The sequence below is a fragment of the Condylostylus longicornis genome, unplaced genomic scaffold, assembly GCF_029603195.1.
Source record: "Condylostylus longicornis isolate FDR11 unplaced genomic scaffold, ASM2960319v2 ptg000077l, whole genome shotgun sequence".
Taxonomy (NCBI): domain Eukaryota; kingdom Metazoa; phylum Arthropoda; class Insecta; order Diptera; family Dolichopodidae; genus Condylostylus; species Condylostylus longicornis.
Window position 1 is genome coordinate 4,143,082 of NW_026578045.1, and position 121,896 is coordinate 4,264,977.

Below are 121,896 nucleotides of genomic sequence, written 5' to 3' on the forward strand. Positions count from 1 at the left end.
AATGATGATATGTTTGGTCATGATACATCATCTTGTGATGATGGTATTGATTGTGATCATGCTAAAGAAAATCAACATAATAAATCATCGAAAAAACATAAAAATCATCATCATCATCATAATCATCATAAAACTAATCAACAACATCCAGATACAGCAACATTATTAAATCATAAAATCTTCCATGATAATGAAGAAAATCTAAGTATAAGCTCACCAGATGATAATAATAGTAGTAATCAACATTCATATCACAATTCTCATCATTCTATCAGTAATGGTGGTAAAAAATCCAAGAAAAATAAGAAAAATAAACGACATCATAAAAATAATCATCAAAGCAGGGGTGTTGCAACACAACCTTTAGCTAATACCAAAGAACAATATCATATGTCAGATCATCCGCATAAAGGACATTCCTATCAGGTAATTGAATATCCACAAGAAAGTAGAATTAATGAAAGATTTACAAAACCATTGAATGAAACTGTTTCAAAGAATACAAACACCAAATCAACTGTAACAAAAGAATCTTCATCTCCAACGCCAACAACAAAATTAAATAATCAAAAATTTAATAAAAAATTTGATGAAAAATATTTGAATAAAGATTCTAAAAATAAAAATTCCAAATCGCAACCAGAATCAGAGAAAAATAAAGATAAAACCGATTTGAAATCGAATGGAAAAAATTTCACTAAATCAAACAGTGGCGTTCCTCTACCATCTCCCGAATATAAATTTCTTATTAATTATAAGGATGCCAGTGATCGTAATGATAAAAATATTAATGATAAAGAAAAAATTGGATTAGACGAACCAGAAAACAAAGAAATTCGATATTATCAGTAAGTTTTTTAAAAATCAAAAAATAATATTTAAATAAAAAATATTATTTTTAAAATTTAATTTATTTAAAAATATATATATACATATATATATATAATATATATTCATATAGAGATATTTATATAGCAAAAAAGGAACCGAAATTCATGGAAATGGGGCATAAAATTGAAAAGCCTGGATATTTAGAGGAGCGTTTCGAAGAGAATGATCGTAAAAATAATCAATTTAGAGGAAGTGTTAAATGGATTAATCATAAAGGTGAACAAGGTCTACAATTATGGGATTTAGGTCATTTTGGCTAAATTCATCTTATATAATATTTAATTCAGCCATTGAAATGATTTTATTCCAATTAATTACGATCATTTTATTATTAATTTCGTTTGATTATCTTTTTTTACTTATTGAATATTTTTAATTTTGTTACGATATGTTTTTTTTTTATTTTTGTAATTAATTTTGTTAATTTGTTTTAATAAAAATAAAAAACAATTTTTTTATTAAGAAAAATAAATTATTTCACCCCTGAGAAAAAATTTATTAACATCCCTGCCTAACGTCAATGTTACAATTGTAATGTACATATTACTACATAATTCAGCAATTTGATTTATACTGTATACAATTAACCCAGCCAGTAAGAACAACTTTGACATCGGAATTGTAATAATACTGTAACACAAAACAATTCAGCAATTAACGGTCATAAGCTGATTTGATTAGTAAGTCAGAAATGTCGACATCAGAATAATTGATGACATTACTTTGCCACTATTTGATTTCAATTTGTTTCACATTCTTATAAGATGGAATTTGTGCGTAGTAATGCAAAAATTATTGAATCATACTAAAATGCAGATTTGACGTTAATTTAATTTATTCAGCAACGTAATTTTAATTGCTGAATAAGCTGAACTATTATCAGATTCGCTTTTTGGTAAGCACTTTTAATTTACATAGATTTTTAATTCATTATTTACAAAATAATGCCAAAATATCCCATTTTTTCCTAAAATATCATCACCTTACATAATTTCTTAAGATTGACGGATGAATTGACTTGAAAATATTAAAAAAATACCAAAATGCGAAAAGTAAACTTGACCTTGATATCTATTTTTTCTGATAACAAAAAAATTAGATTATAAAAGCTGCGTTATTCTTTTAAAGTACCACCTCTCTAGTTATTTGAATTTTAAATTGCTAACATATGATTGGCATAAAACTATCAATCAGATGATTAATCGATATAATATTATAAAAAATATTTACTACTGAAGGGTCAATATTAATCACCTTCATTATATACCACTATTAAGAAAATGATGTATGAAGGTAAGTTGAAAAATATTTGGAATATTTTAAACATTGTACATACTAAAAACTAATTCTCTCATATAAAATTGAAAATTTAAAGGGTAAAATGAAATTATCAAATTACTGTTTGCTCAGCTTATGTATCGCTACACGTGCTACAAAACTACACCGTGCAAGTACGAATCTATTATACATGTAGATACCAATTACAGTATAAAAACATTAAGTCAAGATTTTATTTCTCTAGTTAATGTGAATTGTTTATGATGTGTTAAAGTGATGACTTCTAATGGATTTAAGATGTAATAAAAATAACTATGCACGTATGTACGTATAATGCTGGCTGACTTCCAAATTGTAAAAACTGCGTTATACGAGTATTAGGTGAACTGTCATTGTCTCATTGTTGAAGTTTGAAAATTTTGATGAAGCAACAGATGTGGAATTTTAATGAAGCATTCAATTCAATATTGCTTAAAAATCGTTTTGAATACGTAGAAAGACAAGTTGTCAAGCGTCAATATTATATGCGAATGTAAAAACATATGATTGTGACGACTTTAAATTTTAAATTCCCTTCATAATGTAAGCATAATACTCTATAACTATAATAAAGTTCATATAGGGAGGTTTGTTACATGTTTTGGGAGCAAGGCTATATGTTTAAAGATAATATATCATACGTGCTCAGGAATATTTTCAAATGTTTGTCAATGGTGTTGTCTCTTTTATATTTAATATTATTAAATAATATTATGGATAATATTGTAGCAGTAGCAAATTTGTTATACTCAGCAGTTATTTACCATAGATGCAGTATGTAATTTATTTCTTAGTTTATGTTGTTGCTATTAACAATAAATTAATAATTATTAATAATTATCAGCATCATGATAGTTTATCGGTTTTTTTTATTACATACACACATACTTTAATATTAACATTATTATTATGGATTTTTGCTTCTTAAATACCCGATTAAGGTGTGACTGTCTAAGTCTATATAAGCTGCATATAATAAAATGTTATTTTTAGAAAAAAAAAATTAAGTTTAATAAATAATAAAATTTTTTTTTTTTTGATTTTCGTTGCTAACCTTAAAATTTTTAAAGTTATTAATAATTATTATAAAATTTATGCCTAAAGGGATCATAACAGTAAAAATCTGTACATTTATGACAGAGGATTGAAAAATTAACATTAAATTTTATAAAAAAATTAATGGCCTTGACAAATATTAATAAATTTATTTTTTTTTAATTATAAAAAGAATTAAAATTAGTTGAATGAATTTTTTTTTATCAATTAATTGTTTTTAGAATATTTTGTATTAAGTTTAGAAAATTAAATTTTAACTTTTATTTTCAAATGAAATATTGCAAAAATTATTTATAAGAGTTGCCACCCATAATGTTATTTACGTTACTAACACAACGATGTACCCAAATTGTAGTGGGCTCTCACATAGAGTGCTCTCTTCTAAAGGGTTGAAATTAAATTATTATTATTTATTTCGGCAACTTACTTAAATAACAAATAAATCAAGTGAATTCTGATTTAGTCCATTAAGAAATTTGATGTTATTTCCATTCGAATGTAGATTATATTGTCGATTGTTTTGTATTTGTGTACATGTAATGTGTACATTGATAATATTTTCAATCATCGACTTAATATATCTTAGGATGTCGATCATTTTTCATTGCTCACAGCAGAATTCGACTTAATATATCTTAGGATGTCGATAATTTTTCATTGCTTGCACCAAAATTCTTTTAAACTAATTTATAAAAATTCTACTATCTTTCGAATTAATTGATAATTTTTTTTTAATATAACAGTGATTACGACAAGAATGAAACTATATTAGAAAAAAATTTTAATCTACATATGAAAACAAATACGATTAGATGTTTAATTTTACCATAAAGTATACTAGTAAAAATAATGCGTGCTCTGAATAACTGAGAAGAACGGACATTCGGCCGATCATTGGAACAATTACCATATAGTTTTTCACTACAAAAAATTTGTGAAATTTTTACAGATCAACCAGATTGATAAGGCTGTTGGTGAATGTGCAAATTCTTCTTGATTGTTTATATGAAAATGATAGACTAAACAGAAAACGAGGTCTGTCATCCCTTCATGGATGAGAAAGATAGTGTGGTGTAATTGTGAATGCGAATTCGTGATCGAATGTCTCTCACTTGCGATTGAAAATATGAGATATTTCAGAAGAATTTTGTGACTACGATGGAAATCTTGCGGCTCGTATTGTGTTAGCAATACTACAATTTTTCAGTATCACAAAATATCCTACTGGCCGATAGAAAAAACAAAATATACACTTAAGCCCTTATTTTTGGATAGTCTATTCATAGTTTAATAACATGAATAGTTCAATATATTTTTCCTCGAACTTTAATTGTGTAATAAAAATTACCTTAATTATTGCCATTTTATTGCTCTCCTTTACAAGTTACCATGCCCAACAAATCCATATTTTACAATTGATTTTATTTCTTAACGCAAATGGTGTTTCCATAATATTATTTAAAAACCATTAAAATTAAAAATTTTCCAACATTTTTTTTTCTTTATCAATTTTGTAATTTTCACTTTTTGTTTTTTCTTGTAAAATTTGTGCGTGCGCACATTTCTTAATATTTTCTTTTTTTTTTCAACTTTGTTATTGTAATGTTAATGAAAATTTTTATTTTTTACTAAGTATTTTGTAAATAAAAATTTTTTTAACAGCTAGGGTGAATGAAACTTATTGCTTTTTGAACTTGATTTAAATATTCGAAGACTAAAAATTTTACAATTCAATTTTGAAAAAAAAAATATTGATTAATTATAATAAATTAACTATATAAAAAAAGAAATGCATTTTAAATTTTCATTACACATTTTTTGTACATTATTATAGCTAATTACATATTTTACTTGAACAAAATTTTTAATTCGAAATCTTATTGAAATTGCGTGTAAAATTTTATTTATCGTGGCTTATAAATTCAATTACATATATTTATTTATTAATATAAAAAAATTTTATATGCGTTTGTATGTGTGTAATTTAGTATAATAACCTTTTTGATTCCATAATTTAAGTATGGGTAGAAGAAAAGCAAATAATGGAAATACTTAAATAATTGAAATTATAAAATAGAAATTGTATTGAACGTTTTAAAATCTCGTGTCGCATATAAAATTTCATGTAAAGGTATTATAGGATTAAAATGCAAACGTAAAATTCAATTACAAGCTCGCAAATATACAAAAATCTAGTTTTATCATAACTTAACATCCCAATATTCTTAATATGTAAAGCAAGGCCCACGGCTTGAAACTTTGCAAACGACATTGCAAAAAACAACCCCATTTAAATCATCTTATAGTGAAAAAAAATTCTGCATTGTCAAACCATCTGCCCGCCAGTTTTTCTTTCTACTATTTTAATTGGACTCATTTTGAAAAATTGGGTTCGTTCAGTTACCATATAACTCCAAAAAATTTATTTTAAATATTTAAAAAAAAATTAATAAAGCCGGAACTTCATGAATCACAGCTTACATATATCCTATAAAATGAAATAAGTACACGGACGAGAGTGGCTGTTATACAACTCTAAAAACTAATTTTAAATATTTTAAGACTAATTGAGACTACTAAATATTTAGTAAAAGAGTGACGAATTGTTGATAACTTGTTATACGTCCCAAAGTTAATGTTCAACTGGTTCATTATTACAATTCAGTTGATTAAGCTCAACCAGCAAAATTTTATTCTTTTCCTAACATCTTTGGAATCTCTTACGAAATTTAGAAATATATCCGAAATTTTTAGGTCAAGTTCGACATGGCAACTTCGCAATTTGCATAAATCTAGTAACACTTAAAAAATTTTTCTTTCGAGCTCATATATTATTACTTCCAATCCAAGTTAATACAGAAATTAAAAAATTTTTCCTACAATCGTCACATATATTATAAAAATCATAACAATTTTTCCGTAAAATAATTTCAATAACCCCTTGAGAACTCTTGAATTTCGCAAAACTTCGCGTCACTTAAGTGTAATTTTTAGATATAAGATTCACACGAAGAATATCCAAAAAAAAAAAATTCTCACATTTTCCATGCAATCGTCTTAATTAACTTCATTTCACTACGTACACACACATAATATCACATAATATAGACACAATACATATCTCCTGTAATCCCAAACTTTATTAAAAATAACATTAACTTCCTGATTCTTAAAATCCTTTTCCTTAAACACATGATCATCTTTTTCATTATAAAGAAAAAAATTCTCATATCATATCAAAAACTATCCCTTAAAATATCCATTATAAGCAAACAGAAGCAAAAAAAAAAAAACTGGTCATTTATTCCGGTCAAACCAGTTTATTTGAACCTTTATTTAAAAAAAAAAAACAACAAAATCAAAAGGACACCAAAAATTTTTAAAGAAACAAAAGTCCGAAATACTGAAATCTCTGAGAAAAAGTTAAAAATTTTCTTGTTTTTATTTAAAATGTTGTAACAAATTAACCAACACAATTACAAGAGAAATACAACTAAAAAGTCTTATACTGTAATCATTTCATGTATCCTTATTCAATACAATTTAAAGGATATTGCAAGTATAATATGAAAGGGTTACTTTACTACAATTTAAATGTTTTATCGAACCTTAAAATCACTTTTTCTCTTCGTACTCTTGTGAATTGACCTTTTCTATATCAAAAAATATGCTCATCGCAATCGAATCTGAAACCTCTTCTTTTATACAAATGAATAAATTATCACCGTTTATTCTTATTTACCATAATGTAAATATCCTTTAATTTAAAAAGAAAAAAAAAACCGGTTCTGGACATTTGAATTTCATTACCGAGAAGAATAGAAGACAAAATGAGAGACACAACTTTGTTATAAAAGAAATTTATTATAAGGAAGTAAATTTTGAAAATTTTATTTTTCTCACATTAAATTTATTTTTAAAATTAACATAAATTACAATAATTAAAATAAGAATTCTTAAAAAATTCAAAAAAAATTCATTTCCTTGTCCATAAATTATGTCCTTATGTCCATATGTCCATCAACTTAAATCAAAAAGAAAAAAGTCCACTACCTTATTTAAATATTTGAAGAAATTAAAAATTAAAATAAAATTTTTCCTCTTATTCAATAAAATTCATTTTCTTAATATCCTTAATATGTAAATTTTTTATCAAGGATATTCATGATAATTTTATAATATTAAAGATTTTAAAATAAATACAAAATTTAATTTCCTCATCGCATGATAATAATATTATGCAGAAATGCCACTGAACAATATTCTATATAAAAATTAAAGAATATTTATGTATACACGGAATACTATAGGATATTCATAATAATATTTATAAAGAAATTGAAATAGTTGTATTTAATAACAATAATTATATAAGTATTTGACAACATATTACAATGATGTGAAATACTCGTACTAGGCGGTAATACTCCTGTTATAATAACAATAATTATTTTCATACTAGCGATTTTTTTACATGGCAATAATGATTATTAATATTCATACGGCAATACACGGCAATACACGGTTATACGGCAATAATGATTAGTAATATTCATTAACTCTCAATAATATGAGAACAAATCAAAAGAGCATGTAAACAAGTTAAAAGAGCATATTAAAAATATCAGAAATTTTTCATTTATTCCAGCAGATGGCTCTAATATTTCTATGGTGATTGTTTTCAATTTTAGACTAAATATAACACTCTAAAATACTTACTATTACATTATATAAATACATATATTTATTTATCATTTAAAAATATAGTGGCATTCAGAGGGAAAACTTTTTAGCAACTATTTTTCTCTCAACCACATTTTCGTTTTGGTTAATATATTGTCGGAAGTGTTATACGCTACACCCTTAAGTGAAACGTAAAACAACATAAATTAATGCTCCTGTTCCATTTGCATGAGAAGAAAAAAAAACAACATATAAACCATATGTTGAGTTGAACATTAAATTTGAATCGAAATTCTGTTATACTACCATATATAAATTCAAGTGTAGATTTTTAAGACCGGACTTAATGTCTCTAAATGTTCTAATTTTATATAGATTATTGAATTCAAGAATAAATAGACACAGTTCACGTATTTAATATTTACTCTTCATATTTAGTATAACAGTACTCAGTATAACAGAAAATAATTTATTTTTCTTACATTAAATTCTGCCACTCGATTGTAGTAACGCGATGAAAATTTTCCAAATTCAAATACGTAACTTCTGGTATTTATATATAGTAATTGTAATTATTACTTTTTTCAAAATCCTCTGGACAATTTTGTTATAAACGTTACAATTATAATAGAACAGATCTTTTATTTCTTGCACAACAATTATACATTCCTATATATAAATCAAATGCAAGAATGTCACTGAAAATTATTTAAAAATTAAAAATAAAATATTAAAAAAAAATATTTATTTTCATTATCCTGTCTCTAACCCTTTCCTATAACTTTATGCATATTCATTTACTCATATATACAATATGCATATAGTCCTTTTTTATTATATAAAAATTTTTGTTTTCAATTCTCAATATTCATTTACTTGACAAACAACTTTTCTATAAATGCTATGCCAACAATATATTTTATTTATTTGCATTTTTTTTCATATCTGATGTACAGTTAAAAACCCTTTTTTTTTCATGATCGGACAAGGACATCTTGGGTCATCATAAAACTGGTTTATTAGAGATTTATCAAATACAAAAAAAAAGCGAAGAGAAAACCAGGAAAAGAACAAATTTATTTTTATTACTGTTATACCTTTTAATGATATTCAAAGTATCCTTTTTTTTTTACTCAAATCTTCCTATTATCTATATGAGTGTTCATGAATATAACAGTAAAATAAGAAATATTGTGTGAAATTCTCATTTATATACGAATGAAATAATAATATTGAGAATATTTTTTGTTATTCAATGACCCGAGTTTTGATCCTTTTTCTTTGTTCTCTTTTTTTCATTCTTCGTTTCCGTATAATGCTATTGCTTTTGTTGCTCTATATACCATTGGTCTCCTCAAATATTGAAATTATAGTTATACAAAACCTTCATCAATTAAATATTTTAAAAAAGAAAGATTTTATTAAATTTTGATTACTTTAGGAAACTAAATGAAAAACCGGACTGGCCAGTTTTTACGTGGGAATTATTTTAAAAGTGGAAGAAGCATAAAAAAAACAGGCAACTCTTTTGTATCTAATCCTTTCTTATTCTTGTATGTATAATAAACTTAAGAATGTGAATTAAAAGAGGAAGACAAATGATAATTTCGAAATAAACAAAAAAAAAATGAATTTTGGGGCACCAGCTTTAACAAAAGGACAATAGAAACGAAAATATTTAAGAACTATGATTTTTACAGTTTAATCCTAGTGAGAAAAATATTTGCATGCGTATATTTATATAATACTATGCACTATTGAATGCTTCCTATATTTTTGTAAGACTTAAATGTATTAAATAGTCACGTTCGAAATATACATATTACGTTATCTTATGGCCATTATAGTAAGATTCTTGAACACAAAGGTGTTGATTTGAAAATCTCGAGAAATTTGTTTGATAATTTTGGAGAATTCTTCTTATGCACATGAGAGTTTAGAAATTTACTGTAATAATGATTTGGATGGTTTTACTTCTGTGAAATACAAACTTAATTAGCGGCTTAGTTCTTCCTGTATAAAATTTTACAAAAACTTTTAAAATAATTTTATAAAAACTTCCGAAACAATTGTATTTGTTAGTTTTCTTAATAATAAATTGGGCTGGGAAGCTGCAAACTGCTTTGAAATTGAGCTTGTAAATATTGTCACCACTCTCTTTGCTCTCATTGCATTCTTTAATTTTTAATTATAACACTTTTCTCTTTAGATTCCATAAAGACACTTTGTAATTAACTAAATTCTGAAAATGTTTTTCTTTCTCTGTAGATCTCCCCTTTTTCAATGAATAAAAAGGGGAGGTGGCCAGAATCATCATTAAATTTTGGCATCCATGGTAAATGCATTTTTTACCAATATTTTAAAATAATTAAAATTTCTCAATTTTTTTGTCCAGTAGTCTTGAAACAAAATTAAAAAATTTAATTTTATTTTTCAATTTCTGGCAACTTTGCAATCATAAATATCAACAAAAAAAATTCTTTTTACAAACTTGCATTTTTGGCAAACTACAAAAAAAAAATATAAAAATTAATTTTTTTTGTTATTTTAATGAACTTGGAATCAAAAAATATGATAGAAAAATGAGAGAAAAAATCACACTTTCTTCAACATTGTTGTGCATGTCTCGCGATAATCGCATATTTTATAATAACATACGATCCACGTACGACATAACACTTACTAATATACACAATTTATTACTATATATACAGTTTTAATTATTTAAATGAAAGTTTTTGGCTATAAAACCTAAATTATCGCAATAGGTTAGGGTAGGATAGGTTAACGCGGCCCCCCGAAGGGTACACATAGGCAACCTAGACTCGTTTTTGTACGGTGGGATCTCTCGTTTCCGGTCCCTCATTCGAGTTCTAGCCGGAACCTCCCACAAATCGGCTAAGATCCCTAGTACTAACATCCGCTAAGTCCGCAGCGTAACCGGAAAAGCAAAAACCCAAGAAATCTGTACCTGGAGTACGCCACCCCTGGACATGTGTCACCCTCTTCACAGAATCTTCCAATGAGAATGTTTGCGGAGTGGCCCATCCTCCTTGTTTGTTCGCCAATCAGATGATGGCCCGTCAGAACCCCTATCACAGCACCGATATCCTTCTATCGAAGAGATATCAGGTTCCTTGTACAACGCAATGCTAGCTCTGGTCAGCTTTCTCGTCGCGTTACACCTTGTTCTATTTGCTCATCTCAGGTTGGTGCCCTTCACTGCCGCCTTACGTAACACCAGCTTGTTGGTGCTTAGAGGCATGCCTGGGTTTCTAATAGTTTTCGCAATAGTTTTTTTTATTAATACGAAATTAATTATAATACTTTATGCCTATGAGCCACAATTACTGCAATATCTTAAAAAAAACCCATCCATAATATTCAGATATTATTAAAAAAAAAATAATTAATTCTACAAATGTTTCATCTATGTCACTAGATAGCAATCACTATTATGAGTGTTACAATTTAAAATATACCCTAATAAATATTGGTATTTGAAATTTCTATATTATAGCTATTTTCATAAAATAAGTCAAGTTTAAAATTTCAACTAAGGAAAAATTATTTTCAAGTCTCTAAAAAAAAACACTTAAAAGAAGCTATTAACTAATTAACTAATTTTATCATGCATACAAATTTGCTCTTTATCTCATACGAGAGTAAAAAGTAAGACAATGCTAATACCGTATAACAACAATTGCAGATTATTTAAAATTCCATTTTCATAAAGAATATTTTAACACAATTGCAACTCTACATTAAAAATGTTCGAAAGTGAATTAGAGATTCATTGAAATTTTTTTGTTTTTAAAATCATATTGTATAGCTAGTAATAGAAATACGGAAATTGACTACAAATTAATTAGCATAAAATTGGCACAACATACAGTATTATTTTGTACCTTACAAGTTATATGCATGTTATCAGCATATATAAGTGAGCTGCGATAACTTTGTACAGAAATCAAACTAAAAACAAAAAAAAAAAATCATCATAACATTTTCGTTTCTTCGCATCAATGATTTTATGGGCGGATTTGATTATATTTTTTTTTTACTTTTCATTTCCAGTAATATAGCTAATTTATTAAATGAATGATTAACAAAAATTTTACACTTTTTCTTATTTAAATTTTGCCATTTTTTTTAACATTTTCCTCTGCTTTTTATTTTTGGAATTTTTCAAATCTAATATTAAATTTGCATTAACAGTATTTTGTATTTATTTTACAATTTTTGCAAAATATGCATGCATGAATGTACGAAAATTAAAAAAAAAACAAGTAAAAACGTTCCAGTCGGTATAAACCGATTGAATTATACCCTGTACCTTTAGTTATTGAATAGCAATTACTCGAACCTGTGAAACCATTCTATAGAACCATTCACGGATATGTCTGACCTATAATTGGACACATGACTGCCAAGTTGCATGAATCTGACTTTATTTTTTTTTTCGAATATAAAAAATTTGCTTTTATATGGCAACCACCCGAACTGTTGCAGCTATTCCATTAAAATTTTTAGAGCATGTGTAGAATATAATTGGACACATGTATACAAAACTTTATATTTATATCTTTATTAGTTTTTGAAATGTTTAAAATTAGCTTTTGGAGTTGTATGGCAGCTACCCGAACCCGTTGTCCGAATTGTTCCAATAACAATAGGGTTCGTCCTTGGCACAAAAGAAAAAACTTGTGAAAGTTTGGTGTCAATTATATTAATCGTTTTTGAGTTAACGTGCGATCGGACGGACATGTCTAAATCGACGCAGAATTTTACGCTGAGCAAGAATTTGTATATATGTATATGTCCATACCGCAGATGACTCCTTTAAGTAGATACAAACTCCATACCAAAGTTAATATACCCTTCACGAAGTGCAGGGTATAATAATATTGTACATAAAAATCTAAGGAAAAATAAAGAGAAGAATACAATTATTGGAGCCAGGCGGATTGGTACTTTTTATTAAAAACGGAAAAAAAAGGAAATTTTATTAATTTTTCCTTGTTGTGTTGCATACTGCTTTTTGTTTTTAATTTTATTCAGCATTGATTTCTGCTAATAGTGTACCCAACATTATTACAAAAAATAAATTAAAAATATTAATTGTTACAATGTTAATGTTATAAAATTTTTTTACGATAATAAAGCATTAAAATAATTTGTGTCATGAAATAAAGATCAAATATTTTACGCGATTGAGGGCATCTGACAAAAATGCAGATTTAACGTCAATCTGATTTATTCAGCAATACAATTTTATCTGTTGAATAAGTTAAAATTAACATAAGATCTATAGATATTGGTAGAACACGTTGAGACAACAAGTTTTAACCAACTTACGTTGTAATGCAAATCATCTAATTGAATATATAACAATAATGGGAGACCCCCAGACTTTTATGCAATAGTTAATTAATTACAATTAAAGTTTAGCACCCTAATAAATATGAAATGAAAAATTACTGAAATAAATCTTGAAAAAGGGAAATTTCGAATACATTAGTTCGAAATGGAGAATCTTGAAATGATTTTTAGAATGGGATACCTGAAAATTTCTAAACTGAATAAGAGCAGAAACAAATTAGATTAGAAATAAATGAGGGAGTTAAAAAATCAAAAAAAAAATTAAAGAGCTACTAATCATTCATGCCCAATAGAGAATAAGTATTGCCATATACAAACAAATTTTTAACACAATTTTTTCTATTGTTAATTTTCTTATCATACACATTTTATTGTCTTTAATAAATTTTTAATTATCAATTTCCCATATTTTTAAAATTAATCTAGAAGCATTGAATCGGAAAACTTAATATTAAAAATTTTATTATTAAAATTATGAAAAAAACTTATTACAACCCAATATACAAATATGTATACATGTATGTTCATATATAACAGTAATAATTATACATATTTATGCGGTTAAATACACATATATATATATAGCATTTAAATTCTCTGACGTATTACACATATGCATATATGCTAAATTGCAATAATAAATATTAAAATTAAAATAAATGGAGAAAAAAAAAACATTAAATTATAAAGTACTTAGCAACAAAAAACAAAAAGAAAGTAAAATTAAAAGAAAAAGTCAATAAAGTTTTTTTTTTTATATTTTAACTTTAAATGTTCACTGTAACTTTGAAAATGGATTATTAACCAGTTTCCTGAATTAAAAATTGTAATTACTTTATCATATCTATACATACACGACAACACTATAATATACTATGATTATTTAAAACTGGTATACTTGATAATATATCAGTTAAATTGTATATTATGAATCGAAATATGGGTATGTACTACTCAAATATAAAAGTATTCGGATTTCAAAATTAGAGTAATATCGTATATCGTAAGCCATAATTTACTCAACAGTTAATATAAAACATAAAATGTGTGACGCATATACTATTACTGTATATAATTAAAATTTTGAATTTATTTTTGATAATCAAAGGTATTATAATAAAATATTTTTTTTTTGTTGACAGTAATTTTTGTAATACATAAATTGTTACCATTGATAGGATGGTGACAATAAAATAAAACACCATTGAATATTACAAAAATTTATTTGCGGCCGGACAGTAAGAAAGTTTAACTTAAAACTATAAAAATTTTCACTTACCCGTATTTTGCAACGGGATTAGTGAATTTATTTAATGATTTTAATTGTCATTTTAATAATGAGCTTTCTGTCAAAGAAAACTTGTTTTGTATTGTAATAAATATCATGTTCGCGTGCAATGAAATGTCATTCGTTGTTGTGTTTATATAGGTTCTCGCTTCGCTTCTGTAACACTCATTTCTGCATAATTTAGCTACATTTATATTGAAAATATCACTGGCTTAACACTCTTACAATAATATCGTATTATTATACACAGTCAGTTATTCACAATTATTCACAATTCAATTATAAACATTGTGGCTGTCTAATTATGCTGTTAAGTAGCTGTTACTGAATTTTATGTTAAATTGTGAATTAAATTCGTATTTTTCTATTGTTATCGTATTTAATACAATACTATTTTCAAGTCATGGAATTTTTATGAAAAATATTTTAATTCTGGTATACCAACTCTTTTACAAGGATGTAGTAATGTATAGTATTATAATTGTAAATATAATCGACATATATAAGATGGAAAATGTAAAATAAAATGTAAAATTTATTTTATATATTTTTCTTTACAATTGAACAATTGTTAATAAAATCCATCTTAATTTATTTCTGTAAAAGAGAAAAGGAGACCATAAGAAGGCGAGCAAAAAAATAAAAAAAAACATAAAGCCGAAACCCAGTTTCATGTAACAATGAAACCATATACACATAATTATGACGTAAGAGTTACAGTTCATGTTTGAGTGTATGTTCTCATATTTTTTTTTTTTATATTTGCAATTTTTAACATTTTGGTTTTATGCTCAGTTTCTTTTTACTTTTTTGCATATATATGTAATAAAAATCGAATCGGCCCAAAAATTTGACCGAGACATCAAAAAATAAGTCAATTACAAAAAAAAAAAAATAATAAGAAAATGAAAGAAAATTGTAATCAATAATAATGGAAAACTTATGAAAACAAAAAACGAGCTTAAAAAAAAAATAATTATTTGATAATAGGGAAAATAAAATGAGAAAAAAAATCTTTGCATCCGTTGCATCTTATGTATACATTCATAATTATTAAGAAAAACAGTGGTATTATAGTACCAACATAATGATTTGATTTAGGTACAAAAATATGTTGTATACGATATCTTATATCGTATATAAAAAAGTATGTTATATAAAACATGTAAAGACAAACAGTTGAATTAAAATTTTAAAATATATTAGAATCAAACTGAGGACGAAAGTATAAAACAAAAATGTGCTTTAGATAAATTTATCGGAAAAAAATTATACTGACTTCAAAATTACAGTAATATCGTATTAAAATACATGCGCATCGTTACCATATCGTAAATAATAGAAGTGATAGAAGTAACGTATTGAACTCGAATCACAATTTATTATCGCAGAATTAAAATCGTAGAATCATACTAGAACTCCAAAGTCATGTAGTTTGATTCCTTTCAATTATTTTCATATTTCCAACAACGTAGAGACCAAAATACTTTTCACATTACTCGAAATATAAAATTAATAGAATTCTTAAAATTAGATCTCCGATAAGCAGTACAACATGGTCACATGCCTAAAATTACATTTAGTAATTAAAATCTACCTCTTCATACTGTATAACATATAATTTTTATATAAACTGCAATTAAAATAATTTAGATTCTACTGTATGTAACCATGATAAACATATACATTAAATATATATAGGGTTGATATTTGATATGTAAAAATAATTCCATAATATGTAAACATAATAATAAAAATATAAAGGTATATATGAGTATAGTGTATGTATAACATTTTCAAAATAAAAGTGTTACGATATAATCATTTGATATGGAATTACAGATCTGTTATAAAGTTTGTTTGTTGGTTTTTTTTTTCTTGATATTTTTTTGCTTGTTTTTGAATATGCCCCACTTATGAGCTTGAAATAATTCAAAATTATACCTTAATAATAATAATAAAAATATGTATACTTGTTATACACGTATACAATATATCAATAAGAGCCTGTACTATATACATGTATATAAATGATCTGTATTCATAAAGGAAAAGTAAATGTACTTTAGAGCATAGCCTGATTAAAAAAACCAAAAAAAAAAATAATTTTTTTTCTGTTGTCCACGTTTATTTTTTCTCGCATTCTCCTAGTATACAAAATGTTTATAAACTTTTGTATAAGAGACAACTTTTTTATGTAATTACTTTGTATGTACATATATATATAATATATTCAAGTGTGTTTTGTCAGAGTGTTATACTTGTACTTGCTTCTTATAACTTTTAAAGGCTTATACCTTATTAAAAAATTCCGCGATAGACGAAAATAGAGATAGAAACTTGAATGGTAAAAAAAAAATGCATGTTTAATAAAAATGAAGATTTTTATGTCTAAATATAGAAAACAATATCATCTCTTACCATTCAATTTAATTATTATTGCACTCTTTAATTAAATTTTTTAAATTTTCAAATATTTCAAATGAATTTATATAATGATATTAAGGTTTTCAAGAATAAGTTATTTTAAATCACTTAATCATTATTAATTATATTATTAAAGATTCACTCTATTTATACAATGTGATTTTGAGTATTTTAATATGGTTCATAAATATGAAGTACAAGCTACATAATTTTTGAGAAGTATTGAAGGAAAGTATACAAATAATCTTCAAAATTATGTATACCATATATAGATTTCACTTTCATTCTTTATTGAGCTCAAAATTTTATGAATTTTGGTATTTTATGAAGGAAAATGAAATTAAAAATTTGCACTAAAAATTTTTATTATATATGAAAGTCAATGGAATTGTATATCTATGTACTGTACTCATATATATGTATGTGTCTTACATATTTTAATTTCAAGTTGCTATCAAATTTATTAAATTATAATCAAACGGGAAATTTATGTCCGAAATGTATTAACACGCGATATTAAGTATATTACATACACGATATAAGTTAAATGATTGCTGAATTGAGAATATTTCCCTTATCTATATAGTATACTACTTAAATAATCTATATAGTATAATGAGTAAATAAAAATTTAAATAATATTGAATTTTGTTGTAAATTAACCCCGATTAACCTATGAGAGTGTACACTTTATGCGTTACCATACCATTATTTTTATTTTTTTACGATATTTACTCATTTATGTGCATTTACGATATTTTTTATGTTAATTTTACGATATTTTGGTATGCTATATAGCGTCATCTGCATAACTTTTTTTTTTAATGAAAATTTATTAACAAATTTCCTAACATTTTTTAAAATTAAACAAAAAATTCGTATATGGATCCTTAAAATTTTCTATAAACCGGTTCAGTTTAAAAGGAGAAAAGACAGTGAATTTTATATGTTTACATGCATGCTCAAAAATGTCAACTTCATAATTACGATTAAATTTTTTTAATCGTAATTATGAAGTTGAATCATTTAATTACGATATAATTTACGAACTCTAAATAATTTTATTAATTTTGAATATTAAATAAAATTTTAAAATTATTATTTTCATTAACCATATAACACTAATCTCAAACTATTATAAACCCTGTTAAAAACTAAAATTAGGAATATTATAAGAAAAAATGATTAAGGAACTATTATTAATTACGGTTGTTAAAAAATTTTACAAAAAAACAACACCCAATTCTAATTATTATAAATAAACCACAAATAATAATTGTCCTAACAACTAATTATTGCAATAGTTATAATTTTAATAATTATAATGTTTTTGTTTTTTATTAATTTTCATAATTCTATCATAATTTCCAATAATATCAAATTTAATAAAATTAAATTTATATTTTTAATTAAAATTTATAATAATTATGCACATAATAATTATTAAATACTCATTATTGATATTATTAAAACAAAAATAACAATCATTTAATTTAATCATTTGTAAAATTGAAATTTATAATATTTTCAATTTAATTATACAGAATTAAAGCAAAAAAAAATTTAACAAGTTTCTCATTTAAAATTTTTCACCATTATGAAGCTTTCGGCATTGAAGTCTTTTGTTCTAATAATTTCTTTATAGGTACATAATATAAAATAATGTAAACTGAAATTATCAAAATTTCCCTATATGTATACAAAATCTATTTAATAAATTTCCCATCTCTAAAATATTAATTGAAATATTTTAAAAAAGAATTTAATTTTAATTTAAATTTTCTTAAAACAAAATTTTTTTTAATGCAAATTCATTAAAAGTAATCCAAAAATTTCAGAAATATTAGCAAGACAAAAAAATTTATACCGACATCACACATATACTGACATCACAGTAAATGCTAATGCATATTAATATTATAATATGCATAAGGAAAAAACTATAAAAATTAAACAAACAAAAACACACAACACTATAATTGTATATATATATATATATATTGATGTATGTAAATTTTGTATATATATATGCTTATATATATAAATATTTTCCAGAATTAACGGTATTTACGTACATAGTATAACTGATATATATACGAATTAAATCACATATAAAATATGAGCATTTATTTTAATACAATCTTAATTTTCGCTATGTACATAACTTGTATGTACATATGTATGCAAATATAAATTTATATAACTACGTACATATCACTACACATATAATATAATAAATCTATATATATATATATATATTATATATATATATATATATATATATATAATTTATAAAATTTAGTTCCCTTTTATCAAATTTAAATGTGGCGGTGGCGGTACAATTACTATCGTGGCTTTTTATACAGAAAAACCAAAAACAAATTGTATGCAACATGCAAAACAATAATAAAAACAAAAGCAATAGAAAAAAAAAACCTTCTCTTAAATTTTTATTTTACCATTCTCCACTCTCCTTCAATAACACAAAAATTTTTTTCTGTTTTCTGTTTTTATTTTTTTCTTTTTCTATGTGTCTATGGTGGTACATATAAAAACAAAATTGCAATGATTGCAGATCATTATTCAATATAAGACTTTAACTGGTGTAAAACGGGTTTGTATAAGAACCGTGCCCAAGTAAATACGATCGCGATTATTAAAAATTAAAATTATATAATTGAAAAAAAAAATTTATAATAATTGAAAAATTAAATAAAAATAATTAATTTAAAAAAAAAAAATTACTTAAAATAAGAAAATTTAATTTTTATTTCATTAATTCTAAATTAAAAAACAGTGAAATTTTAGTGATCGCACGAAAAAAATTATCACGTAAAAATAAAAAAAAAAGTTATCTTAAAAAAAATATAAAATTAATTAATTATAACAGTTATTCTAATTAATAATACAAATTAATTTGAAAATATTAATATTAAATATTACAAATAAAAAAAAAAAACAAATATATAAAATGAAATCTATAATATTATGTGTAGTAGTATTATTTGGATTATGCAATGCTCAACAGGGTACTGTTGATCCTGCATATTTACGACAATATTATCAACAAATAGCACAACAATCTGGTGCGGCTGGTGGTAGTCACGGTGATGCCACACCTATTTTTGAACAAAATTCAGAACAAAGTCAACAATATATACAACCAGGACCACAACATAGACTTAAGGATAATGTACAAGATCAGGTAAAATAAATGACAAAAAAAGAAAAAAGAGAAACAAAAGAGGGCCAGAATTTTAATAAAAAAAAATTCTTTTTTTTTTTATAAATTTATTTCACCCTTTAAAAATACACCCTTTATAAAATAATGAAAAGAGTGCCCTTAAATTCATTATCCTTTTCTCTATTATATGAAATATTTAATTCTATCCCTTCTGATTTCTTATTATTCCTATTTATTATTGGTATGTTAATTCTATTCTGTATAATAAATGAAAAAAATTTCGAGTATTAAACTGTAAATACAACACAAAATCTTAATACATAATGTGTTATACACTCGTATATTACAATATTATTTAAACCCTTAGAAAAGTAACTGTAAAACTGCTTATATATATCCAATATTTTTATTGAATATGACAAAAAGAGAACTATAAACAATCATTCACTAAATAAATTATGTATAAGTACTTTAAATATCATAGAAAATGGAGTCTCATGGAATTTATTGAGGAACAGCACAAAAATTGATATTTAATACAAATCCATACTATTATAATTTACGTATAATCTCTTCATTCTAATTCATAGTAATTAAGTATGCATAATATGTCATCCTACAAACATATTGTGGCAAAACTAAGATTCGACTATTTTCTGAATTTTGAATTAGAAACTATATGGAAATGTACTTTTGTTACAGAAATGCCATGACGTATTTCTGATGATATATGTATCTCCATTACATATTCAATTAAAACCACAAAAATTATAACAGAATTCGTACAAAATAATTGAAACAATCTTCTAACTATATATTAGAAATTTATATAATAATTAAATTTTCAATAATCAAATTTGAAAAATGAAATTATTATTATCTATATACATATTATAATTTTCATTATTATTATATTTTGAATTTATATATTATAAAAATAGATTAGAGCACAACAAAGTCCACAACATACTCAAGCGTATGTTGCACCAACAGTTAGAGAATATCTTCATCAACAGCAACCACAACAGGTAATTTCTTAAACATATATATATATACCTACATATTATATAATAATATAATGAAATGATTATAAAATATGATATAACAATAATATTATTAACATTAATTAAAAATATAATCGAATTAATTAATTAAAAATTATTAAATAATATCACATTAATTTATATATCTGTGAATAATATTATTTTGTTATATTATAATTATATAACAGTTTGCTGATTTTTTAACCCTATGAAATAAGAATGGAAAAAGAAGTTACCTACTCGTATATAACAAAAATAAAACACCACATAATAATTACAGTCATAAAACAAATTTTTAATAAAATCTCCAAAATTCGATTGATATGAATTATGTATTCCAGTAATGAAATTTTTTGTCCTGTCATTGTCATTTATGCTTCTATGCTATGACACTGCTAGCATTAATATAAAGTTTTATCACTCAATTATTTGAATAAGAAAAAATATTCTAGTATTGTAGCATTCTCTCTGAAATTCGATTATATCTATTACATAAATCGATTATATAAATGAAAAATCAAAACATTTAAATTAATTTACTACAATATTTTATATATTTTTAATAAATATTTCAAATTGACATTTTAACTCCTTAAAGTGTGCATAATTCGTTGAATTGTTTTTCGTACAAATAAATGGTTTTGACATAATGCTTCAAAACAAAATTTGACGTAAAAATATTCCTTAATAAAACTGTAAAAATTTTATTTCTAAAATTGTAACAGTAAATATGTGTCATTTAATTTTAAATAATCCTATAATTACGAGTATTTTTCTTAAAAATATTTTTAAATTTATTCACAGATATAATAAAATAATACATTAAAATATACACAATTATACTATATACAACAATAATATATAACAAAATAATGTATGTTAAGAACAAATCCTGAAGAATATTGTTTGCACTTTTTAATAATGAAGATAGACTAACAATAATTAAATGCTAATACAAAATTACATATATGATCACTAATCTATATATAAATTAAATATAATGATAATTAAATAATTTATAATGTAGCACATATAGTGTAAATTCGAAAATGGCACATACTTATATATATACTGTTAGTTTGAATTTAATCCATTAATGTATACGTTTTTGATCATTTTCTGCACTATATTTCCATTAATATAACAGTTAAATTCAAAATTACAATTTTTATACTATTATTGTTTGTATAAGACCGTTTTATTTTGAAGTATTTGAATATAACAGAATAAGTATAACATTGCAGTTATACATATTTAAAAAAAATTCTATTAATATAACAGTTAAATTCAAAATTACAATTTGTATACTATTATTGTTTGTATAAGACCGTTTTATTTTGAAGTATTTAAATATAACAGAATAAGTATAATATTGGAGTTATACATATTTGAATTTTAAAGTTTAAATTGATAATTTTATATTCAGAATTTTTTCTAATTATAATCCAATTTAATTCAAAATTACAGTCATTAACTATTATATGAATCGATAGAAAAAAATTGAAAATACCTATAATTTATCAATAATCGAGAATTTCATTTATCTCTTATATACTACATTTTCAATGAATATAAATAAATCGTAAATGAAATTATTTTATTATTGTTATACATATAATTATTATTTTATGCATTAATAGTTAAACGATTTAACTGTAAAAGATCGCATAGAATTGATAATTTCACTTTTTATTAACAAGATTGTTAATTTTTTTTCCATTTATTTTTTTTTAACAAACTTTTGCAAATAATCGAATTGAATCGAAAAAAAATTCGAAAAGAATTCGAAATAATTTCATATACAAAACTAGTTAAACAACACAACAGCAAAAAAAAATATTTTTAATCGATCAACTCGGTTATTGTTACTATACCATTCTAATGAATATACGTATAACAATATTGTATACATATACAATGAAGTTATAAATATACAATTATCCTATTTAAGGCACACTCACATAGTACTTATTATTAAAATGCATATAGGCATATAATATTTTCGGTTATAGACCATATATACCGTTATGTGTATACCGTTATAGGTATGATATAGTTTAACACTTGAATAATTTTAAATTGAGTTTACGTTATTTGCCTTGTACCTACTATACAGGGTGATTCAATAGAGTGGAAACACTTCCATCTTCTTAAATTACAAGGCATCAAAATGAGTGTCAAAAACTTTAAAATTTACGGAACGTAAATTATACTAGAGAAAATTTTGATTTCGAGTATTAAATTCGAATTAATAAATTAAAAATAAAACTGTTATACACTTCATTTATATAAAAAAAAAAAACAGTTTTAATGTTTCTGTTAAATTCTAAAAAATTTTTATTAAAATATATTTTCCAGTTATTATGCAAAATCACATGTTATTCTATTTTTGACATTATTTCATGCTACATTATAACATTACAAGTTATTTTTTTTTTGACATTTACTTTGATGTTAAACATATATATATGTAAAAATGTCAACATTTCAAAAACAATATTTCTTCATTAAGTGGAAAACTAAGGTCGAAATTTCTTCTAAAATATCATAGAGAGTCAACCACCCTGTATTCATATAACAGTTATTTTTACTTTCTGAATTTTAAATTATTGCATAAGAGAATTTTTTTCTGATTTTTTCTTCTCATTTAATCGATTATCATGTCAAAATTTTACAACAACAACAACAAGAAAAATAAAGCTATGTGGCCCATTTTATTTATCGTATTTTTCTCTGTGTTTTTCGTTTTGTCGTTGTTTTGTTAGCGTTTTATATGTATGTAGTTATTTGTACTTTTATACTGTTATTCTGTATGTGGTTTATGAGTTGTCTTGTTGTTCGAAAAATAAAAGTTAAGAAAAAAATTTTAACAAAAACCTATGTGAATGAATGTGTAATTGAAAAATAATAGTCATAAAATTAAATAAATTTGTTAAAATTTTGAGAACACAATTAAGTGAACCACAACAAAAAAAAAAATTAAAAAAATAGTTGACTTAAAATCAATATTTTCCGCATATTTTGTTGAAAAATTTTTGCTTGTTTTTGTTTTTTAATAATCGCAGTTGACAAGCTATCACTGTGGTAAAATATTTTGATTTCTGTAATAAATCAGAATAAAAACCAACTGTGTTAGGGACACGGGGTATAAGATTTGAAAAAAAAAATTGTATAATGTAATTTAATCATTTTCTATAGATTGTTCAACAACGTGTATAATGGACAAGAAATTGAAATATTGGGAATTAAGAAAGTGAATATGAAAGGAATATGAAAGGAATATAACATTTTAAATAGTTGTTGGCAATAATTTTTAAATGAAACCCTGTATTCTGTTCTGTTATATACTTAAATGTTGAAAAATTTAACATTTTTCGTATATCACATAAAAATCTATTAAATCCAATTTCCAGAACATATGGGCTATAACTAAATTCTTTCCAACTATGTACTGCTTTGTATGAGCTCATGTAGTTGAAAGTGTTATACGTTATGAGTGATTTCTATTAGCTCAAAGTTATATAACACAAAAAATTGGATGATCTTAAATGGAAACACTATAGTAATATGATAAGAATTTAGAGCCTTGTTCATTCTTCACTTGGAAGTATAGTTAGGCCTGTATTATTTTTTAAAATTATTTTTTAATTTTGATAAATTTTTTTGTCATAACTTAAATGTTTTATAAAGATAAATGTGGCAGTCTTATTGTGTATATGTGTGCCATTTTATGTAAAATATTTCTGTTATACAAATGTATTGGTTATATATTAACTAGTATCACAATATATTATGCTACCATATATAGCAATTTATTATGAATATAACAATATTGATTCTTATGCGACACGTGCGATAAAATTCATTTTATCTTTGAAAATATTCAATTATGCAATATTCGCTGGCCTATATGTAAGCACATTGAAATTTATAAACACAACTTTCAAAATTTCTAACAAAACAAATAGGTAATGAAAAATTGGAAAATGTTTCATTAAATTTTCTTCAGTTTTTTCTTTTTGTTTTTGTCTAAATGTTGTCACGAAAATATTTTTTAATGTGTGTGATCAAGGAAATTTAAATTTGGAAGAAAATAAATTGCATGCCATATCGTTTTTTTTTTGTTTAATTTAAAACTTCCTCAAAAAAATAAGTTAATCATAAAAAGAGCCAATAATATAAGTGCAATTAAAATTGAAAACTTGTAAAAATTTCTTATATTTTTAATTACTTGAATTATATGCTAACGTTATTTTGATAATTTTATGCCAATTTCTTATTTATTTTTCAAATAAATTTCCATATAGATTTTGCATTCATGCAGCAAAGCAATTTTTTGCAGTATAATTGCGATATTTTTATATTTTTATTATAATTACTCAATAATTTAAAATATGTAAAAAAAAAATCTCTTTACATATTCAAAATTGCTTTATAATTACTATCATTTATTTTATTATGCATATACTTATTAATTATTTCTAGTAAATATTAATTAGCTTCAAACATTATCAAACATTATCGAGCATTAACGAACTAGTTGCATTGTCTCAAAATAATTATGTTTCAAGCAAGGCGCCAATATTACAGTAATTATTTATTATATTATATATACATATAGTTAATCAATAATATTTTCGAAAATAAATTCGAAAATAACTGTAATTATTATTAATCTATTGTAGTTAAAATTATTATCTATTGTAGTCTTAGTTTTCTAATTTAGTTAAAAAGTTATGATTCGAAGGTTTATTTAGAAAGTGGACTTAAGTCCATTTTAAATAAAAATGAAATATTTTTAAAATTTGGATTTAAAATAGCGAAAAATTTGGTTAACTGATAATATGCTTTATAGTATATGTTATAGCTTCAATTCCAATTCGATTATCAATGGTTGGAAATCGATACATTTAATCGTCCAGTATAAATAATATAATTCAAGAGATCAAATTTTGTTTTACATTGTACAAAATGCGATCATTTTCTTCTCATTAAGTCGAATCGTTAGCTTAATATTGATTGTTTTCGAATATTTGATTTATCTTGCTATTTTGTCATTCCGGTCTAATTTAGTATGATCTACCAAAAATTTTCAATTATTTTGAAGCAGAGCTTGAAATATTTTAAAAGAGATAGAGAGAGAGTAATATTTTTTTTTTAATCTCATATATCTTATTTGTGATATATATTAAGATTTAATAATGTATTCAAATATCCTACAATATATTTTATTTATGTGTTTTTCTAGAATTATTTTCGAAATTATAAATTTTAAAAATATATTGTTGTATCATACTGTATGAATTATAAATAGAATGACTTATTGTATAAATTAAAATATAGGATCATTTAATTTTTATTTAATCGATCTTCACTCATATTGTGAATTTCACTCGTAAATTTCTACGAATTTCAAGCAAAACTTACGTACTCAGACTTTTGAGTAATTACTAATATCACTCGTAGAGATAAATTCTACGAAATATTTGAATTTTACTCTTTTACATAAAAAAAATTTAACAAATAAATTTTTTTTATGTAAAAAAATTTATTTGTTAAATTTTTTTTGTGTAAAAGAGATCACTCTTGAATACTGGCTTTCTACTTTTGAAAATTTCATTAGTAGATGTTTCGCATTTTATTTTCGTTACGAAAGTGATTCGTATAATTACTCTATTACGAATTTCGGAATACAATTATTCGACTACAACGGAATTCACAATAATCGGAAGAAATTACGAATTTCAGTGTGCTAAGAGTGAGATTTACAAAATAAGAGTGATTATAATTTTAAACAATCTTAATTGTAGAAAATAAATATTCTTAGAAAATAATATGAGAATATCGGGAAAATTTAATAAATTAATTAAAATTTAAAAAAAAAAAAAATTGCAAATTTAAATGATAAAAATCATTGAATTTATTAAAAAAGAAATACACAAAAATAATTTTTTTTTTTTTTTTTTCAAATTTTACCATTATAACAATTACATTTATTGCTTTTTCAATTACATTCTCTTAAAATATAAAATTGAAAAGCCAAAGAGTTGAAAGTTACAAAAAAAAAAAAAACGAAATACAAAAATTAAGGTGCGCAACTTTTCAATACTTTTAATCTTTAAACTTTTCCTACAATTTTTTAAAAAATTTTTTTTTTATTCTTTTCAATTTTAACACAAAAACTTGATTGATTTATTGATAAAATGTGCAATTTAAGTACTTTGTAACCATATGGCATTGACTTTAGTTTTTCTACATCAATAAATTTTTTATTATTATTTCATACAATTTGTGTTGAAACATGACCTAAAACATTATGGGGCTTTTAAATATTAACTATTAAAATTAATATATAGGTACTCATATATATATATAATATTACCTATTGTATTTATAAATTGAAATTGATTAAAATATCAAATATATTATCAAGAAAAGATCGTGATTATTTCAACCTTTAATAAATTCTTCTTCATTCTTTTCTTTTAAATATATGATCTTGTCTTCATTCATATTAAATTAATGCTGATAATGCACATTTTTCTGTTAAAACTTCTTAAATTATAAAAGTATCTAATATAGAAAATATTCTCTTCATTTAATTTTCATTTAATATTAATTTAAATTTAATATTTTTTTGCACATCTAGTAGAAGATTATTATTGTAATTAAAATGGAATATTCTTTGAATATAATAGCTAAATTGAGTATGACTTATGCTTCAATAATAAAGTAATATTATAGAAATAATATTAATTTTTAAAAATTTTAATATTAATCTGGTCAAAAATAATTTTGTAACTATCCTATACTACACAGAATAAACTGAAAATTTTTGTATTAGGATAAAACAGAACAAAACTACAAGCCTCATTTGAGAGAGAACTGAATCGAATATAGAACACGAAAAGTGCTGAATATTATTACAAAATCTGCCAGTACTGCCTTTATGTGCACATCATTAGCATTAGATTTAATTATTCCATAAAATAGACAATAATTACAATTATTGTAATTTAATAGTAAATTATTTTAATTACCTTAAAATTAAATTCAAGTCTTATAATTATCATTAAAAAATACTAATAAATTAAATTCGTTAACAATTTTTATGAGGGGGGTGCAATTATGCAATGCAAAAAAAAAAAAATTATCAATTTATTTAATGATAAAATCAACTTGTAAAAACATTTTCTTATTGTTATTTTTATAATCCAATAAATTTAAATTGAAAAATGAAAAATAAAAACTAATTGCTTAAAGCATCAGAAAACAAACCATCTTTATAAATCTTGAAAGGAATATTGTTAAAAATCTGATTATCAATTTTCATCTTATATATAGTATATTTTATCTTCATTAATGAATGCCACTGGCATATTGTGCTCATCTTCATTGAAATTTACTTAGAAATTTTATTGTACATTTATTAATTTTTTATTCATACAGTAAAATTTCGATATTTCTAACTAAAATTTTTATTCTTTTCAATTTCTTTTAATAATTTCATATATCTATACTCCGAAATTTGGAATCGAGAGATTCTCTCATCGGGAGATAATTTTGCCCGAGAATTGTTGTACACAATAATAAAAGCTTTTAAAATAATAGTATTTTCTCTCTTTATTTTTTTTTTTTGATGACGTTATTTTATTCTCTCAATTGTAATAATTTATTCTGGCGTTGAGAAATTAAATAATTTTTGAGTAATTAAATAGTTTCGAATTCGAGCAAAATACTTATCTCTCCAAATTAGTAATTTTCTCACATACTCACATACTCTCCACATATTTTTGTATAATGTAATTATTAATCAAAATGTCAAAATGATTTTATTGTACATTCACTGTTTTTATTAAAATTAATTTTTATAATAATAAAACCTTACCCATTTTAATAAAATATAATAATAAAAAAACAATAATAAAATAATAGTAAATCCTCTCTAATCTAATCATTAATATATTGTATAAATTAATTTTTTATTTTTTTATTCTTTAAAGATTTTTTGTTTTAAAAATAAATTGGTTCCCACAATCAAAAATCATTAATAATTTAATTTATTGGAAATTTTGAAATTATAAATTTATAATATGAGAATTTATAGCATGTATATACATCACAATTAATTGAGTATATTCTACATTTATACAAACATATGTACATCCTATTGCATCTATTGCATTTCTAAAGGATTGAAGCACAATGGGAACTAATTTGTTAAATTAATATCACGTACATTGTATACACACATTTTAACATGGTAAAAATTAATAAATTAATATAATAATTATTAATATTCAGAATCATCTACATATATATATATATATATATACATAAATATATATATATACGAATATATGAAATAATTTACAGCTACCAGTTAACAGCGTATTTTTACTTATTATAATATAAAATTCAAATTAATATTCTCACAATAAAATTTTAATAAATTATATATATTTATTATTAAATTAATTAATTAAATAATTTATTATATTTTATATATATTAGTTCCAATATGTTCAACCACAACATCATGCACCACAAGCTGTTAATTATAAAGCAGCACCTCAGGCACCAAAACAACAATTAATTCATAGATCATCTGGTAAACAAGGTGGTAAATTGTCACAAGAAGAACCAGAAGAATATGATGTAAGTATATGATTTTAATAAATTTATGTGCAATTTTGAATAATTTTTTTTAAAATTAATTATAAAATGTACATATAAAGAATCATTCCGTGATTTTAAAAATATTGTTATATACCAATATTGTTGAAACAATTCGGCAATGTTGTAATTATTTATATGCTGTCTCATCAATTAGTCTCATTCAATATTAAGAGAAATTTGAGTTTCGGCAATTCAAATGAAGAAATCTTGAAAATTTTAATAAATGTACATAATACTTACATATATACATATATTCTTATGGGAATTTTATAAAAATCTTCTTTGACATTGAGATTATTTTACACGTTTATAATTTAGAATGTTTATAATAATCTTGAAATAATTTTATATTTAATTGAATTTATTCCTTTTTGCAAGCAGAATTCGAATTATATTCAACATAAATAATTTATGGTTCATGACAGTTTTAACTGATATATAGCATATATATTATATTTCAATTAAATTTTAATGAGTCCGATATCAGAGATTTTCTCTTAACAAAAAATAACAGAATTTTTATTTTATACTTAGACTCAAATTTTGCAAATTTTACAATTACGAGTAAGTTGAATAATTCAATTGCCCAAATTAATTTGATTTGATATATATGCACATACTTTAAAAAAAAACTATATATATACAGATCTCTAAAATATTTAATGAGTCACTCGTATCAGAAAACTATAAAGAGTTTTATTTTTAAATGAATATTTTAAATAACTTTATGAAATAGATAGATGCATAATAGACATACTTATATACATAATACGAGTATACTGGTTTCAACAATTTATTTAAAGGAAATAGAAAAACAAAACTGAAAATTTATTAAAATTCATTTGATTATGTACATATATGTATATATACATATATATATATATACGAACTAAATAAGAAGATTATTCCATATGATTTACATTTTATCGATATAATTGCATGTTTTCCCATAAATAGCGATTAAACATCTCATGTAATATAACTTATGTGAATAAAATAATATTAAATTCATTAATTAAATTATATATATATATATGATATGTAGTATATATACATATATATTAAGATATATATATGATACATCATATATATCACATATATATCTTAATAAAATATATATATGATATATAGTATATATATATATATATATATATATATATATATTAAGATATATATATGATACATCATATATATCATATAAATATCTTAATAAAATATACATAAATAGAAATTAAATTGATTATATTTAAATGGAATTTGCTTGTATTTTACATAATTGTACACAAATATTTTTTAAGCTATTTTTAGTGTATATAACGTATAGTCATCTTATAGAGTTAATTATGTCTGTTTTTAGCTATAATGTTATGTTAGGAGTTTCACATTATTTGAAAGTGATTATATATATAATCTTAAAGTGATTATATATAGATCTATTTGGAATCATATTTATTTCTTATAGAAAAAAAAATTTAGTTATTTCATACAATTTCATATGTTATTAAATTAGACTGTAACTTATCAATTACGCGTATTAATGAAAATGTTATAGGTTCGGAATGCTAATTAGAGAAGCATCTCCAATCAAACTTTTATATTTTTATAAATTTCTAAAAAACTAAATTAGTTATTTATATATTGTTAATTTATTATTGCATCATAAAATTCGATTAAATTTTGCGTTTAATCAGGCTCTGCTTACTGTCAGTATTAGGCCTTTTCATAAATACAGTAAAATATATATATATATATTGTGATATATATATAAATATATATATCACAATATATATATATATATCCAAAACTTCGTTATATTAGTGTTTATAAACAATAATGTTACAAATCTATTTTGTTCATAAATATTGCAAAATTATCAATAATATAGACAAGTTGTTATAATATAATGCAGTTAGATCATATTATGAACTGTTTTGTATATTTATAGAATTGTCAAAAATATATCACATTTTTATTGCAGTATTGCTTTTATAAACATCTGTATTATGTTAGAATAAAAAGTGCTGATGATTTTATTTTAAAATATTTTAGAAAAAAATGTTATGGCTACGAAATTTTCTTAAATTCATTTTCATTTGAGCAATAAAATACTCAGTTTAAAAAAGTTAGTTGACCTTCATGTTCATGCGATTATGATTGATTGTGAAACATTTTTAAATTACAACAAAAATGTCAATTAACTACGAAATTGTGAATTTTATCTTATTACATAATTTAAATGCCTTTGAATTTCAAATGTTTACATGACTTTTGTCAATTATTTTTAAACTTAATTTCTTTTCCAATGATCAAGTTTTATAAAATTCAATAAATTTCATTGTTAAAATGCCATTATTCTGTAATGACGTTTATTATTAATCATAAAATAAAAATTTATTGAAATTTTTCATTATAATGTCAGACTATATACATAGTTGTGACATTAGATAATATCACAACTATTAAATTAATCCAAACTTGTTTTAATATCCTTATATCTCATATATATATATATATACAATAGGCAACTGACCTATCTTACATAACTTTCACGCATAATAAATTTAAGTTTTTGTTTTTACTCTATCTAGCTTATCTTACCTCAAATTTACCATAAATATTATAATATGTATGTTATGTCTGTTAACGTCAACTGAAGTAATTTTGAATAAAATGTAATGACAACAAAATTAACAGATAATTAGTATGTATGTATATATACCACATAAATAATTTTTTAAATAAAAACCGGCCATATGTATGTGCAAACAAATCCTAAAAATATGTACTAGATATCCTTGACAGAGAGTTTACTTTCTTTTGAATGTGGTGAATATTTTTTACTTTCAAATGTGATTGAGGAATTGCGTTTTTAATTACAGAGAGTCTACTTTCTTTTAGACGTATTGAAAAATTTTTACTTTTAAATGTGATTAAATAATTGTATTTCAAATTTTCAATAAATTTTCCAGCTTAAATGCCCCGTTGTGTTTTGATAACTCTGTAAAATTCAAGTCAATTCAATTTCAAAGCGAACCTTGGATTAAAAAATAGCTAGTATGAGAATTTATAATTAAAATACAACCATTAATTTTATTATCCTAGGCCTATCCATTACCTTCAAATAATTTAGCCAAATCGAGTTAAATTTTAACAGCTAAAATGAATGAAATCATATGTTAGTAAAATTAGCCTAATAGCAAAATCTACAAAAGCTAAGTTAAAAAATATAAGCTTAGGATTTTAAAAACAGTTTATAATACGAGCATATATTTACAAAAATCACAACCAATAGAGTAATTTAAAATTATAAAATTTGTTTTGTTAGTTTATTTGCCCCATTTTGGGTTAAAATGGCAACACTATTTTAATAACAATAAAATAATTATAGTGGTGGTATATAAGGTGTCGTCACATCAGCCTTGTTACAAAACGATTAATTAACAAAAACAAATCTAGCGAGAAAAAAAGGAACTATAAAATATTATTGAAATTTTTGATAAACGATTTTTTATTTTCATGTAAAATATTTAGGAGCATAAAATTTATTATTCACTTCCAAAAAACAAAAAAAAAATTAAAATTTCCGATTGTCATCAATAAGAAAAAGTTTTTCCGTAAGAAATTATTTATTTTTTTTACATACATATATATATATAGGCAATAGACAATATACGTTTTTGTTTTATTACAGGAAATACCCAATTCATCTGTTACATATACTATCACACATAATAACATTAAATCGCATATATACACATATTAATTTAAATGATTTTCTCTAAAATATTCAAAGAAAATAAACAAGATTTTTAACAATAATTCATTATATATATATATATATATATATATATATGATGAGTTTAAATTAATAATTGCAAAAATATTGCATGTAAGTAAATTGCAAGCATATATAGTAAGGTTAATAAACCTATTACTTATATTATTCAATTTCTACTGTCATCATCATCTCTCTATTAATATAGTTTGTAGTTAAAACCATATATGTATATAAAAATAATAGCAAATGAATTTTTCATTGGAATTTCTCTCTTAATAAAAAATAGTCATGATTTTAATGAATTTTAACCATATATTGTACATACATAATATGCACATAAATACGAGTATCACCAAGATTATTTAATTTTAAGCTTAGTTAAAAGAAAAAATCTATACTTAAATTGAAATTTGTAAAAGAAATTTATTAGATAATTTTTTTTCGAAAATATATTAATTGCTTGCGTATAAAGTGGCAGATTAAATTGGCAATGATTTCTGAAATATATGCTTACTTAGTTTTCAATTGGAAAATTAATTCTTCCTTGGAATTTACTATCTCCATAAAATTTTAATTACACTATTTCACGCAAATAAAAACGAAATAAATATTTGAATTTTTAAAAGAATAATATTTAATAATTTTAAATTGTTAAATAATAAAATTTTAAATAATATTTAATTGTTAGGATTCGCTATAGACTTACCGTTTTCGTGAAAACATTTCGTGAAAACGGTAAGTCTATAGCGAATATAGAATAATTTCAGAAATTTATCAAAAAATTTAAAATTCCAAATTCAATGAAAATTTTATTAAAATTGAAGCAATCACTTGTGACTTTTGCATTTTAAAGTAAAAAAGAGAATAAAGAGAGAATAAAAAAAGAGAAAGGGAGAATTTATAATTTTTTTTTTTTGATTTATTCCAAATCTCAGCTACTTATATTATGTAAATTATATTTACTATCGAAATAAATTGATGGCATCGAAATTTACTATCGAAATGAATTTGTCAAACGCAAAAAAAAAAATTCATTCTAATAATAATTTTAAAAATTCATTATGTATACCTATAGATTATAAGGCGCATACAAGAGTTCTCTTAGTATTATGTACATATTATATACTGAATCCAAAGTGAGTTCTACAGTTAGTTTTAATTTTTTGTATACTTTATTAGTATTAAATTTTATAATTGACCAAAAATTTGAAATATTTGAAAAATTGATTAGACATTATTCACTTTAGTAGAAATATTAAGTGCCTAATGTTGCCTATACATTCAAAAAATTCATCTTTGTCAATTGAGTCGCTCAACATATTAATGGCCTATTCAAAATTCTTGCAAAAATGAATTATAATGTTCAAGAGCTGTAATGGCCTCTAAGAATTATTCCTATATTTTCAAAATACTTAATTTACTCCTCTCATTCACTCTATTTTGACAAAAAATCGCTTTTGCATTTTTAAGATTTTCATATAAAATGTTTGATGCTGACCGCCTCAATTATTATTCTTATGTTACACGTTAGTAAAAAAGAAACTATGTAGATATTTTCCGAAAAAAAATTTCAGCCTGTAAATAGGCAATAATGTTATTCAAAATTTTTCTTTTATAAGAACACAATACATAATAAAATTATTAAATTAAATTAAATAAATTAAATAAATGTGTGAGTTTATCAAGTGAATTGTAAATTGTATTCCTCTGTACTCTAATATTATACAATAAATAGGAAGGGAATTTATAAAATCCGTAATCAAAAAAAAAAAAACGTAACAGAATTCGACCTTCAGTATAATATGGCATAGCTATTTTTAATAAACTATTTCTGTTACTCGTATATATATGTATAATAAACCAATTCAAATCGTAATTGTAAATTTTATTATATAACAATTTCAATTTAATATATTAATTTATATATATACCATTATTAAAATAATAATAATGTTATACAAATTAATAATCTTAAATTTAGAAAAAGTTTCTTTTTTTTTTTTGTTCATTTGTCTCCTCCAGTTATACGTTATTGTATACTATTGAAACTATTTGGTGTAAGAAAAATTTTTTTCAATTATTCTTTGTCTAAAAGTCTTGTCAAAAAAGTCTACGGCTTTTATATTGTCTATTTATAAAAGAATGCAATATCCTATTGTATTACAATATAAAATTGTATATATGTATGTTATATATGCTATATATATGTAGTAGATGAATATATTATACTGTGTATTATTTAACAATTATGGTCACACCCTACTTGTCTTTAAAAAAAAAAAAACGACCTTTATAAGAATAATTTTTATTCCTATATATAATTCAATTATAAGTAACTATATAAAAGTAGTACTCGTATTGTAGGTACATTGGTACATGCAAAATATTTTTTTTTTCTACACAAACCATTACAAATCAGTAACGAGTTTTAGTTGAAATGCTAGTAGTTATACATACTTTTTTCTCGTTATTATTATTATAAATTCCAACTCACCTCTTTCATACCTAACACATATACTAATGTTATATTATACTAGTATAACGGTACTGTAGTAACGTGATATAATATGAAAGTGAAACAGATAATATTATAGTATAGATTATAGTATAGCAGATGTAAGGGCATATTCTATGTTTAGTAATATATATTTATGTGTATGTATATTTTAAAAATAAAACAAATATCTTAATAATTTGACACATTTTTTTCGACATAATGTTTCAAATATTTTACATTTTAAAATTTAGAAATAGTAAATTTGCAAAAATATGGATTATATGAATATACTACATCAGAGGTTCTCAAACTTTTTGCTCTCGTAAACCCTTTGGCGTGCATGTTTTCCAATTTTTGACCAGATCGTCTGCTATTTTCTTTGATAGATTTAAATTTCTAATAGTAGAAATAGATGATGTTAGAAAATTAAATAAAAAACTTATTTGATTTAATTCATATTTTCTTATTGAATTTATTAAATTAAGTTATTAAATTTAATTAATTATTAAATTTAAATAAGATTAAAGTAATTCTTAAATTAGCACAACTTGCTTTCCATAGCAACTTACATTAGCACAACTTGCTTTCCATACCTTCATTTTTCATTTCTATCAAATGAAAATTTTTTTTCACCTTCGTAAACCCCTTGCAGGTCTTCATGATCACACCTGAAGGTCTTTATAGAACACTTTCGGAATCACTGTACTACATCATAAATTGTAAATTTTACATCAAATTGGGTTATAAAATGGTTTTACAAAATGAGTCACAATATTTTTAATATTCAAACAACTAGTTTTGGGCATTCCATATGTTAAGCAAACAAATGCTAACCTATAAAGAATTATTTTCCATTATATTCAAATTATTTCCATTATTCGGCTAAATATTATTTCAGTTCAAATTTGTACGTAAATTTTATTAACCGATCAATTATTACAAAATTATAAACTATTATGTGTATAATATTGTATAAACTGTTATAAACAAAAATAATTATTATAAACGAAAATAATATTGAATAAATGAAATAATTTAAATTTAATTTATATTTGTTTACAAAATTTTGCCAATATTACGAAAATGGCCTGGAATTTCACTAATGGAAGACTTAGGAAAATTCTAAATCACTTCCAATTTTTAAATTTTATTTACTATAATTTGTTTCAGAAACTCAATGATTTTCGTATAATATGTATATAATGGCTTTGAATTAATTTGTTATAATTTAAATTAATATGGCGTTTTATGTTTACATATATACCTAAAATTATTTTGCTATAATGTGGGTTAATTTTTAATATAAATAGTATGTATATGCAAATATATTATTATTACTAAATATTATAGTACAAGAGTCTCAACTTTATCATTTTAACATAATTTCAATATTATTCAAAATATTCATTTAATTTTAATTGTAAAATATTAAAAAGCATTATAAATGTTATATTTAAAACTGTTTTTCTCTCAATTTTGATGTAGAATTAAAAAAACATATCTAATTTCCATAATTTGAATTATATCATTATCTGTATCGGCCTACATTCTTGTATAATTTATAACAGACATAGTCCAATTCTATAGGTAACTAATACGTACAATAGCTCTATAGGTAGCTCAATAGCTCAATTATATGTATAGTACAAACCCATATCAATATAGGAGTGTACGATTAATATACGTACATAATAATTGTTCTGATTTTTTAACCAAATGCCTGCGCGCCCAATCCAAGGCAACACGAAAATTTCAAATTTTTGAGAAAGGCAAAAAGAAAACAAAAGAGAAGTAGCGGTGATTTTAATTATTTTTTTCGTTGTTTTTTTTTTTTTGCTTCTTCTTACTCTTTTTCTGACAGACCATAAAGTATATATGAATGTTTATAATGTTGTTCAGTTCAATTGTATTGTAAGTTATGCATTTATAATAGCAAAGATTTTTTTCAAAATTATTTACAATTCAAATAAGATTTCAATTCACTTTTCATTTCATTTGTAATTTATGCTTTTTATTCATTTACAATAACATTTCATAAAATATGCTGATCAAATATCCAAATTTTAGAAACGTGAGAGGAATTTTATTTTTAATTTTTTTTTGCTTTCGTATAAAAATGCAGACATTTTTATCTGCAGAAAGCCCAGAATTAATGAAAAAAAACGCAAAATGCAAAAACCGGTACACACTTAATTTTTTTTTTTTAAATACAATGTACTTTAAATTTTGCATTGGTAACAGGGCATACAACAAACACTTTCGCTTTAGAATTCGCTCCAATTTTACATCCGCTCCCTGTACACAAAAAGAGTATTAATTACGTAGTATATGAATTGCATTTATGGTATACACAAGTTTAAACGTACTGATTTTAAGTACTCGTACATACATACCTAGTATTTGTGTGCAAAAATTTATTTACTTAAAAATATTAAAACCAGTTTTTTTAACTTTTCAAATAATTAATTGAAAAGTTTTTGCTTTTTTTTTCTTCAAATTTTTTGATACCATATTATAAAAGTTGTACAATACTTATATGTAAGTAAAAGGAAAAATAGAGTTTACCACTTTAAAAATTTCTTAGTAAAAAAAAAACAAACACAAAATTAATTTTTAAAAACCACCTCAAAAAAAAACAAAAATTGTTATATTAACCTAAATAAACTGGCGAACAAGAAAAAATAAAAAACAAAATCATAATTTACACAAAAAAAAAAAGAACTGGTTCAATATTATGTAAAAGTTTACATACCATATAATTTTATTTTTTTTATATAAAATATAAATTAAACCAATTAATAAACCAAATGAATTTCAATAAAATTAAGGGCTTATAAAGTAGCAAATTTCAAATAATCAATTAGCATTACAAAACAGGTTACTTTTTTCATGTTCTTCCGCTGTCTACTTTTAGGGTGAGATATTTATCTTTAATAATTCAAATAGAGTTTGAACATGAGGGTCTGATCGTCTATCTCACTATTTTTCTCGGAAAGTGAGAAGAAAATGAGTAACTATCATCTCGTTTTTTTTTTTTTTTAAATTGTATACAAAAATTTTTCACTTTTTTTGTTGAAAGTGAACAATTCAATCGATAATATGAGAAAAAAATGCTAATCTAATTAAAATCTAATTTAAAAAAATGAGTAGTCTTATTGGAAAAGTGAAATATCAATTAGAAAATTATGAGAATGAGAAAAATTATGAGAGTGAATAAAAAATGTGTAAAAAAGTGAGATCCATGATCAGACTGATAATAAACAAGTTATAATAAAATTTACGTGTGTTTGGATTAACTTCACTTAAGATTGTTTTAATCGTATAATTCCCAAAAAAGTATGTATGTAACTTCGAAGAAATAGGTGGCAAAAAAATTTAAATAATTCAAAAATATAAAAATTTCAAATTTTTCTACAATTTTGCCACCTTTATACAATTTTGCCTACAATTTTGCCAAGGAGACGCGATATGAAAAATTTCAATAAAATTTATTTAAGATAACGGGTAATTGTTGACATTTTTCATATAATTATAATTTGAAAATAGCTTAAAATTTCAATACAAACAATATTAATTGTCAAAAATGAAGTAGAGATTGATTTTTTTTCAAGAATCTAGAATAGTTTCTGCGGATTTTTTCTTTCTCTATGAAATTTTTTGTGTAGCAGTTTTCTATTTTAAGGGATGTAGGATTAATATATCAGACAAACGGACAGATAGAGTTGCATAATATTTTTTTTTTGAAATGTGCTAAAAATAAGACAATGTAGTGTTGAGATTTATATGTACATACATACATACTTGTAAAATACTATAGGAATCCTTTAATCTGGTTTTTGTTTTTAACAGAAAAATTTCTAGTTTTTTTGTTTTATTTTTTAAAAATCGCGCAACATAAAAAATTATAAAAAAAAAAAATTTTTATTTTCAATATCATTTTTTCCTTTCCCTTTCATTAAATTTTAAATGAAAATTTTTATGTACGGAATTGAATAATCTACTCAAGTTTATATGTACTTAAAATTTAAACACAATAAACCTTTTATTAAAAAGTTTCAACCTTGGCCGAATATTGTAGTTAATAAATGAAACATTCAAGGACTTATATCTACTTTCGAATCGCTCTCCTGTCCTGTCAAGTTCCAATTTTTACATAATAATTTTCTATATACTTTCATAAAAAAAATCACACATGAAATGTGAACTTTTCAAATTTTATAATTAATAAATACTTAAAATATAAATTTAAATTAAATAAAAAATCAAATATACTAATTGTAAAATAATTTTCAATTTTATTTAAATTAATAAAATATTTATCCCCTTTTTGGATTATTTTATAGACAAATCCATCATATCAATTTGGTTTTGATGTAAAAGATGATGAATTTACAAATTATCAAAATCGTAAAGAAGTTCGTGATGGTAATGTTATAACTGGTAGCTATTCAGTTGTTGATTCAGATGGTTTTATTCGTACCGTTAAATATACAGCTGATCCAAAAGAAGGTTTTAAAGCTGAAGTTATACGTGAACCAACTGATATTGTTATTAAAATACCAACACCACCACCACAACAACTTTTAAGGCAGCCAGTACAAGCAGGTCCATCACAACATCAACATTCTCAACCACAATATCAACAATATAAACAACAACAACAACAACAACAGCCACAATATCAACAATATCATCAGTAAATCAGTAAAAATAAATTATATAAGCAAAAAAAAAAATTATTAATAATAATAAAAAAATAAAAATTATATAATTGGAAAAATATTTTTCTTATTTATACAAAAACAAAATAAATCAAGTTAGTTTTCCTTATTGTATTTAAAATTTATATTAAAATTAAAATAAAAATCTTATAAAGAAATAAAAATTTAAAATTTAAAATTTTCATATTAGCATATTTATATTTATAAATTTCAAAATTTAATCAACTATTATTATTTTTATACACCATACATTCATATATAAAATGTAGTATATTATAAGTCATAAATTTCATTTTGACTATACTATTTTCAAATAAATAAAAGAAATAAAATTTTAAAAATTTATTTTATAAAAAATTTCATTGAATAAATTTAATTAATAACAATGTACATTAATATAGTGAATATAAATTTTCACATTATTTACATTCATTCACATGTACATTAATTTAGTGAATAATTTGTGAATTTGATCAAAGTCTATATATTTTTTTTTTTAACTACGAATAAATTATAAAAATCCGCTGTATTAAATTAAGAATATTTTATGTATTATATAATTTAATTTTATTTTTTTGTATGTATTTTAATTTGGAAAAATATAAGTATACAATTTTGAATTTAAAAATTAAATAAGAAAGAAAAAATAAATTGAAAAAAAGAAACTTGTAATGTGATCTTAAATGAAAAATTAATGCAAAAAAATTTAATTGATAACAATAAAAAAAAGAAGAGAGAAGAAGAAAATAAATTAAATAAGATAAAAATAAAAAAGAATTTTTGTTAAATTAAAAAAAAAAATTGTTTGTTTTATTTATTACTAGAAAATAACAACAAAAAATAGTCACAACAGTCTCAGAAACTTACCTTAATTATACTTGAACTTAAAACCTAATTAATGATATTATTCGATTTTATAAAATTAAATCTAGGGAGTAAATCAATTCCTCTATTAAAATATACTTTCTTTTCAAGAGATAATATTAATATTCAGTTAGACAAAAATGATTTGTTAAATTTGAAATCTAATATTATTTTAAAATTAACAAATTCAAATACAAATGGTTAATAAAATTTATTAGTAAAAGTCATAAATTTTTATAAATCCTACAAAAAAAATGGCAACAAATGATAATCTAAATGTTAAAAAACAAACAATTGAAACAATTTTAAAAAACACGAGCAATTAATAGGAACTTTGAAATCTTTTAAAAACTATAAAATTTTTACATGAAATATAATAAGTATATTTGAATTTTACTATAATAATAGGAATACAAGACTTGATTAACCATATTTCTTGTTTAAAATTTGTAATTATTAATAATAAAAATTTTATTTTATAATTTTTCCTCAACTGAAAATGGTAGTCTTCTATATATTTTTATGTAAAATTTACTTTGCGTTCTAAACTTATTATTATTAATTTTAAGTCAATAATCATAAATAAGTAAATTAAGATTTAAAGAGATCTTTTTTTAATTTCTAGAGTTCCATAATTATAATAATTAATAATATAATTATTAATAAACATTATAATAATTAAATTAAATTAAAATTTTAAATTTCACTCCATATTTACTTAATAATTGTAAATATTTTCAATAGATGTTATATAAAAGATGACACACACACACATACACTAATTAAAAATATTATATAAGTTAAATTTATTTTAAAATCATTTGATTTTCAACTATTATTCAAATGTTTTTAAAACAATTTAAAATTAGTTAAAGAAAATTATTTAATACAAATGCAAATTCTTAGTCTCCTTAAATTTACATTATTATGTATAATTTAAAATAAAAAATTAATAACACAATTAAATCTTTCTAAAAATTAATAACACATTTTATTACATTTTTTCAAAATAATGCGTGCATTTAAAATAATGCAATTAATATATTAATTATTATTAATATATTATATAATTCAATATTATTGAGCAAAATTTTTTCTACAATAAAACCTTTGATGCATTTTAGCTACAAATATTGAATATTTTCAAAATTACTGTAAATACATATAATAAGTATATATAATTGCAAATTTAAACTATTACATAAAATTTTTGTATAATATTCTAATTCAGTTCAACGAAAATATTTAATCTAAATTTTCATAAGATAAAAAAGAAAATTTCATAAGATTTTAAAATGTTAAAATGATTTTTATATATATGTATATGTATGTATTATATATGTATGTATATTTAATGAAATTGAGATTTGTTTTTTTTTTTAATTTCATAATATTTTTTAATTTCTACTCTAATAAGCAGAATCTATTTTAATTAATATAATAAAAATAGTATACGTAATTTGGCGGCATAATTTATGCACTAAATATTTTATAAGATCAGAAATTACATATTATTTAGTATTTCTCTCATTTTGAACAGTTCTTATTTTTTATATTTATTTTTTACTTATATAAAATCATTTTATAATATTAAATTACAAATTTATATACGTATATGTATATATAATATTAAATAGCAGACGGTGAATAAATTATTTTTTTTTTTTTTATTTAAATAAATTCATAGATTTAAATATATATTAATTATATCATATAACAATGAATGCTGTATTTTTAAAGAGATCTCGTTTACTTAAATTAAACTTATAGAAAATATTTTTTGTTTTTTCTTTATCGAAAACAAATAAGGCAAAATTTTTTAAATTACATTTGGTTTTTATTTTCTTTTATTGAAATATTGCATGAAGGTATCTTGTTAAGCTATTTAAATAGTTTTATAGAAAAAAAAAATAATAAAAGTAAAATACAAATAAAAATTATGAAGTTTCATTAATATTGTTTTTCATTTCATGACTATTGAAATTTGAATCGTTATGAGTTTCTAAATGAAATTTAAGTTGTTGTTTATGTCTATATACTCTTGGACATAAATGACATCTAAATGGTCTTTCACCAGTATGTTTCGTAAAATGAATTCTAACTTTATAGGCTGATGGAAAACCTTTATGACAAATTGAACATTGATATGGTGCTGGTACACCAGTATGAGATAAATAATGATATCTTAATGATTCAATACGTTTATAACGTTTAAAACATTCTGGACAATAAAAGAAACCATCTTTTTCATTTAAAGTTTTTTCAATTGAAAGATAATATTTTTCATTATGATGTCTTCTAAATTTTATATTATTAAATTTAAATTTTGGTTTACATTCTTTATCAATTACTTCATTATTACTCACAACCTCATCTTGAGGAAATGCTTCTGGATCGGCATCTGTTGTACTTAATGAATCATCAGAATTTTTTGATATATTGCTTTTAATTGGTAAATTTACAGCAGCCAAAATAAATTTTGGCTTCTCCGGTATATAATCTTCTTTATATATTTCGATAGTTTTTTCTTCGCTTTTGTTTTTTTGAAATGAGAAATTAGAATTGGATTTTATTTTCTTATCACAACAATTATCCGTTCTTAAAATATCTTGCTTGGGACAAGAGACGACGTATTCTGAATTACCACAAATCGTTGAGGTAGATCCAGAGATTCTTGTGTCATTATCTGAATTGAAATATTCTGAACTATTATTGAGAATAAAAGATTCTTCATCAGAGCTTTCATATTTTTGAATTTTGATTTCAGGTTCTAAATCATTAGAATCTTCACTATAACTAAGATTTTCATTTTTCTTTTCGTTTTCATAAGATTCTTTGAATTTTGATGAAAATGTTCCCGTGTGCTCTTCTTCTTGTATTGTAGAATTAAAATCGTTACTAAAATCTTTATAATTCTCTAATAAAACATTTGATTTAGAGGAATCTTTTAAATGAATTAATGTCTGGCTATCTTTATCTAAATTATAATGTTCATTTATAAAATGATTTCTAAAGTCATCAAAATTTTGACTTAAAATTCCACATTGTAAACATACCAGATTAAATTCTACTTCAGATTCATTGTCATTTATAATAATTTCTCCACATTTATTGTACATACAATCTTCAATACAATTATATTTTAATTGTTCGGGATCTATTTCTTCTATTTCCATTTTTAACTAATTTATTTACAATTAAAATAACAACTTTTTACATAAACTAATTATAATTACGCTAGCAAGTATTTTCTTAAGAACTTCAAAAAAAAAAAACCAAAACAATCAAAATGTCAATGTGAAGTGTCAAAACCATTTGTTTAAATGACGACAATGCTGCCAGTGACATTTTTTTTTGAATTGGTAGCTAGGGTTATACAAAAATAAATTGACAATTTTTATTATATATTTTGGTCTTTTTTCCATTTTAATTTTTTTTTTATTTTAATCATATGGAAGACAAAACTCTTCTATATGATTAATTCACTTTCACTGACGTTAAGACTTTCGCAATTAAATACTGTTTAATTTTAATTTATTTTTACTTTTGACATATTGTAAATCAAAACATACAAACAAACTCTGTACAAGCTTTTAAGCTTTTTTGAGATGAAGGTTTAATGAATAAATAAATAATTAAATTTGGTGTAGAGAACTTAAGCTATCAATCCTTATACTTTTTGCAATCCATTTACATCTTGAAATTAGTTATGAGTAACCAAAACTGGGCACGAGTATTATAGATACTCGTTTCGTATTTTATCCTTATGATAAACTGGCAACTTCTTTCTTGTTTTTCAAAAGAACCAATGGAGGAATTCAAAAACTAATTTATAATACATAATTGGAAAAATTTTATACTTACATCCAAAATATAAAATTCATTTTGATTATTTCATCGCAAATAGTATATTTTATATAAAATAAACCTTATTTGGGCACTTATATAATTTTTGTAAGTATATTTCATGTAATTATAATTTTCGGTGGCATATCATTATTAACAGTTATATGATATTGTTAAAAAACTAATTCCCATTTTAGAAACAAATTTTAAATTACTTATAATATAATTGCGGAAATTACTTCTCCAAGCGAAAATCATCATTATCTTGTATGGCATAACTTAAGTTCAAAAAAATGGTGTGTATACCTGAGAGTATTTTGTTTGAAAACTTAATACAGCGCATTGCGACTTGGAAAAATAATATTCAATAAGAAGTAGCAGAAATGGAAAAGTAAGAAATGAATATATTAGTGTACATATGCACTTATTGTAATTGTTAAATGTTGACTCCTTCATCTTCTTTTAGACAAGATTTGATGACAACTTTTAATGACTATCGTAATTTACAATTTACAGCAAGGTTGTGCATAATTATTTACTGTTGCATGTGACTACTTACCCACATATTATTCCAGTTTCCAACACTTTCATAAGGTAGCTTCTATAATCCAACCTATTATGCTGCCTATCCATTATTTAACTTGGTCCTTTGACACATTGAAAATATCGCAAGTTCTGAACACTTTTAATGGTTAGGACTAAATTACTAACCATTTGAAAATTGAAACTTGCTTGGAAAAAATATTTGAAAAAAAAATTTTAATTTTTCTAGACGTAACTTTTTATGTTAAATGATAGATTACATCATGTTGTTTTGTACAAGTTGAAGTGGCTATCTTAATCAGCATGTTTTAAATGTGTTTAATAACCAAATTGAATAGTGGATGAAATCTAAAAAATTAGATTTAATATTTGCGAATATGCTAAAGTTACATAAATTTTTTGAATGTTAGAATTAAAGAGAACAGAAAATTTTTTCTATTATTTTAATCTTAAATTAAAAAAAAAATTAAATAAAAATGTACAGTTTTTCTGTTTCTTGGCTTTTTTTTACTTCATTTATGCTTTTTTATTTTTATTGTTCTCTTTATTTAATCCTACATTGATTTGAAACACATTTTTATATAGATACATATAGATACACACATATTATTATTACGGTTCTTTAAAATATAAATTAAATATATAATATGTATATATATATATATATTTTAAAATGTGTTCATTATCCCCAATTTTGTTGTTTATAAATTTCGGGATTCAAGATATTTATAAGTACACTTAAAAATAATTAGATATGATTTTTATATTTTACATTATAAATTTTTGTTTTAATTATTTATATATAATTTTTTTTTTATAGGTAAGTAAAATTTACACAAACCCGAACTTAAAAATTATAATATAATATTAATTAACAAATAATAAAAAAAAAAAAAAGAAATTTTTATTTTTGTGTTTCTAATCTTATGTAATTAATAAATTCTTATTTTTTTCATTTAACATAAATCTTGATTTTATTTTAAATATTATTTTATTTATTTTTTTCTTTAATATATGTATACATATATATATGTGGTTTAATAAATATATACCTACATATATATATATTTAGATAATTAATTCATTGAAAAAAATAAATTAAATAATATTTAATAATTTACAAATATTTACATAAAAAAAAAAAGAAAATCAATTTCATAGTTATTTTTGACTAGATCAAACTCATCTCATTATATATTTTAATACATAATGATAATTTTATTTTATTTTCTATGAAATTATTAAATTATAATACAAAATTTAAGTTTTTGTAAAAATATTTTCAATTTTTATAATTGTTCAATTTTATTTTAATGCTTTTTAGCATTTTTCGTTATTAAAATGAAAATTATTTGTTGTATAATTATATATTTTACAATTATTTTCAATTTTATTATTATGTAAATTAATATGTTTTTATGTTTATATATTCATGTTTAAATACAGAAAAATTAGATATATTAAAAAAAAAAAAATTCATGTAAATATAAATTTAAAGGGATTGTGATTTATGGGTTAGTATATAATACGAAAAAAAAGTTATGTAATATATTTATAAAATTGTATAAGTTTTTTGTTTTTGTAATTAATTAAAGTTAAAATCTTAAAAATTATAAAAAAATTTTTTATGAATTTGTATAATTTCATTTGTTTTAGTAATATAAATTATATTAATAGATTACAATTTCAATAATCTTAAAATTTAATAATTATATAATTGTTATTTTTTGTTTTTAATATGTTTAAAACGTTAATTATAAACTTTTTTTTATATTTTATAATATAATATTTATGTAAGATGGTCTTAAAAAAAAATATTTAATATATTTTTTTTCTTCTAATTTTTTGGTTATACAAGTGATATACAAGTGATTGCCCAAATTATTATACTAAAAATTACATTTTAATATATCTTGATGTTTTTTTTAATTCTTTCTTTTTCATATTTTAGATAAAAATAAATATATATATTAAATGTATAAATAAAAATTGTATTTATACACTTGAATATATTTATTAATTCATTTTATATGTATAATATAAAAATATATATTATTTTGACTTTATTTTTCTCGTATTTTGTTGATGTTGTTGTTTATTGTTGTTCTTATAATTTATTATTTTTTTTTGTAATCTTCAATTCATGTGCATCCGATTTTATTTTTTTTTTATAAAAATGCAATCATTTGTTGCATTTGTTTTTTATATCTTCCGCAAATTTTTCAATATTATGAAGTTAAAATTTTGCGTGATGATGGTATTATTTTGCTTGTTTAATTTTTCATTTAAGTTTTTAAGTTAGTAAGTTGGTGTAATTTATTTTTTTTTATTTTAATTTGTTTTTGATACTCTACAAATTTTCTAAATAATTATTTTATTTTTCTCTTATTATATATAATATTTTATTATTTAATTAAAAATTCAGACCAAAACAAAAAAGCATTTTTTTATTAATTTTATATATAAATTTTTTTTTTTTTCATTTTCTTTTTTTATATAACCTAAAACTATAAAATTATTTTAGTTGTTCATATTTAATTAATATAATAATATTTATATTTTGTATAAATGTTACAAATATAATTGTATATATATATATGTATATATATTTCTAAATTTTGAAATTAATTGTTAATAAATAAATACATAAGTACATATAATTTTTTTATTTTGTTTTTTCATAAATATTACAAATGTGACCGAATATTTTGGTTTTTAAATGTTTATTTGAAAAAGATTTCAATATAATGAACTACAAATTTTTTTTATATTAGTTTTAAATGAATTAATTAAATAATAAAGAAAATAAATGTAGTAAATAATAATATAATTTTGTGTTAGTAGACAAAAAACAATATCAATTTTAGTTCGTTTCGTTTTTATTTTATTTGGTTTTGTTTTATAAATCAGAATAATATAATTATTAAAAATCACAAAAAAAAAAAAAATAAATTAATTAATTGAAATAAAATTAGTACGTATATATGAAGTAAAATGAAATTAAAACAACCTCTTTTTGTTTTATTTGTTGAATTACTGTACAAAATTTGTTCCAAAGATAAATTAGTTAGTTATAAATTTATCTTTCATTTTTTTTTGTTTGTAATCCAGAATATAGAAAATAAAATGATAATAAAAACAAATAAGGAAATAAATAATCAATTTTAATGTTTATAAAATATTTATTTATAACATAAAATGTTGATCTTTATTAATATTTTTTTTCATATTGTTTTGTATATTTTATTTATCTTCAAACTGATGAATATAATTTAGATTTAAAGAAATAATTAAAAAATTAAAAAAAAAATAATTAATTTTGGGAGGATTGTTTATTCCAAAAATTAAATATGAATTTTATTTTTTAATTATTAATTTATTTTTTTATACACTTCAAAAGTTATACAACTTTTTTTTTTCATTATTATTTGAAATATTTATGGGGATAAAAAAAAATGATTTTTTTTTTCCTTTTGAATTATTGGTTTTACAAAAAAAAAAAGTATTTTTTAACAATTCGCTAAACAATAAAAATTGTTTCAAAAAAAAAATTATAATTTATTTCTTTTTTAATGATTTTTAGATTAATAATCTGTGTGCCCCAAAACGCTATACATCAAACGGTTGAATGAATTGCTTTGGCGGATTTGCTCATCAGTTGGATTGTTTACCTGCATATTTACGCCGTATTTAAATTGTTATATTTTTACCGATTATATTTTATATAGTTGATATTGTTGATTTAAAAAACAAAAAAAAAGAAAAAAAACAATTGATTTAGTTTATGTAATTTACATTAATTTAATATTATATTTTATTTCATTAATTAATAATTATAGAGTAGCATTTATTAAGTAGATCAATATAAGGTATATTGATTTACTTAATTATAATTTAATTAAATATAATTTACTTATTATAATTAGTATATTTAGTATAAAAAATATAAAAGTTCAAATTTATGTTACAATATAAAATTAATTTTAAATTAATATAAAATTTAATGGGATTAATTCTTAATTGATATATGAATCTGTATTTTATACTTTAAATACAATTTTTAAATAAATAATTAATATTTTTTTTTATATAAAGCAGTTTAAGAACTTTTATATTATTTATTATTTTAGATTATATATTTATTACCATAAAAAAAATTAATGTTGTGATAATTTATGAAATGTATGTGTGTGTAAAATATTAAGATGAAATTTACTGATTTTATAATTAACGATACAAATAAGTATTGAAATTTTTAATTACATTTATGTTAATCACAAGACTAAATTAAATATTTTTTAATTATTTTATGAAAAAAATTTTTTTTTTTTAGTTTATATTCAATGTATTATCAAGATCTTGTGAATTAGTTCCCGCTCTTAAATAATAAAAATAAATTATAATTTGAAAATTTGAAATTTTGCAATAAAAATATTGATAAATTGAAATAAATATAATTTTAATTAATTAATTTAATTAATATAAAATTTAATTAAGAGAAATTTCTTTGAAACATAATTTAAATAATTGTTAATTCCAGTCGTAATTGTTGACTTGAGTCAATTGATAATAATATGAAAATATTTGTAAATTTAAGAGTCAGAGAATAGTAATAAGGGTTTAATTTTATATATTTTATTAATAGTAATGTGTTAAAATAAGTGATGGGCATTTATTATTGTCATAAGACAATGATTGACAATATTATCAAAATATTTGTAAATTTAAGAGTTAGGGGATTCATTTTCAGGTACTAATTTAATTATTTTTTTTTATATTATTTTTGGACATATCACAAGATATTAATTTTTAAATTTCATGTGAAAATATGATATGATGATATGAAATGAATATTGAACATGAAAATGTTATTTGTATAATGTTAAAAAAATAAATATATAATAATTATTTTATAAATAAATATTTGCAATATAAGCAAATTAAATATTTTTGCGTATAAAGCCAGACCATTATATTCCATAAAATATTTAGTTTTTTTTAGATTTTAAATTAAGTTAGATGTTACTTTCAGCTGCTTGCTCGGCATCTCATATTATTAAAAAAAAAAATTTCTTTCTTCTTAGATTTCTATAATCAATCGGTATTTTTTATTTTTGCTTTTACTCACATATAACGACGGGGAGTGTGTTGCTGGACGTGGTGATATGGGCTTCTAAAATTTATAATATAGGTAAAATTATTTTCTTTTTTTTTTTTTGTGTAAAATTTTCTCTATCTTTATATTTTTTTAAACTAATAATTTTATAATCCAAATCTTATATATATATATATTGTGCATATAATGTATATGTATATGAATAAATGTATTTAACAAAATTTATATATTATTCTAAAATAATGTTATGTTTATTAAAAATAAATTTTAGTGTTTAAATTGCGCTTAAAAATTACTGACAAAAAATTAGATTTTGATAAACATCTAAACGATTCTAAAAAATAGTAATGATTAAAGAAATTATTTTCTAAATTGTTAATAAATAATATTATTAAAAATATATAAAATATTAGAGATTAGATTAGATTTTTTGAAATAAATAATTAAAATATAAAATGAATAACAATATTAGTATAGATTTTGTTTTAATTGTTTTTATTTTCGGAAAATCTTAACGAAAGTGTAAATTAATTTTATGGCTATTTAAAATTTTGATTAAAAATTTTTTTTGTTAAAAAAAACTTTTAATAATTTGCTATAATTTTAATATTGAAATTTTAAGATAAATTTTGTGTTTATTTTTTCTATATGGTTTTGATTACCTTATTTTTTTTTATATAAAATGTATATTTTTTTGTATAATACAAATTTTGTTTTCGTTCTTTTTTTTTTAGGTTTATTTTGTATTAGAGTATTTTGTATATAAATATCATATATATACTTTCATATAAATATATTTTTATATATATAAATATATTGAAAAGCATACACCGATGCTTACCTTTCCTGGAACCATCCTATTTGCAGCAGTGGGATGGAACACTTTAGGTTGAACTGGATTAGCTTCTTGTACATAATCATTTTGAATGCCTACGCCGTATCCTTCTTCTTGTAAAGCTCTAAAGGTCTCACTCTTTGATGGATCGAAAACTACAGTTTTTTTATGGCTAATATAATTTTTAAGTAGTTATACGAATATGAATGTTGATTCATCAATTTTGAATTTGATTTTATATATATTTTTTATTTTAGCAATATTTGGCAGTCATATTGGATGTTTGATTTTGAATTTTTTCATGATCCGCATATTATAAACGCATTTGATCATACGATGCAAACGAGCAACAAAATGTTTGGTCCAACATAATTATTGCACATAATCATTTAAAAAGCAACATAAATTTTTGGTAGGCAGCAACAAAAAAATTCGATGATTTTGTAGAAGTTTATAAGATGTTTGTTTTTTTTTTCGTATTATTATTACGTTATCGTGTTGTTTCAATATTGTATTTAAAATAAGAGTGAGGCGCGCGTTGTTAAATATTAGTTTTTTTTTTATTCAATACAATTTTATTTTATGTTTTCAATTCACAATTTTTTTTAGATAAAAGATAAAAGAAAAAAAAAAGTATGGTCATACATGTTAGATTACTTATTTAGTTTTTCTTTTTTTTGTAATAAAAAAAATAATATCTACAATAAAACTATTATTTACATTATTAATAAATAAATATTATGTATATATTATTATGTATCTAAAGTTATTAATTTATTAAAATTGTATAAACAGTAAAGAAAATGTGTTAAAAAATGTAAGATCAAAGCCAGTGCTAAGTGTTTTTTTTATGTATAAATAAAGCATAAATAATTTTGTTGTTTTTATATATATATACAATTGTAAATATTTTATGTAAAAAATAATCAATAATATAAGTAAAATCAACTTAATGTCTAAAAAATATATTCAATATAATGATATAAAAAAATCAATCAAATTTTAAAAATACTACAAAATTTCAAAAACATGGTATAAATAAATAAAAAACCTTTTTAAAGTTTTAAAAAAAAATGTTTATAAGAAGATTTATGTGGATAATAATAAAGATGATTATACTGATTTTGAGGATTGCTTGCGTTAAGATTATAAAAAAATTATATGATATATATGTATGGTATAAGTTTTTTTAAAATTAATATTATTTTGTAAATAACAAAAGTAAAAAAAATATCATTCCCAAAATATCCTTATGAAATAACAAACTACATATATGAAAATCGAATTTCAAAATTATTTCAAATTATTATTTCAATTTTTTCGCTTTATAATTTTGTAGAAATTTATATTATAAAGTCATATATGTACCAAAATGTATATTTGTTGGAGAAAATAACAAAAAAAAAAAAACAATATTCTAGTAATCATAAAATAAATAAATAAAACTATTCAAAATTTAAACATGTATACATATCTAAACATAATTATTAATTTAATATTTTATATTGTAAAAATTCATAGTTATTGAAAACAATCCTATATGTATATATAAAATATAATAATTTGAAAAAGAATAAATACTAAAAACAAATTAAATTAACTAAAATGGAAAATAAATAATATAAATATATCACATACAAGAAAGACAAGTCTTTTTAAAAAAAAAACATTCAAGAGTAAAATTGAGAAATCAAATTTTTTAATGTAGTAATTTTTCGATACTGAAATGTTTGATAATATTTAAAAAAAACTTATGTTTAAGAGCTATATGTATTTTGAAAAAAAAATATTTTATATTTTTAATGTTATAGTGAGATTATATGATATTTTTATATTAATATTATGTACATTTATGTTGTTATTATTTTACTTTAATTCATTTTTATTTTATATTCATAATTATTTTTTCTGTTTCTGTTTCTGTTTTATGTTGTATTGTAATTTTAATATTGAAATTTATTGTAAAATTCAATAATATAATTATTGAATTTTTATAAAATTTTTAAAAAATCATGTACGTAATATAAATATTGTACATAATATCAATATAAGTATTATAAATTTATAACAATAATAAATAAATAAATAAATAAGTAAATTTAATAAATATATTAGTTCTATAGAAATAAAAAAAAAATTAATCAAACAAAACTGAAAAATTTTTAATTTCAAAAATTAATTATAAATCAAAAAAAGATACATGTTAAATATGTATTACGAAAATATTTTATGTAAATATTTTTTATATTATGATTATAATTTATCAATCATGATTTAAAAAGCTGTATATATACATATATATATATATATATTTAGTATATAAAATATTATAAAATGTTTAATAAAATGTATTCACTTAAACGTAGAAAAAATTTCTTTAAGTTTATAATAAATTGTTTATAATATAAATTTGTATATTAAAAACAAAATTTATTTTATAACTATAATATTCATTTGTTTAAAAACAATATTATCATATAAGTAGCTAATAAGTAGCTAATTTTTTATAATGTAATGTATAAGTTAAAAAAAAACAAGTCTATCATACAAATACAATTAAATAAGTATTTGAATTAAAAAAGAAAAGGAATAATATTTTTCATTTTTATCATAATAATATAAAATCCATATTCTATTAGATTGCATCATATGAGGTGAATGGTATATTATTCAAAAGCTTCAATATAATGTAAAAAATTGTAAAATTTCAATTTTCGAAATTGATTTTATTTCTTATAATTACAAAATTTTGAATACTATACCCTCACCACAAGATGTGATGCATCTAGGAGAAATATGTAAATAAGTAATTCAATTTAAAAATAATTTTAAAAATATTTAGATTAGAGGGTCAATTCCAAAAATCACATCGACAATAATTAATAAAATTGTTTTCATATTTCAAAACAATTAACAATATTGAATAACAAAAATTAAGAAAATTAAGGAAAAAAAAAATATTTTTTTAATAAAAATGATATTACTTCTCTTTTTTATAATTCTGTGTTAATTTCAATATTAAAAACAAAGTCCTTTAGAAATCCTTAATATGAAAAAAAAAATATTGGTAACATAATAATTGTTTACCAATACCATTATTTTTGATTTCTTTTTATTGTTTTATTCAACAAATTTTTTTCTTTTTTATTTTCAAATAATGTTATTAATAATATGTATTAGGTTATTTATTTGAAAAACGAATAAAATTAAATGATTGTTTATTAATTTACAAAATTATTGTAAGTAATATTTGTACATATAAATTGTCTATATATTTATGTACATAATTATGTAAGAAAAACACGATTAATATGAAATTTCGCCTCTTCTATTATTTATAGTTTTTTTTTTTTTAATATTTTTTTTTTATTGTAGTGAAAAACCACGAAGTCGTTTCATATTTTTATCTTGTTCTTGTTGTTGCTGTTTTTCTTTTTGTTGCTCCAATATTTTACGTTTTTGTTCCAGGAAAGATAGATCGATGAAAATTCTAATTATATATTATTAATTTTATATATTTTTTTTTATTATTTTTATTTTAAATTAATATTTAAATTTTCAATTCTTTTTAAATATATAACCATATTTTTATAGAATTAATGTTAAATTTTATGAAGGAATTGTTTTTTTAGTTTAAAATATTTGAAATGGGTATATTTAAAATCCAATTATTAAATATATTTACAAGGGAATTTATTAAATTAAAATCAATATAAAATTAATATTTTATGTTTAAAATTATTTAGAGGTTAAAATTTAGAAATAATAAGTATTATTTTTCTTTTTGTTGTTGTTTTTTTAAATTATTTATATTAAATTTATTATCTTAATTTAAAAGGAAAAAATTATATATTTTTTTTTAAATAAATTATAATAATTAAAAAAAAATTGTATAAAATTATATAAAAATTAAATGTTCCAAGCATATTAGATAACTAATTTAAACGGGATTTGAATATTTCTTACCTTTGGCAATTAATAATTAAGTTATAATAAGTTTAATCATAGTTTTAGAATAAATCTTAAGCACATGAATATATCCAGAATTTATATTAATTAATTTGGAATATTAGATTTAATTTTCATTAATTATAAATATAAATTAAAAATTAGATTTAATTTTTAATTTATATTTATGCTTAAGACTTTTTCCAATTTATTATTTAATTATTAATATTGTTATGGATATTTCCAATACAGTGATTATAGTTTCATCAGTTATAGTGTTTAATTACTATTATTAATATTATTATTATTATTATTATTATTATTATTATTATTATTTTTATTATTATTTTTATTATTATTATTATTATTATTATTATTATTATTATTATTATTATTATTATTATTATTATTATTATTATTATTTTTATTATTATTATTATTATTATTATTAATATGATATATAATATAAATTAATTATTAAAAAAATTGTTTTTATTTAATATAAGATTTTGGAATTTTTATTTAATAAATTCATATTAGTTCAGGTACTGTTATTATTATGATTTTTATTATAATTAAAGGTGAAAAAATAGCTTGGAACTGGTTCCATAAAAATTACAAAACAAGTTATTATTTATTGAATTTAATTATAATTATTATTAATTATCATTATTATTATTATTATTAAAATCCTTTATTTTCACTAGATCTGTCCAAATAATAAATAAGTAATTGTTCAAATTTTATAACAGAACAAATTAATTTTAATAATGGAAATTCGCAGTTTTAGTTCAAAATTTTAAATTTTATAAAGAAAACTAATTTTTTTTTGATTATTTTGGTTTACTTGTAAAATAGGACTAATAAGAATATCATATTAAAAATTGTAATTTTGGCAATATTAAAGGAATTTCGGAAAAAAATTATTTTTTTGAAGAAATTAATTAGTTATTATTGCCGAAACAAAATTAGCAAAAAATAGAATGTAAAAAGAAGAATTTTTATATTAATTTTTCGTTTTTTTTTTTAGTATTTTAATATTAACGTTTTGTCGTTTAAATTGGAAGAAAAAAAATCTACAAGAGCAACAAAAATACATAAACAACAACTAACAGAGCAAAAATACAAAATTAATGAAAAAAAAAAAATAGTTTAATTTTACTTTAATTTTAGTTTGGTTTTTTTTAATTAAAAATGTAAAAATAAATTTACATATCTATGAAAATAAGGATTTCTAATAAGGGTGGTAAAAATTTTAATAATTAGTATCTAATATTGCTTGGATTTATGTGCAATTTGTTTAGTTTTATTATTTTTTAATATTTATGTATTAATTAAATGTATATATATATATATGAAAAAAGAAAATGTTTATTATAGTTGATTTATCGAAAAAATTTTGTAATTTTATATAATTTAGTATTTTTGTTTTTTTTTTTATTTTTGTTCAAACAATTTTCTACTTATAATGAAATATATATATATCTTAAATTTAAATTTATATATGCCAATAAAATTGTTTATAATAAATTAGTATTAGTAAAAATTAGAAATGATTTAATTATATATATATATATTTTCTATAAATTATATAATATAACTAATATGTAATATCTTTTATTCAAAAGTATTTATACAATATGAAATTTGAATGTAATTACGTTTATTATACGAATATTATGTAATTAATAATAATAATGAAAAAATTCTCAATTGAATTCAATCTTTCAGAAAAAAATAATGAAAACATTAAATACATTTTATTTTAAAAATTAATTTAATAAATTATACATACTATATAGAATAAATATAACTAAAAATTTCGTATTATAATTACGTGAAAAATTTAATGTTTTTACTTTGTACATGTAGTAAAGTTATTAATAAATGCTCATTATAATATGATATTAGAATGTATATAAAAAATATTATATAATTTAATTTATTATAAATGTTAAATAAAAATTGTAATACAAAATTTATAATACGAATAAAAAGAAAAACTGTATGCGTTTATTTCAAAAACAAAATAGGGAATAGCTAAGTTCATTAATTTATGAATATATAAGTTGGGAATTCAAAAGTTAATTAATTTAACAAAATTATGTAAAATATGTAAAATTTGTAAATACATAATGTTGATTTTTATGAAAAGAAAATAATTTCAATTATTTTTTAGTTTAATTAAAGTATTATTAAAAATTATATTTGAATTTGTAATGAAATTATGAGAGACTGATTGTAAGATTAAAACTTTTTTAAATACAAAGTATGTATCACTACTACCCACTTATGCAAAAAGAAAAATAAAATTCAAATCTATAAACAAAGAAAATAAAATATATTTTCAAAAAATGAAGATTAACTAGAATTAATAGACGATTTAATAATAATTTCAAAATGAAAATAAAAAAAAAAAATTAAAATTATTTGATGGTGTTTTTTAAAAAAAAAATTTTGTTTTTACATTGAAAAAAAAAAAATTGGTGTTTACCCTTCAAGTTTTGATGGCAATGGCCGATTTAAAGGGCTGCGTTTAGTAGAATTTCGATTACTTGATCTATATTTTGGGGATTTTTTTTTTTTTGATTGATACCAAATTATAATTTGAACAACAATATTTATGTTTTTTATTGATTTATTTTACATAGTTTGTTTTGTTTTATTGTGGTTTTGTTTTTGATTTTGCGCAAAATAAAAAAAGAAAAAAATAATATAATAATTTTATATATATGAAGAAAAAAAAAATTAATAAAATATACATTAATAATGTTTTATTTATGGAAATTTCATATATATTATATATTTTTTTTTTTATAAAATATATAAATTTTATTTAATTTACATATTATAATTTAAATGTATGTATATAGTTATTAAAATTAAATTTTAATTGAGAAGAAAAAAAAATGTAAAAAAAAAAATAACACTTAATTTTCTAAATTTTTATTTATATAATTAAATTTCTTTTGAGAATTCAATTATATACTTTATATAATGTATAATTTATACTTTTCAATAATTAAATTTCATATTGATTTATATTTTTGATTGATAAATTTTTTTTACAACCAATTAATTAAAATAATATACTACAATATTTTTATAATATTGTATATCAATGGTAATAATGTATAAAATTTGAAGTAATTTATTAAAACAATTATTAAGATAATTTAAGAATAAAATATTGAATATTTTGTGTTAAAATAAGTACATTAAATATATTATTTATATTATACATGTAATCTATGCATGCTAACATCTAAATATCTGCAATAATTTAAATTTAATCTTTTTTAAAAATAAAATAGACAACAATTGTATAATTACAATATTTGAGTTTTAAATTTACTACACAACCAATTTTGTTAATGAAAATAATATCGAAAATATTGGAAAGCAATATTATCTATTTAATATAATTAAATGCATAATTATATAGAGAAATATTTAAATTTTTAAATATTACAATTATTTACATGCAATACAAAATTATAATAGAAACTAATTAGCCTTCCTTTTTTTTGGCGGTGAAATAACAAAATTTAAATCACCATTAACTTAATTATTTCTGATTAAAATCATTAAAAACTTTTTAATCTTTTATAATTTTTTTTTTGTTCTCAGTTATAAAATATGATAGGTATTTTATAAATTATTACTATTGACATACACTATATATGTATTTGCATAAGTTTAATACATCTATCTACTTAAATATAACTAAGTAGCCAGAAAAAAAAAATATATGTATATAAAAAGTTATAACAATATGTTTTTATTATTAATAGTTAAAACATCAAATAAATTGAATATTTTACTTACGGAACTGTTTGTCTGATTGTGCTTTCAATATTGCTATCAGAGTAGAGACCAATTGGTGAATTGAATTGCTTATGAAAAACCTATTGAATAATTTTTTTGAATTTATTAATTTTACATTTAATTTATATTGTATTAGCTTATTTTTGAATTAATATTGGATTATTGTTTAAACATTAATAAATCCATAAGAAATTTTAATGGAAAAATTGGCTTTCTCTCACTTTTTAAAATATTTAAGTAGATTAATTTTATTTTTTCAATTTTTCATTCAAGTCAACATTAATTTAAATACTTTTAATAAATTTTCAAATTATACAACGAGCTAAATTCATAAGCATTATATACTCTTATTAAAAACTTACTCTTCCAGAATGAGCATCTTCTCCAACTACTTTATGCAACATTGTGTCAGCGACCTACAAAATATAAATTATTTAGAGATTTTATCACTTAAATGAAAATTAAACTGAAAAACAAAAATATTAAGTATTTACTCTTTGTTTCATAAGAACATCATGATAATCATGTCCTGGTGCAGCACGTACAGCTGGGTTTGGGTAATATCTCAAATATGATTCTGTAGTTGGGGGATCTTTCTTAACTTTGGCTCCAGGAAGAACTAAAGGAGTTGTTCTATAGGGCTGAAAAAGTGAAAATATTTTTTTAATAAATATTAAAAATTAAACATTAAATACATTTTATTTGTGTCCAAAATTTAATGATATATTTTGAAATAGAAAAAATAGAACCAATTTAAATTGGATAAGTTTTTTTAATATTTAAAAAAAACAATTAGAGACTCCACAGGTTGTAATACACATATTTGCACAATTATAAGTACATATGTATGTATATTTTTATAGTTAAGTTTTGACCTTATTACATTATAAAATGTTTTTGATATTAATTTTTCTACAATAAGTAAGATAATTTATCAATCATGGCATATTTGCGGGGTTAATGGGTGACAGTATTTTTAAAGACTTCTATTTTTATTTTATGATATACATAATATAAAATTCTTAATTATAGCGGTATGGTTGCCACTCATAAATAAACAAAAAAAAAATATTTTTCTAAAAATATCCTTATTCTTAAAGCTTTTTGAAAATGTTTCTAGAAATATTTAATTTCATTTTAATTGAAAGCTCCTTCTAAAAAAATATTTTCTTACTCTTGGCACAAAAAAATTCAAGAGAATGAATAATAAAAATTAAAATTATAATTTTCAGTTTATAATTATCGTTTTTAAATTTAACGTCAACGGAAGTCAAATATTGTTCGGAAATATAAAATAAAGCCATTAATAATTTACAATCATAGAATCCAATATCAGTGTGAGTAATCAAATAGGAATAAAGAAACTTGTCAGAAATCTTACATAGTAGGAAGATACTAAATATAAAATTGTTATTTGTCAAAAGCATAACATTTTGAAGAATAATATTTCGATCCCCTTTACAAACTGAATTTAATAATATCGAATTCATAAAATTTTTACGATATTATTCATGTTCCGATGTCAAGCCGGTAACATTTTATAACATCGTTGTCAAATTTTAATTTAATGAGCAATTTAATTTATTTCACTGGTCAGTAAATTAGAACATTCAAGCGCTTCAAAATAATGTAATTAAAATTACAATTTCATTTAATACCTGAATAACTTTTCCCAAAAAAGTACAGAATTCGGAGTAAACCGTTTATAATTTAAACTTAAACCAAAATTTTTGTAGTTCAGGTATTTGCCGCTACATACTACGACATCGACACTCGAAATTTATTATAGGTTTCAATTTCATGTGTCACTATTAAGTGTCACTAAAAAACAGCTGCTGTCACATATTTATATTTACATTTTCCCGCTAAATTCAGTCGGTGCTCAATATGTAAAGTAATTTAAAACTTCAAGAGAACATTAATTATTATAACAACAGTTTAATATAATTTTAATTATCTAGTTTGATCCCAAATGATTTCTTGATTTAAAATTTAAGTTATTTTTTAAAAACAATTTAATTAGTTAAACATGTCCGTTCGCAGATCTACAAGGCATTCAATTAAAGAATGCGTAGAAGTTTCCGATGATGATATAGAAAATTATTGTATAAATACTCCAAGAAGGAGAACCTCATCAAATATGTTAAAAAAAGCAAGCATGAGTGAGCATCGTACACCAGTTTCAAACAAGAAGCGTCAGACAAAAGATTATGAAAATGAACAAACCCAGAGCTTAGATGTTTCACCTCCGAAACAACCAAAATTTACAAAATCACCTGAAAGTCTTTTTAGTCCTTCGAGATTAATCGAAAGGTTAAGCATAGAAGATGAAGATGAGGAGGAGTCTGAAGAATATAAAAACATTGCAGTAGTAGAGGCGCCCAAGGCAATCAATAAGTATCATAATGCTAGTAAAGTGCTAAGCAGTGGCGAAACTAATATATTGCCTGGGCGTGAAAAAGAATTTGCAGAGTTAGAACAATTTTTGAATCAACATATTGAAAATGAGACCTCCGGAAGCTTATATGTTTCAGGGCAACCTGGGACTGGGAAAACTGCTTGCATTTCAAAATTGTTGAAATGTGAAAAATTTTCTCAAAAGTTGAATAAAGTTTACATAAATTGTACATCGATTTCAACAGTTGCCAGTATATACAAAAAAATTAAAACAGAACTTAAAATTAAATCAGCAGGAAAGACTGAAAAAGAAAGTTTAGCAGCAATTGAAAAGTATTTGAAAAGTAATCATAAGCAAATATTATTAGTTTTGGATGAAATCGATCAACTATGTAACTCTAAACAATCAGTTTTGTATACAATATTTGAATGGCCTTCAAAAACGCACCATAAAATTATATTAATTGGTATAGCAAATAGTTTGGATTTAGTTGACAGATTGTTAGTACGATTGAATGCTAAATGTAATTTAAGACCGAAATTAATGAACTTTTCGTCATATTCTAAACAACAAATAATTGATATTTTCAAATCTCGATTAGAAGAAGCTAATGTTATAGATATCTTTCCGCCAGCAACAATTCAATTACTTGCTGGAAAAGTTGCTTCAATTAGTGGTGATATAAGACGTGCTCTCGATATTGGTCGAAGAGTAATTGAAATGGCTGATAGAGATGGTAAAACAGATATAAATATAAAAGACTTGGATTTAGCTAATGCTACCCCAAATGAAAATGAATCATCTAAAAAGATCATACCAGATGATAATAAAGAAAAAAATAAACCAGTTCAAGTAAGACAAGTTGCTTCTGTCTTAAATAATGTATATGGAACATCTCAGACACTTAATAATGACTCTGATTATAATTTTCCTTTGCAACAAAAAATTTTATTGTGCAGTTTACTTTTGATGTTACGAAAATGTAAGAATAAAGATATTACAGTTGGTCGTTTACATGATGTTTATAGACGAGTGTGTGCCAAACGAAATATTCAATCAGTTGATCAAGCTGAGTTTGCAAGTTTATGTTCACTTGTTGATACAAGAGGTATAATTAGATTAATAGCAAAAAAGGAACCAAGATTAAGTAAAATTACCTTGCAATGGGATCAAACTGAAGTTACAGATGCATTAAAAGATAAACAATTGATTGCAACGATTTTAGATGACGATTCCTGTTTGGGAGGACGTTGATTTTTAAAGTAAATTTTTTAAAATAATATAGGTTAAAAATTTGTAACTGGACAATCCATTTTAGTTTTATAAATTTATTTTAATTTATTTATAATTTTTTTTTTTTTGAAAATCAAATTATTAACCCAATAATTCTTGATTGACGTAAACATAATAAAAATGAATTTTCAAAAATAATTTAAAAAATATCAATTTCAGATTTTTATTTGAGATATAGGGATTTGTATGGAAATATTGTTATATTGGTTTTTAATTTAGGTTTTTGATGTAAGCATTTACTTGATGTAAGTTTCATATACGATTCATAATTCTAATTACGGAATGTGTTTATCAATATAGTCTTATTTCTAATATTTTAAAAGAAAAAGAGAGTCTAATAAACTTTAATATTAAAAATAAATATTTTATATTAAAATTTAGCTACATACATACATACATATATATTTAACATTCATTTGCCTTTGAGTATAAATTTCATCATATCCAAAATACTTATAAAAAATAATTTACACAACAACATAAGAAAACAAAATACCTCGGTGGTAACTACATATAACAGTTTTTATTTTTTCTTCAAAATTTTAAATTCAATTTTGAAAATTCATTTTCAAGTATATTTAATACATAAATAAGATACATAATGTAATATGTATTATGTGTACACAGTATTATATTTATATAATGTGTATATTGAAAAAATAAACGTTTCCATTGAAATAAATTTCTAAAATGTGTAGGATGGAGAAAAAAAAAATGAAAAGCTTTTTGAAAATTTCATTGCTAAACTTTGTGTAGTATATTATATTGTTAGCTAGTGAAAATTGATCTATTTTAAGTTTTATCCTAAATAAAATTTACGCAAATATTTTAGCTAAAAATTCTGTCTAGAAACCTTACGTAAGAATTGAAAAATAAATTTTGAAAAATAAAAAATCTATATGTTTGTATCTAATATAAACTTCCATTTGGAAAATAAAAGAAATTAAAAATCCAAAAAAATTTTCATTTTCATACATATGCACATATGTATATATAATCTTTATATAAAAAGTTATTGAGATATTAAAATTTCGCTCAAATCCTACATGTTTTTTTTCCAGCCTTTTATAAAAATATTTTCTAAATTCACAAAAATTTTTTTTTTAAATTTATGTTATACAGCTGCCTTTTTGTTGAATATAAGTATTTAATTTTTTTTTCTTCTCTTTTAATAAAACTAAAGAAGAAATATTAGCAAAAATTTTGAAATTTTAATGGCAATGTAAAATAAATATTAGAAATTTCTATAAAAATAAAATTTTATTGGGAAAAAATTTTTGTAAGACATGGAACTATTTAAGTTAGTTTTTAATGTTTTTCTTAATTTACCCATTATCGAATTTCTTAATTGTTTACATTTTTGAGTTTTTGTGGTAAAATTTTCTTTCTTAATTGTTTACATTATTTTGTACTATAATTAGAAAATAAATAATAAATATGTATATTGTATAAATATATACATATATATTAAATTCTTTAAAACTTACTTTTTAAAAATACATACATAATATGCAATCATAAAAATATTTCTAAATTAATACGAAAAGTATTATATTGTAAAGATTGGATATAAATAAGTGTTATAAATGGTACATTGTTGAAAATTTAATTAAATTAAATTCAGTCAATTTTTAAAAATTAAATACCTAATAATTTGAATTAAATAAAAAATTCAAAAATTATTGTTTTAAATAAAATATGTACTGAAGATAAATAAAAATTAAGAATTACATTAACATAGCCATATTATAATGTTATACTTTTAAATTCAGAAAAATTTGACAGAGTAGTATCTGATCTTGGGCTTTGAATATAGTAATATGGTGGCTAAGTTTAGAAATTTTTAATAATTATTTAGTTTAGAATGGTTTGATTTAAATAAACATTTTTTTTTTATAAATTAAATCCACTTTAGAAGTATTTCATGAATCTGTCTGTTATGTAATTCGACTTAACTAAGTCATTGTACTTTAGAAGAATTAGATAATTTTAAAGATTTATGATATATATTAAATTATATTCTTATAATTTTACTATTGTTGCAATATTGAATTGAGAGTTTATTATAATATACTTATATAAATAAATCATATTAAATAATTGCAAATAAATTGCAATAAATGATTGAAATTAAAGTCGTTGTTATGCAATCTAAAACGATGGTAAATAGTAGCTTGTATCATTTATGATACAGTTCTAGGAAAATTTCTTATTGTCAATTTATTTTATAGAGAAATTCGATATTAATTAAAAAATAAACTTAATCCTTATTAGAAAATATTTCTGCACATCATAAATTATGATAATATGTAAAAGATTGCATTAATTAATTGTATTTAAATATATTATCCAAGATTATTCAGTAAATGAAAATTTTCTTTAATCCTTACTTGATGTTGAATTGGTTCATTCATATCAGGAACTTCACGCCAGTAAACTGGTCTGCCATTTTTGAATGTAATGTATGTGTTTTGCATATTGAATATCCTATATTTTTGTGTTTTTTTTTTTTTAATATTTTGTAATTTGAAAAAAAAATATACATATATTTTATAAACATTAATTTATTTTTTAATATAACATGAAAAATTTGAAAAAATTGAATTTAAATAAACTTTTACTTTATCTTTTAAATATTTAAATTGTTTAAGGAAAATATTTATTTTTTAATATTAATTATTTTTTCTTTTGTACTTAAATTATTCAAAATTTTTAATTTTTAATAGATAATTCACTATAACAATTCCAAAAAAAAAAAATATATTAAATAAAATAGAAAAATGCTTTTATTTTTAAGATTTTAATTTTCCAACTTGTTTAATTTTAAATTTAAATATTTAGATGTTGTATATAAAAGAAAAACCATTTTTTTTTTTTCAAAAAGATGATGTAATTTAAACAATTTATTTAATTTTTAATTTATATATTTTTCTGAAATTTTGATATATTCGAATGAGTGGAAATTAACCGAAGGGTTTCTTTCCAAAAAAAAAAAACGAAACAAAAGTTATAATTATTATATATTATGAATATAAAGGGAATATTGAAACTGGAAAATTCAATAAAATTGCATAAGCTCTAAGAATAATTTTTCACTTTATTTTTCTTAATTAAAAATTTTGATAAATTTAAATAAAAAAATTAACAATCGAAAAAAATTTATTATTTTATTTTTCTTTATTTTAATAATTAATTTAATTAACCTTTATTGTTTCTTCCTATTTAAAAATGAAAATTAAACTTTTTTTTTCTTTTTGTTTTTCTTTAAAAATTAAAATTCTTAAAATTAATTTTTTTTTTTTTCAAAAGTGAAGATTAAATTTAAAACTCAATTGAAGATAATTATTTCGTTCGTGTGTGGTGGAATGAGCGATGTTTACGAAACAGTTTTCCGAAAGCAACTGACTTAGTAATGAAATTGAATATTTTACACAAATTTTTTTCTTATTTTTCCACGAAAATTATTTAAAATTGAAGAAAAAAAAAAACAATATTTAATTTTATTTATTTTGTTTTATTTTTTTTTTCTTCTAATTTTTCATTTTATATATTTTGTTTTTCTTTTAGCTTTTCTTTTGTTTATAAAAATTTTGAATTTTGAATTTTTAATTTTTCTTTTTTTTTTGTTTTTCTTGTAGTAGACGATGATATTATATAGGCTGATCTGAAAAAATATATCTACTATATGATTTTTCCAAACATTGAAAAATTTTTTTTTTGTTTTGTGTTTCTAAAAGCTTCTTTTAATTCAAGAATAATATAAATCGTAAATATTGGTAAAGAGCTTTCCGAAAAAATAAAATTAATTTAAAATTATTCTTATTAAAAAATTATGTATAAAAATTTTAATAAAATGTAATAAAGTTCATAATAAAAATAAGATTTTAAAAAATTAATATTTAAATAAAATAAATATTTTTAAATGAATATAAATTAAATCATAAAATATTATTATAAGTTCACAAGTATCTATCGATATAATAATGTTATATTTATTATACTCCTACAAAATTTCAATAAGAAAAAATAAAATTTTGCAAATTATTTAACAATTTAAGGTGGAATTTTTTGAAATTTTCTTATTTTTCTTTTCTGTTTTTTTTTTTTTATTCCTTCTTTTGAGATCATCATTATTTCAATTAATTTATAAACAATTTTTATTATCGTAAAATGTTTTTTTTGCAGTTTTAACCCATTAAAAAGCGTGTGCCTTTAAAATGGTATTTAAAATATTTTGATCTTTTTTGTATTAATAGTGCAATTATTAAATAATGTTACAAAAATTTGAAAATTTAATTTTAACAGATGTTACATTTTTATTCTTCAGAATTGTGTTAAATTTTATGAATATACCTTGAATATTTTATTTAATTTTATGTAAAAGAAATTTTAATTTTGTATTAAAATCAGAGCAGGTTTTTATGTAATTTAATAGAAATTTCAATTTCTATTAAAAATATTTGTAATTTACAAAAAAAATACAAAAAAAAAATTAAGTATTTAAAATTTATAATAAATAAATAAATAAATTAAGTTTTAGAAATATTGGGAATTTACTCAATATTTTGTGATACTATAGTGAAATTAATTATTTTGTTATTATAATATTAATATAAAAACACAAAAATTGAAAAATTTAGAGCAAACACATTAAGAAAAAGTAGATAATTTGGAAAATTTGGAAAATTAAAAAAAAAATAGCTAAATTAAGAACTAAATTTTTGAAATTCATTCAAAAATACAAAAAAAAAAATCATTAAAATATAAAAATTTTTAGTTTCTTTTGATCTACTCTAAATTCTATTAAAATATTATCTATATTGTTTGTTAAAAAATTACTTATAGAATTATAAATGATTGTATTTTTTTCAGCTTAAGCTTGTTTCAATAGCTTGTATAATAATTAAAATCGAGCTATAATATAACAAAATTTTTTAAGAGCTATTCATGAAAGAATAAATATTCATAAGAGATTCTATATTTTTTAGCAGATAGTGTTTTTCTAGTTTTTTATAAGATCAATACAATAACAAGTATAATAAATGATAATGACCTAATAATAATAAAACTATTAAGAGCTGCTCAACTAGAAATATATTTGAGTGGTAAATTTTTAAAAGCAATAGAAATTAAATAAAGTCAAATGCAAATTTCTAAAACTGAAAGCTAATTTTGTGAATCACCCTATTTTGTTATTAAAATAAAAATATAAATTTTATTTAAAAATGAATTTTTTATTTCTAAATTTTCTTTTATATTTTTTTTTTTTCTAAAATAAAAACAAAAAATTCAAGTATAATTTCCATAGTATAAACAAAAAGCAACTAAAAGAAATCTCTGCTCAGTCAGAAACTTCAATGATTTTCCATTACATTCAACTAAATTTATATGAAATTTTTCTACAATTTTTGATTTTCTAAAAAAAAAAAATTTTTTTTCCTTTAAACTGGGGCAAAATAATTAAAAAAAATTAATTTTATAATTTATGTCGATTTTTTTTTCTGTTTCTTGCAGTTTCTTTTTTTTTAATATTTATTATCAATGAGAATATTGCTAGATGTAAGGATGAAAGATGCGTGTATTATAAATACAATCGTTTTCAGCAAATGAATTAAAAATGCATATTGAAAATTATTACTTTTCTTAATAGAATTATTCCCATAAAAAAAGAAGAAAAAGAACAAGAAATTCAAATTAAACATAAAATATATTAAAAAAAAAACTTGTTTTTATAAACATTTATTTTAGCGTTCTTTAAATTTTTTGTTGCATATACAAAAATTATTAAAATAAATTATAATTATTTCTAAAAAATTGTAAAATTTTTATATTTTGCAAATATTTTTGAATACATGCGATATGCACTTATATCAAATAAACAGAAATTATTTTGTATACAAAGAAATTATTTAATTACAATTTGAAAAATTTTAAGAAGCAGTTTCAGTTTTTGTAGTTTGTTAATTAAATTTTTGAATAATAAGGTTTTCAAATTAAGCAAATTGCCTCATTAGGCAGTAGGATTCCTTCAAACAATTTTAAATGAAACTAAAAAACTAACTTATGTAAATAAACGAATTCAATTCTATAATCTCGTTTTAGGATGTGTTCAAGGTAAAATTCAAGTATATACTATAATTTAATATACTGTAATTACTGATATAATGATTTTTATGTTGATGATCATTTAAAATTAAGTATCATCCCCATATTATTATAATTAGATTCTTTTCATTTATAAACTAATAGGGTATATGTGTAATTATAACATCAGTATTTTATATAAATTTTTATATAATTTTAGAAATTATCACTTAGAACTGGTTATAACAACCGTCAGCACACTTTTGTGTAGTGTGGGAAAATATGTACTATGTTAGTATGAGTATAGGCCACAGAAGTTTCTCATATCACCTACTTACAAGAAGAAATTACATTTTCAACGGACTTTACTGATTCTTTTGTTTTGATAAATAATAAATTTGTATGAAATTTTTTCAAATTTTAATAGTCGTAATCGAATATTTTTTTTTTTTTTGGAACAAGAATGATGGGTCGCATTTTGAAATTGAATGGACAGATTGCATTTTGGCAACGGCTGGCTTATAATAATTAAAATTGTAAGAACGATATTATACGAAATAATTTTTATATAACAGATTTACTGAAAAATATCATTAATATTGTATGCTGCATTTCGTATTGTCCTTTTACATGAAAAATATATAGGTTAAAGCAGAGGTTCCAAAACTTTTTTCCCTTGTAGACCCCTTGTCGTGTTTTTGAATTTTTGATAGACCCCCTTAATATTTATTTAATTAAATTCATATTTTTTGTAGACCCCTAGCAGTTCTTCATGAACCCCTAACGTCTATATAGACCACTTTGGGAGTCACTGATTAAAGGGTATGAGAACATATTAAAATTAGTTGTCATCCATCAAACACTTTTATTAAAATTTATAATTTAAAAGCATTATTCAAGAGTGAGTCTTTTTATTGTGAGATGACAAGGAAAACAGATTTGATTCGATATTGAGAATTAGGTAAGAACAAAAAAATTGTTCAGAGAAGTTCAGGGAACTATTATAAATAAGGCTAGAGTGACACTGAAAAATGGATGAACTGACAAAAATGATGCAGTTTTCATTGTCGCAATTTTTTAATTTATTATGAAAGCCAAAGAAATTTAATATTGTGGTACCATGTTTAATTGCAGCCGCCGATATACCAAAGTAAACGTAATCACATGCAACAAGTACATATAATTTTTATATTTTTATTTACATACACACCACATTATAATATATTGAAAATAAATGAATTGTCTAATTTAAAAATAATAAAAAACTAAAAATAAAAATTTACTTTTCTTCTAAAGAGTGTTGTTTATCATAAAATAAAAAATAAAAATAAAAAATACTAAAAATTTAATTATAAATTTTATTATGATTGGTTTTTAAAATGCGTTTTTGTGTTTTTTGTTTGTGTGTATGCGTCTTTTGAAGTGTCACCTATAGTTTATGTGTATTGAATGTAAAAGCAAAATGAGTGTAAAAGCGTGGTTATAGGACTTGTGATGTTTTTTTTTTCTTAAACAAATTAATTTTAACAACAGCCAAAAAAAAAATTAATATAAAATTTTGTATAATATGAGAAAGTATGCGTATGCATAGAATTTTTTTTTTTTGTGTTTTTAATAGCATGTCCTTGACCGCATTCACTCAGGTTATTCATTATGGAAAGATTTTTATTTGTTTGTTAATTTTGTTGAAGAATTTTTATTTAATTTTAATTTTGTTATAAATGTGCGTATACATTTATGTTTGTATTTTACATTAGTATGTATATATTGCACACGGGGCCGTTTCATTAAAAAAAAGATTTATGATTTTTGAGGAGAAGTAGGAGATTTTACGAGGACATGTCTTTCAAACATCATTAGTAAAATAAAATTTCTTATTTTTTTTTTTTTGTTTTTGGTTTCGGTTAATACACATAGTATGGTGCACTTAATTACACACATGTATAAACACATGTATACAATATTTTTAAAGAGTCTTAACTTTTTAGAAATTAAAATATTTAAAACAAAAAAAAAAAATGAAAACCTTAAAATAATAATGAATTTGAACTTGACTGCAACAGCAGGTGAAATTTTTTAATTTTCGCCATGATTTTTACTTTTTCTTTTATTTAGTACAAAATAAAAATAAAAATGAAGAAAAAATTTTATTTTTAATTAAAAGTTTCGATATGATTAAATGAAAATAAATTGAATGTGGTTGTGATGGTGGCGGTGGTGATGCTAGTGATTCTGGTGGTAATGGTGGCGTATACATAAGAGTTTTATAATTAGATATATGCAAATAATTTGCAAATAATTTGCAAACCTATGTACATTTTTATTACACACACTACATACATAAATACATGTATAAAATATTTTTATAAATAATTATTTAAAAAAAAAATGTCATTTTAATTTTATTTGTTTGTTAAAATTTTTGCTTATTTTTTTTTCTTAAATAAGTGCTTAAATTATGCAATTTATGTACATAAAATTTAATGAAGTTAATTAAATAACAATTAATTATATAGAATTTAAAATATAATTAAAATATAAAATATATATTTTAAATAAATTAGAATTATAAGAATTTATAGTTTAAGTTTTCATTGCATGTACATGTGAAAATATGTATGTATGTATATGTATGTAGATTTGACATTTTATTAAAAAAATTATATTTTACATAAATAATTATTTTTATAATGTTAGTTAAAAGAAAGTTGGACAAATATTGGCAAAATTAATTTAAAAAGAAAAAATTTAAAATTTTTAACATTTGATTTTTTAAAATTTTTCATTACAAATTTTCACCATATTTTTACTACAAATAATAAAATTGATAACACCTGTTACAAATAATAAAACTAAAATTGTAATTAGTTTCTAATAAAATTGAAAACTAATCCGATACAACTTTATTTAATCCCTTTAAAATCACGTAATCTTTAAATAAATGTAGCAAGCACCGCACACATTTAATAACAAAATCTTAAACGTGAACAAGTTGATGTTAAGATATTTATTTTAATAATATGTATACAAACACATTTCTTGGACATTTCCGGTTGACATTTAATTCTTAAAAAAAAAATTTTGCTTTTTATATAAATTTAGTATAAATTTGACCAACTTTTATTTTAATTATTTATAGTATACGATATTTATTTTAATATATGCGAGATTAACCGAATTAATTTTTTTCTGTGTTTAAGCTATTTGGAACATTGTCTTTCCGTATTTGTTAAAAATATATATTTTAATATGCCATATTTTTATATTTACGTGTAATAAAGAAAAAAAAAATTAAATTTAAAATTTATGAAATTTTTTATTTTAAATAGTAAATTAAAATATAAATAAATTTTATGTCATATTTGTAATAAATCTTATAAAATAATATTATAGTAGCTATATGGAAAAAAGTTCAAATTATTATTAATACATTTTTATATATGAATGAATATATATATGTATATATATATATATATGTATATATATAAATGAATATATATATATACATACACATGGTCTCGAAATTCCATCTTTGATAACTTAAAACACAGTACGACTTTTACGGTCAAATAATGTAAAAACGAACAGTTGAAATAGTTTTTCTTTTTTTACCAATGGTTCTACTGTTAATTCCATTTAAATGAACTTCAATTGTATATACTGGCAATTTTATTGTATACAACGTACAAATCTTTTTTGTCTTGTTGATTGGATTTATATTTATTGTTCAAGTTTTCAGGATATTTAGTATAGCAGCTTAAATTAATATAGGATAGTTCGATTAAGTAGGTTGCAAAAGGAAATATTTAAGAATTTAAAAATTAATTTTACCTCTGGTAGTCTGGTAGTACGTGGGTATCTACTTTCCTCAACATAACTAATTTCTTAAAATATACATCTGTGGGATTCTGTATAATTAGAATTTTTATATTACTATATAGAATGTCATGTACTTATTCATAATTGGAACTCAACTCATATTTTATATTGACGAGCTACAATGTTAATTAAACCCTTATTTGTAAATTTATATTGAAACACAATAATATTCAGAAATTCATTTCAAAGCCGAATTAATGTTAAATTATGTATTATACAATTTGAGTTACATTCTTTTTTTTTTTTTGGAAAGATTACCCTGGTCAGTTCAATATAATATTTTTTTTATTTAAAATTCATAATTATTATAGCTAGTATATTTTTGCATTCATAATTATTATTTTAATTAAAAATGTTTTTTTTTTTTTTTGTAAAAGTTCTTTGTGTGATGAAGTGAATAATTTTTTGTTGTTCTGTTCTATTTTCATATTGTTTGAGGTGAGAGATTCAAAGTGTCAGAGATGTTATTGCTATTTATTTAAAATTAACATTATTAATATTTTTATTACACCTACAATATTTTAAACGTACATATACACATATACATATACATCTATATTTGCATATAAATTTTAAAATTTTAAAATAAATGTCTAAATTTTATTTTATGATGCGAAACAATCCTTGACAATAGATTTTTATTTTTTTTTTTTATTTTTTAATTGACTTTTAAATGTCATGAACTACAATATTATTATTATAATGAAATATTTAATGAATTTTTATGATATATTTAATATACATATTATAAACACACACACATACACTCATACATGCATAAATTTATTTAAAAAGAAAATAAATAATTTTAAAAAGTAAATTTTTTTCAATTTTTATTTTATTTCCAAAAAAAAATTCATTAAATTAATTAAACAATATTTTCGCTTTCGTTTTTGTTCTAAGAATAATTATTTTATAATATTATTTAAAAATTTTATTTTAAATTAAAAATTATAACGCAAATAAAATTATTTAATGCATTATTTATGTATGTATTAAGAGTAACAGTGTTGTGTTGTATGCATGTTGTATGTATGGTGTGAATAATACAATTATCTACTTTTGTTTATAAGAAATTATGTATGGTAAATAAGTATATACATAAGTATATAATTATACATACTTGTATTTATTTGTGTAAATGTATTTATTTTTAAAAGAAAATTTAAAATACAATTGTATTTTTAATGCCAAGAAACAGGTAGCTGACTAGCTTAAATTTTGATGATCAATAATGTTATGCAAAATAAAAATTGAGTAATTTTTTGTTTGACTAATACAAAAATATTATCACATTATCGCATATGTAATCTAAAATGGTATAACTCAAAGATTACGAATTTTGTGGTACAATTTTTTAAATAAAGTCAATTTTATATCGAAAAAAAAATGATTGTTTGTGAAAATAATTCACAATATTTTTTTCTTATTTTTTTTTAAATTACTTTACTGAATTGTAGGTATTACTTTTGAATGTATGCAACTTTCATATACCGCAAAGTGTGTATATTTATACACATATAAAAGCGTTTGTGAACGTAACGAAAAATTTAAGAAATACAATAACAGAATTAATAATTATATAGAAAATAATATAGAAAATGCCACTAATTATTCACAATGAATTGAGAAAAAATTAAAATAGATATTAATGACTAATAAGAATTTTATTTAAAATTTTATATAGTTAAAGAAATTACGTACATACTTATTACTTACATTGTCTTGTAATTAAATATTTTACGTCACATTATATCAAATATTAAATATAAAATGAAGTATGAATAAAAAAAAAATTTGAATATTTTTATAATATAAAGATCGTCAAAAAAAAAGTCCTACATAAAATTTTCTATTTAATGATTTTTAAAAATTAATTTTAGATAAACAGGGTTGAAAGCGTTGCAATTACTTTAATGAACAAGGAAATTGAATTATGTATATAAAATGTCTCCTCTGTTTGAAATGCTACACGTATATGTAACGTGCAGGGTTGTCGGGTGGAGTTCAAGAAAAAAAAAAAGAAGAAATTGGGAGTATAACAATCGATTGTAAGTAAAATTAACAATACTTATTAAATATTGTAGCTAAATGCCGATGAAATTGTAAAGTAAATATTTTACACGTTATTATTCTTCATATACACAGTATACATTATTATAATTAAAGAACCAAACAATTTCACACTCTCGATTGATCACAATAAGCATTTCCTCGCTTAAACAATTGTTAATATTGAAATTTGAGTGCTTTATTGGTATATGTATATTTTGGTCCTGTATATGTTCATAATATGTAAATGGATTGTAGATTGCAAAGAAAGGGTAACAGTCACCTGCAACCAAAAAATATATAGATCTATTGTGCCCCCGAACTAGGAGTGGGACAAAGTCATATAATACCCTCTAGAGAACCACCTTCTCGAGAACCACTATCTCGACACCCACCCTTCTGATGAATTTGAGCAACTTTGAAAGACGGCAGATAATATAAATAAATATTCCATCCAATTTTTCATGAAACGAATAATTTTATATACACAAATCATATGCAGTAGATATAAGCTATTAAAAGAAGATTTATTAAAATTGCACAGTACACGAATGTAACGAACCTAATTATTAGTATGAATGTAGATATACACAATGTTTTCGTAAAAAGACAAGATACTAAAAAAACAATTATCATATTTTATAAATATAAATGTTATTTATTTTGTAATTTTTTTTTTTAATTTTATTATGTGTCATACGTAGCTATTCGTATATGAGTATAATTTTTCGAAAAATTTTGATAATTCGGAATATTCTTTGTTTTTAAAAAAAATACATTTTTAATTTAAAGCAATAATAAACCGTATTGTGCTAAGCTAATATATTGAATATCTATATTGAACTCCCAATGCTTTTCAAAAACAAAGCATGACTTCAATAACTAATTCTTCTGTTCATAAATTTGTATGTCCATAAAATTTGAAAATTTAATAATATATTTCGAGAATTATGACAATGATTTTGAGTTATGACAATTGACAAATTTTTGTGAGAAAAAGAATAAAATTAATTTTTTAAAATCACTGGTTTTTTTGTTATCCGAAAATTTTTCAGACCATTTGCGATTATCAGATCATTTATTCAGATTATTTGCCGAATTAAATCTGAAAATTTGTCAGGCCAATTGACTATACTATACTACTTAATATACAAAAAAAATTTGTCTAACTTATTAGACTTTTTCAACTTTCTTGTCTTATTAATGAATTTTATATTTCTGTAAAAATAAATATCGTCTTTTCATGTAATAATCCCCCCGCGTTTACCATTTGTGTTACTAAAAAACTGTAGTCGACTTTATGTGTATAATATATAAAACAATTTCATAGCTTTTATTAAAATTTTTCTTCATTAAGTTCAATATATAAAATAAGATTAGGTTCATTTAAATGTACATATAATTTATAAAAAAGGAAAAATATAAAAAAATACAAAACCTCTTAAGTATTTAAATACATTATAATGAAACAAAAGAAAATAAATATAATTATTTATTATATTATTAAAATTATTAAAATACAAAAGTAAAGAAAAGAAAAAAAATAACAATTATATTAAAAAAAAACTGATTAAAAACTTTTAAATACATTTTATTATAAAATATATTAAGAAAAAATTTAAAAATATTATGGCACAGTGCCAATTAGTGTAGGTGACGCTATACATTTATTTTTATTCAAAGAGAAAACACAAAAAAAAAACAAAATATAGACGAAAATAAAAATTATTTTTAAAGCAAAAAAAAATTTTATTTTTTGAGTTTATTCTTGCAATTTATATTTTTGATATATATTTTATATATATATATATATATATATATATATATAAAATATATATATATATAATATATATATATAAAATATATATATATATATATATATATATATATATAAAATATATTTTATAATATTAAAAATCTGTAATAATTATTGTGGTCGTCTTCGTGTTCCAAATTTAATAATTAATCTTTCATTGCGTTGCATACAATATTTTTACCAAAAAATTTTAAAAATAACAAAAATCATAAAATGAAAAATAAAATAATTTTAATGAAATTCAAATTTTCAACCCTGAATAATTTTTTGGTATCCCACCTTAATACATAAATATTTTGAACCAAAAAGAACTTTTCAAATTTTCGGACCCAACTACTTCTTGTGTATGAAAATATCAACTAAAAAAAAAAAATGTTCCAATTTATTTTGCCACACAATTTTTTTTTTTTCATCATTTCTTCATATTTGAAAAATTTCAAAAACAAATTGTGCATCAGTACAAAATATTCAGACTCAGTGTTACTTAAAAAAAAATTTCAAGGTTATGTTTTTTCTAATTTTTACTTGGATGCTGTCATTTAAAAATTTTTTGTTTTTAAGTGAAAAATAAAAAATAAAATGCAAAAAAGAAAAAAATTAAAAATTATTATTTTTGAATATTTTTTATTTTTTTTATAAAAATCCTCTGCCACAGATATTATTGCTCTGCTTCTGATATTTTGTATTTGGCGACGCAATTGCGATTTGAAAATTTCATAAAATATTATACAAATTCAAACATATATCGTGCATTCATTCATTTAAAATATTTATGGTATGTTTTATATAATATCAGTACACGTTCTTTTAAGAACTTATGAATAGATACAATTATATTCGATATAATATGTTGTATTAAAAGATGACAGTACAGATGAGACACTAATATAGAGAAAGAGAGAGAATATATAGGGTACTGTAAACTTATAGTTGACATATCAAATTTTGTTTTTTTTTTTTTTTGTTTCTGTTTAGTAATCATTTTTGTCTGGTAAAAGTGTGTCTTATTATTATTAAATAAATTTGCTAATAAAAAACAAAAAAAAAAAAGCAAATTACTATAAAAATTTGAAGTTTAATAAAATATAAAAGAGGATCAAGTGTTGCCATTATCGGTCATATCTAATTTACAAGTACAAAACTTAAAATTAAACTAATAAATAGAATTAAAATTTGGATTTATATATAAATTTAATTGAAATATAATGGAATACAAGAAATTGATTATAAATTTAACGAGAAATATAATTTTATTATCAATTCTTATAACATTACTGTTATATATGGCGAGTGTTACCGATGACGAACAATGTGATGCAGTGCCGTCCAGACAAAAATGTTAAAATTCATTTTGTGTTATGCTATGAATTAATGGCATTTAATATAAATATATAGGTACTTTAAAATACTTATATATTGAAATTTTTGTAAAATTTTTTATGTAATAAATTATAAAGTTATTTTTTTCAAATATAAAAAATGTTTATATTTATAGCAGCTAATTTGAATTAAAAGCCCTATTTCAAAAATTTTTTAAAAAAATATTTTTTATTGAAATTAATTTAAAATTTCAGATATTTTTTTCTGCCATATTTATAGAAACTAAAAAAATTGAGATCATATCCGTCAGTAAGGGTTAAAATAACACATAAGGATAAAGACTTATTCATCACATTACAATATACTTATAATACAATGTCGTATGATGTAGATCATTTTGTTTCTATACGTCACCGTTTAACATTTTGAAGGGTAGAATTCATAAGTTATTTTTGTTCATACTTTTTGCCTTTTTGTTCCAACAATCACGGATTCCTCACTAATATTGTGAGTAGGCTCTAATAAATCCCATTCTGATCTTCCATGAATCTACCGGGTCCAGGTAAAAATGGTGATGGAGCTCTATTAATTAATTTTATGAGTTTTAAACGAAATACTAATTGCAATTTCAATCAGAAACAATTCCATTTGAAGTGTAATATTACTTCGAATTCGCAATCATTATGTTTTCTCAATTGATTTGTAATTATTCGAAATATGATATTAATTTTTAACAAAATATTTTGATTTTGGTTTTTTTTTTCTGTAATCTTGTCGAATTATGAAATATTATTAGAAATTTTTATTTTTATATATGTACACAGTTTTCAATTTCAACCTTGAAAAAATGCCAAAAAATGTTGGATAGAGAAAATTAAAAATTTTAATTTGTTTTATGTTTTTCTACATAATATTTACGATATAATGCTTTTAGTATGTTATATTTTTCTTATAATGTACACATGGAGGAGTGTTGCCATTTTTAAAAATGTCATACAGTATATATGTATATATTTCTAATAAATCTTTTTAGTATAAAATTTGGCACAATGAAATTATATTTTAACTTTTATTTTTATATTTTTTTTTTGTTGGTATAAACATAAAATATGATCGTTTGGTAATAAAATTGTAAAAGAGAAAACATTTTTATTATATTTTTAAAAATTTCTATTTAAAAAGACCATAAATAAAATATTAAATAGCTCGGAAATTACAAGCTGAAATAATTGCATGAAAAATAAAAAAAATGATGTATAAACATGTAGTATAATTCCCCTAGAAATATGCAATTTTTCAAATACTTCATTGAACAAATATTTATTATATAAACATTCAATTAGCGAATTTTTGTATATCATGAACTTAACCAAATTTGTATGTCAAGTCATGGAGTTAAGGAATTTTGAATGTTGATGACGTCGAGGATTAATTATTGACTATAATTTTAATCATCTCGTTATGAATTTTTACACAATCTTTGGCAAGGGATTATTATTATACGGCAAGGATTAATTGAATAAAATTTTAATTGGCAAGAGATTATTATCCATTAAGGCTAATTAGCATTCGTGTATTGACCCTAAAAAAATACTATTTTTTCTATTTCATATTTTACTCTTAACATTAAAGCTATATAAAATTATTTAATAAAATATCTTACCTGGCTAACTATGGCAGCTTGTTCTTCTTTAACATCTTGTAAATGATCACGTGTTGGCATTGGACTAAAACCAGATTGTTGTGAATCAGGACGTATTGGGGGCACATATCCACCAGATTCATTTAAATTTGGAAATTCAGTATATGGTAAAGTATTTACGGGTGCTGTTAAGGCGTGTTCATAATGACCGGGTCCAGGTAAAAATGGTGATGGAGCTCTATTAATTAATTTTATGAGCTTTAGTTTTATGAATAGTTTATAATATTTAAAAAAAGGGAGAGAGAGAAAAAAAAAGAGAGAGAAAATAATAAAATAAAAAAAATAAAAATAAAAATTGTGCCATTGTGTATTCTATTACAGTTAACACATATTATGTACAATATGTACAGATGAATATGCGTATGCACAATTCCAAGTCGATTTATGCTTTACTAATTAACTATTTCTTTACAACATGCCTTTTAATAAATAAAATATACACTCAGAAAAATTTTAATATTCATGCATTTTTATAAAATTTTATTTTAATTTAATAAAATGATTTTTATCTATGTATATAAAATGTAATACTTTAAAATGAGATGATAAAAATGAAATAAAAATTAAATAAAAAAAAATTGATATTTATATCTTTTTTTAAAATTTAAAATTTCGCGAATAATTTTAGTGCTGAAATTTTATTAGAAGCGCTTTTAATTTTAAATAAGCATTTTAATTGAAAACTGATCTATATAGTATCTATTATGTAACTCTATTCGAAAATGAAGCTATTCGAACAACAGTCTGTCGTTGATTTTATAAATTAACGTAATAAGATTTTGTATTCGAAAATTTGTTATTTTATTGTACTTTAGCTGTTCATGCTGTTTGCACTCTCTAATTCAAAATCTAACATATAAAGTTAAACGAAGTTCGAAAATTAAATTTTTTTCGGACTTGGAATTACGAAATATTCGAAATTAAACGATTATTTTTTCGAAATTTCAAAAAAAATTTTCTTTCGAAGAATTGGATATTTTCAAATTGTCGAAAGTTTCTTTAACATTTCGAAAAACTTTTAACATGGCCGAGGTTCATTTAAAGTAGTGCAAGTGAAATAGATATGAATTCGCCTTTAAATTTTCGAATGTTCGAAAAATTCGAAAATTCGATTTTCGAATAAGTTCAAATTCGAATCCAAGGCACATCTAAAGTAGTGCAAGTGAATTAGATATGAATTCGCTTTCAAATCTTCGAATGTTCAAAAAATTCGAAAATTTGATTTTCGAATACGTTCAAATTCGAATTCAAAATTCATAATAGATGCTACAGATCAGTTGAAAATATTTTATAATTTTCGATTTAATTACACAACATATTAACTTTCTCCTAGTATATGCATTGTTTATTTTTTTAATATACAGTTGATGATATTTTTACCTGTGAGGATTTTGATTTTTGGGATTTAAAAAATTATGATCTGGACTAGCTGGTGGTATCGTTGACGAACATCTGGATGAATCATTACTCATGGCTTGTGTATAAGCAATTTTGTTATCTCTAAAATAGCAAAAATTTTGTTGATTTTGTTTTTTTTTTTAATAAAAATGAATTGTAATCGATCGTAATATTATATGATAGAACTACAATACAATTATATTATACCAATTTATTGATTTACAAAAAATAGATTTGTAAATGAAATGATAGTTATTTATAAGATATAAGATGAATTTATAAATTAAATTACATAGTGCTATTAATAATTATTAATTATATTACATTTTACTAATTCTTCTATATAATAAAAATAGTATTATTATTATTCTACATAATGTATGTATATAACGTAAATAAAAGTAAGCTAAAAATAAAAGTAAATAAAGAAATTCATTTTATACACTTATATAACTAAGATGATTGAATTTTATTATTATATTTCATTAATATGAATTCTTTAATAATTGTTTAATAATTTACCTGTGTACTACTAATCTAATACTATTTCCAGCAGTTTTGAATAACATTTGGGCATCTTCATGACGTAAATCTCTCGCATCATATTCACCAATTTTTGATATAATATCACCACGTAAAACTTCACCAAATGCTGGACTACCACATTGAACCTGTATTAGGATAAACAATAAAATGAAATAAAAATTTAACAAATTATACTATGAAAGTATAACTTAATTTTATACGTTATTATTATGTCTAATTTTATTTATATAATCATTATTATATCAATAATTTTGAACAAAATATGGCTATTTCATGCATTTAATTCATATTCTAAGCTGATACTGCAATGCTCGAATTAATAAGTTTCTCAAATCTAGATGATATTAAAATTTCATTTCAATTAACTCAGTATTTTCATCACATAGACGCTACTTATTTACAATACAGTTGTATTCATGATTTTCTCTAAAATTTAATAAATTCATTGAAGGACATAGTAACTATATTTTACATGCTATTTTCAAAATTAAATGAAATTAATTTATATTAAGAGTGCAATATACTTGATTACGTTACACTCTAAATACGAATATTTATTATTAATATAGTAAAAATTTTTTCTGACGATTTATTTTACTTTAAATATAATTAACATCATTAAAGCAAAATTTTTATAATTAAAATTAATAATTATTTTGCCAATTTTTCAATGGTCTGCAAAAAAAAAAGCTCATCTGAATCAATGTTTTTTTAGCATAGGATTATAATCATGACAAATTAATTTTTAGAAATACTTAATTTCATTTCAAATTTAATTCAATAAATTTTAATAAAATAGTAATATAAGGTGGACCTGAACTGATTATAAGACTTTCGGGCAGTAATTTCGCGCAGTTTTTTTTTTTTTTAAATTGAAATTTTTATTATTAATAAAATGTCATTTTACTTGGTAAACGGTATACGTATGACATGAAAGTAAGGTATGTCGAAATTGTAGGGGATGATAAAATTTAAAAATTAATCGTTATACTTCCGAGTTACTCTCCCTATCGCCCTACTCGAACAAGAGTCACCCTCCGACCAATTTAAAATGATTTCCGAAATCTTGTTCCTCTTAATATTATTTTTAATTAATTTACTTTGTATGTGGACTTTATTTTTATTGCCAGTTTACATTTAGATATAATAGTATTATAAACAACAAATTAGTATACTAAACGCCATCAAAATTTAAAAGCAACATTTAGAATTTTCAAATTTTTTAAATTATTTGGAAAATTTTAAATTTCGTGCTGTTAAATTTTCTTTATAATTATTTTGCTGCTTTTAAATTATAACATTTATACCTATTTACATATTGTGCATATTTTATAATTAAAATAATTCAAATTACAAAATTAAAATTTTCTTGTCAATTTAATTTGTACTACGTATATGAAGTTGCATTGTTTTTAAAAAAAGATCTGTCGCAGAACTTATTTATATTACATTTGGTTCTTTCTTATTAATAAAATTTTATTTTTGTAAACAAATAATTAGAGTAGCTGTGTAACAAATTATTTCATTTATTAAGAGAAAATAGAAAGTTAAATTGTTATGCGATGAATTTTAAATTAAGAATTCTAGAAAAATACTTAAAAATTACAAAAAAATTAAAATTTTTGATAGGTTCAAGCGAATGGCATAATACTTGCGAACAATACGAGTACTTCCAAATTTTCTTAAATTTACTAGAATTGTGGGGTTATGGGGAAACGCTGCATCCCAAAATTGGAAGGAATTTTTGAAATAATTTGCAATTAATACAAAAAAAGAATTGAATAAAACAGAAGATATTTTACAGATTCTTTGTAATTTTCTATAAAATTTCACAGTAGTGACATTAAGTAACGCTAGTTGGGACTTTAAAATTAAAAAGTAAAAATTTTATTGTACTTTTTTTTATTATTTTGTAACTTGCAGGCTGATAAATGATATAAACTGCTTATAGGCTGATACAGATCAACAATATTTTAAGGTGTGTTGCACCTTAACGCGCTGAAAATTTTGAAATTGTTATAGGTTATCATTTTCAATCCAATTATAATCAAATTAATATTATTTTTATTTTAATTTGATTATGTTAGTATATTTACCATAGCATATTTTGTAGAATTGTAAATAATTTTTTTTTTAAAATTATTGATGGAAGCCTCATTAAAATAACATGTTTTTTTTGTTAATATCACATTTTGGATGAATAAAACAGGGACGAGGTGAAATTAATATAAAAACACCTATAATAAATATAGTTTGTTTCCATTAGGGAATTAAAAATAAACAAATTGATCAGAAATTTAAATGCATGTGTTTTTATTATATCCACACATATTAGTATACATATATATGTATACATATAAATCTAAATGATTTCAATAAATTTTAATGAAATAAATTAGATTTTTACAGATTGAATTGCATACAATTTGGAAGGTATTGTTCTCTATGTAAAAAATATCCCAATATGGTTAAGTCCATGTTGGGAGATCTTAAAACTTAATTCTACTTTTGTTAGCGTCTATTCTTAAGTACAAAATTTGAAAACTGTTGTAATGAGCTCTATTTTTAAAAACAGTTGGCAGCACTGTATAAATGACAATTTATTTTTGAAACTGAATAATGCCTTCAAAATTTATTTAAAATAATTAAAATTTTAATTAACCTTAATTCCTCATCCATCTTCACTTTATTAACTTCAATTGTATTTTTAGTTCCTAATTATTGGCAGTATTAATTTTCATGCTGAAAATATGAGAGTAGATCTTTCAAATTTCTTTACGTGAAAATTATCTGCTTTTTGCAGTGTTGTCACAAAAACACATTACATTTTCAGATCTAAGTAAGATTTGCTAACATGAACTTAACCTAATTCAACGGAAATACAAACCGTATAAGAAAAATGCAAGAAAAAAATTTTTTCAATATCAAATTCTGATAGTCTGATTATTATTAAGTAACTCTTCCCCCATGCTAATATAACAAAATTTCTTAGAATTTGTATGTTTAATTCAAAGTATATACAATATCGGTCGATCATATGTTGTTCCACATTAAATTTTTTAATAGAATTTGTTAAAAAAATAATTGATTTAAAGATGTTTTTTTTTTTTTGGAACAGGTATGATGTTTTCACTCAAACAAGTGTTTTTTTTAATGTATTTATTGTGGATAGTTGTATACACATCATTGCATATCTGAGTAAAACCAAATGTCTTTGATATACTCAATTAAAATATAGGTTATAAAAATTTAATTAATGAATATTTTGATGAAAAAACAGAAACTAAATAATTTATTTTATTTTAAACTTAATTTATGTCAAAAAAATTGAATTACATAGTGCAGAAAGATGCAATGATGAATTCAGATTTGTATAATAAAAAAAAATTATATGAGTATTTTAATCAAATATTTAAATAGTAATTTGATTTTTAAGTGGCTACATAAGATCTGTAAGGGGACAAACGATAAAGCTTTAATAGAAATTCAATTAATTTAATAAACTCGTAATTTAATCTTGATATACGCATAGTATACACAACTTGATTTTTCTGAAGTGCTTTTCTAATTTATTTAATTAATAATATTAAAGCAAATATTTTTCGTTCAAAAAATTGTCAGTATTTTTTATGTAAATGCATTTTTTTTTCAATGAAAATTTCCTTAGCGTATTAAGGATATTAAAATATTTTTGAAATGCTTTTGATTTTATAAGAATTAAAGTGAATCCTGCCCGGTTCATTGATAAAACGAGAAATTTACAGAATTACCTGTTACCAAATGCACAAGTGAAGTTCAGTATATGAGTCTCTTCTGACTCAATCCAATACATTAACAAATAATAGTGAAGAAAGAATTAGAAGTTAGTGAAAAAAAGATTTTGCAAATTTTTTGATTAATTGGGGAGCAAGCAACTCATTGTCTATGTGGTTAAATCTATAAAACTAATTTGTTACCAGTTATTAATTTTGTAAATTGTAGTTAAATATAAAATGTCTATTAGAAAGACTAACAATCATTGTGGCTACTTTTAATGGAAGGAAATGAAATGATCTGCCTTGTCATTACTCAAATAACAAATTAAGTACAAAGTATGTAAATAAATTAATTGATATTTAAATAAATTCTAAAGAAAAAAATCTTAAAATTCATTGAATAAATTGAAAAATTAAAAAGAATTTATACAAAATCACACAAAATTAAATATTTAATCACTTTCAATCTGTATGAAACAACACTATGATTACAAAAAATATAAAAAGAATGAGTCATTCCCATATAGTTTTTTAATAGTTTCCATAACAAATGTTGTTCCAAGTATAATTATTCTAATGTAAATATGTGTGTGTATATATTCTAATTTAATTGAATCTTTTGTTTACTTAAATATTTTTTTTTATATTAGAAATATCAAGGTCCATAATATTAAAGTGTGATTGCTCCTTACGAGAATGACTAATTTTATTTAATTATTATACAAAAAATATATATATATATATATATATATATATATATATAAAATTTTAAATGGTTTCATATAGTTTAAATATAAAATTTTCATGAAAACAAAGAAATATTAGAGTATACCCGTATAATAAGTATGTCCAAATTCCTAAAGTTCTAATAATATGTAGCAGTGTAATATTTTATGGAAAATTATTTAAATTTTTTTCTACAATTAATTATTTCCGTTTATTTTATTTTAAAAATTATTTTCATTTAAAGAAAAACGTAAATACATAGAGATTTTCTTTCATTTCATGTTTAATTACAAAAAGAAAACGATCATTTACATTGTTCTAATTTAAATTTTAGTGAAATATACAGTGGCTGGAATAAGTAGTCAACACACAAATTCTGACTCTGATTGTATTTGAATTCAAATTTTCTAAATGAACGGAAGAAATGAATGTGTCTTTTATTTCTATTCTGAAGAACAAATTGACGATAACTTCTCCCTCTTCTGCCTCTCACATCTCTCTTAATAGAACGTCTCCTTGAAAACGATTGAACAAATTGCCGAAAATTTCTTTATACCTCTGTTAATAGAATATCTTCTTGAAAACGATAGATTACTGTTTAGAGTCTAGTTGAAATTTTTTTTGAATTTGTTTTTACCTTGACAGAGAATTTTGACTGGCTGATTAAGAAACCGCATATAGACCCCTTGCAGAGACAGATTTTCAATCACTTTTTTTTGTAAAATACGATTGGCTTTGATTTACGGGCTCTCTAGCAGTATATATTTTGGAAGATGGATTTAGTTGAGGTGTGAGCGGCATAAATCATCTCTTTTGTAGTCTGGCTCACTTAAATTTTAAGGTGGGATAAAAATGAAATGAAATTTCAAATTTTAATTGGAAATATATACATATTTATGCCTTCGTACATTCATTTACATGTTATCACGAATATAATGTAGGTAGGGAATCAAAGAAATTACATCAACAAAACGTCAAGGTTCATTAAAAACAAAAAAATATATGTGATTTTTATGAAATTTTTGAACTTTTGCAGTGATACAATCAAATTATTATTAGATAAATATGTATATTAATTACACTCGTTGTTCATATATACAAACATATGTAAATATGTATGTACGCAATATTTTTCATTGAAATAAAAATTTTTTTATTGTTTTGTTTTCATTTTATAATTTTTGAATTGTATTAATAAAATGAAAAAATATTTTTGTTTACATTGTCGTATTTTTAAATTTTTGATTTCTTATTATTCTTATTATTTTTTTTTTTTTTGAAAATTTTCCAAAAAATTAAAAAAAAATTATGTGGCTAGGCAATTCAAATCAGAATTTTCATTATTATCTTGCCATGAATTTTCAGATTTTTATTTTTGCATATATTTAGGCGAACAATTTGTATTTTTTATTTCCTTACGATATTGAAGCATTTGAACTTTCTTTTTTATAATTTCAATATCGTAATTTTTGTTTTATTTGTTTAGAATAGAGAAAATTTAAATATTATAGCGGAAATATATTTGTTATACTGATACTTATAAAAATTTGTTATACTGATAAAAATATTTAGCGTTTATAAGAGTGGAGTGAAATTAAAATATTGCTTAATAATTATTAATGAATATTAAAATTATGAATAATTCATGTGGTATTTTTGAGAAATTTGAAGGCTGCATTGTTTATGTAAGGTTTTTAAGTTGTTGGTGAATGCATTTATGGCTGTTTCTGAGTTCTAAATAAAAATAACCAAAAGAATTATTGAATTTAAATTTAATCATATTTTTCCATAATTTTTAAAATACTTTAAATTACAAGTTTCATTATTTTTTTTGCACTTTAAATTTCATTTTTATTTTTGGAATTTACTTCACATAGGTACCCTGCTTACAGAAGGCAATTACATTATGACCAATTGTTTGAAGAGAAAAAAATGTGTAGTAAACTTATATTAGGGACATAATGCATTAAGACTACGAAAAGTAAAGTTTGTTTAACATATAACCCTTTCGACCCAGCTATATGTATCAGAAAACTAGTAAACTATTCGAAAACCTGATCGAAATGAATAATTCAAAATAATTGCCAAAATAATGAAAAATGTACTGTAATTATTGCTAGATTGAGAAAAATAATTTTACATTTACATTCGTATTTACCGTTCTTGGAATAGTTAATTCAAATTTTAAATTTTATAAAGGTAATTATAAAATTTACGTATGCTTTATACAGATTTGTTAAACAAATTAAAATTTGAATTTATTATATGCGTGTATATTAGATACTCCCCGAATTCTTTAAGCTAAATTCGTCATCCTCAAATATATAATGTTAAATAACTATAATTACATGGGTAACACATATACGTGTATGCATTTATATATTGTTTAAATTAAAAATACGTGCATGATTCATAAATCACATGCACGTCTAAATTAAAAATATATCTACATAGTTTTCACTTTGAAGTGATTTGTAATTATTGTTCATATTAAAAAAATGTAGTAAAATCCATTTGTTATAGAAAAATATTTAAAAAATTTTAATCAATTAAATTAAATACAGGTGAAATTAGTATTTAAAAATAGAAATTTTGTATTAAGTAATATTGCAGAGAATAAAGAAAATTGTTGTAGTATTCTAAAATCGCAAAAAAAAAAATAAAAGAAACTGTACTGTGCCAATCAATTATCTAAGTTTACCACCAATTCACACATAAACACAAACATTCATACAATTTAATTATTGATCGAAATGATGCATAATTTTTGATGTCCTTGAATAAAATAACAAAAAGGTATTTAATTGTACATTCATCAATCGACGGAAACATTAACGTAAAATTTTCCCTTTTTCAAAAAATATAAAATTAGAAATATTTGGCAATGCTTTGTTTTTAATTATGTTTATTCTACTTTTAGAAAAAATTTTAAATTAATTAAAAATTTGCAATAAAATTTTTTTGATGTTTTTGTTTTATGTCAAGAAATTTTCAAAATGTCATATAAAAATTTTAGTAAAATGTTAGTAATTTGAAAAACTAGTTAGAAACCACTCAAAAAAATATGCATATATTCATTTATTTAATTATGATCGTATTTTGACATTTGACCGTAATTTTTTACATTTTATGTCATTCAATTTTTCGATTACATGAATATGCAGTTCAATATTTTTATACTTTAATAATAAAAACGAAGAAAAAAATAAAAATTAATTGTAATTACGAAAAATTCTAGAAATAAATTTTTTTTTTTTTACAATTAATGAATGAAAAAACGTTTGCTCTATATAATGTTTATATTGACGTCACAACCTACGTAAAATATGGAATTTAAATTACGGTCTTCAATGATATTGTTCTAATTTTGTTTTACAATATTTTGATTATATTTTGACAAATTTTTATAAGTGATCAGAGAATTTTTATAGCAGATTTAATTTAATTACTAATTTTAATAATAAATCTTAAAAATGTTGAAATTAGAGGCTACAATCAATTACTTAATAAAGCAATTAACCAACTAATTAATTAAAAGTGATTTATTAATTATGTGATAACGAAAAATTAATTTTTATGGTGACATTCTTCGTGCATTTTCATTGAAAAGTCAAAATCCGGCTGTTTCTTTTTCAATTAAACAGAATTAATTTTCATTTCCAGTCGAATTACTTACTAAATGAACTGCTCTACTGATCACACTTAAATAATAAATTTTAGAATTAGGATGCAAACAGGATACCGTAGACTGTTAATTTCTAAGGGAACGGAGTGGGGCAGGAGTATCCTCCGGAATAGTATGGTATAGGATACTGTACCATTTGTGAGAAGAAATATGTACGTTAATACATTCTAACTGATCAGTTGAATGAAAAACGGCATAAGTTGGAAAGTGTAAATTTTTAAGTTAAATTCAAATACGACAAGAATGCCAATGTTTTCTCAACTATTTACTCAAAAAAATTCATAAACTATTCTTCAAAAATAGAAGAGTCAAAGAGACTTAATTGTTTTGTAATAACATTTTGCTTCTGTGACTTACTATTTTCAAATGAAAGGCATAAATTTATAATAGTTTTATAATAATGTGGCTATAAAATTTCGAGGCATTATCTTGGTATTTAAGTAAAATTTTTCTGCTATACATATAACAATTTGAATATAAAAAATTATTTAAAAATGATAAGGAATTGAAGTGTATAACTTTCAGGTAAACGGTAAATTAAAGTGTATAACGGTTCAGGTAAATAAATGCAAACTTTTTCAAGAGCCTAGGCTTTGCAATTTATTACAATAGGCTGTCTCGTTAGAGGAATATTCAATTTCGAAAGCATTCAAAAAAATTCAATATTATATTTATACATACACTCATATAATTAATGTAATAGATAATTTATCAAAATTAAGATCATAAAATTTTCTCTCAAACTCAATTCTAGAATCCAGCCATTGAGAATATTTAACTGTTTATTATAGAGATATTAAAACTACCTTATCCCCTAAAAGTATGCAATTAAGAATTATATTCTTATCTTGTCCCATGTTTACATTTAAAATAGGCATAGCGCGTGAAATTTGAACTAATTACCCTATTCTAATATACTTTTTTTTTTTGGAGAATTTTAATTCCAAAACTAATACATACACAAAATCTACAATATAATAATAATTAGAGAAGAAAAAAAAATTCAATGTCAGTCATCATTAAGGTCTTTTATTCAATCCGATTTCGAATATAAACGAATGAAACTATTAAAGCAACAAATTTCTTAAAGAATATTTTTAAGAGAAAAAAAAGAAAATAAAAATGAAATTAAAAAAAAAATATATTTTTTATTTTTGCTTTTTTTTTGACGTTTAGCATTTTTATTTTATTAGGGCAGAAACGTGTATTGAGGTGTTTTTTTTTCGACAATTTCCGTAATATCGTAATAAGAAAATTTTTTTTTTATTTGTTTATTTTCCGTTCTGCTTGGGGTTTTTATTTTATTTTTTTTTGTATTTTTGAATTTGATGCTTGTAATTTTTACTTTGTGAATGACATTTTTAAAACAAAAACAGATGTTTTTTTTGTGTATTTTGTATTTTAAGGCGGAAAAATGAGTGCGGTCTCTGTCAATTATCTTGATGTACTTTAGCTGTTTAATATAAAATTTTAGATATAATATTTTCTTAGATGACCAAAACATATGAAACATTTTGATGTGGTTATAAGAAATATGAAGAAAAATGGTGGGAAAGGTAGGTGGGAGATTAAATGATTGATAATTCAAATTTTTGTTATTTTTTTGGATAATTCTAATTAAATGTGCTTCTTTAAATATATGAAATTATAAATTATGATCTGTATATCATTAATTTTAATAATTGAAGATGAGGAAAAGCAAAATATTAGCTAGCTATATCGTATGTTTTCGGCTAGATTTTATTTAAAAGTTTTCTTATTAAAAATCATTAATAAATACTAATGAAATTTTAGTTATTTGAAACTTTCTACCCTCAATTTCCCATAATAGCATATAGCCTTTTAATTTATTTTTGTATAAAACAAATATTTTTAATAATTATTCAAAAATATTTAAATAATTTAAATTTATTTTATTAAAAGAGCTGAAATTTTTGAATTATTCCAAAATTTTAAGAAATATTTCTATTTTTAACAAAATTAAATTAACAAATTTTTCTGAAAAGAAATTGAAAGTTCATTGATTTATAATAAATGCGACGCGTGATAATGACGAAAATTTTTCAGACTTATTGTATAACAGTTTTAATTAGTTAGTTAAATATGCCAAAATTAATTTTTAAATATAGATAACGTAGGCATAAAATTTTGTTTTATAATAGAAAATTAGACAAATTAAGTAAAGAATTTTATATAAAATAAAAAAAAATTTGTATAACAATATGAAAGTATTATAAAAATTTTTATTAAAATTTGGGTTTTTTTTAAAATTTCTATTAAATTGTTTTAATTATAATTATGATTCAATTTGTTATTTATAAAAATTTAATTATTTTTAAATTGCTCAATAGCTCAAACACTGTAAATAACTTGTTAAATTTTGTTATTTTTACAGTAAGACTTCGAGGATATGCAATAAATGAATATGCAATAATTGAAGGATTGCAAGTTTATACTAAAACAATTTTATAATTAAGAATCTACCATTAGTTTGTTTGGCAAATTGAAAGAGAAAATCTCAATTTAAAATAATTGGAAAAAAAACTAATAAGCTATTTTAATTAACTAAGGTACAATGTTACCGGACATTTTTTTTTTTTCCTTAAAAATATGGTGTGGACATTAATAAATACGCGTATAACAATTATTTTTCTGTTGATATGAGAGCCTCATATATTCTATGACGTTATAGAGAACATACCATTATGTAGGGTTGTTTCATGGCTTTATAATAGAATAATAATTAAAAGTTTCAACTTCCTGTCTTAAATAAAAATTTCCATCTGTATCAATTTTTATTTTTTCATGTATATTTTTCATTTTTAATATGCATAAAGTAGCATTAAAGTACTTCAAAGAAATAAGAATTGAATTATTATAGGAAAATTATCAAAATAAATAAAAAATTATTTAATAGATTCACAATAAAAGAAAAAAAAAAACTTGTTTATATCACAACAGGAGTTTGTATTTTTCAATTTCAATCAAAATTTAGAAAATTTTCTATAGACATTAAAGAAAAATAGAAATAAATCAATAAATTTGGCAATTTTATTTTCTAAATATACTTTGTATTTATTGTATACAGGTTGTTCATCTTTAGAATTAGAAATAGGTTGTAAGTCAGTGCGATAAATATAATTAAATTGTAATGAATGGGGTTATTATTCAGAATTGATAGATTTTGGTTTTTTCTTGAATTCTTCACATTTAGTTCTTACGGACTAAATTTTTCTATAATTGGATATTAATCAAATGGGGAGCTGGGTACAATTGCTTAATAATCTTGTGTATATCAGAGGCCATAACACCCAAAAGACCTTATATTGCTTTGATTGTTACAAATCATGTTTTGAGTGCCAAAGACGGCGATTATATTATTTCTTCAAAAGATTTCTTTGCTCATAATGATCAAAAATGGCTCATAAGGATGGTAGTCCAAAGTTTGTCCATTGAAAAAAGTATTATTCTAAACTTTTAACTTGAAGGTCAAAAGCAGATTTTACACCTTTAAATCTTACGTTAATAACAAATTTTCTCTTTAAACATTGCTTAGAAGACCATCCAGCAGATGAAAATTCGTGCTTGGATTATAGGCTATAAAATATTGTCGCAATTGAAAATGCATTCAATTAATAATTAATTAGCACATTTAAATTAATTGATTTTTTTCGGACTTCAAATAATCAAAAATTTTTATATCGTAAATTTTATTGTCGTAACGGAAACACTTTATACATATTTTACTTGCATAATTGAGTTGCAACATTAAATCATGATGGCACTATCGCATAGCATATAATATAAAATGAATGAAATTGAGTGAATAAAATGAAATTAAAGAAAATTGAATCAGAATTTATTTTGATATTTTGATGAAATTTAAAATTTTTTTTATAATTTTCTTATAAATTTTTTTTTTTTAATTATTTGAAAATATTAAAAAAAAAAAAAATTTTTTTTTTTTGAACATTTGCTCAAATTAATTAACAAGAACTTATTCATTTATGCGTTTCATATGACTCGAATATAGAAAATATAAGAAAATATAAGAATATAGAAAATGTTTTGAAAAAAGCTGATATGAACAGCACATAGCCGACCGCATTATTTCTAGAATAATGTTCCATTTTAATTAATTTCTTGAATAATGTTCCAGGAATTCCAATTAATTCAGTTCTGGTAGTTTGACAAAATGCGTCCAAAAGAATCGCCGCCTGGTTGTGAAAGTTCAGGTTTCGATATGTCAAATTTTCGAAAAATTTATTAGTTTTGACAATTGGAGTTGAAATTACAAGAAAATTGGCCGATTTTTTCCTTGTATATATTGGAAAAAATGTAAATTGGTAATTGTAAAATCACAAGTCGGGTTGAGTTAACTGGGCAATGACTAGCCTACCATAGTTTTTTCTCAATATTTAATATTGCAGATATTTGACATTTATTGTCTATTTTTGCTATAATTGCTTTTATATTAGTATGTATTTTATTGTAAAATGTTAGCCAAGGTTTATAATATATAAAATTTTGAGCACATCAATTATTTTCTGGAAAATTGTTGAAAACGTAAAATAAATTCAGAATAAAGAGTAATGGTGCTCAAATAATCTGGAATACCCTAAAATTGATCAATTCGTTTCATTGGCACATTAAACTCCTAAAACTCAATTAAAAACAATTTGCTCATTTAAAGCTGAAATTAAGATGAATGAGTGTGGAGACCGATCCGACCGATCAGTTTTACATCCCGCTAAGAATAATTTAATTATGTTCGGCTATTACAGAGTAATTGATTTCATTGGAAAACTCAGCAGGCGAAATTTGTACTAATTTGATACCTTCTTTATTGTACTCAATTCGATCAGTAGAAAAACGCATGGCTTTCATAATTTTTGGACCAAAATAATTCTTTCCTATTTATTTTTCATAAAAAAATTTATTTTTAAACATAAATTACTAGACATATTTTTCTTTTCTTTTTACTTTATTATTATTTTTTATTTATAGGAAAACAAAAATACTAAAAATCAATGCCCATAAAAATTAAAGTCATTAAAATTTAGTGTTCGAATTATTTAAAATAGATTTTTGAATTTTCGATTTATTTTTTTTTATTTTTTCTTATACAATTTGGAATAAAATTGAAATTCGAATTTAATCACATGAGTTTACTATAGTTTTCAAATGCAAAAGTAATTCGAAAAGTAACAAATTAATTTTTTTTTCATTACTATATATATAAAGTGCCCATTAAAGATACATATATAGAACCACACATTTATATGCTATATACACGCGCATATTTGTATATCAAAACTATTAAGGTGCACTTTATAATAGAATGCACTTGTCCTAAATATCTCAGATTACGATTATATGTGTAGATATTTTAAATAGATGCTTGTTTCTCTCTATATACTTTGTACATAATAAAATAAGTTAGAATGTGTGTTTGAGTATATGTGCATATACATGTGTATTGTATGCATACATAATTAAATATTTTTATAGTAAAATTTTCAACCAATTTCTTAATTCTGTTTTTTTTTGTCTTTTTACCCGATTTCTTTTCTCATGTACGTTAAACATAAATTTGTTTCTTTAATGTAGTTTTCAAGTGTGTTGGCTAAATTTTTTTAATATATTTTTTGCATTTAAATGATTCAGAAAATGATGAATAAGTCTGGGATGAATATTGCTCTAATGCCTCTGTTTTTCATGAAAACAAAAAAAGAAAAAAAGTAGTAAGACAAAAAAATCGGAATTTTTTTTTTTTTTTGGGTTTTTATCGTATATATATTGTTTTTAGTTTCCTGATATGTGAAGGAAACACAAAATATTCTTGCAATATTTTAGATTATAGTTGATGTGATCGATATATTTGATAAGGCATGTAAAACTTTTACGTATTAAGTATATATTGGTGTAGGGTTATTGGCGTAATGAAATTTCATTTGATCTTGGAATTAATTATAACTATTTGTAAAAAGGAAGTTAAATTATAAAAATTTAAAATTATCTCTCTAAAGTCATCGACATTATAATATTATTATTTCAATTGGGTTCATTTACACTTAAATATCAATAGTGTAAATGACCCCAGTAAAGAAACGTTCTTTAAATTTTAAATTTCTTTAAGAGTATTTTAGTTCTGATACTAAAAATTTTAATAATTTTTTAATATAATAAAATAATTCCAATAAGAAAAACTTACAAAAATATTATATGTAATTTTAAAATGGCGCCACTGTTTTTTATAGAAATTTTCATAATAAGAAAGAAAGAGAAAAATTAATTTCTTTTTTAGTTTATGTGCACATATCGAATATTTTAAAACAATATTACCAAAAACCTTTATTACTAAATTTTTAAAATTAAGTTTATATGAGGCTTAACGAATATAAATGTTAAGAATATCAGCCGATTTTTTGGGAAGTTCGAACTAATTTGAATGAGGAAGTGGGAAAGGAGAGTTCCGGTGGTATCATAAAGAACCTAACGTAACCTTATATTAGACTTACTATTACGATAAAAATATTTTACTTTCTTTAAAAAAAATTTTAATATTCTTCTAAATATGAGACTCTTAATTCATAATAAATAAGGTAAATAAATTCTATATTTAGAAACGAAGTTAAATAAATTTACTTTATGAAATTCATGAACGTTATTGTTTGTCATACAAATTCTTATTGATCCAGAGATCACGAAATTATCATTAGGGTTACCCGTTTGTCAATAACTTTTCAATCATAAATATATTGCGATTGAGCTTGTCTTGAAAATTAAAATCATTTTGTCATTATAAATTGGAATATTTTTGTATTATTTTAGATATTCTTATTAAAATTGATAATATGATGCTTTTTAAGAATAAATAATATTCAAGAATTTCTATTGTATTTTTATAAATTTTCATTGAAATTGAGCTATTAGAAAATTTCTCTTTATTTTTTTTTCAGAATTAAATTATCTTGATGTTTTAAGACACTCATTAGGTGATTATTTTGAAATCGATTGCTTAAAATACATTATTGATAAAATTTATAGATATTAAAGAATATAATATGAACCAGGTGTTTAAGAATCTATATAATTATATTTGTTTTTAGGGAATTGTTCATGATTCTTATTGTTATACAAATATTATCATTTCGGGTCTGAGAAACAAGTATATATTAAACAGAAACTATTCCATTAACAACATAAAATATAAATTAATTAATAAATAAAAGTATAACAAAATCAAGAAATGAAATAAAAGTTTTTTTTTGTTTTTAAAAATACAAAAATTTCACTTAAAAAAAAAAAAAACATCTACAAAAATTTTTTTTTTGTTAAGTGAATTTTCTATTTTTTTTTCTCTTGTTTTTAAATTAAAGCATAATACGATTAAAATTTTATTTTTATTTTGTATTTTTTCTGTTTCTAGTTTTTGTTTTAATTTTATTTTTGCATTTTTCCTTGCATAATAAAAAAAAGGTTTTGTAATAATTTAATTTTTTTCTTTGATTTTCGATTTTGCAATACAAAATTTCACAAATTCTCAAAATTTTTTATTTAGTAAGTCATAAAGAATAAATAATAAATACCAAAAAAATATGACCCCAACTATTAAGGTTTAATATTAAAGATTATCGGAATATTTTCGATATTCTTAAAATTCATGAATTTTTCAAAGAAAATGAGAGCTGTGTAAATTTTTAGCTGTATTTAAAACGTACCTTTGTAATTATTAATGGTGTATCTAAATCACTACCGCCTACAAGGCGTATACCCCATGGTACATTGCCATCACGTTGAAGTATAACAACAAATTCATGTAATTTAGGGCTCATTTTTTATATTTTTTTTTATGTTGTGTTTCGTTTTTATTTTGCAATTTTTATTTTGCAATTGCAATTATTTTTCTTCCTTCCTTTTTAAATTGAAATTATTTTTTTTAGCACTCTTATTTTTATAAAATATTAAAATATTTTTTTTATTTGTAATTTTTTTTTTTTTAATTTTTTTCTAAAGAAATTTCAAAGGAAATTACTAAATTTTCTTAATTTTTTTTAATTTTTTTTTATGATTTTTTTTTTATTTATTTCGAATATAAAATTAATTAGGATTTTCGAATTTTTCTTTACAATGAAAAAGAAAAATAAATAATAAAACACACTAAAAATGAAAAATAACAATAAGAAGGGCAAAAAAAAAATAAAACTTCTTTTTACACTTTCAGTAGCCGGGATGGGAATGAGCAGATTTCAGTTAAAAAAAGAAAAACAATAATAAAGTAAAAATTTCCCTAAAAATAATAAAAAACAAAAAAAAAATGACAAAAAACGAATTAAAAAAATTTTCTTTTTTTTTATTTTTTTTTTATTTTTTCTTTCACTTTTACTTGAATTGGTGAAAAATTTTCGTATTTTTTTTGCTTTTTCTTTTTTTTTTTCTTTTATCACGGCACTGAAAATTTTCTTTTATATTTTTTATTTATCTTCGGAGAAAAAGCAAAAAAAAAAGCAAATTATTCTACTTTTTTTTTTTATTTTTTTTTTTTATAAAAAAATAGAAACGAAATAAGTACAGTGTATAGGAGAAAAAGGTGAAAAACAAAATTTAATTTTGTTTTATTATTTTTGTTTTGTTTTTGTTCTTTATTTTTAATTTTTTTTTTATTTGAAAGATCACAAGTACAAAATAATAATGGGAATAATTAGCCCGAACCGTTTTCTATACGTGCTGAATGTTTCTGAAGTACTAAAAATCTGAATTTTTTTTTTTATAATATGCTAAAGGAGAGAAACAAAAAGAAAAAAGTGAAAAATTGAAAAAAAAATGAAAAATTAAATAAAAGAAAAATAAAAGATTTTCTTCTTTGCACTTTTTAATTTTGTTGTTTTGTTATTTTGACTTTTCTTATTTTTTTGGCCACATTAGACCACGGATTTTAAAAATTTTGTTTTATTTATATGTTGCAAATACAGTAAAATATCGGGAAATTTAATTAAAAGGATTTTCAAATCAAATGAGAATTTTTCATTCCAGAAGGAAGTCATTATTATATTCAGAAGTACTATATAAGAACTTCGGAAGGGAGGTATTCGGAAAGGGGTACTATAAGAAATTCTACAATAATTATATGAGAACTGTATTCCTACTTCAAACCTTATAACAAATTTTCTAAAGTAATCAGGGAATAGAGCAATGAAAATAGAAGAATAGAGCTGATTTTGCAATTTGTTTTTTTGAACAGAATTCTAGTTAAAAATTTTGGTTAGCAATCACCTAAAATCGATTTGAAAGTAGATTGAGACAATATTAAAATTCACAAAAGAATAAAAAATGAAGTACAGTAAAAGAGTAAAATACCCGTATAAACGGTCAAAACTACATTCTGGTTGAGGCAGAAAATTTATCATTATTAAATAACGTCAAATCCCTGCAAAAACATTTTCACTGAAAACTTCAGTCCTTTAAAATTTTGCCTATAATTACATATGCCGATATTTATGAAAATTACGCGAATGGGCAAGAATCAGGTGAGGATTCTCTGTGGGGGGTGTGCAGCTCTCGCCCGCGCCGGAAGGGAAGTACTGGTGGATTGTACCATAACGGCGGCGGAAATGTGGTCCTCCGCGCCCTAAAAGTTGCTCGAGCATCTCAGGGCAGTGATTCTCGAGCGGGTGCTACAGCGCCACGCTTCGAACTCAGTGGGGGCAAAATAAGTGCATTGCTACCCCGCGTTTACAATCTACAGTATGACGGCAAAAAATATATAATTCTAGGCGCACCTAAATATGCAATTTATAAGATTTTTACTGTAAATAAACATTCATATATAATTTATTGTTGTATACATTGGAAGCACTTATGAAAAATCATATTACCGTAAGGTATATCAAAATGTCAATTATATATATATATATAAATACATAATATATAATGAAAATACAGAAAGGCATCAGAAACTATTATACTTGTATAATACAAAATATACAATTGAAAAAAATTTATATAGTTAAGCAACAGGGTGATAAAATAAACAATAAAAAGAATAAAACAAAAAATTTTTTTGCAATAAAATGAGAATAAAATAAAAAATAATTGAGAAAAACCATGTATAAAAATAATAACAATAATAAAAAAAAAACATTTTTATATTTGTATTTTTTCTTTATATCTGCGACATTAAAAACAATTTTATCACCAACTACAACAATTTCATATACATATATGTTGTAAGCAAAGAAAAGAGAAAAGGACATTATGAACATATGATTAATCAGTGACGTTTTCTGAATTTTATTCTAGGGTTTAATAGGTTTAATACAAATTATTCGAATTTCAGTTATTGCTTAGCTTTAATTTAAGAGATTATTGCAAGGATGGTGATCATAAACGAGTTTGTATACTCTATTTGGTAAGATTATTTTGAAGAAGTTTCAGTTAAAAATTTGTTACGAAAAAGTTAAAAGTATGAAAAAATAATATGGAGAAACATGACGATGATTCTCTAGTTATATATTGATGGCATAAATCGAAACGAATAACATTTTAAAAGCTTATACATTTTCACTAATTCAGCCACCGTTTTAATTTAAAATATCTTGAATCTAGTTTTAGTGTATAATACAAATTAAGTGGAGCCATTTTAAAGCTCATGAAATTTTGTTTTTAGTAAAATATAACAGATATTTAAAGTTTATTCTCTACCTTATGAATTATTTAATTGCAGGACCATAATATTCAACAACTCTTAGTTACTTCAATCCCGAATTGTGTATTATGTGGTTAATTTTCTTACATAAAATATTATTTACTGTTATGACTTCCATTCAGATATCAAATATATATTAAGGAGGTTTTAAGGTTTTATTTTAAAGAGGGTAGTATCGAAAAATTTAAGATTGTTCCAGAGAAAATTTGTGCTAGAATATTAACACAAATATTTGAGCTAGAATATGAAATATATAAAAAAATATTTTCGATTCAATGTTCATTATAAATTCTATAATCTACAATCTAAATTTATAATAAGTCTAATCTAAAGTTTTGTATTAATTTAAAATACTTAAATATTTTGTGTTAAATATTGAAAATATGCTGAGGAATTTTAAATAAAAAAAATTTTGCAAATATTCAAAATTTCAATAATTTTATTGTTGCGTTCTTAAATGTTATGTTAGGCATTTACGCAATTTAATTATATTATATAAATATATGACATACTTTATAAATATGAGTGAATTATAATGTTAACATACAATATTATTTTAAAAATAAATTTTAATTTTCAAAATGAAATTGTCACAAATGTCATTTTAATATTAATGAATTTTATTTGTTTCAAAAATTTTATTAAAAATATTTTTAAACAAACTTGAAGACCTACAATACAATAATATAATTTTATATTATACGTACATATATGTAAAGCAATGAAATATTAAAAACCAATGAACTAATAAAGAATCTCGTCCCTGGCATAGTTTTATTCCAATATTGACATAAATACTTACTATCATACATTGTAAAATTGAAAAAGTACGAATAAAATATTTTTATTTTTGTTTTATTTGATTTAAAACAAAATGTATGTATGTATGTATTAATAAAATAGTTTCAATTACTTATGTGTGCATATATGTATGTATGTATATAGGTGGATAACAATAAATTTATTATGTTCATGAAAGCATGTACTTATATTACGTTCTAAATATTTTATTATCAAAATAAAAAGGGATATTGTTGTTTTAAAGTCAATTCGGGCGTATTGTTATTATGTATTTAGTATTATATATGGACAAGGTGTCTAACTCTAAGTATACTATGGTTATTAAGTATATACACTGTATTATATTTAACATAATTTTTTTAGCCAAGTAAAGGCTCAATTTGATTTCGAATTTGAATTGAGGCTGATGTGATTTCTATGAAGTTAATTTCAATTTGATTCCTATACTTTAGTAGGTTTGATTCCTATACTTTAGTAGTTTAGTCTATGTAATTTACGTTTCGAGAATAATAAATTATGTTTTAATGAAATGAATCTATTATTATCACAAAATATAGCATAAATTTGGGCGAAATTTTTTAATAATAATTTCAAGGAAAATTGTACTAGTATAGAAAAGAAAATAAAATATCTTAACAATTCCGTTAAAAACACAAAAAACCAAGAATATAGATGAGGAACCTGAAAATACTAGTTATTAATATCTACAAATTTGATTATTATATTATAATTACTATTTGTAGTGGCACTTCACACTATACTGTTGTACTAATTAATAAAGAAGGAAGAAAAGCAAGCATATTGCTTTTATAAATTGAATTTAGCGTACGTAGCTATATTCGTAGGGGTTTCATTTACCAGAATTATTATTTACGGCATTATTTTAGTTACAATAATGACCGCATTTTAAATATTTTTGGCGTTATTCTCTTAATTCATAAATGCAAGAACTATTGGCAAAAAATTTTATTAAAATAATTTTTATTTAATTAAGATTTATTTACTTATTTTGCGAGCGAAATTTTAGATTTCTTTCTCAACTAATATAAAAATTTTGTAAGAGGAGAGACTAACAGGGAGATGAAGCCAGAATTATAAGAAAATATCGTTAAGAATAATAAATCAATTATATTACATTTTATGGCTGTCTAGTTTGAATTTGCTTTTCTTATATATTATTTATAGTAATATTTATGGTTACCATAAACGATGGGTACACTTTGTATATTATTGTAAATAATAGTCAATATGTTAAACATCACACATTATACATTTTTATTATTTTATTTTATTAAAATTGAAAACGTCACCTTATGGCAAGATTCTGTAAGCAAAATGAAGAAAATAATTAATATAAACTGAACGTTAGTAAATAATAATATCATTATTATATATTTTTGTTATAATTATATATAATTGTTATATATAATATTATGTATATATTTCTATATAATATAGGAGCCATATTCACTATGTTTACCTATGGTTTTACTTGTTATTACGAATAAATATAAAAATTGGATGTTAATTTAATTTTGGCAAATTATTGTGCCAAAAAAAAAAAAACAAAACAAAAGTACAACAAAAATATTATGTTTGTATGATATATATATATATAAATATATGTATACATATTGTATAATTTAATAATAATGAAAATTTATTTAAATATATCAAAAAATGGACTTAAGTGTCAGAGACAATAAAAATGGAAAATATAAAAATATTTTAACCACATATGAACTTTTCAGATTCATGTATATATATTTATATATAAATAAAATTCTTATACAAATATTTATTATAAATGTATTATATATACATTGAGTGAATACATAATATATTCATGTTTGAATAATTAAAATAATTAAAAGCGAGCGGTTACAAAACAAAAAATTTTGTTTATTCCTTCTTATTCAACAGATTTAATAACATTTTGTAATATTTTTTTTAAAATAACCTTAAGTATACTTTTATATGATAAAGTATATCTGTATAAAGTATACATATAAAATAATAGCTTACGGAGGGGTAGGGCGGGAACTAGTAAAAAACAAAGTTTTAGAAAAATCTGTGAATTAGAATTTAATTATGATTTTCATTTTGATTAAAATAACCCCTTAATTTATCAAAAATTTTAAATTACGATATGTTATACCGTAATATAATATATCGTAATTTTTTTGTTTACGATAATCCATTTATGATCGCAAATTTTTTGTTTACGATATATTATATAATTTCACAATTGTATATCGTACATTGTAATTCCAGCTTGCACTCAAAATTACAAACATTATTGGAATAGTTTAATAGCTCGAAAAAAAATTTGCTTATCAATTACGATATTAAAAAAAAATAAACCAAAACATTGGCAATTCCAGTTGAACTTTTGACAATAGAGAGAGAGAGAGAAAGAGAGCAAGAGAGAGCAGTCTGATAAAATTGGAAATTATTTTCAATTGAATTCTTTTATAAATTTATCCTTCTATAAATGAATTTTTTTTATTTTCTTGAGTACGATTTGGGAGAGTTTTTGATTCTACGAGTATAAGAGTACTAGCATCTTGGAAAATTTTTGTGGTTAGTATGTACCTCGTTTTATTTCGAATATCAACTATCTATAATATAGTTAGAATTAAACTATACAGAAATTTTTAAAATAATTAAAATTCAACCGATTTATTTAACGGTAAATAATCAACCAATTTCCTTGAAATTTTATTGTATGCACTTACAAATTTTTTGAAAATATCAGTGTTCAGAAAACCGAACTAGGGGCCGATTTTACATTTTTATTGAAATTTAATATTTTACAGAGTAAGTTTTTAGCGAATTCGGATGGTATAAAGTATTTCTAAGAGTATGGTGGCAGAGTTTCTAAGTGCAAAATAAAATTTTCTAGGTATTTTATTTAAAAGCTTACTAGTATCTTTAAAATTAGAAAGAAGTATTTAAAAAGCATTTTTATAATTTCCTGTAACATTTTCGACACATTGTCGGTTATTTGCTGATCACATCAAATTTTTGTTTTTTCAGTCTATACTGGAATATAGTTACCCAGTTAATTATTAAATTTATTTATTTTAAATTGTGAAAAAATCAAAAAAAAATAAAATCATATGTTTAATTCACATAGTAAACATAAATAAATAATTAATAATGCATATTATATATTAAAAATTAAAAAATAATATTTTAAATTTTTAAATTTAAATTTTTTATACAATAATATGTTTTTGTAATAAAATTAAATTAAATTTATTTTTTAAATTTTACAAAAATTTAAAATTTTCTTATTTTTGGCATTTTGATTTAAAAACCTGAAAATGATTAACGTTATTTAGAAAATTTGGCAAAGATATCAAATTTTAAAATATTAAATTTTAATTTATTTTGTTATTTGAATATGCGCATATTTGGTTAAGAATATTCACTAAATAGAATACAGAAATAATTGAAAAAAAAAAATATAATATTAAAATTGGATATTTTAGTTGATTTCTAAAGATAAATAATTTTATTTACATAATAAATAATATTAAATATTAAAATAAAGGAAATTATAAAAAGATATTTGAATAGAACTTTATAAAATTTCACTTAAATTTTATTTACATTGTTTTGAAAATGAGAATAGCTTTATTTACAATAGGCTCCATATAATTTTATAACAAATTTACCATATACAAAAATATACAAAAGTACATACGTATATAATGTTACTATATCATATTTTTTCAATAAAAAGGAAATAATATTGAATGAGTGTTTTCAAAAGGATTTATTAAATAAATATTATGTATATATAATTTATTGTTCATTGTTTTGCAAGAAATATAACAAACAAAAAATATCAACAAGTTATTGTGATTTATGGCGGCATATCTATAGTTAGGATTGCCAAAAATTTTTTTTTTTAAAGTAAAATTCCAATCCTTTGAACAATTGAGGATATTGTAGTCAGAGAATGATTATATTTTTTTATTTAAATTTCGATTATATTTAAATTACGAAAATTTTTAAGTATACTATACAAAATAGTCTTCGAAATTATTAATTTTTTTGTAGAAACTTATAGGCGTACGCTATTTATTTTAAACGGTCTTGTATAGTTCCAGTTCATGTATTAATTTATTCAATTAATACTTTAAAATTCTGGAATTTATAATTGCTAATTTTCATATTTCAATGATTTTGACGACATGGAATGATCGCATTACAAGCAGATGTACTAATAAATTTTCCCAAATAAATAAATTTCATATAGTACACACGGCTTAATCATAAATTTCCGAGAAAAATATTTAGACCGTATGAAAATTTATAAAATATACTCGTACAATTATATTAATAAAATATTTTTGCAATATTTATTTTAATAAGCAAAATAATGTCTTCAATAATATGTAAGAAATGTCTTCAAATTTTACTGAACATAAATTGGGGCAATTTTTTGTGTTTGGAAATTTGGAAGAATAAAAATCTGAACCACATATTTAAAATTTTCTGGGTGAAGAAAAAATAAAAATAATTTAATTATTTAATTAGAGTCAATTTTTTAAATATTAATTTTATCAATATTCTACAGTTCATATAAATTAATTATAAAATTTTTTTTTGTTAATTTGTGTCTCTATATAATCTGTGTGGGAAAATCGAAAATATTTTTCAAATAATTTCCAAAAAGAAAAAAAAATGTTTGCAAAATATTAATCACATATAATGTTATGACCTCTTTTTTACCGACTGCATTGCATACAATAAGAGAGGTTATGTAATGGTACCAAATTTTGCATAACAAGTTTTGGGCGGAAATGCCCTTCGGCATGATAAAGAAGAGCGTAAGTAAACAATTTTTAGTGACATATGTATATCGATCAGAGAGATCATATGTGCAACCGTATTGCAAGTGGAATATGTCAATATTCAGGAACTGGGCCTTTACTATGAACCGGTTTCCTTTTTCGATCATTTTTAAAAAAAATAATTGCAACAGATTGTATTGAAATTTTTTATATAGACTTCATTTGAAACTACGATAACCCAGATTTTCGATCAAATCAGGTGTCAGCATCTAAACTATTACTGCATGCTGAATTGACATTTTTGGGCGCATTTTTTTTGAAGTATAATATTTTAACGGTTTGAATTGCCACCGGATCTAAATGATGAATTTTAGGGAATTCATATAGTGCAGCTTCTATTATCCAAAACTACTATCAGATAGATCAGTTTCTACTTTAAAAAACGAATTTTGTTTAACTAGTGTTTTTAAAACTTAAAAGAAGTGTTATGTGCTGATCACATTAGATTTGTTCTTAATTATAACGAAATCTTTTTTGTTTTAAATAGTTTATATTATACATTTAAATAATATAAATATGAAATATGTGAAATTTGTTAAACTCATATGACTAAAATTCAAAATATTTGGCTTTTATATATCTGTTTAGTCACAAATAAATAAAATTTAAAGAGGCAATATTCTTCTTTTTCTCTATTTTGATTTAAATATTTAGATTTTCTTTTATTTATTTGTGTGAATATATGTTAATGTAAATATATGTGTATTAATTTTTCCATTTAAATTCCTAAGGAAATTCTTAACATAGATTATGTACATATAGTATATTTATTTGAATTTTTACCTTGAAATATTCACTGAAAGTGAAAAACTATTAAAATAAACAAAAGAATGTAAGGTTAAATATAGCACAGCATTTAAAATTGCCTATACAGTGTAGTTGATTTTTATTTGAATAGTTTCAAAAAAATAAATTTCAATAAACTTATTCCCTTATTTGCAAAGATTTTCAATTATATTTCTATACAATCAGAATAAATAAAATGAAACAGATTATTATGATTATTATTTAAAATCGGATCCATCGATAAGCAAAGTACATCAACTGCTTGTGGTACACGAAAAGTTACTATAACAATATTTACTGTAAAATAAATACTAGGCTCAAATAATATTATCTTATTATATTAGTGCGTACTATAAGGAACAGGTTAGGGTCTAATAATTTTAATAATTTCGCGGGATTTTCTTGTTCTAACAAAAGTTATATCTCCCTTAGGATAGAGGGACGAGTATTGGTCACACTTTGTAGTCCAAACTTGAAGCTATTAGCGGGTGTACTTACTGGATATTACCTCACGATGATCCATTTGATGAGAATGGGCAAACTTGAAAGCGATGTTTGTCATTTCTGAGCGGGAGAGGACGAAACAGCCGAACATTTATTGTGTGAATGCAAGGCAATGGCTCGCTTACAACTGAGATGTTTTGGGAGGCGTGTTGTAATTGTGACCTCTTGGTTGAAGTCTCACGACCGGAGATAGCTGCAATACTGCAATTTGTTCAGAGACTAGATATAAAACAAAATTAACTGGCAATACTACCTGAGCTACTTTTCTCACAAATATTTTAAAAATTGGGTGCTAAATTAATAATTTGATGTTTGTATTCAACACTTTGTTGCTATTAGACCAACGCCTTGAATAAACATACACATTTCTTTATTTTATTCATATTTTGTATGATACTTTAAAATTGTACAAATTCACATAAAATACTCGTATCTGAGGTATATGAAAACAAAATTAAATTTGGTGAGCTGAAGCCGAAGGAAATGCCAGAATTTAATGTTCTGTCATTTGACTAATTTGAATAATTTGACTATATAGAAGAATCACGTTATTACGATGAAGTATCGTCATTTATAAGACAATAAATTTTACCGTAATTGACTGACAGGACAAAATATCAAAATAATTTAAATTACACAAAATAAAAAATATTTATTATAGTATTTTAATTTAAATTTTATGCTCACTATTTAATTTTGGAAAATTGTTATTTTTTTGATTTTTCACTATACCAACTATTAATATTTAAAGTATAGGTGCCAATGTATGTGTAAACAAGTCCATTGACATTAAAAAAAAAAAAGACGTGGTGAAAAAATATGGCGCTATTGGCAGGCACGAGCGAAATGACATATTTATTATGATTTATAAACTTTTCAACTTATTTTATTTATTTTTTGCTCTTACCGTTTGACTGGCTAACTTATACCGCACAAATCGAACACCTACACTATTAATTTGTAAAATAAATTTAAAAAAAAAAAAAATTATTTTTTTTATTTTAATTTTAATTTATTCTACATTTTAAATTTAAATGACATATGTGTGTGTATGCAAATATAAATATAATTATGTTATACGGATTATGTGATTGTATGTGGTGTGTGTTAATTATGCGTGTATTTTAAATAATTATCCAAAAAAAAAAATATAAGAGGAAATAAAATTTTTTTTATTATTTTTAATTCTTGATCTACTGAATTAAATCGAAATTTTTATGTTTTATAAAAATGTGCCGGGTTTTTTGTTTTTTGAATATTTTTTTCCCCTACATTTTTTTGTTTGTTTGTTTATTTGTTTTATACTTGAAGGCCATTCATTCTCTGTACACAAATAAAATATTTTAGGAAAAGTGAAAATTTATGAAAAAAAAAAAAATTTGCTTTTTTTTTTCTTTCTGTGTAAAATGGAAATTTGGCATAAAAATTTCAAATTTGTTTGAGTGCTTTTACAACTTTTATGCATACATTATTCATATTTTTGTTCTTTTTACCATTTTAATTTTTAAAATGAATATTTTTCATATTAATGTTGTCAAAATCAATTTGTTTTTATTATTAGTTGTATATGAAGTAAAGTTAGTAAAAATATTAATAATAGAGAAAATAAATTTTATGAGAAAAATTAAATGTATAACAATATAAATAATGTAATACGGGTATAATTTCAATAAACGTGTCTAATATGCAGGTGAGAGGTGCATACTTGTGCACACTAATTCATAGACAACTGATTGTTGAGCTCTGAATTAATTTGAAAATTTAATGAGGTTTGAACATTCTTCAATAACATTTTAAAAATTCTTTGTAGCACTTAAATTGTACGAAACCAAGATTGCTTTGAAGTGATTTTCAAATAGCACTTAAATTGTACGAAACCAAGATTGCTTTGAAGTGATTTTCAAATAGCACTTAAATTGTACGAAACCAAGATTGCTTTGAAGTGATTTTCAAATAGCTTTTAAATTGTACGAAACCAAGATTGCTTTGAAGTGATTTTCAAATAGCACTTAAATTGTACGAAACTAAGATTGTCTTTAAGTGATTTTCATTATTTTGCAATAGTAATATTATTTAAGAATTACTGCATTTATTTAAAATTTACTTAAAAAGACCAAACTTACTTGTTGATTGTACTAATGTTCATTAGTTAAAACTTTATATACAATTATAATATTTTTCTTTCATTTCACAATTTAAATGAGTAAATAAATCAAAAATTTAAGAAATATTTTTGTTAAAAATCGAATTTTGAATAAATTTACAATATATAAATTTTTCAAATTTACAAATTATTTTCGATATTAGAGCTCTTTAAATACCCATAATTAGAAATAATGTAAAAGTAAATTTATATTCACTTTATATTTGTCAACACCTTTACTTATTAACGCCTTTCAATTGCTATTACCTCATTGTAGGGTAAAGGTCTGCTAAATGACATCATAATAGAGTCAAATTCGTATACTTCTATTAAATCAATTGTTGTAAAAACCTAACAATAACAATTATGTTATTCACACGTTTATCCTAGGATTTATTAACAATACAATACATTTATAATGTTACACCTGTTAGTCTTATTCAATTAAATCTAATTTCGAATTTAATTTTATTATACAAACACTTTATGAATTTGTATTCCGAATTTTTTTTAAAAATTTTATAAGTTGAATCAATTTTTTGTGTTCAAATAGCAAAATTAGATATAGTTTTTTTTTTGTTTGATGAAAAATTATAAAGCAAAATTTTGGACAAAAATTTTTTTCGTAATAAACTTCGGCAGGAATAAATTCAAAAAATTTTGAAAATGGACGTTCCATTTACAGTTTATTTCGTGAAGTTTTCATCCTAATTTTCTCGTTTTCCTCCCTTATTTTCAAAAGATAAAAGTAGGTCTTCAAACATAGTTCCTTAAATATTGGTTTTTCTGTAATTTTTGCAATATCAATAAAAATTTTTAATTACCTAAAAACTTAAAAAACAAAATATCGTAAATTGTTTTTCCATTAGCCTTTTATTTTTTATAAATTTGTTAAATAAATCAATTTTAGATTTTATCGTCATATCCTAATAATGAAAACAAAAAATCCAATATCAACAATAAAAATATAAAATGCACAATTCAAATACTCAATTTAATTTTTTTTTTCTCTCAATTTTCTATTTAATTCATTTTCTATTTTTTTTTTTTATTTTCGCCATTCAAATTTAATTTTTCAAAAATTATAACGCGTGCTCTAATTTTAATTTTGAACGGAAATTGAAATGTTTACAATATGCTCTTTTTTTTTTTCTATATTTTTATTTTGCAAATTAAAGAAGCAAAAAATTAGTCTTTTACAAGGTGTTATGAAAATTTTCAATCATAAAATGTTTTTAATTAATTATAATTAAAATTTGATTAATTTAAAAAGTAGGTTGACAAAAATAATTCTGCCAAAATTTTTATATTATGATTTTTATTTTATTTTTAGCAATAATAATTAATTATTGTATGTGTTGGGTGTATTTTGAATAAATACACTTATAATAATCACTCGTATGATAATTATATATGTGCGGGATTAAATATAATAATGAATTAAATTTTTGGTGTAGTGAAATTAGAGCAATAATTTGTCATAATTTGTATATTGACAATTCAAATACTTATAACAATAATGATTATATTGCTTTATACTCGTATATTGAAATTAAGGCGATATTGGAAAACATTTGAATTTTTATAGTAAAAGAAGTGTAAATTTTAGCAATATTATAGTTTCAGTTAGTTGTATAATAGCAACAATGGTAAGTTTCGAGTTTATTACAATTTGCAGCTTTAAATATTTGAAAAAAATTAAGATAATTATAATATGATAGGAGTATGGGGATTATAAGAGGATAGTTTAGTACAAAAGTTATTTAGTGGTATTCTGTTATAGTTAAAATTACATATTATTCTATTCAAAGAAAATTTGTATTGAAAATTATGTAGTTTTTGTTATAATAGATGTAAATTTGCAATGTATAGTGTAAAATATTACAGTTTAGTGCTGAAGTAAAAATATATTTTTATACCCTGTACCTTCGTTGTCTCTCCAACTCTAAATGGTAGTTCTATATATTTGGAAAACTAATAAAGTTAGATTCATGAAACCTAACAGTCATATGTCCAATTTCAGGTGACATATATTCCAGAAGTTGTGTTGAAATAATTTGACATGTTCGGATAGCTGCCACAAAACTTCAAAAAGAAATTTTAATTATTTGGGATATTCGTTTAGTTACCAATTTCAGTCACATATAACTGTGAAAATTTGATGGAATGGCAGCACTGGTTCGGGTAGCTGCCATATAATTTCAAAATGCTAATTTTGTATATTAGGAAAAATAATAAAATTAAATTCGTGAAATTTGGCTGTGGTGTGTCCAATTATCAAGTCATATTCGTGTAGTTTCTATAGAGAAGTCTGACTGGTTCGAGTACTTGATATATAACAATAAGTGTTAATTCATGGTACAAGTTACAATTCGGTAAGTTTATACCAACTGAAACATTTTTAATTGTTTTAACTATGTATCAAGAATCACTATTATGTATTAGGAATCAGAAAATAACTGCAGTTTACCGAGAGTTAATTTAGGCACTTTGATGTAAGAACTTTAAAATCAACAAGTAGTTCTTTAAAAAGTTTATTCAAAATTATAAAAATTTTGTAATAGATTTATAATCACAGAATTATTGCATAAGTAGAGCAACTATTTTTTCTTGCACATTATGAATTAAGCACAATATTTTCTTAACATTCCCATTGTATACACAAAATAATAAAATACAAAAAATAATTTGTTATAATAGTTTAATTTAGCAAAAGTTTTTAATCTCTATTTATTTTATTTTTTTTTTAAATTTTATAATTAGTTTACATAATTAGACTTTTTTTTTTTTTTTTCCTTTGTTCACTCCTAGAAGGAGCATAGGGCTAGTGCATGATTTCTCATGCACTAGTTTCATAGCGTCGTAGGGTTTAATTAGGTAGGTGACTAGCCTGCCGTAGTTTTTATTTTTTTATATATTAATTATTTGAGGTTATTAATATTTACTATTTATTTTTCTTAGTTTTTTTTAATATCGAATATTAGGAATATTGGAAAATTACTTGTATATAATATTTTTATTAGTATTGTATATTAAGTTATAATAATATTGAATATAATTTTTATAGTGACCTGACCGGGGTTTGAACCCGAGACCCTTCGGTTAAAGGACCGGTGCCATAACCACTGCACCAATGGTCAGATAATTAGATTATTATTTGTAAATTATTGGTAATTTGTTTTAAAATTTTAATTCTTTTTTAATGAAATGTTAATATTTGTTTAATTATATCAGAAGAATCCCATTTTTTGCCCTCATTTTCATAGTTGTTTTTTCGTGTTTATAATTTTTTTATTGGTTATGGCATTATCATTATGGAAAAAATGGATTTCAGATTCAGGCAATCAAATATTGTCAATAAGAAATATGTTTAAATTATTTAAAACTCCACTCATATTAAATTGTAGAGTTGATGGGAGAAACAGGATTTTTTAATGCTCTTATGTAAATTTCAGTTGAATCTTCTTGACTTTGCTTTTTTTCTTTTCGGCAAAATTATAATAAAAATTGTAATAACTCAATTGGGAGAGCTTTTTCGAAAGGTTTCGAACATAGGTTTTTTATCGTATCATCCCTGTCGCCCTGGAAACGAATTTATAATTAAAAGACAAGAAAGATGTTATGAATATTTCTATACACGATAATATTGCATAAAATTTCGTTGTAATGGGTCTACGCCCCCCCGCCTCCTATCCGACCAATAATCCAAATTCTGAAAACTTTAATAATTTTTTCATTATTCAATGTGGGTGACTGGTTAATGAGAGGCTGCCTTTACTTTCAATTCTTAGAAAAAATTTTCGTCTTTCATAATATTACAGGGTGTTAATGGGTGTGATTTTAGTAAAAAAAAAAACTAAAAACTTATTTTATAGTCTACCCCTATAACTCATCCTGTTACAGTAAGCCGGACTAAACTAAAATTTTTCAAAAAAATTCTAGATATTATTTGGCAATATTATGTCTCAATTTAAAAGAAATTCTTGAAGTGAAATTGAATACTTTTAATGAAACTAGAAAACTTGATCGCTACAATTTTTGAGCAGAATATAAGGGTATTTTCTAAAAATAGAATTTTTACAACAGAACAGTTGTATTTTTACAATCGTAACTTGCGAATTAGGTGTGGAAAATTAAGCAAATTGTAACTGAAAAAAAAACTTAATATTGGTATACACTCAAAATACACTTAAATTTAAGATAAAATTCGAAGATTACCTAATTCATCATTAGCAGTTGTTGATTTATTCGATTGTGGTTGAGTACGTTACAGTTATACTATTAGAGGCATTAGGTAGATAAGTTTATTTTTTCTGTTATAATATTTTCGAAAACTAAAAGAAAACAATTTCTTTTTTTAATTATTTTTGTTTAAAAATAAAAAATTTCATAAATAAAGAAAACATGATAAGGGCGGACAAAAATCTTTTGTTGTATATTAAATTTATTTACAAATGAACTTAATTGCATACGCACAGGCGAAATCAAATCAATTACAATTATTTTTATGCTTTTTGCTCTTATTTTTCTTTTCCGAAAATTTTTTAATAATTATCAAGAAAAAAAAAAAAAATAGATTCCAGACGGATCATTGACACAAAAAAAAAATTCATACTTTTAAGGTTATGTTTATTTTATTTTCAATTAAATGAAAAATTTTTTAATGGTGACATTATTAATTTTTGCAACAATATAATAAATCAAAAAAAAAAAAAATGGAAAATATTCTTATAAAAACTTCATAAATAAATTAATTGATATGATTTTCTTATTCAAGCACCTTTCATAATAAATTTTATTAAAAAAAAATATTTTTTTTCAAAAATCATGACATCAAATTTATCGATTTTATAACCTTGGCCCGTTGAAATGGAAAATTATTTCCAATTTAAATCATAGCTCATATAATTCAAGTATTGTGAATGTGTGCATTATACAAGTATGAGATCTTCTCGTTTTCAAGAAGTTAAGAATATTTTTTCTGTCTGTATTTTACAATTTTCTTCTTTTAAAACAATTATACATCAAAGCAATTAAAAATGAAAAGTTTTAACAAAGAAAAATCGGAAAAGAAAAAAAAAAAAATTTTTGAATCCAAAAATAGAGAAAAAATAAACTTTAAAATATTTATTATTTATTATTTATTTTTTTTTTTGTTCTTGCTCTTATAATTTTCTGATAATATTTTATAAAATAAATTATAGTAGATTTTTCACAATAAAATTTTTCATTTTTGTATAAGTATGCATGTATTTTTATTTATTAAAATGGTTTTAAAAAAGAAAAAAAAACATTTTGGCCAGAAAAACAGATGAATTTATTATTTGAATTATTGCAAAAATCAAGAAAAAAAAAATATTATTAAGAAATTTTACAAGAAATTTATTTTATATATTGTTGATTTCCTCCTATGATTTATGAATTATTAAGTATTTATTCTAAAAACAAATAAAAAGAAAAACAACAACGATTTAAAAGCTGTAATATTTTTGAATGTTTTATAGTTGGATTTGAATAATTAGAACATGAATAAGAAGGGAAACCTTTACTAAATATAGCCAAATCATCTTTTCAGTTCCATGAATTTTCTAACAATTTTACGCTTTTTGTATCAGACGTCCGTTGCTTAGGTCATGAATTGAGCACTTAAAAAAAACATTATTTAGTCGGAACTAAACAACTATCAGTTAGCAAGAAACAGCGTCAACATTTATGGGAAAGAGAGAGAAAAAGACAGGAATATGTAGGTTAAAAGAGGAAAGAGAAAAAAGGGAAGTAAATTAAAAAACAACAAAAAACATAAAGAATGGCAACATACCAACTACCAAGCAAGAAAAGAGAGAAAAAAAAACAAAATAGATAATATAGATAAGTAAAGACGAGCAAGAAACACAACAACAAATAAAAATATTATTACAAATTTAAATTACACGAAGGTCTAGATCTAAGAGTCTTAGAAATTCAAATATCAAAGAATTAGAAATAACAGGATGCAACATTCTAGTGACTGGCTCATTTCTACCATAATCAGTAGAGTAATAGCGAACATTGTACAATTTAACAGATCTAAGATACCTTACGTTATCCCTAATAGAAACTTTCCCCAAAAAAGAAGGAGCCACAATGGCCCCCGACGCGAGCTGTTGGATAAGCTAACTATGGGCGTAGGGTTGTCGCTAAAATAGTTACGCGCCTCAAGAACTGTAAATCGATCTACATCAATCTAGCTTAATACGACGGCAATCTAAAAGGATCATACCAGCTCAAACTTTTCAAAGCAAAACTCAAAAATTTCCTTTGAACAGATTCAATACGAAAAATATGCACCACACGAAAGGGCGAGCTTTTCTAATTTTAAGACAACTCTTAACGAGGTTTAAGTGAAACCCTTATTTTAATTACAAAAATAATTTTTAAAATTTTCAATTCATACAGAAAGAGTTTTTAAGGCTACTTTAAGCGTTGATAATTGCTTTCGTAAGTGTTGTTTTATTTAAAAACAAAGTTTTTGTAAAATGAGCCCCAGTATTGCTATACAGTCACGTTTAACACTAAAATTACATATTAAATATAAGGAACTTATTTTGAAACAATAGAAAATTTAAAGTTCCTTGAAGTTCTTCTAATTCAGTTAACAAGAATTTTATTTGAATTACTCCCAATTTTTTGGATGGAATTGAACAGTTATTTTATAATTAATTTTTTTATATGGCCACTGTAATTCTTGCAATCACCCTTAATTGTAGAACAAGAAACACAAACTGAAGTTTTAATTTCATTATTTAATTTTTTCAAATACAAATTCCTTTAAAAAATTTTTGAATTAGGCGAACTAATATGATACAGTACTCGAATGCATATTATTAAAAACAATGCAAATATTATTATTAATTTATTTATTTCAATATATAGGAAATGTATACAAACAATGTAGTGAAAGTTTAAATTTTCTATACGTGAGTAAAATCACCTGATTTCCAATCATGAATCACCTATAAAAAATATACTCTGAGTACATCATATGTTTAAATAATATTTAAAAATAGAAATATTCAAAATGAACTTTGCGCGTACTGACTTATTCACGATGATTAGTTTTTTTAGTATAAAACTAAATATGATTCACAATTTAAAAAGAGAAATTTTCTTCAAAATATTTTTTACGGTATAAATAACATGATAATGAGTAAAATCAGTGGAAGTACACAATGTGGTCTCAAAAAAGCAAACAGCCTGAAAAATTTCATTCAAAACTTAAAAGCTAAAAACAGTAAATGATTGAATTTTTATTTTATTAATTAAAAAAGGAAGAAGATTTACGTACTACTTGTATATCGTAATTTTTAATTAGATGAAAACACATGAGAATAGTGATATCAGCAGATTACAAATTATTATTTTAAATCGGCGATCAGCAGAATTGCGTTTTTAATTCAAAATTTTAAATTAGATCGTTTTAGGAAGGGAATTAATTTGCTTTTACTGAAACATGTAAAATATTGGACATACGTTATATCTTCAAAAACACCGGTTAATCTTCTTGAAATGCAAAACGATAAATATTATTGTAGTTAAGAATTTTTAATTAATAAAAATTTTAATACAATTTTTTTGGATTTTAAGTCCGAAGACGCATTCTGTTAGAATTTTTATGAAACAAGATAAAATATTTGATCGTTAACTTAACAATTGCTATATACATAAAAATATTTAATCAAAAATCTATTATTTTAATAATTTTTTAATTTTAATCAATTTTCAGAAAAATTTATTGATTTATTATAAGAACATTGCAATTGTGAATTATCCGTGAAGACCCAAATTTTTATTATAAATTTATGTGAATGAAAATTAAATTGTTAAATAATTTTTAATAATATTTTTATATAATTTTCTTAATACTTCATTTAATTGTTTTTTATTTTTGTCATTTTAAAAATGGTATCATTAATTTTTTAATTTTATTTAATGCTGCTATTTGCGCTCATGTGTAGCAACAAATTATAATAGTATAGTATAGTACTGCCAATATATTTTAAAATGTAATCTTTATTTCTCATTTTATATTGTAATTAATTATAGTTAACCTAAATATTTTAATATCTAAGAATATTTAACAAAATTTTTTGTTTATGAAAAATATTACTTTTTTCTTATTTTTCTTCTATATTAAAATAAAATCCCTTTATTATATTGTATTACATAATATATAACAATATGTTATATATATCATTATAAATATACAATTAGGAGGATGCAATTAAATATATATTTTATGAACTAGAAATTTTATTTTAAAGCATATTATTTTCAAATAAAATATAATATTTTATTTTATATTTTATTTTAATATACTCAAATATATTAAATATTTATAATGTACGTGCAAATAGTGTTTAAAATTAATTAACATTGGATCATTATATATATATATATATATTAACTAAATTAGAATCACAAACTTTATGACCCTTTTAAAATTTTAAATAGAATAAAGACTTTTAATTATAATAATAATATGAATGTGAATTGTATGAGTTTTTTTAATTGTTATATTATGTCAAGTTTATACAGCATATAAAATTTAAATATGCAATAATTTTTCATAGTATTTTTGAGCACTAGGTTTATTTATTTTTCGAATTTATGTAAATGATTTTCTACTATAGAAAATTAACAAAAAAATATTACTAAAAAATTAAAAATAACTCAAAAAAGTGCGGTTTAGCAGCATAGCCCTTTTCAAAGACTTACATTTTGAAATCTCGAATTTTTCTATGACCCCTAAATATATGCAAAAAATTATATAATATATATTTATGATATATAATATATATAATATATAATTATATAATAAAAGCATATTTTTACAATAGGGTAATTCGCATTAATCATACAAGTGTCATACGAGTATGTGTACTATATTTAGTATTACCAGCAAGACAAAAAATAATTAACACCAAAAAAATTTTTTTTTTGTCAAAAATCAAGAAATTTTCAGTTATATCTGTTATGTTCATATTTTGACTTTTCTTAATGTCAAATTTTTAATGTTTCAGTTGACATATTGAAGTCTTTATTGGGCAAAGATGTCAAAATATAATTCGGTAATATTTTGCTTCTTATTCGGTAATGAGATTAAGTGATAGCTTTCATTTTAAATATAGTTGTAAAACAAAGGTATTTCTTCTAAAATACCCCTATATCTGTTCAAATTTACTGATATATTTTTAATTGCAAATTTAACTGGGTTTTACTGTAGTAAGAAGAAAATCAAATCTCTTTTTCAGTAAATGATTGCATATAATAAAATAGTTTCAATACGATTGGTATTTTTCCGGTTATAATTAGTAAATTAATTTGTATTAAACTACATTACCTTACAAAAATCTATATTAATATTTAGATACGTAAAATTCAAAGCCCTCGACATTTAAATATTATAACAAAATTTCTATTGTATTACATAATTATACATATGTACTCGTATGTATATTATTCAAAATTGTGGTTATATATTGCTATATTATATTAAAAATTGTATTATTACATAATTGAAGTTCCGGTATATTTAAGCAAAATGCAATGTTCATAAGTTAGAAAAAAGAAAAACAAAAAAATTCTCTTACTCACCTGATCTCTAAAACGTACTCTTCTATTTTTATATTTATCATCAATTTTTTTAAAATTAAATAAATGTTTATCATTTGAATTGCCTTCATCGAATTTCCAAAATGCTGGCCTATCTTTATATAAAATTTGATATTCTTTTTCATTCATTTTTGCACGTTTCAATTTGCAAACTGCACTCAAATTAAAAATTTAAAATTTAATTTCATAAAACAAAACAAAATAAAAAAATTTAGTAGCTATTTCGGAATTAAATTTTTAAATTTTGCTCTAAAAAAATTTTATTATTTTTTCCTTCTCTAAGACTTATAAATCTAAGGTAGAGTAATAAATCAAAAAAAAAATTTTCGAAATTTTAATTTATTATTTTACACTGAAAAAAAAAAAATGTTTCTTTTATTCGATATTTTTGTGCTCCACTTTTCTATTTTATTTTTTTTTTTTCTGAAATTCACAAAAATAAAAGTTTATATAATTATTTTATGAATTTTATGAATTTTGAGTAAACAAATTAACAAACATTATTTTAGATTTCGGCATTAAAGATTTTAATAATTTATTTTAGTTTTTTAATCCCAAATTATTATTTTTGAATGAAATTGAATGTACACACTAATCCGATATTATTTATAATAAGTAGTTGAAATTATACAAAAAGTACACATAATAAAAAAAAAAAAATAGCAATAAAATGAAATAAATTAAATTTTTTTTTCCTAGAAATTTTTCTAAAATTTATATTAAGAATTATTTTTGCTTTATTTTTTTTGTTTTGTAATTTAAAAATTATTTGAATTTGCACTTATATAAAAAAAAAAAAATTTTTTTTTATAGGCAATTCACTTGTAGGCAACACAATCAACTGTTATACATTTTTATTATGTATCACCACCAACACACACATTTCATAAAATAACAAATTCTCAAAACAGGCGTAAAAAAAAAAATACAAAATTAAATAGAAAAATTGCATTCACTCTTAGCTATACACAAAATAAATTTTATAAAAATTTTGCAAAATTTTTTAAATTTTTTATTGTTTTTAAGTTTGTAGCAACATTATTTATGTGCGTATATACGAGAATTTATTTAAAAATAATTAAAAAAAAAATTTAGATCAATTTTTTTTTTTTCATTTTTTTATATTTTCTCATTAAATACAATATAAAATTTAAAAAAAAAAATATAGAAACAAAAATAAATTTTTAAAATATAAAAAACTGTTTATTATGAGAACCTAAAATTCACTCATAAAAACAAAAAAAACAAATTCTCATTGTAGAATATTACAATTATTTTAATTGTGGTTATGTCGCTTAGCAATAAATGATAACCTCCCGAATAAGAGAAATACTCAAAATTTTTAATTTAATATTGCTGTTATAGCAGTAAAATAAATATTATATGGCTGACCACAATAATAAAAATTTTTGAGTGCAAAATTTTTATTCTGGTGATGACGCGTAAATTGTATTTAAGAAAATATTGAAAATTTTTGATATTAAAATTTTAAATTATAAAATTTTTGAAATTAAATTATATTTATTAATAATTTGACATTTTGTATAAATTTTTCGAAAAAAAAATAAATTTTTTAATTCATAATATTTTTTTCCTCATTTCTCTCAATATTTTTCTCAAAAAGAGAAGAAAAAAAACCGGGGATTTTTGTTTCTGTTAATATGCAACACTACAAAAACACTAAAATAATAAAAAAAAAAATTTTTTATAATGCAATATGCGATCACAAATCACAATTATTTAAAAATTTGGACAACATCATATAGACGTAATTGCATACACAAACACATGCACACATTTAATATGAGTAAAAATGAATGCATTCTAAATAATTTTTTTCACTCTTCTTCTTCTT

General features: G+C 21.8%; 5 protein-coding genes across 14 annotated transcripts in view; 3 read left to right on the forward strand and 2 right to left on the reverse strand.

Annotated features, from left to right (window-relative positions):
• Positions 1–1,151, forward strand: part of LOC129612751 (GATA zinc finger domain-containing protein 14-like) — a gene marked incomplete at its 5' end in the record, with an annotated part of 6,141 nt that extends 4,990 nt beyond the window's left edge. Inside the window, 3 exons of the mRNA XM_055526511.1 lie at positions 68–448; positions 644–848; positions 962–1,151. Of these exons, the coding sequence (XP_055382486.1) occupies positions 68–448; positions 644–848; positions 962–1,151 (776 nt within the window). The remainder of the gene's footprint in view (positions 1–67; positions 449–643; positions 849–961) is intronic.
• Positions 1,152–19,619: 18,468 nt separating this feature from the next.
• On the forward strand, positions 19,620–41,331 carry LOC129612822 (cuticle protein). Of its 2 annotated transcripts, XM_055526605.1 has the most exons (4): positions 19,620–20,249; positions 21,170–21,256; positions 29,786–29,929; positions 40,569–41,331. In XM_055526605.1, the coding sequence occupies exons 1-4, from the start codon at positions 20,016–20,018 to the stop codon at positions 40,923–40,925; spliced, it is 822 nt and encodes a 273-aa protein (XP_055382580.1). In that variant the 5' UTR covers positions 19,620–20,015; the 3' UTR covers positions 40,926–41,331. The 2 variants fall into 2 exon arrangements, with proteins under 2 accessions (XP_055382580.1, XP_055382581.1); XM_055526606.1 differs by lacking the exon at positions 21,170–21,256 and having other exon boundaries at positions 19,622–20,249; positions 40,569–41,326.
• Positions 41,332–43,778: 2,447 nt separating this feature from the next.
• On the reverse strand, positions 43,779–46,289 carry LOC129612752 (zinc finger protein 432-like). Its single transcript, XM_055526512.1, has 5 exons — positions 46,216–46,289; positions 44,424–44,606; positions 44,146–44,342; positions 43,850–44,052; positions 43,779–43,784 (listed from the first exon to the last, which is right to left on the reverse strand). Exons 1-5 carry the CDS (start codon positions 46,287–46,289, stop codon positions 43,779–43,781), a joined length of 663 nt encoding a protein of 220 aa, XP_055382487.1.
• Positions 46,290–48,144: 1,855 nt separating this feature from the next.
• On the reverse strand, positions 48,145–120,276 carry LOC129612889 (PDZ and LIM domain protein 4). Of its 8 annotated transcripts, none has more exons than XM_055526698.1 (11): positions 120,024–120,215; positions 82,391–82,539; positions 81,851–81,970; positions 80,432–80,648; positions 60,421–60,567; positions 60,289–60,342; positions 59,927–60,006; positions 58,593–58,658; positions 52,157–52,322; positions 51,328–51,372; positions 48,145–49,870 (listed from the first exon to the last, which is right to left on the reverse strand). In XM_055526698.1, exons 1-11 carry the CDS (start codon positions 120,168–120,170, stop codon positions 49,784–49,786), a joined length of 1,278 nt encoding a protein of 425 aa, XP_055382673.1. In that variant the 5' UTR covers positions 120,171–120,215; the 3' UTR covers positions 48,145–49,783. The 8 variants fall into 8 exon arrangements, with proteins under 8 accessions (XP_055382673.1, XP_055382674.1, XP_055382675.1 ...); XM_055526699.1 differs by lacking the exon at positions 120,024–120,215 and adding an exon at positions 98,305–98,593; XM_055526700.1 differs by lacking the exon at positions 51,328–51,372 and having other exon boundaries at positions 120,024–120,271.
• On the forward strand, positions 61,163–63,770 carry LOC129612888 (cell division control protein 6 homolog). 2 transcript variants are annotated; one of them, XM_055526697.1, is made up of 2 exons: positions 61,163–61,263; positions 61,970–63,770. In XM_055526697.1, the coding sequence occupies exon 2, from the start codon at positions 62,067–62,069 to the stop codon at positions 63,576–63,578; it is 1,512 nt and encodes a 503-aa protein (XP_055382672.1). In that variant the 5' UTR covers positions 61,163–61,263; positions 61,970–62,066; the 3' UTR covers positions 63,579–63,770. The 2 variants fall into 2 exon arrangements, with proteins under 2 accessions (XP_055382672.1, XP_055382671.1); XM_055526696.1 differs by lacking the exon at positions 61,163–61,263 and having other exon boundaries at positions 61,798–63,770.
• Positions 120,277–121,896: the final 1,620 nt, after the last annotated feature.

Bases quoted from the DNA above. Each gene is read 5' to 3' on its own strand.
- LOC129612822 (XM_055526605.1), top strand. From the start codon at position 20,016: ATGAAATCTATAATATTATGTGTAGTAGTATTATTTGGATTATGCAAT. The intron at 20,250-21,169 runs GTAAAATAAATG...TTATAAAAATAG, and splicing joins AGGATAATGTACAAGATCAG to ATTAGAGCACAACAAAGTCC. The intron at 21,257-29,785 runs GTAATTTCTTAA...TATATATATTAG, and splicing joins ATCAACAGCAACCACAACAG to TTCCAATATGTTCAACCACA.
- LOC129612752 (XM_055526512.1), bottom strand. From the start codon at position 46,289: ATGGATAGGCAGCATAATAGGTTGGATTATAGAAGCTACCTTATGAAA. The intron at 44,607-46,215 runs GTAAGTAGTCAC...TGAAAATCTTAG, and splicing joins GAAACTGGAATAATATGTGG to TTATAGTGAAGATTCTAATG. The intron at 44,343-44,423 runs GCAAGATATTTT...AAAAAACAAAAG, and splicing joins TACGTCGTCTCTTGTCCCAA to CGAAGAAAAAACTATCGAAA.
- LOC129612889 (XM_055526698.1), bottom strand. From the start codon at position 120,170: ATGAATGAAAAAGAATATCAAATTTTATATAAAGATAGGCCAGCATTT. The intron at 60,568-80,431 runs GTAAGATATTTT...TCACTTTTTCAG, and splicing joins AAGCTGCCATAGTTAGCCAG to CCCTATAGAACAACTCCTTT. The intron at 52,323-58,592 runs GTAAACACCAAT...AAATTATATTAG, and splicing joins TTGCCATCAAAACTTGAAGG to CCATAAAAAAACTGTAGTTT.
- LOC129612888 (XM_055526696.1), top strand. From the start codon at position 61,956: ATGTCCGTTCGCAGATCTACAAGGCATTCAATTAAAGAATGCGTAGAA.